The sequence below is a fragment of the Rissa tridactyla genome, chromosome 1, assembly GCF_028500815.1.
Source record: "Rissa tridactyla isolate bRisTri1 chromosome 1, bRisTri1.patW.cur.20221130, whole genome shotgun sequence".
Taxonomy (NCBI): Eukaryota; Metazoa; Chordata; class Aves; order Charadriiformes; family Laridae; genus Rissa; species Rissa tridactyla.
The window spans coordinates 184,431,996-184,576,174 of NC_071466.1; the positions used below are offsets into that span (position 1 = coordinate 184,431,996).

At 40.3% G+C, this 144,179-nt stretch overlaps 1 protein-coding gene across 2 annotated transcripts; it reads left to right on the plus strand.

The window, feature by feature from the left end:
- The first annotated feature begins 45,021 nt into the window (after positions 1–45,021).
- On the plus strand, positions 45,022–90,796 carry LRIG3 (leucine rich repeats and immunoglobulin like domains 3). Of its 2 annotated transcripts, XM_054188431.1 has the most exons (19): positions 45,022–45,309; positions 52,622–52,693; positions 52,975–53,049; positions 67,503–67,637; positions 68,647–68,790; positions 70,944–71,087; positions 71,411–71,554; positions 71,976–72,119; positions 73,527–73,607; positions 74,277–74,348; positions 74,721–74,792; positions 77,833–77,996; positions 81,538–81,858; positions 82,896–83,177; positions 83,767–84,219; positions 84,429–84,587; positions 85,684–85,827; positions 85,914–86,189; positions 89,325–90,796. In XM_054188431.1, exons 1-19 carry the CDS (start codon positions 45,116–45,118, stop codon positions 89,567–89,569), a joined length of 3,321 nt encoding a protein of 1,106 aa, XP_054044406.1. In that variant the 5' UTR covers positions 45,022–45,115; the 3' UTR covers positions 89,570–90,796. The 2 variants fall into 2 exon arrangements, with proteins under 2 accessions (XP_054044406.1, XP_054044407.1); XM_054188432.1 differs by lacking the exons at positions 45,022–45,309; positions 52,622–52,693; positions 52,975–53,049 and having other exon boundaries at positions 67,592–67,724.
- Positions 90,797–144,179: the final 53,383 nt, after the last annotated feature.

Below are 144,179 nucleotides of genomic sequence, written 5' to 3' on the forward strand. Positions count from 1 at the left end.
ACATACTTACAGAGACATCCATGTTTTTGCAAAGGGAACTGGAATCCTTTTATCAAATAGGAAGAACTAACATTTGAAAATGTCGTGGTTTGGCCTCAGACGGCAACAAAGAAGCACGCGCCGCTCGCTCGCGCCTTCCTAATACAGGAAGAATCGGAAGAAAAGGCAAGACTCTTGGGTTGAGACAAAGGCAGTTTAACAGAACAGCAAAGGGAACAGGCAAACAACAGCAATAACATGGACAGGGGAATGTACGAACACGATTACGGAACCGCCGCTCCCCGCCGCTCACCGACCGGACCCGGGACGCCCCAGCCCGCTCCCAGCGGCGACTTCCTGCCCCCTCCCCCGGCAGCTCAGGGTGGGCATGGCTCACATGGCATGGAATACCAGGAAAAGTTAACCCTATCCCCGCCGGAACCAGGACATTATCCACCCCTTATTCCATACCATCTATGCCATGCCCAGCAGGTTCCAATGAATTGCCACCACTTTCCCCTGTTTTATATATATATATATACACACATATAATACCCTTAGTTTATGGGTCATCCCTCCAAAGTGTCCGTTGAGTTCTTTTAATCCACGGCTTTGGGCTCCATCTGTTAGAACAGTCTCTCAGGGCAGGTGAGATGCTGGGTGGTTCTGGTCTGTTGCAGGCTGTATTTTTCGGAGCTTGTGACTGGTGCACCCGGTGTGGCTCATGCTCACAGTCCGTGGGCTGAAGACGTAGATCTTGAGGAAACTACTGGGCGCCAGCTGCTGAGGTCAGTTCTTATCCCATCATCCCTGTGCCTTACTTGTAGTACAACTGATAGCAATTATAGCAATGAGGACATACAGTGACAGTGTTACTTAGTAATTAACAACACACAATCTGATTCATTGGCTATTCTCGCCCAAAATCAGATCCCCATGAGGTACACATCGGACTTCCCCATCCTTCCGCATCACCCACCAAGTGCACCCAGGTCCTTGGGCAAAAGCAATCCCACGGATGGGTTTGCCTTTGCCTGAGGCAGGACTAACCCAGACTGTCTTCCCTAGCATATTCTTCATGTGCACTACGGGGACTTTATCCCCTTCCACAGTACGCGGAAGTTTTGATTGGGCAGGGCCAGCCCGATTGTTAGATCCCCTGGTGTTAACTAGCCAGGTAGCTTTTGCTAAATGTGTATCCCAGTGTTTGAAAGTCCCACCACCCATTGCTCTCAGTGTAGTTTTTAACAGTCCATTGTATCGTTCTATCTTCCCAGAGGCTGGGGCGTGATAGGGGATGTGATATACCCACTCGATACCATGCTCTTTGGCCCAGGTGTCTATGAGGCTGTTTCGGAAATGAGTCCCGTTGTCCGACTCAATTCTCTCTGGGGTACCATGTCGCCACAGGACTTGCTTTTCAAGGCCCAGGATAGTGTTCCGGGCAGTGGCATGGGGCACAGGGTATGTTTCCAGCCATCCAGTGGTTGCTTCCACCATTGTGAGCACATAGCGCTTGCCTTGATGGGTTTGTGGCAGTGTGATATAATCAATCTGCCAGGCCTCCCCATATTTATATTTCAGCCATTGCCCTCCATACCAAAGAGGCTTCAAACGCTTGGCTTGTTTGATCGCAGCGCATGTCTCACATTCATGGATGACCTGTGCAATAGTGTCCACAGTCAAGTCCACCCCTCGGTCACGAGCCCATCTATATGTCGCATCTCTCCCTTGATGGCCTGAGGAGTCATGGGCCCACCGAGCTATGAATAGTTCACCCTTATGTTGCCAGTCCAGATCCACCTGAGCCACTTCAATCCTAGCGGCCCGATCCACCTGCTGGTTGTTCTGATGTTCCTCCGTGGCCCGATTCTTTGGTACGTGGGCGTCTACATGGCGTACTTTCACAACCAGATTCTCTATCCGGGCAGCAATATCTTGCCATAGGTCAGCAGCCCAGATGGGTTTGCCTCTGCGCTGCCAATTTCCCTGCTTCCACTGCTGTAATCACCCCCACAGAGCATTTGCCACCATCCATGAGTCAGTGCAGAGATAAAGTACTGGCCATTTTTCTCGCTCAGCAAGGTCCAAAGCCAGCTGAATGGCTTTCACCTCTGCAGACTGGCTCGATTCACCCTGTCCCTCACTGGCTTCTGCAACCCGTCGTGTAGGACTCCACACAGCAGCCTTCCACTTTCGATGCTTTCCCACAATACGGCAGGACCCATCAGTGAACAGGGCATACTTCTTCTCATTTTCTGGCAGTTTATTATATGGTGGGGCCTCTTCTGCACGCGTCACCTCCTCCTCTGGTGACATTCCGAAATCCTTGCCTTCTGGCCAGTCCACGATCACTTCCAGAATTCCCGGGTGACTGGGGTTTCCCATTCGAGTTCGCTGTGTGATCAGTGCAATCCACTTACTCCATGTAGCATCAGTTGCATGATGTGTGGTGGGGACCCTTTCTTTGAACATCCAACCCAGCACCGGCAGTCGAGGTGCTAAGAGGAGCTGTGCTTCTGTACCAACTACTTCCGAAGCAGCTCGAACCCCTTCATATGCTGCCAATATCTCTTTTTCTGTTGGAGTGTAGCGGGCTTCGGATCCTCTGTATCCCCGACTCCAAAACCCTAGGGGTCGACCTCAAGTCTCCCCTGGTGCTTTCTGCCAGAGGCTCCAGGTAGGGCCGTTCTCCCTGGCTGCAGTGTAGAGCACATTTTTAACATCTTGTCCTGCCCGGACTGGCCCCAGGGCCACTGCATGGACTATTTCCTGTTTGATTTGTTCAAAAGCTTGTCGTTGCTCAGGACCCCATTTAAAATCATTCTTCTTCCGGGTTACTTGATACAGAGGGCTTACAATTTGACTGTAATCTGGGATATGCATTCTCCAAAAACCCACAATGCCTAAGAAAGCTTGTGTTTCCTTTTTACTAGTTGGTGGAGACATAGCTGCTATTTTGTTGATCACATCCATTGGAATCTGACGGCATCCATCTTGCCATTTTATTCCTAAAAACTGGATCTCCTGCGCAGGTCCCTTGACCTTACTTCGTTTTATGGCAAAACCAGCTTTCAGAAGGATTTGGACTATTTTACTCCCTTTCTCAAAAACTTCTTCTGCTGTGTTTCCCCATATAATGATGTCATCAATGTACTGCAGATGTTCTGGAGCTTCACCCTGTTCCAGTGCAGTCTGGATCAGTCCATGGCAAATGGTGGGGCTGTGTTTCCACCCCTGGGGCAGTCGATTCCAGGTGTATTGGACGCCCCTCCAAGTGAAAGCAAACTGTGGCCTGCACTCTGCTGCCAAAGGGATTGAGAAGAATGCATTCGCTATATCAATCGTGGCATACCACTTGGCTGCCTTGGACTCCAGTTCGTACTGGAGTTCTGGCATGTCCGGCACGGCAGCACTCAGCGGTGGCGTGACTTCATTCAGACCACGATAGTCTACAGTTAGCCTCCACTCTCCATTAGATTTTCGCACCGGCCATATGGGACTGTTAAAGGGTGACCGAGTCTTGCTGATCACTCCTTGAACCTCTAGTTGACGAATCAGCTCATGGATGGGAATCAGAGAGTCTCGGTTAGTGCGATACTGCCGCCGATGCACCGTTGTGGTAGCAATCGGCACCTGTTGTTCTTCGACCCTCAACAACCCCACAACAGAAGAATCCTCCGAGAGACCAGGCAAGGTAGACAACTGTTTAACTTCCTCTGTCTCCAAGGTAGCTATGCCAAAGGCCCAGCAGTACCCTTTTGGGTCCTTAAAATACCCTCTCCTGAGGTAATCTATACCAAGGATGCATGGAGCCTCTGGGCCAGTCACAATGGGATGTTTTTGCCACTCATTCCCAGTTAGGCTCACTTCTGCCTCCAGTACAGTCAACTCTTGGGATCCCCCTGTCACCCCAGAAATACAAATGGGTTCTGCCCCTCTATAGCTTGATGGTATTAAAGTACACTGTGCACCCGTGTCCACTAGAGCCTTATACTCCTGTGGGTCTGATGTGCCAGGCCATCGAATCCACACCGTCCAATAAACCCGGTTGTCCCTTTCCTCCACCTGGCCGGAGGCAGGGCCCCCCTAATACTGGTCATAGTATCCATTACTCACTTCTTGCATAAATGACTTGGAAGTTCCTTCAAGAGGATCAGAAGCAAGATCAGGCCTTCTGCTTTGTCTGGGGAACGGCCCACTGGAAACTGGGGCGGCACTTTTCCTGGAGGGATCCCCTTTTGTGGTTGTCCTTCCTTGCAACTCCTGTACCCGTGTCCGCAGGATCGAAGTAGGTTGTCCATCCCACTTCCTCATGTCCTCTCCGTGGTCACGCAGGTAGAACCACAGGGTGCCTCGTGGTGTGTACCCTCTGTACTCTCTCTCTTGAGTGGGGAAATGCCTGCTTCTAATAGCTGAGATGCTGGCCCGTGCAGGTGGGGAGTAGGACATATTCTCTTCAAGTTGCTGGACCTTCTGCGACAGTTTCTCCACAGCTGAGACAAGGGGGGAAGAGAGACTTTCTTCATATCGCCGGAGCCAGCCAGCCACCTCATCCACCGTTGGTCCCTCTTCACCTTTCCATTCCATTACTGCCCGTGAGTTGGCATATGACAATGGTGCGCGCCGCACAAACTTCCGCCACATGGGCCTTGTGCATTGCACCTCATCAGGGTCTGTGGGTAAGTCTGCATTGTCAAAGTCATAATAAATCATCTCCCGCACGGCTAATTCTCTCAGGTACTGGATACCTCTTTCCATGGTAGTCCACTTGCTTGGCTGACATACAACATCCTCACTGAAGGGGTACCTCTCCCTCACGCCTAACAGGAGTCGTTTCCAGAGGCTGAGGGCTTGGGTCTTTTTCCCAATTGCCTTGTCTATGCCGCCTTCCCTAGACAGGGATCCCAGCTGCCTGGCCTTCCTACCCTCTAATTCCAGGCTACTGGCCCCGTTATCCCAGCACCGGAGCAGCCAGGTGACAATGTGCTCGCCTGAAAGTTGGCTAAAATCTTTTCGCATATCCCACAGCTCACTCAAGGATAGGGATCGAGTAATTATCTCTGGTTCTGCCTCTTCCTCCTGCTCTCGTGATGACCCTGGTTCATCATCATCTCTTACTAAGCGAACTGATTTCTTTGTGTACTTCTTCTTCTGTATGGGGGCAACTGATACCGGCACGGGTTGGTTCCCTGGTCCAGCGGCAGTGGCTGCTATGGGGGTTGGAGTAACTGCAGTGGCTGCCACAGGGGTTGGAGTAACTGCAGTGGCTGCCACAGGGGTTGCAGTAGCCGCAGTGTCTGTCGCAGGGATTGCAGTAGCTACAGTGGCTGCCGCAGGGGTTGCAGTAGCTGCAGTGGCTGCCGCAGGGGTTGCAGTAGCCGCAGTGTCCGTCACAGGGGTTGCAGTAGCCGCAGTGGCTGCCGCAGGGGTTGCAGTAGCCGCAGTGGCTGCTGGTCTGATTTCCATCTCTTCCCCCTGAGGGTGCTGCATAATTCTGAGCAGTGCCTGGTAGATACTGGCCAGGGCCCAGCACAGCGCGGTGAGTTGTGCCTCTCTAGAATAGCCACAGCATTTTCCCTTCAAATATTCTACCACTTTATCAGGGTCCTGTAATTGTTCAGGGGTGAAGTCCCAGACCATTGGAGGTGAGTAGTTCTCTAGGTACCTGCCCATGCTCTCCCACATGCCATGCCACCCCTGACTATCCAGCCTCGGAGCAGATCTCCGGGTGGTAGTCTTAAATAGTCGCTTAACCCTAAACAAGACCTGGAACGTATTCAGGAGACATAGCACTAGGAACACGCTGGTTTGAGTATCCCAAGGATATTCAAAATTCTCAAAAGTTGTCATACCTGACCCGAAGGAGAAAAGGGAGGCAAAAGAGCTGGGGAAAGTGCCCCCCCCTGTTTCCCCCACAGACTGGGTGTAATTATTAATAAATTCTGAGAGACGGTGTCCAATGTACGGACAGGACAGCAACACCACATAAACACCCCAAAATAGCTGTCTGAACAGTGATGTTATCATATCATAAACAGATATCGCACAGGACAGCAGAATGATAATCCTCATCCCTCTTCCAGACACGGTAAACAGCATCGCAGGGAGTACATAAGCCATATAGGAATTTATATAACACAGCCATGAGAACAAACCAAGCAACATGATGACCAGTGCCTATTTACCTAATAAAATAAATGCATACAAAAAAAAACAAAACCATTTTTCCACGTCCTAGTTGGATTCTGTCGTTATCTCAACCCTCCAAGCCCCACGTTGGGCGCCAAAAAGGACTGTCGTGGTTTGGCCTCAGACGGCAACAAAGAACCACGTGCCGCTCGCTCGCGCCTTCCCGATACAGGAAGAATCGGAAGAAAAGGCAAGACTCTTGGGTTGAGACAAAGGCAGTTTAACAGAACAGCAAAGGGAACAGGCAAACAACAGCAATAACACGGATAGGGGAATATATGAACACGATTACGGAACCGCCGCTCCCCGCCACTCACCGACCGGACCCGGGACGCCCCAGCCCGCTCCCAGCGGCGACTTCCTGCCCCCTCCCCCGGCAGCTCAGGGTGGGCATGGCTCACATGGCATGGAATACCAGGAAAAATTAACCCTATCCCCGCCGGAACCAGGACAGAAAAAGTCTCAATGACAACAGAAATGAGAAATGACCAATGTGGCAAAGATTTTTTAAAACCTTCCGAAAGGGATGTAAGGAACTGTAGACTAGGGAATCTCACGTTCTTACTGAGCTTGTAATAAAAATATCCCATAATTGATCAAAAGGTGATAAATATTTTATAATATGGGAGAGTGGACACCACTTTTCACAAGGAAGTCATACCTTATAAATTTACCAGAGATTTTGAAAGGTGCTCAAGAACAGGGGGATGTGGGAAATCCAGGTTATGTAGTGAGTGTAGATTTTCAAACAACTTTACAGCATTTGTCTCCAAGAAACTAAGCTGACACTGTAGCACAGAAGATCCCCTTAAAACTTCAGACCTGATCAAAGTATAGAAATAAAAACTAGAAATAACGTGTTGATTTTACAGGAAAAGGAGATCACCAGGATCTGTCCTGAGGCTTGCGTTGTTCAATATAATAATAAATGATCTAGAAAAGGAAGAAGATTGTAAGGCAATGACATTTGCTGGTAATTCAAGGTTCTAAAAATGAATATTCATGTTACTTACTGGCTGGGTAATGTACTGTCAGGGGAAATGTAATGCTTATAAATGCAGGATCATAAACAAAACCAGTCTTACCTAGATCTATACAGCAGTGGCCTCTAGACTAAATATGACTGCTATAGAAAGAGATCTTGGAGTTAGGGAATAAGTCTGTAAAAATCTGCTCAATGCTCAGTACTGGTTATAAAGGTAAATAGAGAAAGTCTTAGAAAGAGAACAAAAGCAAAATCATTATTATGCTATTATTATAAAGCTACGATAGGTTGTCATTTTGATTATTATTTTCTGTCCTGATAACACTCATGTCAAAAGAATACAGTGGCAGAAGAACAGGTACAGAGGCAACAACTATAATCAAAAGTACAGATTTTCTTCCGTGTCAGTAGAGGTTAAGTAGACTAGAACTTGTAAGTTTGGAAGAGAGAAGACTCAAAGGATTATGCTAGAAGTCACTGGTGATAATTCTAAGTGGGAAAGATGAACAGGATGTAATTATTTAGACATTTATAGACAAAACTAAGGGGCAAGAAATGCAGTTATCAGACACTAGTTTGGAAGCAAAAGGAAAGAGGCATGCATTCACTGTGTGTAATTAATTATGTCATAGAATTCACTAGGAAGAATGATATAGAAGCCAAAATCTGAAACTGTAGAAGGCTGAAATAAAAGGCAGAGGAAGTCTCACAGCATGATGCCTTTTCCCAAGGCATCCACCGCTCTCATTGCGGAAAGAGACAAGGTGCTTCACTCTGACCCAATACTGGATGTTCTAACATTACAGGCTTAATTGTATCACATCAAATCTCTGAGCTTCTGTGGGAATCTCATAAAAAATTATTTCCTCCTGACAATCAAACCAAACTTTGAAATCACAAGAAATGCCTCACGCTTGAACGTTTTTTCTTGAACTTCTAATGCATGCCACATTGAGATAAATTTATTTCCACTTAAGGCAGCTGGAATTCTTCTAGTGATTCCAATGCAGATGTCATAATTGTCCCTTTAGTATTTCTATGACACATATGTCCACAATGCTTTAAATAATAATGAACGTTTTGATCCTATAACTGTTTTCAGATAACGTAACAATAATGAAAATGGTACCTATGTCACACAAAAAAAAAAGAAGGTGGGAATTGCTTTTAATTGCATACAAATACTGAAATAGTCCTACAAGAGACTGACCTCCGACTTGGGTGATCAAATATGGGTGGTCTTTGGTAACAGTGTAAGAAGAAAAGACAAACTGAGCTACAGAAAATACTGGCTGTAATAAGGTCTTTCAAACCTTTTAAACGCCGTTCTCAGAATTTTTTGAAGCTCTTCAGATTTCTTGGGCTGGAGGAGCCAGATGGTACTACTGAAAGGCTGGACATGCCTGGGAAGCCTCTCCCTGGGGCCCTTTACAAATCAGAGACAAAATTCTCATTGATTGCTGTGGGACCCAACATTGTTCACTCATTAGGAAGGGATGGGCCTTCTGACAATTGATTTTGAGACAGGGAAGTGGAATATGCAGGTGTTTATACTTCACTGCTAGTTCTGAGCAGCTATTATCATAACATTTTACTACATTGCTCTCTTATTACTAAGTGTGGGCAGAACTACAGTGTGCCTCAAACAGTTATGACGCTTTCCCACAAAAAATTAGCATCGCTCTTTTTCTTATCTGGGAGCTTTGCCACTGGTACTGCGCTGATTACTCTGCTGTGCACATTCTGTACACTGCACCTATCAATCAAGGAGTAATATTTAAGCTAGGTGGTTTACTGGAATTGTTGCTTCAGTCATACCACCAGATTTATCAGATCTAAGAGGCCACCCCATATGGATGCATTCTCATGAAGTCTGTACAGGAGAGGAGACTACAGTGTTTCGATGTTAGCTTGCTGTTACAAGAATCAGACTTGAATAGATTAATAACTAAATAACCTCTATTCAACTTCCTACCTAACCAAGCAAAGAAATATCACACAAAATGAAACCTCCCTTCCTATCATTTGAGTGACAACCGCTCAGTCTCTGGGCCAAGCTAATGCCTTTCACGCCAACAGTTGTGGAGAGAAACCTCAACCCAGTCTTGTATCCAAGCCCTATGACTGAGTGCCCATTGTGGGCTGAACTTTTCCTAGCACCCCATGAGCCCACCTCCACTGCGCAAGACTTCTTCATGAACCCTGGAATCTCATGCCCCAACTAGTGAAGCCCTGCGCCGCAGCAACATCTGAATCAGCTGAAATCGGTAAGGGTAGTCGGTGACTGTTGACCAAGGTATTGCTGCAGGGGCTTCATGGGTGGAGTTGGAGTTGATCTTCAGAGAAGAAACTTTGTAAGGATTTTGGAAAAGATTTTTTATCTTGCAAAGTCATCTATGTCCCATTGAAAAAAAGAAGATGACTGGCTGAAAATAGTATTCCTTGTGACTTCATTTTTATTCTCATTATAAGATTTAGTATACTATATTGACCAGTGGGTTTAGATGCAATAGACTTTACTTAGGTCTTTCAAATAAGAGAGAGAATTATCCTATGCAAAACTGTAAAGACCATGTGAATTGGATGGGAGCTGCTAATATTACTGTATAGAGAATGTAGCCACTACCTTATAACCTCACAATATTTCTTTACAGAGACACAAATGCTTCAACTGAATGCATTATAAGGAACAAAATGCATTCCAAACTAGGTAGGAAAATACTTTATGACCCCAGAAAAGACACCTAATTCATCAAAAGTCCTTCTTTGTAGAATCTTATTAAACATAAAGCTATTTACAAAGTACTCAATCATACATATTATACAAAGGCATGGCGATTTAGAAGACACTGAGGAATGCTCAGCTACAACAATAACTCTCATTTGGCCAAAGTAATGGGCAATTCAGATTAGGATTTTTCAAATATTATTCCTGCAGATAGGCCAGGCTGTGAATACTATGTATTATGTAAGCTTGCGGATATCCAAAAGCCATATGAATTGCAGAAGGGCAAACAGAGGAAGAGTGGACTTGTATTAGGGGGCTGATTGACAGCTTCTAGCAGCTCTCACTGCAGCTGGTTAAATTGTGATTCCTGGCAGCCTTCTCCACCCCTCTGCTGCCTCTTAAAATGGCTGTTTCTGTTCTTGCTCTTTGTGTTCATAATCTAGTAGGTCTGACCAAGTCCAGCAGAATTACTCCTGTTCTCTCTCAGGGACCTCGACACAGCGGATTGGCCACCATGCAACCTTCATGCTGGAGATTATCTCTTACTATAGGACAAAGAGATACAGAGGAAACAAGCCATAAGACAGTCAACAGTCTGCACACATCTTCAGCTTACAGTTAGGTGTGCCAGCAGCTATAAACACAAATTCATGCAACTGTTCTAGTCTGTCTCTTTGCCTGTCCTCTCTATTCCTCTCCAGGCTGGGGTCCTGTCTCCAGCCGGTCTCTTTAAAAAAATTCTGTGTTTCTCTGGCTTTGTAAACTAGGGCAACTTTCCCAGAGGGTGGTGCTTTCCCAGACTTGTTTACCTGTCTGGGGAATTTGCATTAAACTCTCTCTCCAGTGAACTGGGAATATAATACATAGTACAGCATTGGAAAAATAAATATGTTTTTTCTTTATTTTTTTTTTTAGCATTTGCTGTTGTTCTAGCATCTAAGACATCTCAGTATAATTGTTTTTGAAGTTTCCAGGCTTCCAAGGCCTCCCATCTGACACAAGTTATTACTATTTAATATAGATAGTATATAAACACTTAAAGGCTGAGGAGAATTGGATGAGAGTTTGTGTCTCACTACCCAGCAGTATCTGCTCTTTGCTGAGGAAGCAAGTGATGCAGCCAGTGGACTAAACCCATATATATATGAAGACCTAAAGCATAGCAGAAATCTGCAGAAGGAACAATATTAGAAGAGATCATATTATTACAGCTTTTAGGTCTTGGGGAAAAAATATAATACTGTTCATTTTTCCACTGATTCTCTTAGTCAGATCCAGTCTGAACAAGTTCTGTCTAAAATGTGAAATGTATGCCCAAACTTTGCCACAGACTCAGAGGGAAATACCGTCTGTCCTACTTTCCAGGATTGTCTCATGTATAGCTACATAAATTCATCAGGTGCCTCCCTTCTTAGCTTGAAAACTTCCGAGGCATTTACCTTTAGTCTCCCACATATACTCAGAAGTGGAAAAATGGATGCTTATCTCCTACCTACACCTCTCATTAATGGGTTAGGTGGATTGGTACTTGAACTCAGTTAAAAGTCCTTGGAGAAGACTGAAATGTTAATTGTGGCCAGGGCTACAACTAACCACATCTGATGCTATGGTAGCCCTGGGAGCATAATTGTTCAGTTGTTAGAATATTCACCCAGGAAGTGAGAGAACTGGAATTTACTTCTTAATTAGCCCAAGGGAGTAAACATGCATCTCCAGCACACTAGTGGCTAGGTACCAAGAGACAGGATCACTTGGAGAAGACCACATCCCCTGAAGAAGTTAAGCCAGTGGGCAGGCAGGAGTGCCAGGGCTAGGAGAAGAGCAGACCAGAGGTGTCCGTGCTGCAGCCCATGTGTCCACACCCTCAGTTTGCAGGGGCAGCGCTGGGTATCTAGCCCCCACTTCCAACGCTGCTTTTGTTCTCTAGGCAGTGACAGTTTAATATAAAACACCTACACATTTCAAGACACAGCTGCATAATACCAGTTCTGCCCTGGCCACTGTTTTAGCATTTGGCACAACCTTTTTTCATCTGTTCTTGGTAATATGGAAGCAAGGAGACGAAATGTCTAAAGGTCTAAGTTATCTCCATTGAATTCAGTGGCAGAGCTCCAATTACAGTGAGATCAGCAATTAAACTTAAATTATGAACTCAGACCTACAAAATAAGCTAATGGCAACAGTGAGATTAGAATAGAGGAACTGCTGGCAGGATTTACACACAGACAAACCAGTCATGCTTCTGAGACATAACTCCGCCTAAGTAAAACTCTGATCAATTAAAATGACACAGAACAACTGGGACCATTATAGGCATATTTCTAAAGTTTCTCAAAAAATACTTGCTGAATTTGGTAGAGGCCACAGGCTTGAAACACGGTTAGGATGCTCTACAAAGTGACAAATGTTCAATTAATGCTGAAACACCAACGTCAGCAGAATCCCATTTATTTTGTTTTGCCTATGATGTCTGACTGCAGCCATCTCTTCCCACTAATGTAAGGTCTGTATTACATGTGACACTTTAGATTTCTCCTCAGACAGGAAGCAGCATAACCCTGATTTTTTTTTAGTGTGTCACAGGCACCTTCTATATTATGTAAATGGAAAAAAAAAAAAAAAAAGAGGTACTTGAGGGAGGACATTCACAAGACCAGCATTCTTGATCACAAGACGGGGGAAAGTAGGATTGTGCTACTCTAGATGACACTGTTTTGCAGCTGGGTATCTTTGAGGGTCCTTGAAGGTCCAGGGAAGCATAAGTTTAGCTGCAGAGTCACAGCTCCTGTACGGATGCAGGACTCCATGCAACAAGCACATACCTGCAGTGGAAATGAAGAGGCAGCACCAGTGATGGCACTGAGCTGTGAATATCTCAGCCATCAGCACTGCGGCTGGGAAGTGGGGAGGCAGGGGTGGATGCACAAATCCTCATACAGGCAGTCTAAATCTTGTTATTTAGTATAAAATAGAGGAGTCGAAACCTAGTATGCCTCTTTTCCATATGAGTGACTAACCACTGGACTCGAAAGCCAGGTTTGCGTGGCTCACTGACTTGTGAAATTGCATGGTCCAGCTCCAGCAGAAGGGTCGGTGAGCGCTTTGTGTGCCTCCTCACTGCTCCCCTCATCATCCTCTGCCAATGTGCGGGCTGGGGGGGCCTCACATTTCCCTGCGAGGTGGCAGATATGCATGTGAATTCTTTCAGGCTGAGAAGAAAAATTAATTAAGTGCTTCCTTTGCAACTGCTATAATCCCCAGGCTGTTACGTAAAAAGGTCCTTGTCCAGTCAATAACTTTCGGAAGAAAAGCGTGAGCCCTGCTCCATTACTTAAGGGAATGGTTTCAAGTTTCCACCATGGGGGAAAGGGGAGCAAGCGGCAGATGTCAAATAGACAGAAGCGCTTTTTGGCAGACATGCATAGAGCACCTCAGAGGATGTCAGCTTAATATATATACCTGACTTCTCTAATGACCCTGAGCAGGTCTCTGCGCAGCCTACAGCATTTGGGGTTCCATGTGAAGTGTCTGTTTCCCCAGGCCTGTACAGGAAGGACAAGAAATTAACTGAGACTTTTGGATTGCACTCTAAACTTTGGACTCAGAACAGCCAAGTGCTGTGTTGCCTTATTTATAAATATCTACCTACTTTCTTCAACTGAACTCTGTCCTTTTCTAGTGAATATCAAACACAGCGTTTGAAACACTGGTATTTTAGAAAATCAAGGCAGAGATAAAAATATAATTCATGGCAATTAAAGTGGCGAAGCTTGCCACATTTTCACTGTGATAGATAGGGAGGGAGAAGATAAAGCCAGATAACATGAACTGGCAGTGCTATTTTCCTTTATAGAGGCCAGTTCAAGGAAGCAGGATGTGCCACAATAATTCAGTGATCTGTAGGTATAAAGTCATGCTTGGACATTGTTTGTGAACAGCATATTTTGAAAGCAGGTAGCCTTAAATAATGCTGAATAAATAGCAGGCTGCTGTTTGAATCAGGAAGCCACAACCAGCAATTTTCTGCTCTTCCAACTGACTCTTGAGAGCCACTACTCACAACAGTGATACGAGAATCATATTTTCCAAATTACTTTGCACTATTGACTTGGAATACATTGTCTCAACAACCCTTCTTCCCATTAAACTCAGGCTGTTGTTTGATGATACAGTAAATCCAGATTAGGGATTTTAGTACCTTGTTCTAAAAATATCTCGGACACAGAATAAAAAAACCCGTCTAATATCACCCAAAGTCAACCCACTGCAGATTTGTTTAGAAAAAAAAAATCCCAGGGGTTCTTTTTATGCTGTCAGTTTTTATGCAGAATCAGGTACTGTCTGTCACCCCAGCCTAACTTTGTGCCAGATCAGGTAGCATCTCGCAGCACCTGCAGCTGCCAGAAAGCCAGCACAGAAGCAGAAAGTCAACATAATTTGTTTGTTGTGTGCTGTGGGTAATTCAGCATAGATGTGATCATTTGCCCATACCTAATCTGTATCCTGTTTGTACTGCTGTGTCACCTGGTAACGCAGAGACTCTGTAAGAGTTATCATGAAAGCAAAATCTTATTTGCCCAGCAAGGGAATGGAAAGGAAGTACAGGAGCATAAACAAAACAGAAATTAATTATAACACCTACAGGAGCTTAGGGATGCTAGAAACATCTTTATGAATGTACTCCCACCTGGAGTACTGTGTCCAGCTTTGGAGTCCTCAGCACAGGAAGGACATGGACCTGTTGGAACAGGTCCAGGAGAGGGCCATGAAGATGATCCGAGGGCTGGAGCACCTCTCCTATGAAGACAGGCTGAGAGAGTTGGGGTTGTTCAGCCTGAAGAAGAGAAGGCTCTGGGGAGACCTTATAGCAGCTTTCTAGTACCTGATGGGGGCCTACAGGAGAGATGGGGAGGGACTCTTTATCAGGGAATGTAGCAACAGGACAAGGGGTAACAGTTTTAAACTGAAAGAGGGGAGATTTAGATTGGATATCAGGAAGAAATTCTTTACTGTGAGGGTGGCGAGACACTGGAAGAGGTTGCCCAGGGAAGCTGTGGATGCCCCATCCCTGGAAGTGTTCAAGGCCAGGCTGGATGGGGCTTTGAGCAGCCTGGTCTAGTGGGAGGTGTCCCTGCCCATGGCAGGGGGGTTGGGACCAGATGATCTTTAAAGTCCCTTCCAACCCAAACCATTCTATGATTCTATGATTCTATGTGCCCTCAATGAGATTGTATTTAATACACATCTGGTGCACAGGCTCATAGCCACTACCTATAGGCAAGGAAGGTCCAAAGAGTCAGTCTTGCCATGTGTGGATGCCATGACTGCCTGACACAGCATGTCTGGCACAGGACTGCCAGAGACATGCTGTCTCTGAGGATCTTCTCAGAATAGAGACCCAGGCCTTTGCCCCCAGGAAATACCACTTGGGGAGCACGGGGTGCAATACCTGCATGATTTGCCCTTCACATGTGTGTATATATGTGGAGAGATGTGCTATTTCACTAATTCCAGGTTGGAAGAGCAATACCCTCTGCCTCCCTTGAAAAAAGGGGGATAAATTGAGTGAAAAAATAAACACATTTTCATAGTTATATGCCTTTTAATATTGACTGTGCACTGGTAGAATGAACGTGTTTTTCCTTACTCTGTGCAGCTGGCTTTTTTAAAATGCTTTGGAGTCTTGGTCCGTTTGTTCAGAAAATCCCTTTATTTTCTCATCAGGCTTCTCGTAGTGGTAGGACAATATCTCATTTCCTGCACCTTTTTCCTCCTCTCTCTCTACAAAAAGACATCTTAAGACTTGTCTTATGATTAGGGATGCCAATGCATTACTCCAGCGCTTTGGTGTAGTTTCTAATGTGCACAACTTGGAAACTGTCTCAGGCTGGCACACCACTGCGTCTGTTCCCGTCTAGATGAAGCAAATCAAAACGAGACAAACTTCAATGCCCTGCTGCTGTGGCTTCTGATCACTCCCGTATTCACAGAAAAAAAGTAAATCTGCCAAAAGTTGCTTGTGGGTAAACTGAGCAGAGAATATATATTGAAGGGCATTAGTGAAGCCAGTAAAAGTAACCCACTCAAAGAAAATAGTTAGATTTTTTTCCAGTGTGCTGTATTCATTTGCGGTTAGTGGTTAAATGCAGAAGATTTATATCAGAGTTTCCACTTAATAAAAGTATTTGTGTGGATGATCTCTGTTTAGTTACTGTTAGTAGGGATCTTGCAAAATGTAATTTTCAAAAAAGCAGCAAGCTATCTTATTGAGACTATTATCAAAAGTTCATGAAATCAGGGGGTGTCGATTGTGATGCAACATAAATGGTATTCTTGATTTCTTATGTTTTTCTAGGCTGGAAGAGGAATGCATTACTAGAGAAACTGATACATCTGCTGTTCCAAGAGCACAAATAGAGTTTATGACCTGCATACGCTGTACACGTAGAAAATAAGCAACTATACAATCCCATCGCATGGTAGATGTGATAACTTACAGGAAATATGAAACTGGAGAAATCTTATTGTTCTGCTGTAATACATTTATTATGGAGTCATTAGAAGAGGCCAGACCGAACGCAGGAGAGAAAGGAGAGGAGTCGCACAGACATCTCTTTTAGATTCAGAGGAATTACTTGCAGATACTAATGTCTGAGGTGTCCATCCCTGCTGTCAGGTGGAGCTGCTGCCTCCACACTCCTGTCAGCACCACAGTGCTTCCTCTCGCTTCCCAGGGAGCCAAGCTGCTAACTCCGGCCCCTGTTTAAAATGTTCCTGTTAAAGCCCTTCATTGCCCATACTGCCCTCAATCAGATCCTTTCCTTTTTATCCTTCCCGGCTCCTGCCTTGTCACACAGCACCTGGCTGTCACCTCCGCTTTCCCTCCTCTCTCCAGAAAAAAATGCCAAAGGGCAATTTGTCTTCAACAGCAATTAATTATTTAATAGCAAGTGAAATTATGGATTTGGTAAAGGGAAATTATGGATTTGGTAAAGGTAACAGTGTAAATAAATCAAATATCTTTTGGCAGGACACCACACAGTATTATGAACAATAAACCAGAATGCTGTAAAGTCAACAGCAAAGAGATTAGAAACCAGCAGGTCTTGAAATGCAACTATAAACATGGAGCAATTGTTGAGTAAAGTCCCACGGGACAATCTTTGACCCTAATTCTAATTTACATTGTAATTAATGAATTAAAGGAGGGGGGAGGAAGAACCAAAAAACAAAGCAAAACAAAAAAAACACCAACCACAAAAAAACCCCCACCAAAACTCAGGTATCACCACAGCTTTCTTTTTGGCACAAATGTGGGAGGAGTGATGGAAGGAAACCAAGAGGAGGAGACTTCTACTGGATCTCAGGGTCCCTGGTGGATTAGACTTCCCCAAGTGATGGTGGCACCAAAAAGGATAATGGAGCTCATTGACATATAAACAAGGGGATAATGGTTTGAAGTGGGAACATTTCTCTGTAGTACGCTGCAGTTGAATCAGAGCCATCTGACGTGAAGCAGGAGTTAATACACAGCAAATCAGTCACCTTTGTTATGTATGACGTCAGTGAACAGTCCCTTCTGGTCTTAAAATATATTAATTTATGTAGGGGGTGGGGAAATTACCCTCACTAAAGCTTTATTAATCCCAAGAGGAACAGTGGAGCATACAAGGAATAGTAATTATGCTTCTAGTTATTATTTTAACAAGAAAATTGCAAACAAATTTCAACAATTTTTCAGATAATTCAAGGTTTTCCAAACTGAAAATTTCAAAATGTCAACTGTTTAAAACTTTGCATTCCTGTGTTTTCCTTTTCCTCCCTCCCCTTCACCAGGGAATGAATGATGCTCCATTTCACTCCATTTCTAGTCCTGTTTTGGTGGGGGGTTATTTTATTATTTTTTTTTCCTTCTCTCTCTGTTATTCTCAGAAATTCCTCAGTTTTGAACATGTTACAGAGTAGTTCAAGGAAAACTGAAGGTCTCCGCTCTGGCAGGCCCTGCCTGCTTTCCCCAAGCACCGCTTGGAACCAGCTGCCAAGACCCACACGGGGGTGACGGCAGCCGGACACCCCCCCTCCCTCCCCTCCGCACCCTCTCTGCTGGTGGCCGAGGGGGAGTTTAGCTTAGGAGCAAGTCCTCCAACCCACCACCACCTGCACTTTTCCCCAAGGAAGAGGGATCTGGAAGTTTTATGGGGTGATTCAAAGTGGCCGGAGCAGTTTGGAAAATCTGGGCATTTGCATTGCTCTCCTTTTCCCTGTTTTCAATGAAGTGTTACATGGCAAATGTAAATTGCCTTGAACAGAAAAAAAAAAAAAAAAAAAAGAAAGGAAAAAAATTAGGAACCTTGCACATGTCTGTAGAGCGAAATCCTGACTGCCTGAGGAAAGGAGCAACAATTAATTAAATGATTGTTACAAACCAGGACTTAATCATGTTCTCACAGGTTACAGAAAATAACAGTGTTGTCTTTAGACAGTTTGCTGATATTCAGTATGGAAAGTTTTCTTTAGGGGGTGGGGGGAATGCAGAGCCTATCAATGGAGACATTTAGGAGTAGTTTTATCAACGGCTGGGTTATGAGTCTGTGACAGAAAAATCACTCCGATCCTTTCAAATGGCGATGTACTCAATAAAAGACCAAGCATTTAAAGGGAGAAAAAATATCACAGAAAGAGTTTTCTTAAACTAGTACAATCCAAGGCTGAGGAATTTGGAAGGTGTTTTATATAGATTTTTGTGGTTTTTAGCTGGGTGGCCAAAGTATACTACATTAATTTTAAGTCTGCACTTACAGACTGCGGCAGAGCGGAGAGTAAACAATTAGGTTTGTTTGCTCTCTGAATTGTGATACTCTGAGTCTTTCGTTGATTTAAAGGTATGTTGATCGTATTTTACACTTTGACAGCACCTGCCAATCCAAGATATCAAATGCTTTACAATAATTAAGCAGTGAAACCCACAGACCCTTCCTCCCTCTTTAAGCCAGATGCAATAATGCTGAAAATGCAAATACTTGATACGTAGTAATGAAAAAAATACATACTAATGAAAAAAAAATCTTCCAAAATAAAAATCTTTTGCTGTGATAGGTAAGTGTTAGGAATTGTATTTTGTATATGGAGGAATAAAACAGTAGAGAAGTTGATAATCATGGCCAGTCAGCAGCAACGCAACACATAAAAGCTACAACCACTCTTGCAGTAGCCACACCTGGGACCCGCATTTTGAGATGTGCCCAGTACCCCCAGTAACTCCTGTGCTTCTTCAAGTAAATGCCCAAATAAAAACAACGAGAGTTGTAGTTCATATAAAAAAAAGCTGTCTGCCAGTTCACGTCTTTACCTTCCAAACAAGGTTCCTCCCAGTCAGAGATTACAGGATATGAAAGGCTTGTTTCTGCTGCGATGGTAATGGGAAAATGTGGTAAGGAAAGGCTGAGAGAGATCATATGCTGCTCCAGGCAATGCTAATGAGGGGGCCACTCATTAGCACAGTAGCCTTGCCTGTCATAAATCTGCCCCTGATTTGTTAATGTTTGCTAATGTGTAGTTTACTGTAATAAATTAGAATAAATTGTACTAGCTAAATTGCCTGTGAAGTTGCAGTTTCCCGTTGCAAGACTGGAGCTGCCTCTTTGGTTCATTTGCTTGCTCCGTTCCGGTCCTGCTCCGCTCGCTCTGCCCGGCTCCCGCCAGCCCCGGCACCCAGGAGCACCAAGCAAGGCGAAATCCCACCCGTTGAGTTGCCCTTGGTTTCATACTGAAACCGTGCAAAACCAGACACATTATTTTTAGAGAAGGCAATGAATGGAGTTATCCAAATGAGGTTTCTTAAGAAACTTCATCCAACCTGGGCTGAGATTTGGAGTACTTGGGTCCCGATTGAGACGTTAAGCCAAGACGGTACTGATCACAAATACCTCATAGTCCTTTACGAGTGGCTACAGTAAAATGCTGATACCCATTTGCTAGATCTATATGCTGCCATCTGCACTGCTGACCACACAGAATCTAGTTGGATGCCCAGAAAAATTACACAGTTGCTCCTTAAGCTGTTCCTTTTCTTAGGATGAAGTTTGACATTGCAGACAATAGCAAAAGGAAGGGATCCACTACTTTCTGCCGTTGGCTGTCAATTTCCTTACACTGCTGACACTTAAGTGTTACACATGGGCTGGTTCAAGAAGCTAAAGAAGAATAAAATGATTTTTTTTTCCACAGGTTTAACATGCTCCTGATCCAGAAAGCCAAACCAGTTCATTTAAGAGGCAAACAACTCACTCAGGTCAGCCAAAACACCAGTGATTATACAAGAGGAGCAGAAGGAGCGTAAGCTGATGGATAACAGGATTTTCCATAAAGCAAAACTGCATCCTCAAAAATCCTACATATTATTTAAATAGACTGAAACTAGCAACATCTTTATTTAAATATAATTAACAAAATCCAGATGCAGTATCACAGAATCACAGAATGGTTGAGGTTGGAAGGGACCTCTGAAACTCATCGGGTCCAACCCTCCTGCTCAAGCACGGCACCTAGAGCCAGTTGAAGAGGACCACATCCCCAAGGATGGAGACTCCACAATGTCCCTGGACAACCTCTGTCAGTGCTCTGTCACCCTCACAGTAAAAAAGTTTTTCCTCCTGTGTTTCAGTCTGTGCCTCTTATCCTGTCACCAGGCACCACTGAAAAGAGCCAGAGTCCCTCTTCTTTGTACCCTCCCTTCAGGTATTTGTACAAATTGATGAGACCCCTGTAAGCCTTCTCTTCTCCAGGCTGAACGGTCCCAGTTCTCTCAGACTTTAACCACGTGAGAGATGCTCATAAAATTCTGTGAGGAAATTTTTTTATATTCCTTCTCCTGTGAGGGCAGGTAACGGAAGACAGGATGCAGTGTGCATTAAAATCTATCATTTGATCATACTGAAGTGTCAATGAGACATCTATATGCTTAAATTCCCTTTAGAATAATCTGATATCTTGTCTATATAATCAACGGAGTCTAAAGAGTGATTCAGCCCATCCTAAAGTAACTGTCTAAAACAGGTGAGATGAACCATGCTCTAAAATTGCCTGTTTCAATAAAGGAAGCACGGTGCAGTTATTTACACTGATGGAGACAAAACTTGGACAAAATTAGTGTCTCCTGTAAGTTACGTAGAAGTCTACAGTGGAATTTGTTAAAACATAAAATAAAAATACATCTGACATGCTTATTCTGCATAGAAGGTATGCAGGGGGTATTTTAAGGTGCTAAATTAGTGTTGTGGTCCCTAAAAATAACTTTAAAACAATTTTTCAAAAAATCTGTTCTCAACTGCAGAAATCTCATGTCTTTGGCATAACAAGATTTGAAGGTTTTGGTCTTTGAAAATAGGTCTCATAAAAAAGATTTCTGGGGCAAACAAATTTACTACAAATGCACTGTTATTTGGTTTATGGTAAAATATTACAAATTTTGGCCTAGACCATAAAGATATTTCATAAAGATATTTATATTAGCCCTTGTTTCTGGGGTCATTTATGAAGTAGGACAGAAGACAGAATAATTGCCATTGTAAGGAAGATTCTTATTGTAGTGGACGTTATATCACCTAGCGATATAATGTAGAGATTTAGTTTTGGTACACTACTGTGTTCTTCTTCGTTTAATGAATAGTCTCTGGTTTGTCTGAAACTTTTGTAACTTTTTGCAGATGAAAGAAGCATATATAGTGGGAGAAAGGAGAAATTATGGATGAGCTTCAGAGGGACTTTGATAGGATACAGATTCAGCTTCCTTTTAATCATCTGGATATCATCTGCACAATCATCTGCTTCTTCACAGAAGAAAACAAACACTAGACATTTTTGGCACAAGATTTAAGTTGACTGGTATTAAACAGCAGCTGTAGATCAAGTCCCTCTATAGTAACCCTCCCCCTCAATAGAGATTCTAATTTTAAATATTTAGGTTTCCATGTAGATGAGACTGCTTACTTCTGGAGACACACTCATGCATTTGTTTATAGAAAAGGGGTTGAGATGAAATTAGGTGTGTTTTATTATTTGAAGACTTGTTATACTTGGCCTGTCAGGAGAAGTTTAGCGTAGTAATTAATGTTTCCATGAATTAAACACAGGAGTCTAATACATACAGTGAGAGTATTTTAAGTAAAATATATGGTTGGTCTATCATCTGTTTAACAGACTTTGCCAGTTCCTATTTCATGTTCATTTTGAATATTAGTGAATCTCTGGTTGTTCTTCCTTTAAAATATCATTGTTGCACTGCATGGGAAATAAATGTAAAAGTATATTACTACGAAGAACAAAAAAGTCTTTTCAATATTCTCCAAGTACTCAGAATATTTGACATGAAGCCTAGGCTCTGATATGAATCTGTGGTCGCACCTCTATGTGTGCTTTTTTGGTCCTGGAAATAATTCCAAACATTGAAAGCACTAATTTTTGAAACGATTGCTTTACATATGTATTTCCCTTGAAAAAACTGCAAACAACATTTAAAATATTTTTGCCAGTTTACAGATATAACCCAATAGCCATATGGACAGATATGATTTACTGGAAGATCTGGATTCAGATTTTCAATATCATAACGCTCTGAAAGGGAGAGAAAAAATTATCAAGATAGGTCTGTGCCTGCCCACTCTTGTTATTGTCAGTAAGGCACATGGGAAATCTTTAAAAATCCAGGTACTTCTGTACACACTGAAATGAGAAGTGCTTGATGTTGTGAAAATCCATCCAATAAAGTGAATGATCTTTCAATCCAGATTCTTATGTCAGTGCACACTGATCAAAATGATAAATCCAGCTCGTTTCACTCTCATTTGGTGTTCCACTAACTGCCTGCGAATTGGATATTTCGGTCTTGAAGAGTTTGTGACTGAAGTGCTTCTCTGACATTGGATTCAAAGTAACTAGGAACCTCAATTTACTAATTTTTTTCCTCAAGTGAAGAGGGCTGGAATCAGACATTATCTTTCAATATTCTGAAAGAAAGCAGGGCAGTAGCTGAAACCAAAAGGAATGCAGGGGAGCCCACAAGCAGCATCCAGTACGAAATGCATACAGAGGACGTCTTAAGAGGTTCTACCCTTCAGAAGCTAACCACAATGTTATTTTCTTGATAGATGGTAAGTAAAGAAACATGGCAATGGCACGCAGCGAGATAGGGTCATGCTGACAGGGGGCGATGGATTTTAGGAGAGACAAGGGCAGGAGAAATATGGTAGATAGGATGGAAAACTAATACAGAATATGAGAAGAGTTTTTTTATTTTACCTTTTCAACATTTTTTTCAATGGTTTAAGTCCTTTACTCCAGTTCACAAGGCAGAGAGTCCAGAAACAGTTTCAATAACAGAGCTGACTCATCATAACTGTACTGCCTCCTGAGATGGAGAATAGAGGACTCGCTTCACAGGCCATTTCTTAGGGTTGTAACAAACAGAGGATGTTCAGAGATGAAGATTAAGTCTATTTTATTCAGGCAGGAGGCACTACTATGTTTGGGGTTTTTTTTAAGGCTTTAATTTTCAGAGAAAATGATCTGAGTGACACAAGAACAATTTCAGTTATGATATACTCCATGTTTCCAAAGCCAGTTTCCAAAAGCATTCATCACTTCATGTTAACCAGTTTTGCCACGTATATTTATCTTTTTACTATTGAAGCTATTAACTGACTAAACCCACATTAAATTAAAAAGCTATGAAAGATTAACACATCATTTATTTTTAAAAGCAAGCTTAATTGAACATATGTTTTGACCTAGAGAGGAGATTGTTTGTTTACCTGTAACGACACAATGTGCTTGTGGTGAAACTGCCACGTAAATGGACTGGGCAAGTGAAGCAAACAGTCTAAATGATGAATTTGGTCTCTGATATTTCTGCCCTTTTATTGTACCAGAGAAAGCAACATAGGTTCATCAGAGGTACAGAGTCAAGTGAACTTATTCCAGGAAAAAGTGGTAATGAAAACTGGGAAATAATAGAGAAATATCTGAAGAATTTAGGAAAGATATTAGAAATAATTTCTTTTCATAATTTTCTCCCTAAATTCTTTTTCATTGTACATTCTAATTACTTTTCAAGGCCAGTGACTTAACCATGCCCATTTTAATGAGGAGAAACATAAAAGCTCTATGATGAAAAAAATGAATTGGGTAGTTGTTTACCTCTTTGTCATTCCTACCAGTAGATCTTCTATGTCAAAATAATGTGTTGCTTAAATTCCTGACTAGTTTTCCTTGACTAGCCCATGGGGGTATTTGGTGTATGCAGAACATTACTCACACTGTATGTAACTTAATCTTTAATGCAACAGACTTTTCCAAACAACAGTTTATAAACACGAGCCATTCTGTTATTACTCCAAGGGCAAAGAACCAGATTTCGCACTAAGTTGTACTGGGAACCCTTTTTCTCTTTTGAAATGTGTGGAGTCATTATAAATTTGCACCACAGAACCAGAAAGTAGGGCTTTTCCCACTGTACAGCATAAATCAAACTGCAGGATGGACACGATCCATGAATGACACATGTTGAAGTTAGTATATATGCAGGCACAGCACACAGAGCTGCCGCTGCTACCTGTGATATACCCTGACGTGCTGCCAGTGGCGGTAACTAACATGAAAAGCTTTGGTCACCCATGCCTGGATCGTACAAGACTTGTGGATGTATACACAGACAACTATGCATCTACATCTCTTTCACAGAAAGAAGAGAAAGTTCAGGTCACCAGTTGCTCCAGAGCCTAAACATTCGACTCTACAAAAATTTATTTGAGGACTAGGAAGCTAGGGACCGAGTAAATCTATTTTCAGCTGCGTGCAAGGGAATGGACTTTATGAGCCAGATGGTCCTTCTCCATCATATGTTCCTTGTATGAGAATGGAGGCTAATATGACTGATTTGAATAGCTCTTTTAAGATGTTACATTCACTGTAACAAATTTAAGCTCCTACTTTCAGTGTGTAGCTTTGAATCCCACCCAAGCTAGATACTTCAAACAGTGAAAAAACAGCTCTGCAAAACCCCCGGGGTCTCTTTTTGAATGAAAAAGATAACAAATCTCAGACCTTTTATGGTGGAAAAGTCTCTTCCACACCATAACCAAAGACTGTTGACACTAAAATAATTTGTTTTTATTCCATTACAATAGCAATAGTGAAAGTGTTATAATAAATGGACCTCAAATTTGTTACCATAAAATTAATCTAGACAAAAGAAAGGGGTTACAATCTTTTTAATCAGACTACTTTAACTACCCTCTGTTGCTAATAGCAATTGCAGCAGAGCAATAGAAAATGGGAAAATTACCCAATACTGAGAGTTTAACTGCAATTGATTTGCCTGATGCTAGGTAGAATGAACACAGCAGAACACTATTACACATTGCTCATAAATTGACATGATCTAGCCACAAAGACAGCACAAAAAGAATGACTTTGCAATCATTTATTAAAGACAAACCTGTGTTCTACATTCACGCTACATAAGCAAGTAGTGTGAACCAGCAGATGCAAGATGGTGCTTGCGTATTTCAGAGGTGTTTATTTTGGACTCCTCCTAAGCCTGGTTCTGTGGACTGAATGCCCATTAAACAATTGGAGCCTTCTAAGCACATTCCTGGAATACATACAGAATGTGAACTAAAGCAGGGAAAGTGGGGACAAAAGTGCATTCCTTATGACTAGTGGAGATCTAGTCAAAAAAATCAATGGAGTGTAGCTCCACAAGTGCTTAGTTTTTCCCTGTTGCCCGTAGTGGGAGTTTGACACGATAAGCATATTGTAACTTTCTAAACCGATGAAGGCAAATGCCACGTTCTCCATCTCAGAAGATGAGGATGCTGTCTAACAGGGTTGCCCTATTTGAGTTTTCCATATAACTAAGTGTAAACTCCCCCCTCAACTCTTCTCTTTGTGACATTCAGAATGATCCCTCTCCTCTTTGTCTGTTTTGTGGAAACTTAGTGGCATATAACCTGCTGGTCCTCTCTTTCAGTTAAAAACTGATAGCAGGTTCAAAAATGGCAGGGGATGATCTGACAGACAACCATGCAGAAGTACTGCTCAATCCTCTAAATTTCATTTCTTTAGAAAAACATAGGATAAAGCATCAAGCACATTACCAAAATCACAGCAGAAGACTAAAAAAAAAATTAACTACTTTAAACAAGAAATGCCCAATGCTTTATAAGCTTTGCAGTCAAACCTGAGCTGCCTCACCCAGTGTGGGAGAGCAATGGGACGCTGCAGATTTTTTTAGCTGGAGCTACTAGCTGTTAAGCAAATATCTTTCTTTCAAACCATTCACTTCCATTTTGGTTTTAAGTTACATGGGCAAATAGTGCTAGAAGAACAGAGCTGAAGAGAAGAGGCACTGAAATTCTGCAAAGGAACAAACCAGAAAAAGGCATTCCTTCATTCTCTCATATTCACACAAATGGAAATCTGAAAGTGAAAATGCTAGTGGTACTTCAAAAGTACTGAGTATCTTGGGCAATTTAAATCCTTAAAGATTACTGCAGAAAGACATTTCCACAGAGTTATTCTCTGCCAGTATCAGAATTTCCCCTTTATTAAACAAGTTCAAATAATAGCTCAGTGTTTCCAAACTTAAAGAAAATGCGAAGTGATATGTTTTCCACAGAGAAAAAGAGACAATATTTTCTTTTCTGGAATAAGTCATTTTACATTAAGTGAAACAACAAAACCAGAAACATATAAAAAATTTAAAATTGCCAATTCCATCTGAGAACTGCAGCTACCTCCAGAGAGAGCAAAGTCCTGGAAACATATCCCACATGGAAAATGGAATCTTTACTGCTGTATGTTACAGTTTCATATGCCACAGTAAAGGCACTTCTCTCTCCTTCCTCTGCAATTAGAAAACATTTTATTGCATGATCCAAAAGTTTCACTGTATTTGGTTTACCTGAGCTTCTGTCAGCAGCAGTTTATATTCTAGAAGATGATAAAGAAAGTATATCTTATAAATACATCATATATGTAAGAATAAAGTATTATGGATCAGTCTGGAAGTGACGACTTTAACAAATATTACTGTTATCAAATGAGATGACTTCTTGATCTATCTGTGAAAATAACTCAAATTTTTTCAATCAAGGAGCAAACTTTCCTTCATCAGTTTCCAGTTTGTTATTTGTAGTGAAGAAGCGAGGATAAAGGAACACAAGACAGACAAAGTCTGACTGCAAATGTCTTGTCTAGGATGGTACAATTCCATATTGTGGAAAGCAAAACAAAGACAGAAAAAAAAAAAAGACCTATATTAAAATAATGAAAACCAGAACTCCATTATATCTTATTGTTGTATTAAGAATTTAGAAAGCAGCAATGCATCCAGGGATGAGGGCACTGGTAGACTTGATCCAGGATTTTTAGATCTTTAGGATTTTTAGATGTTTTTCAGAAAATATCATACAGTTTCAGATCTTTTTTGAGAGAGAAAGTAAAGTTTTAAGGAAAAGCTTTCAAAGGGGAGATTTTCAGCATGGAGTTTTTTATGAAGACAAGCATAAAGAAGATAGCAGAACAGCCAATAGCTGCAAGAGGTAAGTACAGCATAAGACCTCTGGATTTAAGTTCCTGACCTGCTTATGCAAATTCGAGCAGCTGCACCATGAGGGGCTGAGAGGTGTGAGTGGCTACTCAGTGATCCTGTGGTTAAGACATCCACGGGGCTGCGCAAAGAACTAGTTGTGCAAAGTATGGGTATGAATGATATTCTTCTACATCGCTGCATTACTGGCCAGACTATTCTGTGGTGGGTCTCTTGCCTTTGGTTTTGACCAGACATGCCACCTGGTTGATACATACCAGTTTCTATATTTTCCAATAAAGCAAGTTTCACTGGAAAATTCCCAACCAGCTCACATCAAGAATGGGCTCTTGTTTGTCAGGCCAGATGAGTCACCTCAGCACCTGGTAACCCTTCCCACACTTTTTGGCAGGTAGCACTTGGTATGAATGCCAACGGACATCATCCCAACCCCAGAAGTTGTCCACTGTAAACTGAAGCAGGCACCAAGAGGACTCCCATGAATCAAAACAGCACCTGGGAACATTCTCCTCACTAGAGAAGAGAGAGGAGAGAAGCAGCCCATGATTGCAGCATCAGGCTTCAGCAGATGCCTACGCAGGTGCTAAGATAGACGAACTAGGCTGAAAGAAAACTGGGGGAAAATTATGTTCCCTACTTAGAAATAAGATTCCAGATCGACACTGAGACAGGGAAAGCCATGAGTGCAGTGCCCAGAAGAAAAAATGAAAACAGACTGCAGCGATGTACCTTTTCAGGTACTGCAATTACCTATCAGAAATCAGTGCATCCTTCAGGCAATTAATTATGCAGTGTAAAAGCAGACAGAGACACAAGAACAGAACATAGGCAAAGTGTTAGTCCCGATGTACACAATCCCTACAGGGGATAGAACTGCACTGCCCGAAGATGCATTAGCACTGCATGAAAACCCAAGGCCATGTTTTCTGGAAAGAGATGAGTTGGTGGGATGCGTGGTCTCATCACCAGTAACCATCAGGAAGAAAACACTGCATGCTTCAAGACTGAGCACAATTCATGTTACTTGCAGTGTTACGCTGCAAGGATAAGGAACAACTCACTAACAGCATTACTAATGACAGAGATACACATCAAAGCATGCCTTCTGGACACAAGTATTCTTCCAGCTGTATAAAACCAAAAATATATGCAAAATGCAATACCTTTTTTTCTCTTTCAAGGGTGTTGAGAATGGCAGACAGTAGAAAAGTTAATTCTCAAGAGCTAGCCATGTCTCAAGGAGCAAACACCTCAGGAAGTGAGTTCCTGTTATAGACAAAGCCACAAAATGGAGTTTTGTTTAAAAAGGCAGGGATAAAGCAGTAGTTCCAGAGGATTTGGAAGTCAGCAAAAAAGCATTAATCACATGTGGAGAAAAAGATATGTCTGAGATGAGCAGAAATGTTAAATCAAGTATATGTAGATCTATGAAAATATTTTTAGTCCAGCAATCAACAGAACAAGCAGATCTATAATAGATCTTTTCATTATTAAAAGTTACAGAAGATAGCAACAGAATAGTACCGGGCTGAATGGAGGGCAAAACTGAGGTCACAGTCAAAAATGTCTGTGATGCTTACAAAGCCTGTCAACCGGTTGCTCTGATTGTGTTGAGACCACTAACACCACACTGCCCAGGAGCTTCTTACTGCTTCTTTGCACTTCCCTATCATCATTTCTGCTTGCGTGCACTGATTCTCAGCTTACATACAAATTCAGGCCGAGACTCTCTTTTTGATCTTTGAAAGATGTGTAGCAGACCTGACTTGTTGAGACAACAGGCCTCCATGCCCCGCGGTAGAACACAAATCAGTCAGTGTCAATTGGGAACTTAAGCACAAATTATCATCTAATAGGTGCTTTGAAAGCAAATGAAGACAGAGTTGCAAGACATCCTAGAGTGTCACAGTAGTTATCAACCATACAAGGAAGGACCTCAGAAAAGGATGCATCAAAGAGCAATGTTTTTGTTTCACACTCTTGCAGAAGAATGAATGACAGAACAAAAAAGCAGTAAATGATAGGGGACCATAATGATCCAAAGATCCAAGGCCAATGTACTCAAGTCAGCAAATCTGGATACAGGCCTCAAGAAACGGGAGAATGCAAAAGCTGGAGCTGCATTGGAAGAGAGAACATAGGAGAGACATGGCAGATTGCCCTGCAGTAGGCAAGGCAAGCAATGAAGTGTTATTAGTGATCGGTCTTCTCATATGTAGTTAGGCCAAGACCAGGATCTGAACTTAATAAGAATCTCAATGATCAGTGACATGCAATGCTTCAGCTTTTTTCTGCAAGACTTGCAAACAGCATCAGATAATGGCAAACAGCATCAGAAGCAAGCTGGAGGCTACATTAAATAGAACCCAAACAAGCACATAGAAAAGACTAGTAAAACCATGATGGCTTGAAGGGAAAGGATGGCTTCCCAGAACATCTGCACACTGCTCATGTCTGGCCCCAGCAAGTCAAGAAGGGCTTTCACAGAGAACACAGGGTAAATGCTAAGGGAACTTGTATGTACAACCCAAATGGAGGGATATGGCCTCAAACTGTTCATTAGTTGCTGCTTAAGCTGTGGAGAGGGGTTCCCTTAAGGCAAAGCTGTTCAAGAAATATATGCTGAGCTTGTACTAACTCAGCGGGGTTAAGTTATAAACAATAGGCAATGAGGACTGTTTAGATTTTTCTCTGAAAAAGGATCCGTACTAAGATGTGCATTCTCTAAAACCAGCATCTGGGAAACATCTCCAGTCCAGACCTCATACTCCACGTTAGTGCTAAGAGAGGATTTTCTCTGGGTCTGTCCACAGAATTCTCCAGACAGTTCTGATGGTTGTGTTGGAGGCGGCTAGCACTTTTCCTTCTTCATCCAGAGGTGAAAACAAATAGCGTGAGAGCATCCTTTATTAAAACAGAGTAAAATATTTATATATGTATTAGGATTTACATTACATTGAAGCAGATTTACAGCAACCAAATGAGGAACTCAATGAAGGGAGTGCTGACAGATACAGGGAAATGGTTAAGAAAGTCATCAGAAGTTTCTCAAATGTTGGCTGCAGATGTTTGTCTACAAGTAACTATATTCTTTAAGAATCTCTGAATCCTTGCTTGGTGAATTAGCTGCTTGCAAAATAAGTAACTGTTCTCAGCATGCAGCTCCAGGCAGCGTGCAATGTGCACTAGGGAACGCCAGCAATCAAAACTTAGGCAGGATTTTGATAACAGTAGTCTTGGGATTAGGAACTTAATTTTAATTTATGGTACCTGACTGCTTCTGTGGGCCTAAGTCACTTATTCAAAGGTGTATTTGAAGTCAATGGCAGAGTTGGAAACTGAGTTTTGACTTATATACTAGAACTCTGTGATGAGGCCACTCTTATGTGATTGAACGGAAGCTGAATTTACTAGGTTCATAATCCAGAGAACATACGTGGAACAGTGTCCTTGCTTATCTTAAAGCAAAGATAAACTCTCTTTGCCTTTTTTTCTGCAAGTGACTTTGTTCTATACATCACTTCTAAGTACATGCTTTATTTTTTTTAGGTTTTTGGGAGAGAAAGAGGGAAGGGGAGAGAGAGAGAGGGTGAGAGAGAGAGGGAGGGAAGGAGGGAGGGAGGGAGGAGGAAGAGGTAGTTCCCTTTCAAAATTACTTTGCAAATACAGATATTACTTTTCTGTACATAAAATTTTGATCAACTTGTAACAACCCTCTTGCCTGAGGCTAAGACAGTCTTTTATGCTTATATAAGGGAGAGAACTGAGACCTATTGGATCTGTCTACAGATATCTATAGTCTCTCCATGACTTTATGTCTCTTCATTCCTGCCTTTGGATATCACAAAGTTTTAGAGACAGAAAGCAGAAGGAGAGGAAGCCCATCTGCTAGCCACAGGAGCTTCCCCTGCTGACCCTACATATTTCCAGTTGGAAATCCAAGGAAGAGTTAACGCCTGCTTCAAAGCCTGAGGCACAGATAACTTCGCTTCCAGTCTACCTGGCTGCAACCCAGAGCTGCCGGGGGGTCACCCAGCTTGTGTGGCCACGCTGCAGGGACTACACTGGCCACGGTTAAAAACAGGCTCTAAACCAGACCCAACCTTTCCTCATTCCTGTGAATCAAAGAATCACAAAATACCTACCTATGTCTAAATGGAAACAAAGCACAACCTTCTGTTGTTACTGAAATTTGACAGGATTATTCAGAATTTACACCTCCACTGGCTACATGATTCCCAGAGAGCACCATCAGTCACTGCACTGAAATACCTGATTTATTATACACAGGTACGAGGTAATTACTACATATTTATTACTTATTATTTTATGTTTATTTTGGAGAGGCAATAGACTATCTGTAATTAGGTTTGCATCCATTACAAAGCCCTTTTTTAAGCTGTTTTATACGTCTGTCTGGCCTTGGCTTGAAAATTACCACATTTATTCTGCAGGCAATGGGGAATGGGTCTTGTTTACTTTGAAAAAGACATGTCAAAGCGCTTCAGTTACTGAACTTCAACTCAGAAACAGCAAAGAAAGTAACTTTTCTCACTTATTTCATTAAGAAGGCAAAAAATATGTTTGATGGAGGAATTACATCTATTTTGTTCAGCTTTGGCAAGTTTCCTATGAAATCACTGGCACTAAAGCACACGGGCCCTAGTCCTGCCGTAAGTTCCATCCTTTCAAAAGTCTGAGCATCCACAATGCCTGTGTGAAGCAAATAAGCATCTGCCTATTCACAATCCATCCTCCAGACTCAGGGGTTTATGACCTGTTTTCCATTTGTTATCTGGACATCATCCTCTGTCAGATCAACAGTATATTTGGTCATGAAACAAGGAAATAAACTACCTTTAGTTTGAACTGAAGCACTGCAAGTTCCTTACTGGTACCCACTGTTGCATTTGAATCGGTATTTTTTTGTATAAAAGATTCTATTACCAAAAGTTTGTGTGCTCTTTTCTCATTATTTAAATGCAAAACCTCATTCCCCCAGACAAAGTCCTCCCCTTTTAGTGGTAGAATGGTGGAAAGTAAGAGATTTGATTAATACATTCCTTGGCAATTTCCCACCAGCACAACCAGAGATAGGATTTTTTTCATAAGAATAATCTTTTCCCTCAATAAATCTTACTTGAGGTTCCCCTTAAAGCTAACTGTCTTGAGCCCTTGCAGTCTTCAAATGCAATTGGTTTTATCATGCCTCCCTTCAGTATGTAAATGCAGGGGGGTTTATTCCATTTTGCTCTACTCCTTAAGGACAAAAAAAGGTTTTTATGAGTTTACAATTTTTAAAAATCCTAACAGTGACAATCATCCCATCGACTTCAAAATTTTTCTGGGTCTAATTTCCTCATTCTATTTCCTTTCACTATTTTGTAGTCATTCTAAATTAATTTAAAATTTAAATAACTGATAGAGAAGTGTTAAAAGATAATTTTTTTTTTTCTTTCTTAGGCAATAAACATCTTGAGGCTTCACAACGGGTCTCTCGTTTGTTTAGTTAAAACACATCGTTAGTACCTCTTTCAGCTGACGAGAAAAGGTGCAAATATTTCACCATTCTAAAGGCTTTTTGGTGTGCCGAGCTCAGAGGAATAAACAGACTTGAAGCTGCCCGTGATGGTCTGAAAAAGTAATTACCAAGAGACTTTCTAGAAGGATTAGTGTCCTTTAATATGCTGATTAATCAGCTTTTAAATAGTGAAGATATTTGAGTAAGTCATTCCACGTAAAGGGAATGTCTTTACTTGCTGGTGTATATATATGTTAATGCTATTTGAAAAATCAGAAGTGATTAATACCTGCAGTGTGTGTAATTGTACAAATATAATTATTTTCAGAAAGGAAAAAGAGCTTAGTAACACATTTATTGTCCCCCTGTCCCGTGTGACTGAACACTTTATTTAGGGGCTTTCTTATTCTCCCCTGGAGTGCAATGAGAGCGCAGCCGGGAGCCTGTCGCCCCCGACGACATCCACACGGGTCGCGACAGCCTCTGGGATCCTCGCACCCCATCGTGCCCCTCCACGGCACGTTAATGAGGGCACTCAGCATCTCAAATTGCCTCGCACTTTGCCAAAGTAAGTGCTAATAGGCGTGCTCTTTCCAGCTCTAATTAGTACTATGCATTGGAAATGGCTCCTGAAAGCTTCTTGTGATCTCCCGGTCGAAGGCAAGCTCAAAAAGCAAATAAATAGCAGATAAGTACCTTTTAAAAAGCCACGTTATAATTACTGTTCAGTGTAGCACAGGAACACTCTGCCTCTTTCTTACAAGTAAACATAATTATTTGCAAAGGCTTCTTAACTTCTAAGTGGCTTGTTACACCCAGGTCTTTATATGAATTTAATGAAAGGAAAATGTCAAATGTCCCGTTGGGTGAAGCAGGATTGAGCCCTTTGTCTGTGCTGCGTGGTAAACTCAGAAGCCTACTTCCCTCATCTCTCACTTGTACACCTACTTTTGTGTTAATTTTCTTGCCTTCTAAGTATTCTCCTTTATTGCAATCTAAATTTCAGAGTGCAAGTCACTATATATATTGTGTTAACTTTTTATACGATTAATCTTCAGAAAACATACCCCCAGGTCTTACGTCTCTGTGCGACTTTAGATATGGGAGTAGTCTGCTGGAATTAAAAGACCACTGACACTTCTAAAATTAAGCACGTGTATAATCGTTTGCTGAACAGAGGCCTAAATCACCTATTGTCTCTATTTCTAGTATCTCCTGGTTGCAGTTATTATTTGCTGTCTTTTGTTGTGTTTATATTCTTTACCAATTAGGAATATACAAAAACCACTTTTTGCCCATTCTTCAAGACCACAAATGAAAATGAATACAAGCCTTGACATCCTACAGGACATTTCTCTCCAGTGCCTCTCTAGATCCCTTGTTGGTCTTTCCTGAAGTTTCCAGCTGGTATAACAGATCAACAAATAATAAATGAATAAATTTGGTTTCACGAGGCCGTGTACCGAGTGCTCTATTTCAGTTCTTAGAATGGACCAAATACCTTCCCAGAATAATTCACCATTGTTCATGGCAGCTGTAGGACTGTGTTTATGGTGACTGTTAGACATTATGGGATAGCACTGTACTATTAACCATGTGACAGAACCGCATCTTTCTGATGGGGAGAAATGCCCAGACTTTTCTTTCATGGGGAGAAATGCCAGCCTCTTTAAAGTCATGCAATAAAGTTCCCATTAGCTCCTTCTTACCTGATGCTTATGTGTGGGAAGAACACATAATTCCACATTTAGCATCAAAGACACTCAAAATTGCAGTTGTATAACAATTTGGTGAGTGTGAAAGAGCGAAGCAGAGGTTCCTTATTTGGGAACTTCTAATGCCTTAGAAAAGAGGATGTTTCCATCAGCACTGCAAGCTGCAGAAACCTGCGGGGTGCAGCAGGATTTGCAGGTTTTCCTGCCAGGCTATTGAGCTTGAGGCTGCCATAGATGGTCTCAGTTGACAGCTGCACTGGCTGCGCTTGGAACCGACTGCCCTCCTCCTGACAAAAATGCATGCACTACATGAAGTTAAATATCATGTGCACAGAAAGTTAAAGTACATATAAAATTTACTTTGTGAATATATGTATGCATACGTGTGTGTGTGCATGAATGTACATGTACAATAAAAAAATGGGGGTCTGAGCATTGACTGCATGGAATTCAAATTCAGAAAGCAGGATAAAAAAAGTGCATTAGAGAACTATAGCGCACACGCAAACTTTGTGGCTTTAGACAAGCTTCTGCAGCACTAGAAATGGAAGAAGAATGTAAAGTACAAGCACTGATGCATGCTGTCTGGTTCGCTTTCAACTATTTTTCAGTTTTTGAGCCCCTATACATTTTTTACTGGCAATATGAACCTCTGTCAGGCTTATGAAAATGAGCTTGTTTTTCTTGTACTGCAGGTTCCACAATCATTAATACCAGACCTGAGCCTTCCTGGAGTAAATGGAAGTGGAGCCAGATCAGGTGTGAATACGCAATTACATTCTGATAAACTGGAAAGTGTTATGTTTAATGCTGTCTTTAGTACCTTATACTAATTTTGTTTGAGCTACAGCTAGGTCAGATCTGATCCAGCATAAAGTTAAACCTGTGGAGACAGGCAACATTGGAGCCAGAACAGTTTCAAGGACAAAGATACCTATGGAATAAAACAAGTGAATTCATTTGAAGATGCAGAGTGAAGCTTTGTAATTTCAAGGAACTGTGCTGTTTCTAATCTCAGTGCCCAAAACCTGGATTTACCACCACATCAAATGAGATTCATCAAGCCACAAATTTTTTTCATATGTTGTTCTCATTGGCAACAACAGCCTACGGTGCACCCAGGACCCCTAATGCCTTGCCACTTGTTCCCTGGTCCGTATCATGGCACCTAGCATCGTCTGTGGGGCCAAATGACAAACCAAACGAATGAACAGAGCCAGGTTAAAAATAACTCCAACAAAAAAATCATGATCTGGCTTCCTGTAAGGCACCACAAGCAGCTGTGCTCACACTGTGGTAAGGGTGGTAGGGGCAGGTCTGAGCAGGCAGCGCGCTGGATGGGAAAATCTGAAGCCACCACTGCTGGAGAAAATGGTGTGAGGAACCGTTCGCAGGGATACTCTGCTTGCACTGCACTCCTCGTCCTCCCCACTTCAAAAGTTGTCCATGGGTATGGAAAGGTACTCGGGCCACAGGCTAAAGGCTTTTCAGGCACCTCTGATTTGCTGAAGGAGTAGTGCTGGGGACAGCTTTGGACTTCTCATGGTTACCTAATGCTTGCGGTTCACGAAGGGGTTCTGGTCAGGAAGGGTTCTCACCATACACCCCACCAGGCTCTCCCTTTTGTGTCCAGACCTTCTTAAATCCATTCTCCAGTGCTCTTCTGAATCAGGGCTTTTTACAATAGTCTATTCCAGCTCTGGAGATCAGTGTATGCCACTAAATAAGGACAACAACAAAGGGCTGTTTGCACTTGCAAAGCAGGCAGTAGTAGCTTCTTTGCTAGAATTATTCATTTGTGTGAGCTGCTCTAACATTTTATAATTAAATACATACTTAATGTAAAAACACCTCTTTAAGAAAATAAATTAGAGAATAAAGAATTGGAAAGCACTGGAGTACATTTAAGAGACTTAAAATGCAAAAGAATTCAGGCAACTATACCTAAAAATTAAAAAAAGTCCTACCACTTAACTGTTGCCATTTTTCAAACAACGACACACATTCAAAAGCCATGTAAGAGATTATGAGTTTAGTTTTAACTCTGAATGCCCTCTTCTTGTTGATTTTATTTTAACATACTTTATGGTTTATTTTTTATGACACGCAGCCATATATATGTGTAAAAAGCACATTTATTTTTAATTTAAGAGATTAATTTATATACAAACTGAAATATACACAAGGCTAAGTTTCTTGGCTAGATCTCTTTTGACACTATTTTTAAATTGTATTATTTCTAATAAGATGCAAGTCCAAGGGCTTAACGTTGCCCCAGGAGAATTAGAGTCTCTGAGGAACACATTGCTCACAGCTGTGGTGAAATATCCATCACTGAAATTTCAGCACTTTTAATTCCATCTCAGTGACATCAGTGGGATAACTGAAATATTACTCGCATGTGGTACTCAGTGAGTGTCTGCATGATTTTATCAAAATTCTGGGAAAGTAATTTTGTGTTTATCATTAGCAGTTTTTTTCTAACAAAAAATCAGAATGAAAAATATTAGTGTGGATAACGTGGTGGATTAGTGGTGGATTATTTTTTTCATTATGATTAAAATAAGCTGTAATTTTCCCAAAGTTTAAAATGATCAGCAAACCTCTTCCTGTTTACTTTAGTTTCTAGCTTTTTTTTTTTTTTTTACAGAACTGGGAAATTCATACTGTAGACGTAGCTCAGCCAACCTCATGGAGACTTTTCTGATTATAAATCACTCAAAGGATAACTTAATTACTGAGTGTCTGCAATTCGATGAAAGCCACGGTTTCTTAATCACTGCTGCCAGACTTGTGCCCAGCCCAATCCTGTGGTAGTACTGCTTGGATTTTGACACCAAGGCATCTAATAACCCACATTGTAGCACTGTGTCTCCTTTTCCACCTAGGATGTGGTAGGATGCTGACACCGTTGTTGGTTTCTCCCTAGAAGGTTGCTTTTTCTACTGCTAAGGCCAGTACAGTCCAGAGCTATTTGCCGTCTAGCACTGAAAAAGCATCGCACCCTTTTATCCTATTTATTTCCTCTCCATAAGCTGCAACAGCAGTCAAGAACACAACTGCAAGGAGAGTCGCTGAACCAGAAGTTTCTTGTTTGGAGATGACAGCACACAACCAGAAAAGTATTCAAGATTCAACACGAGCAACTCTGCGCTGCTGAATATTTCCTTTGATAGATCAGAGAGTGTCGAGAGGCCCGTGAGAGGGAGCGATAACTGAGAGGAGATGACTTGGCTGCAGACCTGGGAAGGAAAACAACAAAGTCAAAACTTCAGAAGTGACAACACTGATGGAAATGTCTGCTGATGGTTGTCTTAGCTTACCCTAGCAGAAAAGTCACTTAAGAAAAGTCACTGAGGACCAAGAGAAGAAGTGTCACGGCCATTAAGAAATGGACAAACCTCAAAATCCTAGTTTTAGCTGGCAGCCAACAGAACTACTTGGAAGGTGACATCTGCATTTCAGAGGCTTCCCAAACCAAGATGCTTGAATGTGAGAGATGTGAAAGAGGCTGCAGAAAGTTTTGCTTGTATGAGATTCACAAGAAGTGTCAGAGCCGTAAACAGGATTCATACCAGTACCCCTCGTAGTTTCTCCCAATCTCATATTAACAAGATCAACACAACGAGCGTGTTGCAGACCGTTTGCTCACCAATCTGGCCAGCTGGTTGCACAGTGCTGGTGTTTGCTGTGGCTCCTGCTGGGCCATAGCTGGCACGCAGCCCATCCAGATCAGCAGGCTGTGCTCACTGCCATCTGACCCAAGCTGCTTTTTGATGCTCCGCCTCAGAAAGTCAGACTTTATTGGCAAACGCAGCTATTGCAAGAAACCGCCTAAGCAGCTGTGGAAGTGGTGCAATGTGTGTTTGGCCAACTTCTTACCGGGACAGTGCTTGCTTATTTTGTTTTATATAATAATTGGGAAAACAACAGGCAGCAGATAGCAAGGGGGGAGTGAGTCCAGATGACGCCACAGTCTGCTGTGACTCCCTGGTTTCCCAATGATGGCAATGGGACAGCTTTGTGCCAAATCGCAAGTGCTGCTTGCTGCGCTGCGATGCTGCGTATTCACTTTGTGAGAGCTGTAATCTCCTGAGCCTGTTACCAGCTTTCTGTAGCCCTCTCCACTCCATTCCTCTCCTTTCATATCTGATCCCCAAATGAGATATAATACTTCTTCACCTCAGCCCTCATCAGAACATTATTTCTTTCTCTCACATAGAAAACTCCAACTGATATACCCCAAAATTCTTTGATGTTTCATTGTTGACACACACTTAAGTTGTGCTACTAGATCCTTTTCCACAGGGTCTTCATTTCGTATGTGTACACAATACTTCACTTAAGCATAGCACTTCCCCTTTCTTTTGCTACATCTTGTAAGATTTACTCTGTTATTAAATCCTTAACACAACTTGTTACATCATCAGACAACAAAACAAACTATTACAGGGGTATAATAAAATTAAAAACTACAACTCATATTTGTGAGAATTTTTGCTTATTACTGTTACAATGACATTTAAGATACCCATAATAGAGTTTTAGAAATATGCTTACATATTAGTCTATTTAGCTATTTAATGTGTGTGTTTGAAGGCACAGAGTGGGGAATCATCTAAAAATCCATGGTCTAGCCTGCACTATCATAAGGCTCTTTCTCTGCAATGGAGAGGGAGAAAAACCTCCAGAGGCTGATTCGTTCCAAATGCCCTGATTGCTTATTTTAGAAAGGTAGTAATCACTCCCTGGATGTGTCTTTCCCCACTAACTACAGAAGATGCCAAGACAACTGCTTTAGAACAGATATCAAACTTCCAAATTACTAAAATTACACAAGATGAGTCCCAGCTGCAGCTTCGCATCCCCCCCTGGCCCCGGAACAGACAATCAGACCTAAATTCTTCAAAGATTTAGGCCCTAACTCCCATTAATTTCTCACTGTGAGATTCTTTTAGCCATTGACTTCCATGAGAATTACGCACCCAAACGTGGCGAATTCTTAACACGAGGGGCCGGAAAACACTGACAAAAATCTTATACGATCTGCCCATTTGACAACTTAAGGAGATACAGCCTTCAAGCACCCACACCTCTCCTCTGGCAGGAATTTCCATGCCCGCTGCAGAAGGGAACACGTGTTTGTGCTTCAGGCACAGTAACCCCCCCACCCCACCCCAAGGAAGGGGAGGAGAGAAGCGCTGAAGACATTACTCTCTAGGAGAGCCACCACTAGGTTCCACAGAGCATCCCTTTCAGATTCCCTTTTTGGCCACTGCTTGTTCCTTCTTACCACAAAACGTTTACTTATTTTAAAAGATTATTTAAAAAAAAACCAACCCAAAACAACAAACTAAAACAACGAGTAGGACAGACCTGGTAGGTGTTTTATTACAGTAGCACCGTCCTGAAATTACATCTACTTATTTTTATTCAAATTGACAACATTTCAACTTGAGTGTTCCTTAATGACATAAAACTAACTCTTCTTTTTTCCACTTTGAAGTTACAACATTGTAGATGTTGATTGTTTAATTGTCCTTCCAATCATGCACTTAACTTCCCACTTAGCCCCATGCAGGACATGACTTGAAGACATTAACAATCGTCACTAATGTGGATTGCCTTAGGATGTTTAAGTTTATTTGTAATGGAGACAAACACTCACTGTTTGGATGAATTCTATAAAAGCTGAACATTTTCTGCCCTAGGCAAAGTTTTCAGAAAGAGTTCATATGGTTTTTCTGGTTGTAATCAGTGCATTCAAATTATGCATAATTTGGTTTTCATGGTTTCAGTGTTGGATCACATAAAGTAAAGTATAATTACTACCAAAAATAAATTTCTGTATGCACCTTGGGATGTTCACTGTAGACTTATGACACATTAGTAGGAGATTGACAATTACTATAAATCATTTAAGAACATTTTATTGTTTTCCTCAAATGTGAGTGAAATTGCAATGGTTAGTCACAGGAATTGAAATAAATGGTCATGAAGTCTTAGTGCTATTATGAACTAAAAGTAATATCAATTGCTACACACAATGGGCAGAAGAAAAGGAGGGTGGGAAACTTTTGCATTTGGAGTCATTTCCATGAAAAACATTCCATGATATTGGATGAGATTCTTGTTTACACACACAAAGTGAAGTGAAAAGGGTCTTCTACATCCAATAGTGAGTTTTCCTGGGACTTTCTAGTAACTTCCAGACAGGTGCCTGAGGCAAAACCTTCTATTGCCCATTGCAAGCTATGTCGTGTATGCAAGCAGCCTCCACAAAAAACATGTTCTGCTCCACTTTTGTTTTTTAAGCAGGATGAGTCTCACTGGTTCATCTCTCTCTTTCCAGCTGTGGCTTTAGAAAACGTTTTGTTAGCCCTAAGATTATTTTTTTTAAAAAGGCTTAAATCAGGGAACCTGCAATAGGGAGTGATGATCTTGAGAGGATGAATTCTTCATTTCCTTCTCCCAGATAGTCCTAAACATTGTCTTTGACTAGAAATAAAATGGAACTGGGGAATTTTAGGAATAAATAGACAGGACATTAATTCTGCCAATACTCCTACAGGGCCATTTGCTGATAGGAAAGTGGATAGATGGGCCATTGATTTCTATATCACTCTTACCAGAACTGAGATGTGTCAAAACATAAGCAATGTTGTTCTGCTTTGCTTCTGCTTTTTGTTGCTGAACTTCAGCACTTTATTTACCCATGAAAAGCAGACAATCCAAAACAAATACTAGCCACAGATTTGGACTACCTGGTGATCCAGGAGTACATGTGGAGACTCTTACTCCCCAGGGTGGCCTTAATGGACATAATAATTTAGTGGATGTAACCATCCACTCCTTTTGACCTTCTGACATAAATCCTGCAGATTTAACTATACATAACTACATACAGCTATATGTAATTGTCTCTTGTAGTGGCTTGAGACTCCTTTGAAAAAAAAAGTCTAAAAAACCTGAATTTAAATGAATGAAACTGTTAAAGTTACTAATGTTATTAAAGACATTCTAATTTTAACTCAAACCAGAAAATGCACAGTATGTTAAACTTGGCAATAAGTAAATTACTTTTAATAATCTGCTAAAACCAGACTGATTTAAGGTTGACCTTTTCTGCAGGCAGGTTACTTGAAAGCAGTGCCTGATTTCAATGCGTTAATGATATGTAAAAAAAAAAAAAAAAACATACTTAGACAGCTTCTGGGTGTGTCTTTTGCCTGAAGTGAATGCATATTTTAAACAACATACGTTTGGACTTGAATCTGTAAACTCGTGTTTATCTAATTTAAAATAATCAGGGACTCAAAGAGACACCATTAGAGCCAACCCATAACATCCCAATGCAGGGTCTACAGTTCACTGTGCAATCTCCTTTCCTCCACTCCCACCTCACCCAGACTACTCTGCTCGGTAGCCTCCTGGAGGAAACTAATCTCATTAGCCAAAGAGAGAGCTTGAGGGTCTAGTTTTACAAGAATTTTTCTCTGCTTCCCCCTCCTCAACAGCATCCCCTCAGGCTGACCTATATTCAGGCTGCCATGGAAAGGGCCTGTCTTTGCGTAACCACCATAAATAAGTCCTCTTCCTTGTGCAGCTACATGGAAAACTGGATGAGGGAATTATTCCAACTCAGAACTGAAGCGGGAGGTGGTGGTTGTTTTTATTTTTGATGGGGCTTCAGTCAAATCAGTCCCTTAATCCTGTTGAATATGCATTTACACTAATGCTGATGCCAAACAAGGGTCGGCAGAAATCCCTTGCTACATGTGGAGATAACAGGGCAGAGGAACATGAAACTTCTCATTTTGATATAAACTTACTTAGGGCAGATATACTCCAGCCAAACCTGTGAAGGAGACACTTGTGTTTGCTTATGTACAGTCACGGCACATTCTCAACCTAGAACTAATGATGGAGAGACCCCCTGGGCTTGGGGGCTGCCTGCGCTTGCTTCATATAAGGTGCAGAATTGATCCCCGAGAGTTCTGAAGAGAGCAAATCTCCCTGTGGGAAGAAAGACTTTCTCTCGTGGGCTCTGAAGTACAGCATATAAGCATTTTAGAATTCACATATAATAAGTTTTAAAATGTTTTATTGAGTATTTTGAGAAACTAAGCTGCAAAGACAAATGGATTAATTTTCTGAATTGATTTACCTTGTTTAATTTAAAACAGCTTCATATATTATTAGCACTAAATATGCATTAGGTTTTTGTAAGAGCACAGTATTCCATGACTGCACGAGTGGTTTTCAAAATTAGAAAACCAGTAGTTCTTGGCCTTTTCAACATTTTCATCTTTTTTTTCTTTCTTTTCTCAGAGTCTCTCGTTCCATAGTTCACATATGCACTGTGTATATTATTGACTGCTATGATAAAGTAAGTTCAAAATGCTTTGTTTCCCTTTTTTCTTTCCCTTGGATGTTAAAACTGACAGCTTAATGACTGTTGCCACTTACTAGTGAATCACTGTCCTTGCCAACGCTCAAGATAAGACAAGCTCACTTTTCCCAAATGAGAGGCCCTTTGCTGTGGACTCTGGGAACTGTAGTGTAAAGGTTTAGTTACTTTAAATCCGCTTTAATTTTAGTAAGGCACTCAATAATTCTCTGAAGCAACATAAAACATGAACGTTTTCCTCTTGAGTTTTTGATTTCTTTGCAAAAGTAGCAAGTATAGCATATTTATCAGAGTACAGAGCAACATGTTTAAGTGTCTCTGTATCTTAGTACAATGGCGTGAAACAACTGGACAGCTAGAACAAATGCTGGCACTTTTCAAACGGAAGGAAGCTTTCCCACTGAATTCAGTGGGAACAGGTACAGGCTAATGATGGATAGCTTTGAAAATCTGAATCTGACACTGTCCTACTGGCTGTTTAGAAGAGCTCAGTGTTTCACAGGCTGTGTTGATCTAACATCACCCTAACGTTTTTGAAAGGAAGGAGAAGGCTGCAAAGAAACCGAACTATGACACCCCAACGCTGCCAAGACAGTTCTCATTTACAACAAATAAATGAGAGTAACTTGTAAATCTTATAATTTTTACCCTGTATTTTGTTTCTTTGCTTGCTTGATTTTATGTGAAAAAAAAAAAGTGTTTTCCTGCCTGTGTGTGTTCGTTTTCCCGCAGTAATTTCCCTGAGGAGCACCCGTGGTCAGCGGACACAAGCTGACAAAACACCGCACGGCTCCGCACACCCCACGCACTGGGAACAGACATGTGGCCACTGGCACGTGAATGTTTGCAGTTGCTCAGAACTTGCCTGCCTGGCATGCAAATTCACGATTCCTGGCAAACATGGCGTTTCATTTATTTAGTTCAACCTGGGCCCCGAGATACACTCGGGAACAACAAAAACAGGGACAAAGTTTCAGCCTTTACGAATCTTGACAGTAGGGCTGTCAGGCTTTTGGGGCTCCAGGTTCCCCAGTGTCTAAGATGTCTACAATCTTTTGGGTGAAACGTAAAGATATAACGGCGTGAGAGAAAGCAGAGCGTCCATGAGCAGTTTGGCATCTGCTGCTGCCGAGTGAGGGGTGCACGAAGCCTACAGTAACTGAATCCATCGCAGGGTCCAGGGCCTTACATATGGAACTCGAACAATAGGTATTTACTTAAATTACACAGATTACCTCAGAGATGTGGAATCCGCACGCCCTGCCCACTTCCCTGAACCTCTGGAGCTGTGATCCTGTGGGGAACATAATGGGCTTAATTACGGTGTCTGGACTCGCCGCGCAGGACCCGGAAGGCAGGAGTTAACCTCACCTCACCTTTTACATGCCAGTGACCCCCGCCTTGGCTGGGAACCTGCTGGGGCCTCTGCGGAGCGGCTTCTGGGTTGCCCCGACTCGCGTTAAGCGCCGCGACGGCGAAGGGAAACCCCGCACCGGCAAGGCAGGGCCCGGCCGCCCTCGCCTTCGCGCCTCGGCCCTGCCCGCCATCCTGCACCCCTACACACACCCACCCCTCCCCGCTCCCCTCAGCCCCGCGGGGCCGGGCCGGGCGGGGGTGGTGGCGGCGGCGGCTGTCACATGTCAGGGGGAGGGGGCTGCTGCGGGGCGGGCCGCGCTCGGGGCTCCCCCGGCCGGGCGGAGGCGGGCTGAGGCGGCGGAAAGTTTGCGGAGTGGCTGGCGGCGCTGCGGGGCCCCCTCCCTCCCGCTTTCTCCCTTTACTTTTTTACTACACCACCACCCCCCCACCACCCCCACCATCACCCCTCCCCGCCGCCTTCCCCCCACCCTTGGCGGCGGTGCCGGGGCATGAGCGGGAGCCGCCACCCGCGCTGAGAGGCGGGAGGTCGTGCCGCGCTCGGCTCTGTCAGTGAGGGAGCGCCAGGGACGGGGGAGCGCGGGCAGCGGCTCCCGGCCCGCCATGCCCCGCCGGCCCCGCGCCGCGCCTGCTGCCCTCCTGACGCTGCTGCTGCCGCCTCTGTTGCTGTTGCTGGGGGGCCGCACCGCCGCAGCCCGCTGCCCAGCGCCATGCCGCTGCGCCGGGCACCTCGTCGCCTGCAGCCGCCTGGGGCTGAGCCGGCTGCCCGAGCGGCTGCCGCGGGGGGCGGTGCAGCTGTGAGTATCGGGGCGGCGGGGGGCTGGGGGTACCGGCCGGCGCCCGTCCGCCATCTTCTGCCCCCTGAGGGCCGGGGTGCCCCGGCGGGGGCGGCGGGTCCGGGTTTTGGGGAGGGAAGCGTGGTTTTCGCGGCGGTAGCGGGGCGGGAGAGGGCAGCGCCCGGGGCCGGCGGCCGAGCTGTCAGCGGGGGCGGCGGGGCAGCGTCCCTCGGGCGGGCCGAGGGCCCGGACCCGGCTGGGGTTGGAGGGGGAGGATGGCGATAAGGGCCCGGGACGAATCGGTCCCGGCAGCGCTGTTGGGTGTGCTGAGACGGGGAGGGGAAAAAAGTTCTGATGAGTTTTTTTGGAAGACGTGCGACAGTCGTCACGTTAATACTGATGTGCGTGTCGGGAAAACTGGTTTTATGTGTGCAATTCCTCATCTTCGTCCCCCGATGGTCGTGGGTTTGATGACTTTATTGGCACTGGAGGCCGCCCCGTTGGGTCCGGTGTCACGGGTGACGGAATCCGCCGTAACGCGCCCTGAAATGCCATCTGCCGAAAATTTACTTTCGGTGACCAACTTTTACGGACGGAAGATAAATTCTGGGAGCTTTCTAAAAGCCTGGAAATTGCTGAGGGACTTCTCACATTTGTTTTTAATCTCTTGTCACTCCGAGATCTTCTATATTAGCCGTATTAATTTTCTATTACATTTCTAAAGCAGATTGAGATAAGGACTTTAAAGTAAACAGGAAGACTTTCAATTAGTTGTGGCTAATTCTGTTCAATTGCCTCGTCTGGAGGTCATGCTGCTTCACTCATGAAATGTGGATGGCTGTATTGACACCATATGGGACTGAGCATAGGAATGGCTCTGGGAGATGAATATTTCCAGGAGTGGTATATAGGAAAGTGTGAGGGTAAAGAAACTTTTTTTTTTTCTTTTGGCTGATGGGATTGAAGCGTACGAATCAAATACCGGATCTGCTTTACATTCAACAACTGCCTTTGCTTCCTATTAAATTTCACCCCTCCTGTTCTTTTGAAGTATTCCGTATGCTAACATAAGTTTTCTGACAAAACCTAAGGCTTTTTTGATACTAAGCTAAGCTTTGTATCTTAGTTTCTTAGCTTACTTTAGCACTGTTAAGTTAAAATTCAGGTGTGACAGCATGCTAAACAAAAAAACAAGGAAAAATCACAGAACTTTCATATTCAGAGTTGCTTTAAAAAGAGTTTTGCATTAGCAGTAATCCAAATTTGTCTTTTTCACTTAAGTTACTGAGAGACAATAAAACACATTGCAGGGCTTTTTTGTTAGCAGAAGGGAGGTTTTTCTAATTAGAATTCCCTTGGTAGTGTAAATTGTCCTTATGTAAGTTCACATTCCTTTAAAAGTGTGAGAAAATAAGTTCCACTTGTATAAATAAGCTTTGGTCTGTTGTAAGAAACCCTGCTGTGATTACTCATTGGACAGCTGTGTCCCTCGCTCTTAAACTCACAGGAGTACATCTTTGTAGGTGTCACCAAACCATGTGGTCTGGCCGCTTTTGTGTAAATATTTCTTTTGTTTGTGTCAAATGCCTTAGAAGTACCCTGCTCTTTCTTCCTTCCCCTCTTCTTAATAAGAGACCAAGGAAGAGTGTGGCTGTTGTCTGTTACCTCCAGCTACTCCACTACTTGGGACTGGGATTGCGCAATGTTTAAAATTATAATGCGTTTCAGTTTTTACATACGCAAAAAAGGTTTGAATAGCCTGGATTATTGTTGCAACAAGCTGTGTACTTACAAATTGTAAAAGATTGTTTATGAATTTTATTGGTATATATTTACTGTGTTTTCCATGGAAATCCGTGGCGGGTATAGCCAAAGGCTAGTAGTTTAATTACAGCCTTTCCAATCCTCTTTAGAAAACAACAGCTATTACACCGTGTTCTCAACATACGCAGGCAAGATCTCCCAAGCACGAGAGGGAAGGCTCTTGAGCCTGAGAAGGTCCAGGCCCGTCTTAGGCTTTACACCTTCCTCTCACCTAGATGGAACGTCAGATGGAGTTGGCTTTCTGAAGCTCCCTTTCACTCTTTCGTTCCTTTTGTGTTCAAATTCCCCCATTGAAATAAAATGAGAGAATCTAATGTGGCAAGGCTGCGCAACTTCAGGACAGACAAGGAGGGGGAAAAGAAAATGAGCCTGAGTGCTGAGTTATGTCCCCTACTTTTTCATGGCAAGTGTGAGGCTACTGCTTTGTATGGAAATGGCTTCACAAAATGTGGTGTAAATAGGTATAATTGCCAGCTTTACTGTAATTTTTAACCCAAAATACCATCTTCTGTGATGCTGCCATGACAGAATGTGACAGACTGCTGAGAACCGATAAGCATTTGTAATGGTTTTGTGTACAAATAGTTTTGAAGTTAGATTCCGATTTACTTCTAGGATGTGTGTCCCAGGATTGTTAAGAATGTGGCTTTGTTGGAGCTGATGTAGCAGGGCTGGAGGCAGAGGGAGGGAGGGAAGGAGGAAGAGTGTTGAGTGTTGGCCAGTGTCCTCCGTGTGTGCAAACTCCCGGTGGCACTGCCGTACCCCTGGCCAGGTTCACCGAGGAATGCTAAAACTGTCGGTGGGGCAGGAGGGAAAGTCTGAAAGATGGTTTTCACTTGTGTTTGTATTACATCTTTAGTATTTACATTTTATAAATCCTCTAGTTCTCTACCAGATTTGCCAGAAAAAAGGGCCATATGGTTTTCACAGCTGTTTTTCAATATTTTCCAGACTAAAACTTGAACATAGCAAGCTGATTTATGAGTCACTTTGGATCAGTGTCTTAAAACAGCTACAGCCTGGCTTTTTGTTTTTCAGCTCTCCTGATTTCTGCTGAATTAGCAGCTCTATAGGCCCCAGTGGGACTGATTAAGAAGCTGTTGCTGGATTTGCATTTTAAAATTTGACTTGGGGCTCAGGTTTCTGAGTTCTCTAAGGAAGAAGATGATAATTGTGACTAAGTGTTGTAAATTAAGTTAGAGTCTAAAAGTTATATTTATAAAATGTGTGAAGAAACACTCTCCCTCTCCCTTTTATGCATTAGGCCTTCCTTTCAATTTTTTTATCATACAAACATTGATGTTCAGGGTTATGTTTCAGCTTTCTAATACAGAGACTTGTGAGTTATGAAATATGGTCATACAAACGTAATGGAATATAGAAAATAGTTTATTTTGTAGAACGGGTTCTTAAAGGGCCTCAGAACTATGGCATGTTTTTTTCAAGTGGAAGCAATTCTTAAATGCTCCATCATTTCTATTAGAAATCTGAGGTGAAGAACAGGTATATGTACTTTTTATTGTTATAAAGAATTTCTTAATATAAATCTGGTTTCTGAAGTTTCTGAGTGCATTCATTGTTATATCTTTCATGGCTTTTGAAATTCTAGTAGCAAAAGTAATCACAGAGGAGATTTTCTCCCCACTTCTAATGTGGTTTTAACAGACAAGGAAAATTCAGAAATGGAAAATGCATAGTAATGATCTTAGTGTTTTAACATTGTCAGTTCCATTTCTGTGAAGGAAGAATACTGAGTCGTTTTCAAACATTTTCTTCATACTCGTTTAGAGATACGATGAGAAATGAATTGGATTGAAATCCACTTGTAGCTTTGCAACAAGGATGATAGATTTTTATATTTAAAAAATGCCTCAGATCCACTGCTCATAAGTTTCAGAAACTTCTGTAGGCTTAAGCTTCACTTAGAATATTAGTAAAAGACAAATATTTTAACTCTTGGTTCACTTCCAACCACTCTGTTTAATTTAAATGTAACTTGCAAGGCTTTTTTGGGTGAAGTTTCTCATGCCAGTAGCACTGAAATAATGTTTAATAAAATATTTATAATCCACATTTTATCCAACAATTGGTAGACAAGCATGTATACAGTTGTGTGAAACAGGCGATTCAGTATTGTCTGGGGTTTTTTTGTTTTTGTTGGTTTGCTTTGGGTATTTTGCAACTTGTGTTTGACAACCTGTTGTAAGGAAACCAGGAATGAGGATTTTGTATGTATGTATCTTTTAAAAGTCGGTGCTACGTGGAAAATCTGAGGGTATCTTTAGTGTTAAAAAACAAACACAGAAAAAGTAGTTTGAAACCTAGTGTAAGTTGTTACGCTCACGGTTGCCTTGATAGACTCCAGATGGATGTGAGCTTGAGCTATGAGTGAAAGTGTCTGGCTCCAGTGTGGTGATCATGCACAGCAGTGGTTGTAACTGCAGGATTTTTTATAGTTTAAGGGCTCTGCCAGATTTTTTTTTTTTTTTTAAACATGTTATAACTCCAGCAGAACAAATCTACTCACGTCTGTTACTGTCTGGTAGGTCCTTTAGGCAAACATGTTTTAAATAAACCTTTTGCAGGGTTTTTAGATGAAATGAAGAAATGCAGGTTTTTAGCACTAATGTTGAAAGCTCTTTGTTGAAATAATTACTGATTCCTAAGTCTTGTCTGAAGCATGAAGAACAGTAACATGTTAGGGACTAACAGCCATAACTTAACTGAATTTTGGCTGTTTATTTGCATAGTTCTTATAATCCCTACAGACTAAAGCCAAATATTGAATTAAGTTTAAGGGTTAAAATTGTCTCTACTCTGTCTGCTTTAAAGGACCAAGTTAGATTCCCCCTAGATCTTTGTAACAGCATACTTTTTCAGTCTTTACATTTAAGACTGCAGTATGAGAATTTCAAATCTATGCAGTTAATGTCTCCAGGTGTTAAACAAAGGGATTTTTCTCCAGTCTATGGCCAGAGAAATGTTTGCACTAGATTTTTAAGCAGTGAACGATGCAGTCCTCTAACTCAAGTGTGGTTAACCTCATTTACAGGAGAACTCAAAATCATAATGATGAAACGAACATTTGTGGGTTTTTGAAAATGTTAACACTGTATTGGTTTTCCATCTTTTAAGAGGAGAATCTGTAGGGGTTTAGACACCTGGAAGAAGGCGCAGATATATATTGGCCGCTTGAGTTTGGGGCTGAGTCTCGGAAAACATTGCCTCTGTGGGCACCTGAAGGTGATGGAGGGTGTTCCCATTCTATAGGTGGCTCCCCCCCAACCCTCACCCACCCCTTTTATTTGGTGCTGGAAAATGCCTTTCGCACCTGCGGATCTGCCCTGTGCCCACTCCTGTGCAGCCCTGGCTTGGGAAATTGTGTTATCTCCTCCCTGCCGTGGCCCCGAGCCAGGCACTGGTGCTACAGCTCTGCAGCCCGCTGGGTCTGAGCCAGTTGTCTGTCTCAGTGCACACATCGTAACCGACTGCTGGTCGTACCCCTCATAATGCCCATACGTGCCTGGGATTATTTTTAATGTTTGAGTTGGGTTTTTTTTGTTTTGTTTTGTTGGTTTTTTTTTACTGCTGACTCCAGGAGAGGACAAAAGGGACCGTGGAATTATCCTGGCAACATCGAAAACGTACTGCATAAAGCACCAAACAGTCTAAAGTCTAAACCATGGTTTTACTATCCCCATGTGCTGTTTAAGAAGCCTGGGTGCTCCTCTGGGTTGTAGCATTTCACTTGTGTCCAAGGATCTGCAACAATGGGTGCAGAGAAACCGGAATTCTCTGGATCTGCAGTTGTTCAGGGCTTAGTCACAGGGGAGAACACCTAGCACAGACCCTGAACCTGGCTTGATTTAAGCCAGTTCAGGTCCATGTGGAGCAAGGATATGCTGGTCATCAGGTTTCTTTGATTCCAGAACTGTAGATGGAGAGTAGATGCATTCATGGCAGTCAGGCCTGTGTTTGGCATGCTCAGTGTAGGTGACTGTACTGAGTTATATTATCCGGAAAAAGTAAGGAATCCTGGAGTTTCCTCATAGATTCAATTTGAAATACATCATGGCCGTGTGGCTTGATGAGAACCCTAAGCGTGTTGGATGACTGAGTTCTTAATTAGCACTATTATGAAGCAAGAGAAATGTCTTTGCCTTTACCTGATGGTACACCAGCTCACTGCTGAAGCGTGCTGATACAATTCTTTGTGTCTGCACTGTAAAGTCTCACCAGTGTGAGTTTAAGAACTCCTTGAAAATAGTGCAGTTTTTGTTTGCTCCTTGGATAAACCCAGTGTTATAATGTCCAGTGAGTGCTTTGCAGATGGCTGAATTGGTGTGGGTGAGGTAGTGACCGGCTGCAGTACGGGAGCAGGAGGGTTCATGTTGTGGTGGATGAGTGACTAAGAAGAGAGAGGTCTTCAACAGGGCTCACCATGGTTGCAAGATCAGTTGTGAATCTACCACTGTGTAGATCTCTATAGATGTGCAAGTTTGAGTTTCTGTAATTAGCTTCTCTAGCCTCTATTGTGTGGACATTCTTTTATTTCTGTGATATTTCCAGTACTTCTGAGGCTACAGCAAAAGTGGACTCTATGGTGGTGTGAAATGCTTGAGAGGACATAAGGACGTAAGAGGACATCTTCATGCATGGTGTCAAGAAAATAATTTCTTGACAGTGGTCAAGAAAATGTGTTGCATTCTTAGTACCCTGGCTTGTTTTGTGGCAAACACTGCAAAGCAGTAACAAGATTTCTTATAAACTGCATCAATATGTATTTGAGATCTTCAGTGCAGAGTGGTACAAGCTAAGTGCTCAAGCTACTTCTTCAAGTGTGATTAAGCACAGTAGTAATGTGACTAGTATACGGACATCTTAAAACTCAGAACAGAATTAGGCCTTCCGGTGTGTCTTTGCTTTTGATTTTGCTTAAGATCCCCATTGAATTTGGTTATGTAGGGATGAAGTCCTCAACTGTGTGAAAGCATGAAAATAGAATTGAGATTTATGGACAGTCCTGATTGTGTGCTTGCAATCTGTCTGTTGCTTTAGAGAAGTGAGTGAGTACATGCATAAACGATACAAATATTATGACTGACTCAAGGAATGAGATTGCAATGAGTATTGGTTTATGAATTTTCCTTGTAACCAACAGGTTGCTTTAGCCAGATCTTTTGTTGCGAAGGTATAGGGGAGAGGGGTTGTTGATATATGAGTCAAAATCTTCAGATCTTTTTCATGGGTCTTATACACATCCCAATGAACAGCTCTAAATTGTTCAGAGGTATAGGAAATTCTTTGACACTGCTGGCAGTGATCAAGGTATTTACACTTATTTATACCTTGTATACTCAAATGAGTTTCTATTCTAATTTTACTAACGTAAAAAACTCTTTTTATGTACTTGGAAACAAAGGATAACATAATTTGGATTGTAATTTTGTTGCTTTACCTGATACATTGTGGCAAAACTGACAGGCTATTTATTTTTGCAACTTCATAGGGACTTAAGTCACAACAAATTATCTTCAATCAAGACCAGTCTCTTGGATCACCTTCATAGTCTTCAGGAAGTGTAAGTCAATTTGTCTTAATTAAAAAAAAAAAACTAAAACAAAACCCTCCCCCAAAAAAACCCAGCCAAAAAAACCAACCAGTGTTTGTGTATGCTAATTGTATAGATATTTCTGTAGGGATAATTGGTTGAACAACAAAGACGTTGGCTGTTCTGATACTTTAAGTGAAACTGGAATTATTTTTGAATTTTGGGATGACACTATTCGGCAATTTAGCAAGTCCAATGTACATACTTGTGATTAACATCAAAGCTGACTCTCCTTTTTTTAATATTAATAGGAAGTTGAACAGCAACGAACTGGAGATCATTCCAGATCTGGGACCAGTCTCTGCAAATATAACTCTTCTGTCTTTGTAAGTAGATCTTACTCTTGTCCCTAGTTAGTGGAACTAACTCTACAGGGTTCGTGGAAATATGTGCATTACAGAGATTAAAGTGAAATAATTGGAAATAGAGCAGCTTGTGGTTAGGAAGTTGATTATGTCATGTTATTTAGCAGGTTGTTTAAAATGTGTATAATTGAGCTTAATCCATGTAGTTTTTATGCTACCCTCAGATACAAAGACTGCATTAGAATTAATTTATGTTGTGGTAGTGCCCAGAAGCCTCAGCCCAGTTGTGCTAGGCACTGTACAAACATCAGTAAACGTTATACAAACTTTTACAATGCAGACTTTAAAACAAGAGTTGCACTCTGTCATTATGCATCTTGGCTGAAATCCCACTTGCGCCAAATCATGGCAGAATTCCATTAATTTCAGTGGGCAACATGGGGAAATCCCTTTGAGACGCAGCTTCAGGACAATTATCTAGGTTAGAAGTTGTTTTACCAGTGTCTTTAAAATGTCTTTTTGAGCCCATTTTAATGTGTGGCATAACTTTTTTTTTTTAATGGCTGCAGTTAATACATATAATTGTGACACAATTATGTCTATGTTCATTGTTTTGTTTGAAAGAAATCAGGAGATTACTTGATGCGTCATCTGTAATATGAGTATAAAGTTGTAAAAGGCATATAGGGCTCATAACCCAAACCATTTGATTTTAAAGGAAGTTTTATTCCTGAAGTTTTCACTTGAAATTGGTTTGATTTTTTTTTTCCCCCTGTGATACAGTTTCTCTAAAATGTTGAAGAAACTGCTAATGAAAGTAGTTACTATCATACTATTAATTGGAAAAAAAGAAAAGACATGTTTTTTATGTGTGAGATTTGGGGTTTATCAGTGGGAATCTAAAGTGTCTAAAGCTACTAATAATGTAGCCCTCTGGCCAAATCCTGCCCTTGAATACAAATTGCAAGTTACCTTTCTTGAAGAAGCCTGAAGGGTTAAAACAATACAGTAAACTTTGGAAAGCTGTTCAGTTAATTAAATTGATCACTGTTCAATTGCTTACATCTGGTGATTTATAGGGGTTTGTTTTTACTCTAGGCCCAGGTCAGCTAAGTCAGCTGGTGCAGCCGCTGTGTCTGGACTGCTCTGTTTGAATAAGAACTAAGTGACATTTGATACTGATGTGGTTTCTTACAGATCAGAATCAGAAAAGAATGAAAGAAAAAGCAGATGCTGTCTGACAAATAACTGTTGAATTTAAGCGTATCTTCTATTTTGCGTTAGTGTTAACATTATTTTTACACTGGCATAGCATTCTGTAGTTCAGGCATCTAGTTGATCTAAAGAATATATATATGTTGGGGTTTTTTTTTTACCACCTTGCTGAAGTTTTTTACCACAAGGTTGGAAATATTAACATAATAAAGTGGTTTAGATCCTTCTGCCTTACTTCTGATGAATACAAATATGAGAATTTGTCTTACTCTAGTCTTTCTCATTGAAACTTACCTAGTTTAGATAAACCTAAAATCATCCTTCTGCAGCTGTCCAAAGATTTCCGTATTCCTTTGGGAGAATAGAAATTGGTCACTGCTGGATTGGTTGTTCCATATCCTTAGGTCACTAGCTTGGTTGATTTACTCAGGTGGTGAAACATGGAAAAACCTTTGTTAGGTCTGTGCTTTGCACTATATATGCTGACACTTAGAAGGGGTAAAAAAAAAAAAAAAAAAGGTTTTTCTACAAGCTGTTACCATACTACCAATGCAGTTAAAGTTGGTCGGATTGGGTGTTAGCTCATTCTTGTTCTAATTTCCATTATTTCTCAGTGGTGTCGGGAGATTACTGAATTCAGGTGTGCTCCAGCTGAGATTTAATACCTATTCTATGACCACAGCAGAGTTTCCTTGAGGTTAATATCGTAGAAATAATTCATTAAGTAATTTAAAGGTTTAACTTAAGAATGTCAGTGTATAATAATTAATACAATTGTTTGTATCAAAATGGATGTACATAGAACATGAAATTAGAGAGTGGTATTGCATTGTTCAGAAAACAAAGCATCTTGTTTCTTTTGCAAAGGTTTCTCTTTAAAATATAGAAGAGAATCATAGAATCGTTTAGGTTGTAGGAGACCTTTAAGATTGTTGAGTCCAACTGTAAACCTAACACTGCCAAGTCCTCCACTAAACCATGTCCCTCAGCACCACATCTACACGTCTTTTACACACCTCCAGGGATGGTGACTCAAGCACTTCCCTGGGCAGCCTGTTCCAATGCTTGACAAACCTTTTGGTGAAGAATTTTTTCTTAATATCCAATCTAAACCTCCCCTTGCACAACTTGAGGCCATTTCCTCTTGTCCTATCAGTTGTTACTTGAGAGAAGAGACCATCTCCACCTCACTACAACCTCTTTTCAGGTAGCTGTAGAGAGTGATAAGGTCTCCCCTCAGCCTCCTTTTCTTACAGTTTGGAAGTTATTTATGTAAAGATGTTAAATCTCATTTTACAGAAAAGAATATAAATAAAGAGGAATAAACATACAACAGTTGTCTGGCATTAAAATATATGTAATATAGTGGTATCATAGATGGATAAATATTCAATTAATGATTTTTTTTTTAGAAGTGAAAAAAATATGTTCACTTATTTTTTTTTTTCCATGTTGGATATTATTTGGAGGGGTTGAATCAAACTGAGTTAATGTATCTAAGTCATGCAAAGAGAACACATGGAACAATTAAAATATAATTTTTAGAACCACTGTTCAAAGAATAACAGTACTTGAAACATCTGATGACTTTTTCTAGGATTTTAAACTTTCATATAAGAGGAGCTTGTGGAGTCTTTCCAAAACAAACCACTGTTTCCTTCTTGAGTCTTTGTTCTGACTTTCAAATAACAGCAGAAAGGAGGGTGCTAGTATTCTGAAACTTGATTTGATTATATTTCTTGTGAGACACATATACATTGGTTCATTACTGTCAGTTGAAAAGCCAGTTGTTTTTCCAAGGAGTCTTCAAAGAATGCTGTGGTAGTGGTACCCTCCTTTCTTGTTAAAATCTTCATTGTTGAAGAAACTCTTCTGGCAAGAATTTATTTCACTTCTCAATACTTGTCACTCAGCTGTGGAGCCTTAGAATTTTACCTGTTCTGCAAGAATTTTCTTGCCCTGCAAAGGAAATTACACTGCTGGTATGTCTGCAGTGAATAATAGTGCAGGTATCTCCATGCAGCACTGTATATCTAAATTCTTTGAACAGTGTAAACAAGCATGGGTGGATTATCATGTTAGTGTAGTTTCCATTTCTGGTACTACCTCATTTCTAGCTCTCTAATTGATATTTATCTAGCTTAGATATTTACATACTGTTGAATTATGCAGGGTAAACATACTCAGAGCAGTAGATGTTCCCAGTCTCATGGTCTGTCTGTAATATGAAACAATGATGCCAACATTTTGTTTTTATGGATGCCAGGTGAGAGCTGAACACCATGGGAGAGAAAAGTACCAGGCAGGCACACACCCCCCCACCACCCTGGGAAGACCTTATGTCTGTGTGAAAGAGTGTACAAGCACATGTGGGCATAGGAGAGCTTCTGAGCCTCCTGGGAATCTGGAAACTGCTGTGAACTAAATGGGTGGTACCTTGTGGTAAATCTGGTCAGGAGGCTTTAGGTTGTGAAGCTGTGATAGCTTGCCTGATGCTAACAGATATATATATAATATGTTCTGGACAGAGCAAAGAGTAGGATTCATCTTCTGTACCCTAAATTCTTGAAAGTTTGACATTGTAAGTATGAGTTACTAATTGTAGATCCTCTTCACAGTGAGTGGAGAAGAAAAGGCTCCCTCTGAAGTGATTTGTCTTCCCAAAGATAGTTCAGATGACTTTTCTACTGAAGACCATCCAGATATCTATTTTGAGCTAACTTTTAGGTGTCTAAAGTTAGGTTCCTTTTGAAACGTCTAGCCAATGTACTTGGGCATGCCTGTCTTACAGTGATGTTACCTGCAAAGGTCTGATTGCATCTTTCAGCATATTTGACCATTTAAGTCAAATACTTGAAACTGAAAATGCAGCGTGTTCTTTTTGTGCAGTTGATCAGCCCTTTTCTCTGTCTTCTGTGGGAGAAGGCAGGAAGGGAGCAGTTTACCAAAGCAGAAAGAGAGAAGTTCAGCCATTTGCCAGAGATTGCCAGCTCTCCAGTCAGCACAGTGGCTCTAGCCAGGAGGCCGGGTCACACCAAGTCCTTGACAACATAAGCGTTTGGAGAAAATACTGGATTTAACAACTGATTACCACAAAAATACAATGTACGGACACCATACACAGTAATACTGTATTTATCTATTTGTAGAACTAAAATATGTTAGATGTTTCCCAATTTGCATTCCTGAAGTGCTTGTAAAAATGGTTAAATAAATAGAGAATTGCTTTAAATGGTTGTGGTATTTGTATACTGGAAATTCTGCATTTCTGGGAGAATAAACGGATTATTTTTCATTACTTCTAGATACGTGGATCGCTTTTGTGTCAGGTAGAGAAACAGGCACTAATGCCATTGTTCTAGGAAAACAAGCAGAGGTTCTGAAGTTGGTTCCCATTCTAATGTCATTCCTTATGTAAGATGTTCCTGTCCTGTCCTATTTATCCTGAAAATCTGCTCGAATCTGTGATGCTGGTACAGGAGGAAAAAACTAGTATTTACATCTGTCATTGCTGTTACGTTTTCTACCTAGGCTGAATCTAGAAACAGATTGAAACCAAGTAATAGAAGTACAATAGCCTTGTAGAGAAGTCCTGCATGGTGTTTAACTACCAATTGCCGTTTGTATAGGGCTTTTACTTTAAAGCTTTTCAGAAAATATTAAGTACTTTTAGTGTGATTAGTGCTTTGTAAGGAAGAAAGACACTGATATGCAAATACTGCAACACTGTTTAAGATTTTGCTTAAGGATTTACAGTTTAAATAAGAAACCCATTCTACTTGCAGAATTTTAAAAAATATGTAATTGTAGATACCATCCAATATCATCAGTGCACTGTATCCTTGAGTACTGTGGAATATGGAAGGCAGCAGTGACTTCAGAGAGACATACAACTTTAAGTATTAAAGCATCCTGCCTCTCCCAACTAAATTTTACCGTTCTAATCAAAATGCATAAGTAGAGCTAGAATTAATATTAAAAAACATGTTTCTTATTACGCACATCCAGGATATGTTATACAGTAATCATCTTGTTGTCTGTAGGGACTAGAAAAGCTGTACATGCCAAAGTCTCTAGTGCGTATAGTGAAATTCTGATGTTAGACTAGCTTTAAATGATGTAGTGTTTTAAATAAGTTTGTGATTTTACATTTTATTGAATGGAAATTATTTTATTTAAAACCACTAGTACTTATGGTGCAGGTGGCTTAGATGGAAATATCCTTGTAGATTATGTTGTGAAGACCGATCACATTAGTCTAGAACACAAACAAAATTCAGTCTTACTAAAGCCAGGGTGGAAAATACAAAGTTCGTGATGCTGGAATAAAAGGAGTATGAATGATTCACAATTCAGTAAAGTTTTTCAAGTTTTACATTAATATGTGGTTTGTATTAGGTTACCACCTTTTTCAGAATGTGAAGTCTTCTTTTCATGAGGCCTATAGAATATACAACATGCTACAGGTTTTCTTCTCCTGCCCTGAAAGGATTCTCCAGCCCCATCAGCTCAGGAATCCTTTAACACAGTTAAAACAAGGAATCACGTGGCCGTTCCCTTTAGAGATGATGAAAAATGTTACCAGTATTGAGGAGGTTTCTCGAAATGTGCCCGGTTGTTTTTCAGGTGCTGAGCTGAATCCACAAGTCACTACTCTGAAGGCTTTCTACAGCCTTTAGTTTGTAACGTCTTCCTGTCGGTATATGCCAGTTTAAATGCATTATCTTTGAAGACATGTGTCTTGTGTCCTGGATGTTTGAAGAGGTAAAAGAACAAAAAATATTAACAAAAAAGATGGGTCAGGAGATAAAACAGGACAAAAGGACTGGAAAGAAGCCAGCGTTAATTGACTGCAGGGGTTTGCAAGTTCTCACAATAAGCAAAATTGTTCCAGCTTTAAATGTAGCTTTTTGATCAGCCAGTCTAAAATGATTCTGATTACTTCATTATTCATCTTGGGCCTTTTGTGTTCAATGAGCACTTCTGAGATGCAAACTGAGAAGTTAAAACTGAATTGCTGTACTGAAAAAGTGCAAAGTCATTTGCTCAAAGGCAACAAAAAACCCCAAACAAAATAACAAAAAAAATCATCTAAGCCATCAACAATTATTTGTTAAAAAAAATTTATTATTTTGGTTACTGAAAACAAACAAAAACCCAGGGAGGTTTTTTTAAGCTGCAGGCAGTAGTATGTGCTCTCAATGGGAGGTTCTACTTGTTGCTCATCAACCCATGTAGCTGCAGTGGGAATTTATTGGAGAAGATCATCAAGTTTTAGTGTATACTAGGCTCCATAAATAAGCTCTGAAACTTTAAAATTATCAGAAGAGCTGAGGCTTACCTTTGTGTTTTACTATATTTGCTCCTTCCTTCCTTGCTCCTGATTTCAGTCATCAGTGAAACTTTTTCAGTGGACAGCACGCTTTGTTCCAATCTGAGTAAAATCCCGTTAATGAAAGACCTGGTTACACTGTGGCTGTTTCTTGAGGTTGGTGAAGCGTTGTGCTGTCAGGCAGTGGAGACAGAGCTAACTCCGATGCAGTACAAACCTTTAGTATGTGGAGATTATGATACTGCAGTGTCAGTATTTTTACTTTATGGGGCTTTCAGGGTGAACTGAGTTGTTCCTGATTGTACCTAACTTAGATATATAGTTTGAAAAAGGATTTTTCTTTGCAGCTCTTAAAACTAAATAAACTAACTCTTAAGTTGAAGTGGCTTCTCATAGATCTTTGCTAAACAAGATGCTGAGCTTATGACCAAGGATTTGTAAATTCATCTGTATTTTAGACAGCTTCGTGCTTGCTTCCATTTTCCTTACGGGGAAGAACAAAATAGTCCTACCTTCTTCATTTGGGGGGGAGTAAAAGGTCATATATTGGTCACTGATTTTCATTCTTGGTTAAAAAAAATACATCTCTGTTGCCAAAACGTACTCTTTCAAAATTTAAGCATGCACTGTCACATCCTGGCTTTGATTAATCAACATCCATCTGAAGTACATATCTAACTTCATGCACAAATGTAGTTACTGAAGAAAAGTGATGATTAATCCCTTATACTGCTTAGAAGGGATTTTATTTTAGTATCGTGTGTCCATTTCTGTTTAAAATGTGGAAAAGTGTATTAAAATATGTTTTGTGATAGTAGGCAACCCAGATTATGCTTCAAATAGTCACCTTGAGAAGTAAAAGTCAATTAATTGAAGCAAACATGCAAAATAGATTGTACATTTGCCCCAGCTGGCAATGTGGAAGTAAGAGTAATAGTTTTTACTGTGTGGCGGTGTCTTAATGAGGAAAACTCCTGCGAGGGGCCTTCTATAAAGACAGCAGTTTTCTTCATAATCCTTGTTTGCAAGATTATTTGGGATAGGTGTAGTTATGAGAAATCTACCTCTTTGTCATGTCACAGTAGTCTGAAAGTAAAAGTTGTGCATAAAACCGAGGAGAATGCTGTCTCAGTTTACATTCAGAAAGCTACAGTCAGAAGAAAGAAGTTTAGATGCAACTCGTGAAAATGAAAGCTCACATTCAGTAGGAGTGGATGCCTTTCCCTTCTACGCTTGCCAGAGAAAGTGGTATTGTGTGTTTATAAAGCTAGCATACTAAACTGAAGTCTGGCTCCCAATATTAAGAAAATGTTGGTCAAATATTTTACATCCTTGTCATCTCTTCAGCTACCACTTTATTATGGGAAGGATTAAGATTTGGATGCTGCCTGGAAGAGTTTGTTTTGAAGAAGGATTGAAAGAAAGGATAGAGGAATGTCAGACTAGGCTTCAGGCATAAGGCTACTTGGAAAAAGTCCCAAAAATGAGAGTGGTGGTAAACCATGTGTGACTTGGGCTGAAGTTGCAAGCAAAAAGCAAGAGCAAAGAAGCCTACTGGAATTAGTTCTTGCAGTCTTTGACATTTGGTGTGGAGACTAAGAGGAAGTAAATGAAAGAATTTGAAAAGGAACCTGTCTTAGTCAGACTTGCAGACATGGAAACTGGATTTTTATGGCAGCAATTTAGACTGAATGATGGGAAAGGGAAGAAGTATGTAGAAACCAAGAGTTTGTTGTAGCAAAAATATACAGTAGTGAGAGCCTAGACGAATGCTTTTGCAATGAGAATGGAAAAGAATGCAAATTTTATGAGCTTTTTGCAATGGAAAAAAACTGGCATGATTTTCTGATCAACAGTGTTAAAGAAAAAGGTGAATTAAAAAGAATCATAATGGATCAGAAAATAAAGAACACTGTTCCTGTGTGACAAAATGGAAGAATGGTAGGAAGTTTTACCAAGGAGGAGGTACCAAGTTGTAGGGCATATGTAGAGAATGAGGGAAGTCAGAATGAAGTTAAGAGGTGAGGCATAAGTATTAGGGTTACATTTTAGAGAAATGGTAGGTGGTTGTTGCAGTAGAGCAATGAAATGTAATGACTCAGTGCCTTGAGTGAAATAGAAGTGGACAGGAGAACATCTCTCAACTTAGAATCACAGAATCATAGAATTGTCTAGGTTGGAAGGGACCTTTCAGATCCTCTGAGTTCAACCATCAATCCAACACTGACAAAAACTATCACTAAACCATGTCCCTAAGCACTACATCTGCCGGTCTTTTAAATACCTCCAGGGATGACGATTCCACCACTTCCCTGGGCAGCCTGTTCCAATGCTCGATAACCCTTTTGGTGTAGGAATTTTTCCTAATATCCAGTCTAAACCTCCGCTGGTGCAACTTGAGGCCATTTCCTTAGGAGTAGATGTAGAAGGATGTGCAGTCTGAAGTGCGTAGACTTTGGTCTGTGCTCTCCTGAAGGGAGGGTTGGCTCTGTAACAATAAAGAATAGACGTTTTTATTTAATGAGTCCATACATCAGATTAGAAACATGATTTACAATATTGGAGGGCATTATGCTGGGTTTAATCCAGGTCATACTTACAATTGTCCCAGATTTTAGCATTAACTAACGGCCACAGAGTGCACCAGGTCTGCAGTGAGTTATTATGCCTGCTGTCAGCTCATGCTGAAATAGCTACGCCTGCATTGCTTTTGTGTACCTTCTTTAAAATAATGAACTTAAACATTCATTTGGCTATCATTTGTTAATTAACTTCTGATTACTTTGGAAAGACCAGAAAGTGTAATGGGAAACAGGCTCCAGGCTATCAAGAAAAGAGTTTGTAAGGAAAGTTTAATTGATTACATTCCTGTGACTGGAATCAGGAGAGAATTGCTATGGAGTACCACATGTTTGGAAGTTTGGAGTTGCTTCTGTCTTTTAGATGATGAAAACATCTCTGATCCCAGAGTTGTTTCATTCTTGCATCTTTCTCTTCCCATCTTCCCAATTTATGTTTGGTTTAGGAACAATAAGCCTTTGGTCTCAAGTTTTGGACAGGGTATCAGTAGCCTACAGAGTTCTGAGTTTTCATTTTCTGCTTTATGCCTGTATACCACAAAGAGCACAAAAAATAAGATCAGAGAGTTACTGACATCTGGCTTGAAAGAGCAGTGACAGGCATGGATCATGGAATGAAGGAGACCTTCAAAAGAAAGAATAACTGCTTGCCGCAATGATTGTGAGAAGCCTATGTGTGAAGGAGGCATCAGGCTTATAGACCTACCAGTACGACTGGAAGTGACCCAGAATCCTGACTCTATTTCTGGTGTCTTTGTCTTGGACAAAAACAGTTTCACTTGAAATATTTCTGTCTCTAACAACTGCAAAGATTCAAAAACATGGAGGTTCTTAATTCAGTGTGGTTGGGTGTCTAATGGTGAGAAGAGCATGTAGTCCCATTCATATCAGGGGATTTTTGTAAGGGTGGTGTTCAGCTTGAAACCGTAATTGCGATATTTGAAATGATGCAGTTGTTCATTACAGTCTGGCTAATTTTAGTAGTCAAATGAGTAGAAATTGAAGAAAAAAATAATAAAATCTGTGTTCTCTTCTTAACTCCTACAAGAAGGAAGAGGCTCTTTCTTCTGTTGTGTGCTCTTTAAAGTTGTCCAGCCTTATCCTAAAAGCCACAAAATATGAGTCTTCTGGCACTTTCTGAGGAGGTTTATTACAGTGTTGATCTTTGGTCTTTACTATAAATGATTTTTTTTCTTCTTGCTTAAATTTTCTTCCACTTCCACTTGGCATTATTGCTTCATACAAGAGCTCCAAAAATCCAAAAGAGTTTGGGAGGGCAGGAGGGGGCGTGCAAGAAAGGATAGATGCTATGCGAGGAGTCATATGATGTCAGTGGGTGAGTGGAGGAAAGAACAGGTGAAGCAACCCCAAAGATTTGAGGAAATGTGAAAAAGGAGGCTGTGAACTGTAGTGGTACATAATGGAGGCCACCCGGTCTACGTGCTTGGATGTGGACAGTCACGTCTGCTTTGCCTGTGCTCTGATGTGGCTGCCTCCAAGACAGCTCTAATCTGGAAGCCATGTAAACACAAGACAGTCAAACTAAACATCTATGAACCCCAGTGAGTTGGCTTCAGCACTGCTCAGAAAGATATATCTAGCCCTAGCAGAGTACTTTTTTCTCTTTACGTATCTTCTTAGTTTGTGTTGCAGATTCAATATATCCAGCCTTTCAGGACTTAGTTGAGGGACAGGAAATACTGTCTTAATCCAGAGTGACACAGATCTTAAAGCATTTATTTTGCACCTAACAACTTTGGAGAACAGGCTGCACAGACACAGCTCTCCAAAATTGTCTTTCTAAGCAACTTTATTTTTAACCAGGTTGCTCCACTTCCAGGCTCCTACACATGCGCCTTGTCAGGGTCATGGTGTAAGGTAACACTAAAAGGTTCTCAAAACACAGCAGGTCAAGATCTACCTAGAAGAAAGAGTTACGCTGGAGAAGGAAGTGCAAGAGTATTTTTGTGCTGAGATTTTGAATGGAAACAGAAGACAGGATTTCAGGTCTTAATCTGTTTCTGAGGTGGTGCTTCTGTGTTAATAGGATCAGAGTAACGAAGCTTGCATAGATACTTCTCTTACATAGAAAACATTACACATTGACAGTCTTTATCAAGAGATACTTGGTCATATTATCTCAGATCTCTAAAAATTGTGTGTTTTTTTCAGCACGTAAGAACTATTATGTCTAAATGGTGTTAACTAGATCCTTAACAAAATGTATATGGAAGTTGCTGCCCTGCTTTGTATTTCCCTAGGGGCAGGGAAAGTACAAGTCAATATGTGAGATATGTTGTAGCTGTTGTTTATATAGAATGAATCTTGAGATCATGATTGATAGGGCTGTTATGGATGTTTTGGCCTAGTGGTGTGGTTGAAGGCATGAATGCTAAGAGGGAAAGCTAAGGTTTCTCATACCTGTAATGAAAAACTGATATTCTGTCTTAAGCTGGTATTCACACAGGCTTATGTAAAAATAATTAAATCAGTCTGCATGCATTCTTGGGGTTTTTTTTTGTGTTGCAAGTCAGGGTGTAAGTACTCAAATTGCAGAAGATGTGTTCAAATTCATGCAGGTATTTTTGGTGGTTTTATCTGTGTTCCTCAGTGCTCCTGCTGCTTTAGCAGTAATGGAAGAAGTTGTAAGGAGTCTGCAGCACGTTGCTGTTCCTTGCACATGAAGAAATGGTGATCAAATTGCTGCAGGTCTGCATCTATGAGAGCTTGATGTGCTGGTTCTCTTGTTGCAGGGGAACTTTGTTGCTCTGATCTCCCCTTCAGGGGCTGTGAAATGAAACCAATGTGGTGTGTGCGGCTCCTTTCGTCTGAGCACAGTAATAACAACACTTTGCTGGAAAGTTGGTTTTCTTATTAGGTTTTTTTTGCCCCCCTCCCCCAGTGGGTACTGTTTGGTTCTGCTTTGACAATTAGATATGCTTGCATTTTCGCACACATCCTTCTTGACTAACTTTGACGGTGATTTGGCAGTTATGAGGAAACCAATACATTGTTTTTATTTCATTTACTTAAGTGACGATTGTGAAGAAAAATCAAATTAGAATTAAATTTTCTCATTTTAACTAAAGTCGGGTCTTGAACTATTTGTCTATGTTCAGCGCTAGATAATCTTCTGCATGTGAATTATGGTATTTATTTTTTTTTTAAGAGAAAACCGGACTAGGAGATTGGGGCAATAAGGAATGAACTGTTCAGAAATTTTGCATTTGAGTAGCTTCTACAAATATGAGTGAGCAGAAGGTGCAGTGAGGGATGGTTTGATTTGCATTGTGAGATGGACCAGGACTTTGATGTGTAGCTCTGTTTCAGTGAACAGAAGAAGTTGCTTTCTCCCCACGATATGACCTTACCATCACCAAAAAAGAAAAAAAAGTTCCCTGACACAAACAAGCTGGGGTTTTTTTTGTTTGTTTGTTTTTGTTGTAACCTGGTTTGTGTCAGGTAATTTGCCAGTTAGTTTAAGTGCTAATCTGAAGGCAGTATAAGAGTTTTATTCGGTTCCATTAGGTCCGACCAAACTTTGTAATACAGGGGCTATTATCCTGCCAGTTGTGAGGAATTTCTGTTTTATGGAGCAGCACTGACACAAAGACAGCACTGTGCAAGCCGTCTCTATAACTGAACACTTTCACACTGCAATTTAGGAGGCGTGCAGTTCAGGAAATTGCTGGCTTCTGCTGGAGCACACTTTTACTGCAAGGAAAATTTTATTCGTCACTCAAGTAATTGGCAGTTTTAATACCTTGTTAGTAATTACCTTATAAACAAACTAATGCATAAAGGCAAGGCTCTATGACCTGTTATCTAACTCACAGTCTTATTTGGCCAGTGGGACTGACACATGGTGGTGGTGTTTGTTGTTGTTTTTTATTAAAGTAATTTGTTTCCATTTATTATAAATACTTTCAGCTAAGAGCTAAAAAAATGCAGTATACCTCTACCAGACAGCCTGAGGAATGAAACACGATACGAGTGCAGCGTTGGAGGGGCTGCAAGATCACTTACCCATTCCCACATGTGGTCAGAAAGGCCATTAATCTAACTTCTGGTTCAGTTTTTGAGTCAGGACTTTTTTTGTCTTGAGCAGTAATCCCCCCACACCCCTTGAATATGCGAGGGTTGTCTGTGCTATCCTAAATGTGTGGCTTGCTATTTGATCCAGATCGAGTATTTCCAATAAAGGCAAACACTTTCCAGAATCAACATTCTTGTTGATAGGTTACTGAAATTGCCTTTGCCTGCAATCTCTAGGAGCTGGGGAGAGCTCCTAAATTTTGATCATTCATCATATTAGGTACAGAATGAACTGACTTGAACTTCCCAAGGTAACAGGGATCATTTTGGGTTACATTCATTTACTTGGTCGTGATCTGTTTTCCCCTATTCCCTACCATTAGCCCCAGACGAATAACCTTATTAATGTCGCTGATATGCTTGTATGATTCTGTATATTATGCAACTGCAATGGAAAAACTGGTAGGTTGCTGAGTATGAACATGAAATAGGATTGCTGGAAAAAGTACATTTCATTAGAAGTGACAGAAGAGGGGTGTTCTTTATAGTAGACTAGGATAGCCATGCCTTTAAACAGTTGCACAGATTTTGTTGTGGAAATGGGTATGATGCTTAGCTGAAGTTTGACCAGACACGAAGTCCAGAACCTCTGCAATGAGCTGTAATAAGCAGAAGTTTTATACTTTGCTAACTCACCAGAAAAATCTATAGGATGCAATACTAAATGTAATTGCAAAATTAGATTAATTGCAAAATGTAATTGCAAAATCTTTCTGAGGGAGCACACTGTCATCTATCTGTTCTAATCTAGCTCTCTTACTGGAAATTCAGTCTGATTTTCATGCTATAGGATTTAAAAAAAAACACAAAACACAATGTCTAGCTACTATGATGTTAATTTGGTTAAAATAGAAAACAACTCTAATCTCATTGCATTACAGTACTGTGACATACTGTTCAATGAAAATACCAGATATTTCTACGGTTCAGAAATAGATGATCATAGAGTTTTACATCTTGTTTTAAGAGCCATGAATTGCAGCAATTGGATTATAATGCAATTTTTTTCATCTTGTTTGCTGGGAATAGGTTTTAAGAAATTTTGATGAACACATTTATTTAGAGCATTTCAATTTATGATTTGGGATGGCTAGAAATGAATGTTATGTCTAGAGAACATACTTTATAGGTTTTCTTTAACTAGAAGTTATTTCAAGTGGGGGAATTTAGAACTAACTTTTGTCAGTCATGAGTTGTTAACAAGTGTTTATTCTGGAAATTACAGTCTTTTGACTACTGTCCTTAAATTTCAGGACCAGTAACAGGATTGCCAACGTCTTGTCTGAACATCTGAAGCCATTTCAGAGTCTAGAAACTTTGGACTTGAGCAACAACAACATATCAGAGCTAAAAATATCATCATTTCCATCGTTACAGCTCAAGTATCTGTAAGTAAAACTTAGTCTTACTTTATTTCTTTCAGGTTACTTTCAAAAAACTTACTGGAAAACTCAGATTGGCAGCTGTTTGTTAAGGTACTAAATCTTCTTTCAATTAGACATACGTTCAATATTTATTCCCACTCTGACCAGTTGAATTTTAACATAAGCTGTTAATTTGAATACATGAGTTGTTGCAGTGAGATGTTTTAGTTCATAAAAAGTGGAGGTCATTATCTTGAGATTAAACAAATAGATGTGTCTCTTCAGAGAAATAATTATGTAACAAAATCATAGAATCACAGAATCATAGAATCTTCATGGTTGGAAAGGACCTTCGAGATCACTACCATACACACACGAAAAAAACCCCTACAATCTCTGTCACTAGAGCATGCCCTGAAGTGCCACATCTGCACGTTTCTTAAATACCTCCAGGGATGGTGACTCAGCCACCTCCCTGGGCAGGCTGTTCCAGGGCCTGACCACTCTTTCAGTAAAGTAATTCTTCCTAATATCTAATCTAAACCTCCCCTGCCACAACTTCAGACCATTTCCTCTGGTCCTGTCATTATTCACTTGGGAGAAGAGGCCAACACCCACCTCTCTCCAACCTCCTTTCAGGTAGTTGTAGAGGGCAATGAGGTCTCCCCTCAGCCTCCTCTTCCCCATGGTTGTGCTTGTCTTGAGTTACATGGGGTTTGGTGGACTTTTTTGAATCTATCTTAATCTTTATTCAGTAATACTGCAATGCTAGAGCTATACTGAGTGAGAATAAAGCAATGGGGTTGCAAAATGCTATCTTCTGCTAATAGTACACTCCTGCAGAGTAGAGCAAAATGTTGGTGGTGAAATACTATTTGACCATAGACGGAGCTGTCAAGAACTCTAATTAATATGATAAATGAAATTCCATTTATCAAGGAGTAGGCAGCGCAAGAGCTTTGTGTTTCACTACTTGGTATTAAGAATTTATTAAATAACTGTAAATTTAACCTTCTAGACATTGTTTCAACAGGTACATTAACAGTAACCGAATAACCTCCATGGAGCCTGGTACCTTTGACAATTTGTCTACCACACTTCAAGTATTGAAACTGAACAGGAACAAAATTTCAGCAATCCCTCAAAAGATGTTTAAACTCTCCCATCTGCAGCACCTGTAAGTGCAACCTACAATTGACTAATTGTTTTCAGGTTTTCCAAAGCACTGGCAGTGCTTGAACTTTAACCTTTAATTTAACCAGAGGCAGAGTGAGACAGACACAGAAAACATATTACTACAACCCTTACTAACTGCAGCTTTGCACTGAACAAAACTAGTCGTATATATTGGTGAGATGTGACTAGTCTTTGTACTTAAAATTGTGTTTGCCTATTAAAAGAAAAAAAAAAGGCTGGAGAAGGGGTAATAGCATTCCTGTAAGAAGGCATTGGAAAAATACTAAGTGAACTTACGTAGTTCACTACAGCAGTCTCTTATTTATTTTGTTGCTTTCACAGTGAAATGAAGGGAACTAATTTGCTTTCAGAAGATGTGACAATAAGCAATATGCTTGAGCAAACAGACCTCCTTCAGCCTTGCTGATACAATGCTGTCTATAAATGTTTAATAAAGTTATTTAATATGGAAGAGGATGGGGAAATAAAATATCTTTTTCCTCCTTTTTTTTTTTTGAAAACATGGAGTGCAGGAAGTTGACAAGAGGATGGGCCAGGACTGCGCTTTGTCAAATCCTGAATAATTATTTTCCATATTAGATAGTCAAGAGTTAAAAATGATCAAGTTTCTTAGGTTAACCTTGAAAGTGAAAGGTTATAAGAACACTGAAGTGTTAGGATGCTTGACACATCTGGAAACAGTGACTGTATCTTTTCTGTATACAAATGCAGGAAGAGTTTGATGTGAGCCTCAGTAAAGAGTATGAGAACAGTCCTGCAAATCTCAGGATTTGTTAACGATCTTAGTAGACTTTCAGATCTTCAGATTTATCTGAAATTTTGGAATTTGGTGATATTCTTGCCTGAAAGAGTTCTACTCGTTCACAGTTTAATCCGTATGCTGACCTAGTTATGTTAGGTAGCTAATCTGCAATGAAGGTCAAAAATTTGTGTTACCACTTGGAAGAAGTGTTCAGAGGAGGAGTGGGGAAGAACTGAAGGCTGATCTCACTGAATGTTCTTCACTGCCTATACACATAAACACAGGACGAGGAGTGTTCTCTATCGGGTATCTGTTATCAGGTAGAGTTCATATCAGGATATGGGGAAGTAAGTTTTGAAAGGAGAGGATTCCTCTTGGTTTGGTAGGATGCAGGTTGACAGATCTTCTTGAAGGTTGATATATCTTCAAATGATTACTCGTTGTATGAAGGCCTTTTCTTAGTATTGTCTAATCCTATCTCTTTATACTATATATTGTTTATCGATATAACTGTTAATTTAACAAATGATATTTCAAAATTAGCTGTTATAAAAACAGTTAACATTGTTCTTTGTGCCTGTGTGACTTCTGTTTTCACATAGCTCAGAAAGTCGCAAAGCTGCTTGGGGTTTGTGCAGGGTTTGGAGTTAAAAAGGACCAAAACCAAGACAGTGTTACGGAGAGCAGTAAAACAGAAAATACTGAGTACTACTGTCACCGCAGCTTGCCCTCTGGCTAGTTATGCCTTATAACTCCCTTCCAGGAGTTACAGATACGCATGGGTCCCAGCGTCTGACCTACAAGGGGGGGTGTGTAGTGGCAGAAGGGAGAGTGTCAAGACTGCTTGAGAAAGAAGGAAGGACCTGTTCATAACTAGTTGTGGAGAATGAGGGAGGAATGTGTAATGAATGCTTAACTGCAGATTAAGAAAGAAAGGAATCAGCCAGGGTATTTAATTTTGCCCAGTTACCACAACTAAAAATTTTAACTTTCTGACTGATTATTGATTGCAATTATAAGCTACCCTTAATGGCTCTACTGCTGGATAAACACCAGGAACTTACTTCCACTTTTGAATTTGCAAACAGAACTAACCATGATGTTCTAGGTCTATGAGGATTCTTTAAATCTGAAAATCAAGGAGCTACCAAGTACTCGTCCTCAGTATCAGAAAGGCAGAACAGTGTTAGCATGGTTAAGCATAATGTGTTACAGTAAAATATTTGATTTTTATTACATCTTGTCTCTGTTGTTTTATGTGTTTAAGCATTTAAACATTTAGACATTTAAACAAAGAGCATTTAAATAAGGTTTGTTTCCAGAGAGGGAAGAAAGGTTACTGGCATGCAGGTAAACTTACTGTGCTGTAACTATAAATTTTATTGATGCAGGGAACTGAATCGCAACAAAATTAAAAAAATAGATGGGCTTACTTTCCAAGGACTTCCAGCTTTGAAATCATTAAAGCTGCAGAGAAACGGGGTTACTAGACTCATGGACGGCGCTTTCTGGGGATTAACCAACATGGAAGTCTTGTGAGTATCAACTTTCTGCTGATAAGATTCTGCTGAAAACATGTTAAGTACAATTGCGCAAAATGAATAGAATTGCTTCATAAAATTTAAAGATGTTTTTGAATTAAACTGTTCTAGTATGGTTTGAAAAGCAGCAAGGAGCCATTGGTGAATGTGTAGGACAGCACATTCTGAATGCATGCATACAACTCTAAATGTAAATAAAGCCTGCAGCTATCTAGCCAGTATCATGAAGTCAGATGTGGACTCATGGCAAAGCACGCACGCCACTGAGTTTCTGAACCTTATGTTTTTTATCTGTTTGTGTTTGTGAATGTTTGTAGGCAGCTGGACCATAACAACTTAACAGAGGTAACCAAAGGCTGGCTTTATGGCTTGCTGATGCTGCAGCAACTCCATCTCAGCCAAAATGCCATCAGCAGGATCAGTCCTGATGCCTGGGAATTTTGCCAAAAACTCAGTGAGCTGTGAGTAGCTTTTATTCTATTCCAGTTTTGAAAGCCGGGTACATGCCAAAGCATGAACTTCTTACCACTGATCTGTGAACTTTTCATAACAAAGTTTCCAAGGTGACAACAACTTTTTTGTATGTGGGACAGTTTTATTTTGTTGAAAGAAGTTGAAGCCAACCGTGACTGCTTCATTTCACTGTGGCAGTTGTACTAAAGCTGTAACACAGTCATTTTCAAATGAAAGAAATTAATTGTGCAGTAATTTGCGAATTATCAGAAATGATACACAAGCTGTGTGGTCAACAATACTGTAGTAGGTTTTGTGATAGTTGTGAGGGAAGAAACATCTTCTCCCCCTGAACATTCACCTGGATTGAACTGAGTAATATGCACTGCAGCATAAACATTAAAATACATTTTCTCCTTGAATTTGCAGAGATTTGACGTTCAATCACTTAGCAAGGTTAGATGATTCAAGTTTTGTTGGTTTAAGCGTGCTGGTTGGACTGTACATTGGAAACAACAAAGTAAATTACATTGCTGATTGTGCCTTCCGGGGACTTTCCAGTCTGCAGACTCTGTAAGTTGACAAACTCGATTTTTAAGGTCAAAAACCTTAAGAAAAACCCTCAGTGTTTATAGGTTTGTTTTTGTGTTTTTTTTTTTCTTATGAAATATGCAGGAACCTTTCGTTAATTTCCCAGATCAGCATATGTTTTTCTTACGGTAGGATTTTTTTTCAGAATAGTTAGGAGAGGGAGGACTTCCTCTTTCATTAAGGCTGTGCACAATGGATGATGGTGATTACGATAACGAACTTTCAGAAGCATTATTATGGAAAAGGCATGTCTCCATTCGAAGGCAGCAAGCAGAACTGCACCCCACAGCTTTAAGGGTCTGGATCATAGTTGTGTCTTAATCGAATCAATGTTTTCCCTTGTGGTAGAAATAAGAAGACAAAACTCAAAACTGTGTATTACTACGGATGCTGACGCTTGTCGTGACTGAGCAATTGCTCAATTAAGCATTTGAGCGTTTTTTGAAATAGCATTTCCTAATGGAAGGGGGAAGAAAGAAGTAAATGAATCTAAATATATTCCGCTTCATTAAAATCTTCCAGTTGTGTACCATTGACCCATCTGTTAGCCAGACGAATGACATGGTTGCCGTTTCTTCTAGGCTTTGGAAAGGGTGCTAGTATTTTACTTTCAGGGGTTTGTTTACATACTCACACTTTGGGCATCTAGCAAAGATACAATTCAGAGGGGTGTATGCTACGGTTTTTAAGTATACAGAAACGTATAGATCATAAAGAGAGGAATTCAGAGACTTGTGAAGTGTCTAGAAATTGTGTTACACTTTCCTCCTAGATTTTTTTTTCTCTTCTAGCCCTACCCTGTTGATTCTTTGCTGACACACCATTCTTTTCACAAATCTCTATAATCTCTTTATGCTTCACAGATAATTAAGTTATTGTTGTGGATATGGTAGGATGTAAAAATGATTCACTTATTAATAAATCTCTGTGTTCTCTGTGTGTTAATATTACGAACTTATAAAGGCGTGAGTATATTTTGTTTTGAAGGGGCAACAGTTGATCTTTTTCCTCCTATGATGCTCCTTTTCTTATGACAGTGTTTGAATCTGTATCTGAATACCCTTGTACCGGAATGTGGGTTTGTTGTCTAATGATTCTTAAAATTGTTAGGTTCATGATCTTTTTAATTATCAGTGGAAAAAGTAATAATAGTCTTCAAAGTCTCTCATTAAAATTGAAATGAAATGGGTAATCAGGAGATGCTTCGCTAAAAAAAAAACAAAACAAAAAGCACAACCGAACAAAAAAAACCCCCTCAAACCAACAAAACCCAGCATACTAGAAAGCTATTTCAGAAATTGTTTTAAACTATATATGCTCTTGAAGAAGTATGTACCTTGTTCTTTTTAATAGCTCATGTGGTTTGTTTTCCTCTCCCTCCTTAAATAGGGATCTGAAAAACAATGAAATATCATGGACTATTGAGGATATGAATGGTGCCTTCTCTGGCCTAGATAAACTTAAGAAGCTGTGAGTATTGCTACAATATTTGTATCTCATCATTCCTTAAAGAAAATTAGCTTAGGTTATGTGTGTTTCAAGAGACAAACCCAACACTTAATGATGATGTATTTTCCATAGCTGAGGTGATTTTTTTTTTCTCCCTTACTATTTTGTTCTCTATAAAATGTTCCTTTTCTATAAAAGAAATTCCAGATTTTTCAAGTCAAACTAATCTGAAATATTTTAAATATTACTACTATATACGGAAACATTTCTCAAAGAATGAGGGTTTCCTGTAATAGAAAGTAGTAAGTGCATTATATGACAAAGGCATAATGACAGGGATAGTCTTGGATGAAGTAATGCAGCATCCAATGGAAGTGGCTTCATTGCATTGAAATTTTCAAATGCACATTGATGAAATAAAAAGATGCTTATGTGTATATGTTTAGAATAATTCATATCACTGAATTGTACACATGAAATGTCTTCTAAAATCATTGTAAAATTGAGATGCTTACTCAAGGGGAATAAATTACTGTATTTTAGAGGTGAGATGTTTTGCTGCATTGGGGAAGGCTGAATAGTGAATATTAGTCGCAGTTTAGAAATAAATGCCAAAACTGCAGCTGTTCAGCTCAAAAAATGCTTCTATTTTATTGCATCTGTTTTGCATCGTGTGCTTATGTTTTTCAGGATACTCCAAGGAAACAGGATTAGATCCATCACAAAGAAAGCATTTTCTGGTTTGGATGCACTGGAACACCTGTAAGTAGTAGAAGTTTACATTTAACCCAACATTGCAAAATATGAATTTTGCTACTAATTGAAATAAAAGTAGGACTAATAAGCTTTACTTATGACTTTGAATGAAATACACTTACCCCTGTTTGCTACTGTGATCTTGAGAAGGTTCTTTTATTTTGGACTTATGCTGAATATGAATTTTGCAGTTAATGTAGAAAGCCTTGTGTATTAAGCATGCTACAAAACTCCTTAATTCTGTCTTTTTAGTTTTTGAGCAGGGTGATCCTTTGTATATCACTAGTGTAGCAAAACGTTCTTTGAGTCTTAAATACATTCAATTTAATGAATTACTCTTTCCTCCTCTAACGTTATTTTTCTTTTTTTTTTCCCTAGAGATCTAAGTAACAATGCAATTATGTCAGTGCAAGGAAATGCATTTTCACAAATGAAGAAACTCAAAGAATTGTAAGTTTCTATCTAAAGACATCACCTCTATTAAATATATCTATCCATATAAATGTATAAATAAAAGCCTTGTAAGATGTTGCCTGATGCAGTGATAAAACTCCCGTGATAATCTCTCTGAAGTCACGTAAAAAGGGTATGTCAGTGCTTTGGGTTTTTTTATTTTTTTATGTGATCACTGTATTTAAGTGAGATAGTGTAGGATAGGAGGCGTTCATTTTCTGCTACATTTGGTGTCTAGAGTCCTTATTTTAAATTGGCTGATCTCTAATAGGTATTAGATAAGGGAGACTTTGATGTAATGTGCTATAAGATCAGTAGTGCTATCACTGAGCTAAAGCTTACTGGACCAGTGAAATGCAGTGCTGTAATTCTTTTGTAAAGACCTGGTTGTCAGTGGTTGTAATTGGGTCCTTCTATCCTGTAGTAGCAAAGGGGCAGATCTTCAGAGAAGTCATGAAGAAGTCACTAGGAAGAATGTATTCTTCTAGTGAGTTTTTGGTTTGTTGTTTTTTTTCTCTGCTTACCCTCTTTTTCTGTTGATCAACGCAGAAAAATGCTGTCACTGTTCCCTTTGAGCGCAGCTAATTCTTCCTCTTAGAATCATAGAATCATAGGGTTGGAAGGGACCTCTGGAGATCATCTAGTCCAACCCCCCTGCCAGAGCAGGGTCACCTAGAGCAGGTTACACAGCAACACGTCCGTGTGGGTTTTCAATGTCTCCAGAGTTGGAGACTCCACCACCTCTCTGGGCAGCCTGTGCCAGTGCTCTGCCACCCTCAAAGTAAAGAAGTTCCTCCTCATGTTTAGGTGGAACTTCTATGCTCAAGGTTGTGCCCATTACCTCTTGTCCTGTTGCCGGGCACCACTGAAAAGATCCTGGCCCCATCTTCCTGACACCCATCCTTTAAGTATTTATAAGTGTTGATAAGATCCCCCCTCAGTCGTCTTTTTTCCAGACTGAAAAGACCCAAATCCCTCAGTCTTTCTTCATAAGAGAGGTGTTCCAGTCCCCTAATCATCTTGGTAGCTCTCTGCTGCACCCTCTCCAGCACCCTCTCTTGCATATATCTTAATGTCTCCTCTATTCATATCAGCCTTCTCTAGTCAGATCTGTTGTCCTGAGCTGCTCTGTGGATTGTTATAAAGAATAACAAAAAGATGCTGTTCTCATTATGAGTAGAAACCACCTGGTGCTTTTCATTTGTGTTCTCCAGGCTCCTGTCAAGTATCAACCGAGCAGCTGGCTCTCTTCTTAATCTTACAATATTACTCCATGTTGAGCGCCGTAGAGAATGTAAGAAGGAGCCTTGTATATTTCATGGAATCATAGAACAGCCCAGGTTGGAAGGAACCTCAGAAGGTCATCTGGTACAACCTTTCATGGAAAAAGGAGCCTAGACGAGATTATCTATCACCCTGTCCATTCATGTCTTGAAAACCTCCAGTGCTGGGGACTCCACCACATCCCTGGGGAGATTGTTCCACTATGATTGTTCACACTGTAAAATATTTCTTTCTCGTATCTAGGCAATATTTGGTTATCTCTGAATTCAGTTTGATGTTACCGAGATCCTGATGCAGCTGTGGCTGCTCTAGAAAGCAGCAGCCATTCTTCTACCCACAGCCAGGCGTTTTGTGCCTTCCCTCTTCCTTGGGTTGGATCTGGTTGTATTGCTGGATTAGTTTGCTGAGCTCACTCAGCCAGTTGCAGGACAATTGCTAGATTTGTCACAAGAGAAGCAGTGGGGAGCACAGTGCTGAGAATTAGGGACTGATGTAGATGATTTGAATAGTGATGGAATGACAGGCTAGCACTGCTCCAGGAGGTGCAAGATGCGACAAGATACCAGACTCTGAACACTTCAATGAAATAACTATTCAGTGCTTGCCGGGGTCTTTTTCTGTATTTTTCTTGAAACACCTGGTGGACATCCCTTACGTCTGAGGAAGATGTAGACAGACGGTAGAAAGTACTTTCCCAGAAGTAAGATTATTTAGTATAAATTTCCATCTAGTAATTTTATTCTGAGGCCCCTAGAGAGTAAGTCTGAAAATAATATGACAGATACCTACTGCATCAGAGTAGCAAAAAATGCTGTGGTTTCTCTGTCTCCTAAGAGTAACAAGAATGTCCCTAGAATTTCAGTGAAAGATGACCTGTTTCATCTCAACGTGAACTGGTGAGCTGGCATCCCTAGGTTTTATCCATGCAGTGTGAAAAAAGTTCACAGAGACAGTCTTCCTTTTCCTCAAGAAAAATCAAGAATTGGTATTTCTTCATTTATCTTTAAAGCTGTTTCTTTCCCTGGATCCATAAATTATTTTTGCTCTTCTTCCAAGAACAGGTAAGATTTGAAGAGAGGAAATTTATTACTGACTGTGGTTTTTCATACGTTTTTTTAAGGGTGATTCTGAGTTTTCAGCCAAAACTGTGAACTCTTCCTACTTGAACTCCTGATTCTAGATGCTTTACAGAATATCCCTTTGCTTTCTTATTTTTTTCCCCTCTGTGAATGTAGCTATTTGCATAGGTTAGGTAAGCTGATAACTAGCTTTGTCTGCACTTGTTATTTCAACACTTGACTATTCTTCATCTCCCCACTCCCCTTTTTAAATATTTTCCCCAAGATATAGTCTGACTGAAAGGGAAATGAGGGAATGAAATAGTCTTGGAAGTTTTTGATGTTAGCTTCCAGAGTGCCTCCCTTCTGGACTGTTCTCCGGCCTGCCCATTCCGTGTGTCCTACTGCTGACTGTAGTTTTGTACCCAAGACACTGCAAACGTGCCTGACTGCCTGGACTCGTATTTGTAGCAAAAGCTGGGATTTCAGGATAACATGTCTGCTTTGTAGAATGTAGGAATCATGACAGTGGTGTCGCCACATCTGAGCTAAATAATATTGCTTTATTTCTCTTGTGATATATGTATTTAGCCTAAAAGTTTAATTTTGTTACTGACGTGTGCTTATATAGATCTGTATTACAAACAGAAAAAAACCTAAGCAAACAGGGTTTGAATGTAATTGCTTTTTCTTAGGCACTTAAACACGTCAAGTCTCTTGTGTGACTGCCAGTTAAAATGGCTCCCACAGTGGATGTCAGAGAACAACTTTCAGAGCTTTGTAAATGCCAGTTGTGCCCATCCTCAGCTGCTAAAAGGGAGAAGTATTTTTGCTGTCAGCCTGGATGTTTTTGTTTGTGGTGAGTATAGCCTCTATTCCTCATTCCATAGAACAAATTTTGCTGAATGCATCGATTTTTGTTGTGGTTTCTTTGATATATTTTGAGTTCTCTGATGCAATGGAGAGAATTTAGTATTTGTTAACATTTCCTTCTCTGGTCCCAAACTGTGATGTAGATGCTCAAGGCCTGTGGCTTTGTACAAGACGGGGAGTGGCGGTTTTCTGACTTTTATTTCATGTACAACTTGCTTACATAGTACATAGCATAGCATGCAAGGGAAAGCTGAACAGCTTGTGGTGGTAAATCTACATGCCTCTTGATTTAAAGACGGATATTGTTTAGATAACTATAATTTTTAAGTGAGGCACATTTTGGCAACCTTAAGATGCAATTCTTGCTTTTGATTATTTCTAAATTATTTTCATACTTCATCAGTCTTGAGGTTATTCCAGAGCTGAGAAAATTTGAAGGTAAAATAGCCATACTGGCCTCAGCTCTGATCTTTTTTTTAATATGTCCTTGTTGTCTACTTTAAAAATTATTTGGACCATGTAAGTTACTCCCTGTATGTAAACTGTATTTTAAAACATCTGATTACCACAGTTCTGTTACTGATATTTTATAGTTTAGTATGCCAGATATTTTTACTTTAAGACTTGAGAATTAGAGGTAATAGCATCCACCGTAAAAATGAAATTTCTCTGTGTGTTTAGTAACATTCACTATCACCTACATGTTACATTCCCTATTTAAAGCAAAGTGAAGCAAAGCATTCAGAGTAAAGATGCGTGTTTGAGTGCTCTGATACATTAAGTGGGAACTTTGAAAATATCAGGAAATTAAAAGCTAACTGGATTCCATGTATTTTTGTTGTATACATTTTATTTTTCTTTTCAGTAACTTTCCTCTCATAGCAAATAAGACTCGTTAATTTTTGCTGTTGCCACGTATACCTTTTTTTTCAGTGTGAAAGCAGGCACAGAATATACAATGGTGTACAAAAATGTTGTTTTCTCCTTTCCTATTAGCAGCCAAATGTTTAATATATTAATGTTAAATAATGAGTAGAGAGTGTGTAATCTAGGTACTGCTGAAAAGGAGAAGTTGACATAGTGCAGGAAATTACAGATTACTCGATAGCTAATGGAGTGTATATGAAATATAGTTCCTTATTTATGAGAAACTCATTCTGGCAAGAAATTAAATTGTGGGATTTAAATATATATCTCTTATTTGTTAAACCACAGGGGATGGTGATATTTCTTTTATCTGCTGAATGACATTTTTAATGAATTAATTTCAAACCCTTAAAGATATGTTAGCAAAAAGGGGTGTACTGAGAGTAAGTTGTTACCTGTAATATGTAAAGTAATTGTCATGCAGAAGTAACTAGAATCCCTTAATGCAATCAATGAATGTTTCACAGTTTATTAAATCCTAAAAGTGTGCCATCACTAGACGTCGGGGTATATACACCTTGCCGTGTAAGTTTACAATGGCTACTTTGGCTTTTACGGAATTTTCAAGAGTAGTGTGTTAAGTCCTGTCTGAAACTAAAATAAATAATCTGTTACATACAAATTATATGAGTGTATAAATCCTCCAAATCGTGCCAAGTTACTTTTTTGAAAACATCTAGGAGATAGGAGGGAGTCATCCTAAATTTCTTAAAGGAAAGCACATGTTGGACAAGGGTTCCGTGTCTATGAAACTAAAAAAAAAAACAAACCACCAGAAAGTGTGTGTAATTTGTGCTTCCTAAGATCACACCTTTCAAGCTGAAACAAACCACGAGACGTTTCTGTGATGAAGATAACTGTGGAAGAAAATTGGAATAGATGCTGTTTGGACCTGTATTAATTACTTCAAGTTAATATAGTGATGCTAAAATAGTACCATCTAAGTGATGAATAGCTTATTTTCTCTTACATAGTAGTCAAGTGGCTTCTATAAAATGAGAAATATATTTCTCAGAAAGAGTGTATGCGTCTGTGTGTATATGTGTTTATGTATCTGTGTGTATATAAATGTGTGTGTGTTTCTGTGATACATGTATTCAAATATACTCTCAAATTATTCTGTTGTGACAAAATACATTGCCAGTCTTATCCTAGAGTGGTGTTCTGTATTCCATAGTATCTGCTTGAGTGACTTTTTCACCCCCCCTTCCTGCCAAATAATTAAGATTTTATTATTTTGTTATAATAAATAATAAAATAAAATTTTATTATTTTATTAAATATTTTATTATTCCACTGATAACACAACTAAACCAGAATGAAGTATGTTCTCTGGTCCTTTCACAAGCCTGATTTAAGTATTTACAGTGTTTTACTTAGTTATCCCTGTGCAAAGTCAGTGAAAGTATCAACTCAATTTGCAAATGGTGTAGTTTGTCATGGAGGACTTAAGGCATGGGTAGGAAACATGAAAACCAAATGGCCTGGGAGATTCTTAAGGCCCACGGGTAGGGTCCCAGACTGGGGGATCCGTGTTGCCCTGGTGCTGGAGCGCAGCTCCAGACTTGCAAATGTTCTTGCAGGCAGCTCATGGTCAGGCTATCTGCACATTGCATTTTCTTTTGTAACATGCAGTGTGGAGGTTCTTCAAGGAAATAACGCTTTGACCCTGGCATGTTGTTTCCAAACAAATGAGACACAGGGAGGCAGAGTGGCTAGGTAAGACCTGACCCTCTGTGGTGCCGGCAGGGTCTGCAGCAAGGAGGAGTATTTAGGGCCCAGGGCTTTTACTGCAGCGCCTGTGAAGTTTGGGTCTGGGTCATTGTTGGGAGGTAGGTGATATCTTGAAAGTTGGGAATATGCTAAGGCTTTTGGTTTTGGGAGACCAAGCATTTAATTGCCCATTCCTTTTTGTACATGCAATGTACACACAATTGACAGAATAAATAGTTCAGAAGGCAAACTCACAAAATGGCACTTTGAAGGTAACTTTCCAATAGTAAAAGGATCTCCAGAAACTAATCTCTTGAAAATCTTGTGTGCGGCCTTGCTTAAGGGATCTTCAGCACTGCTGTGTTTGTAAGGTGGACCAAACAGCCACAAATCACTGAAACATTGACTTTTGTACATGATTGGTTTTTGTGGGTTTGGGGAAAACCCTTGACTTCAACTTGCAGGTTCTGATGGCAGAAGAACTATGCTTTCAATAAAGTAAAACTCACAGCAGCCTGAGGTGTTGTAAAGATGAAGGGTAGGCGTCATGACTGACATTCAGAATAGTTCTTACGGATGTCAGGGGGTAGTTCTCTCCTCTTTAGTGCTGCTGTTGAACAAATTGTACACACCGTCTGCTTCTAAATGTGCTTTCAATAAGAGATGACTTTGCACAATAAACTCATAAATATGGCAACTTTCAATGCCCTAAGGCTTGCGAAATTTAAAGTGAAAGCATTGTGTATCCATTTTATAGAGTTACCTGACTCTTCTCTCAAACATATAAAACAAGGCTTTCAGACTCTTTCTAAAAGAGTCCTCGGGCCTCACATATATGTTTTTTTTCTTCCTCTGTGTTACTTTTTCTTTTTCTCCTTTCTGTGCAGATGATTTTCCTAAACCACAGATCACTGTCCAGCCAGAAACACAGTCAGCAATCAAAGGCTCCAATTTGAGTTTTGTATGTTCAGCAGCCAGCAGCAGTGATTCCCCAATGACTTTTGCATGGAAGAAAGACAATGAATTACTGCAAGATGCTGAAATGGAGAATTATGCACACCTCCGCTCACAGGGCGGTGAAGTGATGGAGTACACTACCATCCTTCGGCTGCGCAATGTTGAATTCAGTAATGAAGGGAAATACCAGTGTGTTATTTCAAATCATTTTGGTTCATCCTACTCTGTCAAAGCCAAACTTACAGTAAACAGTAAGTATGTTACTTTTTGCTTGTGGACTTAAAGTAGAATTATTTTAATCAAGATATGTAAACACAGTTTTTTCCATTCTCATCATCTGCATCTTTTAGGAGATCCCTTAATAAGATGTGATTATTTATTAAAATGTATCTAGTTCCAAAATCACCGTTTGGTTTTACATCTGGCCCCATTTTGCTGAACCATAGTATACAAAAAACCAAATAACAGACCCAATTTGTAGTAAATCTTACAAAATCTGTGTAACAAGACGGGAAAACATTTTTTCTTTAGAGGAGGTAAGCGTATACTCTCTTTCAAGGTACTATGGAAAGGTCACGTAGGAGGCTGTTAGCAGAAATGAGATTTTGATCTAGGCAGTCTCACTTACTTCACAGCTCCTTCCCTTTCTCTTTGCTGACTACTGATGTCCAGTTCTGGCCTCCCCAGTTCAAGAAGGACAGGGAACTGCTGGAGAGGGTACAGCAAAGGGCTACCAAGATGATTAGGGGACTGGAACACCTCTCTTATGAAGAAAGACTGAGGGATTTGGGCCTTTTCAGTCTGGAAAAAAGACGACTGAGGGGGGATCTTAGCAATGCTTATAAATACTTCAAGGGTGGGTGTCAGGAGGATGGGGCCAGGATCTTTTCAGTGGTGCCCGGGGACAGGACAAGAGGTAAATGGGCACAACCTTGAGCATAGGAAGTTCCACCTAAACATGAGGAGGAACTTCTTTACTTTGAGGGTGGCAGAGCACTGGCACAGGCTGCCCAGAGAGGTGGTGGAGTCTCCGTCTCTGGAGACATTCAAAACCCACCCAGACGTGTTCCTGTGCAACCTGCTCTAGGTGACCCTGCTCTGGCAGGGGGTTGGACTAGATGATCTCCAGAGGTCCCTTCCAACCCCTGCCATTCTGTGATTCTGTGATAAGTTTAGGTTTTACGCTTCTCCCGCATTTTTAGGCCCAAGAAGGGTTTAAGAATATGCTGTACAAAAAAGGAAAAGTATGTTTCCTTTATTCATTTTGTTGTCACTAACTTTTCTTTAGTGCTGCCTTCATTTACAAAGATCCCCATGGACTTAACCATTCGTGCTGGGGCAATGGCACGTTTGGAATGTGCTGCAGTTGGGCATCCTGTCCCACAGATTGCTTGGCAGAAAGACGGTGGAACAGATTTTCCTGCAGCGCGCAAGAGGCGCATGCATGTCATGCCCGAAGATGACGTATTCTTCATTGTTGATGTAAAGATCGAGGACACAGGCGTTTATAGCTGTACAGCTCAAAACACTGCTGGAAGCATTTCAGCTAACGCAACGTTAACAGTACTAGGTAAGACACTGGCAGTCCTTGGTGGCATAATCTTGAACAGAACTATTGCTGAGCACTTTAAAATCGTCAACTGATTAAAGATAGTATCGTTATGAAAGTGCTGTATAGAAATAAAAATACTCTGAAATAATTTGTATTGACACAAAGTTATAGATTAGAAACATGTATTCCAACACACAATCACTATTATGATGCAAAATAATAAAAGTTTGTTATTTGTGTGTACACAATATTTGATATGCAAGGGGGCTGTTGTTTTTGTTTAGAGACAGGAAATTTTGTTTAACCTATTGATTTCCTAACATTTTGTTAACCATTTTTAATCTAGTTCTCTGCAGTCTTGAGCATGTATGATTTGGCCTTTTTACCTTCTAAGGTAATCAAGCGTATAGGTCTGATCAATTGACAAGTAAACTGTAGGCTCTAAGTTCAAATTCCTTGAATGTGTTTTTTCTGAGAATGAGAGTAAGCTTCATTGGGCCTTACTGATGCATTTAATTTAGCTTTTCCTCTTGAGCTGTGAAGGAAAGGGACATGTTCCTATTCTTGCAAGGTCATTTATAATATAAGGCTTATGCTTTCTTTTCAGAAACACCATCATTTTTGCGGCCTTTGCTGGATCGAACTGTAACAAAAGGTGAAACTGCAGTCTTGCAGTGTATTGCTGGTGGTAGCCCTCCACCCCGACTGAACTGGACTAAGGATGACAGCCCTCTCGTGGTAACAGAAAGACATTTCTTTGCCGCAGGCAATCAGTTACTAATTATTGTGGATACAGATGTAGAAGATGCTGGGAAATACACTTGCGAAATGTCTAATACACTTGGAACAGAGCGGGGCAACATTCGTCTTAATGTAATTCCTACTCCTACCTGTGATTCTCCTCAAAACATTGCCCCATCACTTGATGATGATGGATGGGCCACGGTTGGCATTGTGATCATAGCTGTGGTTTGCTGTGTGGTGGGCACTTCCTTGGTGTGGGTGGTCATCATCTACCACACCAGAAGGAGAAATGAAGATTGCAGCATCACAAATACAGGTGTGTAAACTGAAGGTTTGCCTTGGAAAGGAAAAAAATGTTTGTGGTTGCTTTGAGATGACTTCATTGTAGGAACGCTTGTGTGCTCTGACTCAGAGTCAGAAGAATGAATTGCTTGTTACCTTCAGCACTTTGCTCATGAGTTTAAAAATGCTCTGCAAACTCTAAGATATGCTGATGACTTTGGTGTTTGTTTTGCTTCCCCACAGATGAAACAAATTTGCCTGCTGACATTCCAAGTTACCTGTCGTCCCAGGGGACGCTGGCTGAAAGGCAGGATGGATATGGTTCATCTGAAAATGGCAGTCACCATCAGTTCCTCACATCTTCCGTGGGAGGGTATTTCTTGCAGCAGAGGGACAATAACGGTAGGTGTAAACCGTTAAGCAGATTTTCCATGTTGCTTGAGTAGCTACAGTTTAGCTATTGTCTTTCTAACTAATGGAAATAACACTAAAGAAACATCTTCACTGAAGTTTGAGAGGGTGTGAGATTTATTGCTTGGTATTGCTTCAATGAGATAGTAACAGAAACTTGGTTCCGTTCATCCGAATGATGTTACATCTTTGCTTAAATCATGACGTTTTTCTCTGGTTTCGGGGGTAAGTTTAAACTGATCACATTGCCAAAACGAGAGTGTCCAAAGGGAACTGAAACAGCACGTCTTCCTCTGCTATAGCTTGAAAAGGATGATTGTAATGGAATGGAGGGATAGGTGGTAAAACCAGTGTAACTTTAATATAATATAAGTGATTAAACTTTCATGTTACAAAAGTCATTAAGATCAGAGTGAAGAAAGGATTTAAGGTGACTGCAAGTTAAAAGCTGCGGTACTTAATATTTATATGTCTGGCCCCTGAGAATACACAACATACTTGGGTTAGGGAAGAAAAGGCACCTTGCTGGGAAGGGATTGGGGTCAAGATACAGTCAGGAGTTGGGGCAGGTGGGAATGGAACAGTGGTGAGAGAGTTCTGCAGCTGTAGGGTAGCGAGAGGAGCAGCCTCTTTGTGGAGCAAGAACCACAGACTATGTCCACAGCTTTCAGGAACCATTAAGTTGAAAGTCAGTATAGCTGTTTGAGCAGCCAGTGACTCCCTCAGACTCTTCCACATGGGACTTTCTCACTAGCACTCTGTGCTCCAAAAAGAGCATGAGCCTGGCTTCCAGTGCTTTAGAGGACGGGAGTCCCTGGTTTTCATCCCTGTGATTGAGTTTGTTCTGTTATCCAGGGAACGCATAATAAAGCAAAGTGTGACACGTTCTCTGTCAAGCTAATTAATTGAACACTTGCTAGAATTGGAGTTCTCATCAAAAGGTTAGGTTAAACTTAAGCAAGTTCTGAATACACTATGAAATTTAGTTGAACAGATGAGGTTCTTAAAATAACATGTCTTACTCAGGAAACCATAAGCTGAAGCTTATGAAAAGACCGTATGCTGACATGTCCATTTTATTTTTAAGGCATTTGCCATCTAGATAATGGCAGCGAAACAGACTTGGAGGGCGTTGCGGATCCGTTCCTGTGCCACTATCTGGGGACTTCGGGGACTTTGTATTTAAAAGGAAACGCATATGGCTCTGAGGCTTTTGAAGCATACAGTGCAAGTAAGTGGTGGTGGGGGAAGTTTTAGTCCTAATTGGATCTTCTGCTATGATGAATCTATGTAAAAACAATTTTGCATTTTCTTTAGGTTGCAGTCCTGACCAAAGAACAGCATGCCTGGACCCTTATGAGTCTGGATATCTAAAGAAAAAGGAATGCTATCAATACACACCTCCACTGGAAGATCCCTTTGATCAGTGTGTTGGCATAATTGGGATGCAGGCTACAAGTAGCAAATTGATTAACTCCATTTATACTCAAAATGAAGGAACTGGACTAAAAAGCAAAAGTCTGAACTCAGACATATTTGATTTAAACAGAAGTTTGGAACCCTCATCTATTATCAGTAACAGCACTTTCATGGGTATGTTCTACCTATTGGGTTTTATTCAAGCTGCTGGTATTCTTGTTGTCTCATTTCCTACTTCCAACACTAAGCAAAACTGATTTCTTAGCTTTTTTTTTCCTGCTCCTAATAGGATTAATTCTGTAGTAGTGTTTAGATGCTCATATAGCTAGTCTTGTGGAAAAGCTAATTTTGTGCAATTTTGCATGGGCTTCTTTTTGCGAGTGTCTGTGAATTTAGTAAGATAATACAGCACATGGAAAATAAATACTTCAGAAAGGAGGAGAGGAGAGACGAGACAGGAAGTAGCTGAGGAAAGGCAGTTTGAGAGTTGTCCTTGACTTTTTGCACGTGTTCATGTCTTTTTGTTTTCTTCCCCCTTCTTCCTCCCTGAGTAACTTGTGATACTGCAGTATCTATTTTTTTAAGACTCGCACAACTGAACTGTACGCATAGACTCACTGTCTCTCCATTGCAGTGCATGAGGACAGTTGGATGCCCCAGAACTCAGGGTGCCATCAGGATCCTACCAGGGGTTAGCCAGGAGATGGGCCCTATCCTGTGTTACAAAGGGTGCAGCCTCAGGCTTGGTCAGAAGCGGTGCGACATACATCGAAGAAATCCTTAGGTCAAATATGGCAGTCCAGTGAGCCCTCTTCTGCTTCTTGGGAAACCTGACTTCTAAGGACCATTAGATACGATGTCCCAAATGTTTGAAGGTCATGAACAGAAAAGGGATTACAGTAAAACTGCGTAATGAGCATGTTCAGATTACCAGAAGATCTTAATAGCTCATGCTTACATAAAAATCTCATCAGGGATGTGATTCTTATCTTTTATCTTAATGTAGCTGGCAGATTTCCATAACCGTTAGGATGCTTACTTAAATACACCTTAACAAACTTCAGGCAAACGAGAAGTTTTGCCTGAGAGGCAAAAGGTGTGCGAGGTCCCAAGGAGGGCTCAGGGCAGGTAGGGGGACTTGAACTCCAGTGTGTGAGGATATATTGTATAACACAGTGAGCCAGAACTGTTTGCCCATCAAAGTAAGGCACTGTGGAAAAATGCCCTCTCTACCCCTCCTTTATCTTCTTTTCTCATGGTGCGTATGACAAGAGTTTGTCATGGTTTAACCAGACAGAGTTCCTGAACTTTAATTCAGGGTTTAGAATTTTAATCCAGATTGCAGGGAGAGGTGTGGGGAAGGAGAAAAGCGTTGCTTTACCTTTGAAGCTCCTTAAGTTTTGGGTATTGGTTTGGTTGGCTGGTTTAAAATGCATGTAAACTCCCATACTGTTTTCATCCCTGTGACATCTGAGCACCAAGTGCAGCCCTGGTCCCATGGATTGTCTCCCGACTGGTGTGTCAGCATGGTTGATCAAGGCCTGGGTCTGCTGGCTCTGTGAGAGGACCTGGGGGAATGTGCATCAGTGGGCTCTTTGTTCTCAGGGGGTGGGGAGAGAGGTACAAGCTCTGAAGTTTTCCCCCTTCGAAAGCCAGATGTTCAGACTGTAAAACATTGCAGATGCCATGCCATCTGGCAGAGGCCCTGGGTCTACACACGTTCTCCTGGCTGCCTGCCACTGTTACTGTGGTGGGACTGTGCAGATAGGGCTTTACCACGTCTCCTGCAGAAAGTAGTTCTACTGTACGTGGGTATACCCAGGAGTTAATCTAGCCTCGAGGGCTCAGATTCCCATTTCTGCCCTAAAAATCTATGCAGAGCTACTTTTTTTTGGTAGTTCTCTGAGCTGCTACCCCACCTAAGTTGCATCTTCATTGCCTTGGATGCTTCATAATCGTTACCGCTCTTCACTCAAAAAGCCTATGGTTAAGTCTTGCAGGCAGTAGCTGTAGAAGAAGACTTCATAGATTTCTTGTCTGTAGCTGTGGATTCACTTCTTCGGCACACTATCTTCAAATTCAGCCCCCCTTTTGCCTCTACTATCACAATGAGGAAAACAGCTGGCATTAACATCACTGTTAATGCATGAGCTAGAAAATTCACAGCTTGGATTTTTTTTTTTAAGACAGGATTCATTTGTAACTTTGGTGCTGTGAGGCTCATCCTTTCATATTGTGTTAGGAGCAAAACTGCTCTGCAAATCACTGATGCAAATATGGACCTTGTCCAAATCCATTTTTAGTAACATCTCAGATTACAGTTTTACTTGAAACCTTTGCTTCTAGCAACTCAGCAAAACTAGAAGTATGTGTTTTGGGTGTAAAATTTATGAATGATTGTAGTCTTAAGTTACTAGTAAATCCAGACTTCTTCAAAATCAGCCTATGGCACATTGTCTTCTGAAAATAAGTCTTTTGAGTGTCACTTACAGACACCGTGACTTGTGATGGCCATATCTTTCTTCAGTGAAAAAAGAGAAGGCCCTTCTTGCAGAGAGGTTGACACTAACACCTTCCCAACGGTGAAGAGCGACAGGCACACTAATTATTTTCTGGCTAGTGAATCCACGTAACTATTAATAAAGATTCAACTGAAATGCCACATTCTCTTTGGGCTACATCTGTTCTAGCCAGTTGTGGGCAAAGAGACGAACAGGTGTGAATGGAGAATTTGGCTGGCAGGACCTTTATTATTAATGGTAGATGCTAGCCAGAAGAAGATTATTTTAGCATTCAGATTGCACAGTGGGAAGATGTTGTATAACCCTGTACCTGTTGGGGTTTTTCATTTATTTATTTTTGCTGAATGGTATGGCAGATTTTATGTGCCATTCATTCACCGAAGAACAAAACAGGGACCCTGTTCTGACTTTCGTATTAGAAAGTGTCTTGTGATATGTTTGCAATTTGGCCTGTGTGTCCGTCTCCCCCCTCACCACCCTCCCCAAAGAAAAATGGGCATGGGAGTAGTCATAAAAACAAAAGTAATGAAGTTGTGTGTGTGTGGCTATACATTTACTTTGGAAATGTTTTTAATGTCTCGGGTGGCAGAATCTTGCCTTAGGCTTGTGATCACACGGATGTTTTCTTTTAAGGGGTAAAATAACAGTTAAGTAAAATCTAACTTTGGTGAGCTTTTGCTTGTGTCGATCCTTGGCTTGCATTCTAACGTGCAGCCCTTAGTGAAACACAAAGCTGTTAGCATCAGTATGTCTGTACTTACTCACTCACTCACTTGATGTCTTTCAGGAACATTTGGAAAGCCTTTATGGAGGCCTCAGCTGGACTCTCTTTCAAGTTGTAGACAGCCAGCAAATTGCCAACCAAAAACCTCCCATAATAATCCTCATGCCTCACTGGACTTCGATGCAGAGGCAGATGAAGATGGAAAGGAAAGGACAGTTCCTAGGGGAGAAAATAGTGTTTATACTTACAAGCAGTCCTTAGAAAACTGTAGGACTTCAGCTTTCCAATCCTGTGATTTGGATACATAGCTCCTTTTGGACCTACCATTGATTTCTGGAACCAAAGAAATATTTTGACATACTACTACCTCAGTGTGGAATTTTATTTAAAAAGGGAAGAAGGAAAGGAAGAAGGGAAGAAAGAAACCACGTGATGCTATGAATTCACAACAAATAAATGCATTTTTATTCAAATAAAGCATAATTGCCAAAATGCTCTACATTTTTATACAGGGAAAACATTCCTTATAAAAAATACTATATTTCTAATTATTTTATAGCTTTGTTTTATGCAAATAATATCTTTTGTAAATTAATGGTGTAAATAATACAGCATATGTATTTCTATGTCAGACTTCATTTTATTGAAATGAGTAGTAACCATTCTAATTTTGTACTGTTACTTGTACCTTTTTACAAATGGAAACTCCATGCTGTTTGCAGGTATCATGCATCTTAATTTGCACATTACTTTTAATAAAATATGCTGCCGTGTGGTCTCTGACCCACATTAGTGTATGAAGAATGGAAAGTGTGAATTATGTTTGTAGATGGAATGTTGCATATGTAGGTGCCTTCTGTTGCATGTCTGCAGCTTTATTTGACTAAAACTTGTATCTCTGGATTTACTGCGTTAAATATGTTCAGCTTCTAAGAGCGGGTGTGGACCTGCCACAACTACTGGTGGCTGGTAAGGTGGGTTGAAACTATTTGTGCCAAAATAAGTATGCATATCTTCCACGTTGTGGATTCCCACTGTCAGATGTGCATGCACACGTTCTCAGTTTTCATGTGCACAAGGCTGTAGTACCAACAGTCTGCCCAGGCCTGTGTGCAAATAGTGCGCAGGCGTCTGGTGGAGGGGATGCACAGTGGGTGCCCAAATCCGTTTCAAGCTATTTTGTTAAGGAAGGAAATAGCCACTGGGTGTCTGTCTGTTAGCATCACTTTTTTCTAAGTGTCTAGTGTTAAGCGTTTGCCAAATATGCAGTGCATGCCTGAGTCTTTGCTTTCCCATACCCTTTCTCCCTCTTTTTTTTCTTCTGCAACCACTTCCACACCCAACTTGAGAAGGTAATCCAAGTACAAGATAATGTTTTCTTTGGTTTAACTTATGCTTCTGTTCCTTATTCAGCCGCCCTTTTCTTGTTATAGATGAGATCTGTGCTTTATTCCGTTGCTTAGTCAAGTTGAGCAATTGTAAATTCTTGCTGGCTTAAATTTGAGGTAATGAACCCAATGCTTTTAACTATACGAAGTCAGAGAAACAGGATTGTTCGCACTAAAATGATAATTAAAACTAAGCAAAAACACTCTTAATTTGTTTTTCTATGTACAGATACCTACTATTTTAAAAAGCTGTGAATCCTGTTGTCATCACCACATTAAAACAGCGAGACTCCAAAATGGTTAATATTGCAGGACATCGGCTTTTTACATCTGTCTACTTTGAAGGTGCAAACTTACATGGTTGCCAAATTGCTTCTTTTAAACTAAATTAAAAGCAGCTGCTAGAGTAGGCCATCACAGACATCATGGCTAAAGCTAGAGCAAAGGTTCTGCTGCCTGGTGTAGCTGAGCTAAGGGCTTTTTGTTGTTTGTAGCCAGAAACCTGGTACCCAGATTGCAATGCAATTTCCCTTTAATTTAGGCGCCAGTATTAGAGACAGGAAGTTAATCCATCCTTAGTCACTGGTGGTCTAAGTGTAGAAATGGATTTTGCGTGCTTTAGTTGATCATATTGCCAGATTTTCTGACTCCTATTGTTAATTTGTCTTCATTGCTGCCAGATGTGCTGATGTGGTGACAGACATTGATATGGGTATTCGATTATAATTAAGTGCATTTTGAAAGAGATTAATTTTTCCTGAGTTAAGCACAAAGCTATAAGTCAATAAGGCACGATATCTTAAATTCGATTCACTTGATAACTCTCCTTTTCCTTCCCCCCGCAGTGACCTTAGCTTTTTTAGGGGGAGGAGAGGTGGGGACCGTAATAGCTTGTGTTTGTAACCAGACATTGCTTTTTGACATACCTAAAAGACCAAAGAAAGTTAAAAACAGTAAGTACATCTTTCATTTCAGAATTGTTGTTTATGCTTAAGACTCCATGTTAAAGGTCCATCATGAACAACAAGCTTTAAATTTATTTTCTCTAGTGGGGGAAGCTTGGGAACAGCGTCACTGTCATTCCTTTTTCATCTTTCCCTTAAATACTACTTTTTGACTTGCTGTTGGAGAATATAAAGATCCTAATCTTCCAAGGACATGGATCTCTGTACCCAAATAAATGTTCAGGGTCAGTGACTGAATTTTAAATGCTTCCCATCAAGTTTCACTTAGCATCCTAAAAATACAAATGACTAAAATTTCCATTTCTGGGTATTTAAGGCATCTTTCTGCCAGTGTGAGTTTTCATGTTTAGTAAGTTGATTGTGCTTAAATACAGTGGCAATCTGTGAATTGCAAAATACTTGCAGTATCATAATAGTTCTTTTCAAGACCGCTGATGTAACCAAACATCTGTTTTAAAGGCTTGCAAGTGTTTCCTTCATTTTTTTTTTTTTTCTTCCCTCCTTTCCCCCTCTGACGATCCAGTCGTATGGGAGCTGGTAGTTTGATACTCACACAGCTGAAAGCTAAATCGTAAGTTAATGTGATGGGGGAATAAATTGCGGCCAACCCTGAGTAAAGCTTACACTGCTTCTCAGAGTCTTAGAACGAGAAACAAGAGTTGCGGAATGACAAAACAGACATTTTGCAGTTTTATGTCCAGCAGCAACTGCAATCTTGTCATAGGCTCACTTAAAATTTGTAAAATGTTCTTTATAGGCAGTATCCTCTTAATGCTTTATACAACAAAATGTTTTACCCAATGAACTCATACAAACAATTGCTGAGGTATAATTTCTGCAAGCCCTGAATAGTAATTTTAATAATTCTAGACAGGGAAATGGAGTAACTTTTTTACCAGAATCTCTCTGGAGCAAACATTTCCTAACTGAATAACCTAAATGGTGTGTCTGAGATGGCACTGGGGGATACCTGTGTAGTTTCTCAATTGAAGTCTTACTATTTCAAACACATAAAACCTCAAGGAACACTACACTATTTCAGGACCAAATGCTTTAATTTATAACTCGTTACTTAACTGGAAATGGATCTTGACAGTGCCATGATGGCAAAGAGTTAGGCCCAAACTTTCTGATGAAGAATATTGCCACTTTTCCAACTGAAGACTCATTAGTGTCATGAAACATTTCTTACTTCTGTCTTGGGGATCTCTTGAACACTTGGGTCTTATTCCTTGAACTGCTTCAAAGAAGCTCAAAGTGAAGACTTAAGATTCAAGATCCATTAAACATTCACAAAGATTTATACTGCAGACATTTGTGTTCTGCCAACTTTACAAGCCAGGACCATAATTGGGGATTGTGTTTCTTTTCAAGTACAAATGTAAGCAGAAATTTTACTTACTACTTGTAAGGCTTCTTGTCGCAGATGTGACACATCTCAGAGAATTATGTGTTCTTGCTGAAGTCTTCTCCCTTTTTTTCTAACTTTGTGTATTGCTTTGTCACAGAGAATGTGTCTGACCAGTTGGATGTTTAGCAGTGAAATTTTATTAAGAAAACAAGGGGTGGGGGGCAGAGCCTCAGCCTGTTTAGTGGATGGGGGAAACCAATGTATAACAAGGTACAGTTCTTACACATACGGTGTTAGATGAAGAGCTTACCAGATATCTTCAATTATTATATTTTAGGGAAGTGTTACAGCAGGGAATAAAAGCCATAGTGTGTTTGCTCACTTACATGTGGTGAAAAGTGCTTCTCATGGTTGTTGTGCCTAAGTATTAGGGTTCAGTAGTTCCACTCAAACAACGTATCTGCACATCCTACCACTTACCGAAAGGCACAGGAGCCCTCTCACATTTCCCACGCTCCTTTTTCTTTCGTAGCTCAATACTGCTCCCATGTCCTTTGGGGACCCTCTTTGGCAACATGCACTATTCCGTTTGCAGTTTCTTTATTTGCCCTGTCACTGTGGTTACAGGCTAGGACAGCTGTATCCAGTTTACAGAGCACAGCGTAGTTGAAAGTAGTAAGTCAGTAGTGGTTGGGTGCTGGAGGAGACGAGGGGAAGCATGGGGTGACAGGCTGGCCACAGTTTTAGGAAGCTCTTGGTATGAATATGCAGTAAATGTATAATAGAGGAGGCATACAAAATATTTATGATACCATACATGCATTCCCATGCTCTTCACAATATTTTTGGTGTGTATTCCACTTACCCTCTGTGCTCTAAAATGCCAAAAGCAGCTATGCACCGAAGAGCATGTCATCTGGAGGGTTATGTCTTACTGCATCTAAAATCTCCTTTTCTGGTAGACAAAAAAAACAAGATCCACTTGTTATTCTGTGTTTGTGTTCAAGACTAAATACTGCTGGTGAAATACATAGTTTCGCAGAGTCATGTGGCCCATGGAGTCCACTGTGTCAGAATGTCTGTGATCAGTGGGACTCAAGAATGCCATGGGACAACAGGACCTGAGAGTGAGGTTGGTAGTAATTTAAGCTCAGTGCTTGTAAAACAAATTTGGGCTTTGTGACTTGAGCCCAGGATTTTATTTCCCATACAAGAGAGAGCAGAATCATAAATTACTCTAGATTATGGACTGCTGGTAGCACTTCAGCATGGTCACTTCTCCTCAGCCATCAACAAGTGCTTTCTTGTCATCTCATTCAGCTTGACTGTTGACCATGGGCTGTGCACCAGCAAGTGCAATGCAGGAGTCTGCAATCTGAGCACTTGTATATGCTATGTTCTGAAATGAATGGTGTCTAATTTTAAACTCTCTGAATTTCCAATATCATGGAAATTAAGATCTATCTTACTTGACAGAGGTAATGAGATCCCTTGAATATAAGACAAGGCTTTGAGATGTTGTAGGCCTTTACTTTGAAAGACTTGTATGCAGCATGGTCTAAAGACACCCTCATTTGCCGTAGCACCCTGCATCCTACTTATTTTCAGCACTTCCTTTGTAAATGTGCATGGAGAAGCTGTGACTTATGATTTGGGCCCACTGCTGGACAATCGAAATTCAGGTATTGATTATACAGCCATTTGAAATAACATCTTCTTGAATGGTGAGGCTTCAGCTTTTTGTGGTAAAATGATGCAAAACCACACCGGTTCCTATCCAGCTAAAGAAACTGCATTGGCACTAATCCTGGTGTCCAGTCTACTTATTCTAGAAATCTACTGAAAAAGACTGTAATAGAGAAATTGACACTGATGTCCTTTGGTTTTGTTTCTGCCTCTGTCTTCCATTTTGCGTTGCTATAACATGGAAAATCTGGGGCTCTGGCTTCCGTTCATCAACAAATGGTGGGGTTTCATGCTGATTTTCTTAGATGTGCCAGCACTTAACAACTATATCTAATTCTGTCCTGCTGCTAGCGCACCGCATGTAAGGGAAGTAGTCAGAGCTACTGTAAGGGGAGGAAGGCTGGAGTTCCTGTCACAAGTGGGGTCCCCCAGGGATGATACTGGGCCCAACACTGGTTAGTATCTTCAGAAGTGATCTGGATGACGAGATCCGAGTGTACCATGATGAAGTTTGCTGATGACACCAAACTGAGTGGAGAAGCGGACGCTTCGGAAGGGAGAGCAACCCTGCAGGAAGGCAGAGGAGCGGGCTAACAAGAAATTTATTGACTGACATAGCTGAAAACCAGAGAGCTCACACAAAAAAATATTTGATCCTCTGGTACCACGTAATAATGGTAACAAATGGGCCTTTTGCTCAATAGGTTTTTAACAGCTGTGGCTCAGCAGCACAGCAACCAAGAAGCTACTATTTGAGTAAGTGGTACACGATATATATAAATAAGCCAGCTCTTATAACTGAAACTAGCTACTCTTGACTTGAAATAAAGTGTACTTGCACTGCTACCTGCTGCAGGCCTGTATGCCAACAGCATTAAAAAAGCATCAGTGCTACAGCAGGCAACTGCCCAGAGCCTGGCTTCTGCCACACGCTGATCGTATTCTTTATTAGCGTAAACTTCTTTCTCTATTAACCTTCCCTCAGGAAAGGGGAAAACACGGCCCCCATCGTAATTAGCTTACACAGCCTTCCATGTAGGCTAAAGAACGGAAAGTGTCAGGGGCGCTCGCAGCAGCTTTGGAGGTGTTTGCTGTAAGCAGGGAAAAGCTAATCTGCTCTCAGATTTTGGCAAGGGGACAAAAACCTATGTGTAAAATAGTACTTAGAATGAATTAAATTTCACGTAACTGTGACCACACAGTAGGCAAAGTAGTAAAATGATGGTGATGATGGAAAATATGACTAATCAGAAAGCTGTATTAACTTAATGAATAAAGTTATGCTTTAGTACAAACTGAGGTTCTTAAGTGCCTCATTTTAAAAATGTGTTTGTTTATTGCTCTGTAGCTTGTAACAACTGTGTTATTTCACCTACCAGCACACTCTAGCAGTTTCATCTGAAAAGGCATTTTCACTCAAAGTAGTTTTAAAAGAAAAAAAGATGATGAAAACCAAAAAAAGTTCTGTGACACTGAGACACTGAACTTGTTTTACTAAATTACTTAGAACATGAAAAAAATTCTGAAAAAATGGAAAAGCTTTGATTTTTCACTTTGAAACTGCTTGTTGATGCAAAATTGGTTTTGTTTTTATTTTTAAATTCTCACTTTTCCATCCAGAACTGGAATACAGAGCGCAGAGCCCTTTGGGTTATGAGGGCAACACAGACCAGGTGCAGAGACTGCTGTGGTCAGAGCTGTTGCTTGTTCTCTCCCCACCGCACAACCTTCTTCCCAAATCCGTTTGATCTGCATTTGGCAGGTCCCTGCGGATTGACTATCATTGCCATCAGAACATGTTTCTGTTCACGACTTCTTCTTAGCAGTTCTGACTTAACAAGTTTCTATAGTCGCAAAGAGTCACGCCGGTCTCTACACTTAGAGAATTGTAGGAAGCTGGTCCCCCCATGGACTTTCTGCATAAGCCCAAGGTGGTTTTCCATCTGAACAAGCACCAAGTGGACTCTCTAGAGGTGCTGCCATGTGTGCTGAGGGCAGGGAAGCCACAATGACAGGGATGACCCCCACCCCAGGGCATGTCTCGCTCCAGCAGATCTCCAACAGCACCCCAGATTCAGAAGCTGGGTCAGCACCACCCAAATCATCCCTCCTGTTAAACTGAAATAACCGGCTGCATCACACAGTCACCCCTCAAACAACACAGCTGAGGAAACTTCTTAAAGTTTATAATGTTTGATCAACCTGATTTCCTTTTAAAATAAGCCAAACCTTAAACAGCACCATGTTGCAGGATGATGGAAATCATGTTCAGCTTTCCCAAATACCATCAGCTGCCTTCCTCGCTTTCTTCAACACCTTACTGTCTTGCAGAGAAAATGTTCGATAAGCAAGTTATTGCAGGTGCGGAGGCTGAGGAGAGGGATCTGGGAAAGGCATTCCTACCTCTTTCCTTCACCCAAACCTTTCCACCTCTTTGATACGATTGGACCTCTTTTCTTCTCACAAAACATTCTTAAATGGAAAAGTAGGGATTTGTTCATATAGTTCGTAGCAATTACAAAGTAAACATTATATAAATTTGATGGGATTTTTCTTTTTTTTTTTTGTTTTTAATGAGGTCTTTCACAAAGGAGTTTTGAGCCTATGTGGGCTTCCTGTTTAAGCTTCATATTTTCCTCAGGAAAAAAAAAAAAAGAAAAAGAAAAACCTCTGCTTTTTTAGGGCCAGGTGTTTTATATAGCGAAGTTAAAACACGCCTGGAAAGGCTGTGGTTATTCTCCTGTCTGAAAAGTAATGGACTTTCTCCCCCCCTGTTTTTTGTAACAATTAACATATATGCCTTTAAACATGTTGTTTATTTCTGGTGTTTTCTGTTTGTGAATCTCCCACCACCGTTGGTTTCTTTGAAACACTGCATTCAAAAGTGGACGTTGGTTTCCTCCCCTTCCTCAAATACTCTTACAGATGTTGCTGTAAATCAATTATGAGGCTGACATAGCATTTGGCTGCCTGACAAATGTGCCTTAATAACGCAGCTCAGTAAAATGTGGAATTTCTGAGGTATTGCTTGTAACTTTTTCAATACTGTTGTAAATTCCCAGCCATGTCAGCGCAGGTGGAAAAAAAGTCATAAATAAAGTGTGTGTGTGTGTGCGTGTGTGCACGTGTGTATGTAGAGGGTGGGGAGTCGAGGTTGCATGTACTCATTCTTCCTAGAGTTCCCTAGGTGGTTCACCGCTTCCATGATTTAATTAATTACTTGAGGCAAATTAAAAAAATAAATCCCTTCTTTAAAGTCAAAATAATATTGCTAACAAAGTTTTAGAGAGAGAAAGTGCACACACAAATTGAAGCAAGGAGGCTGTTGCTGCTGTGGGTATGAGCTGGCCCTGGCGAGCCATGCCGATCCACAGCAGCCCTTCAGATAGTGATGAAAGAGCCATTTCTGTTACCCACCATGAGCTTCTGCTTCTCAGAGGGCTGAGCTGAGCTGCCCCCCGTCTTCAGGAGAAATCAGCAGTGAGCTGGAGCACTACGCTGGTGGTTTGCAGTGCTGGGCAAGGACAGGAATGTGCCTTGTCCCAACGTCATTTGCTTTCCTGTTTCTTTGTGCAACCAGTTCCAAGAGACAAGACGTTTGGATATTTCATTTTTCCTTTCGTCCTTAGGCCACTTAAGGGTAGGGACATGTTTAGCAGTACAGCTAATCCGATTGAATGGTCCGTGCTGATGAGGTGGCCCCCATCCAGCCTGCCTGGCCATGCCGATCCTTCTGCCTTGCCTGCGGGAACTGGCCTTCACCTGGACACATGCTGAGCCTGGCAAGGAGTTAGAACAACCTTCCCAACAAAATAAATAGTTTCTGGCGGTTCCCTTTGAATCCATGAGCGTAGGACTACTCAGGAGCTGTTACACGATAGCCGAGGGCAAAACATTTGGAGGTATCTTAGAGAGAATTTGATGATCTGGTTCTGCTGAACTACCTGAAAAGAAAGCTGGGCTCTGGGAGCACTGGTTTTGTAAATATCGCCTCTTCTTACAATCAGTGCTAGGAATTATTACTGCTAAGCAACCAAAAAATAATATCAACCTAAGAACCTCTTTCTTAGCTATTATTTCAATCATCACTAGAGAAACAAGGTTTAGAACAAAATACCAAGTTGCGGTGCACAATAATATTTATAGTCCACAGATATAGTGACTAACTTTGAGTCGCACACAAAACTAGCATTAAAAGAACGTTTATTTTCAAGGTTACAGATTTTAAAATCAGGTATTGCTAAAGGTAGAAATGAGTATTTGGCCTTATCAGTGTCTTCATGCACTATCTGTCTTTAGATGCTTGGAAACAAGCGATTTCTTAAATACGATAATGTATGTATATTGTATTTTCACATCTTAAATTTATTTCAAATACAGTCTACCCACTAATATGCAACAGAATCATCAACTGGCAAGGATTATTAGACTTTAAAATTTACAGAATAAATCAACTAACTTAATTGGAAGACTAAACAGTAAGCTAATTTTTTCTGCTATCTACTGTTTTATGGTTATCAGTATTTATAGCAGCATATCCCAAACACAGCATGCTTAAAGCTAGGTCCTCTCATACATCAAAGTATTTGATTTAAGGGAAAATTTATAATTCTGTTCTCAGCAGACTTCAAAATCAGCCTACTTCTAAAAATTATTATTACCCTGCATGTTGCAAAATGGCATACTTAAGAACTAGCTCCTGTATATCTTGAAACCAATTGGTCCAAAAGGTGACCAAGCCCAGCATAATCTCCCTTAAGTGGTAGCACCTTGTTACTGCTGCTTTTCCTGGTCCCTCTTTTGTGTCAGTGCTGAGACGCCACACAAGACAAGCTCCTACTTGGTGAGGCTCCTAGCCACGTGGCGTTGCATGGTGGCTTGCTTGGGTTTGTCAGGAGCGTATTGTTGGAAGACTCAATAAATGCAAAGGGGAGCAAATATAGGAAAAGAGAAAGGGAATTACCAGGGAGGAGTGTGTGTGTGAGGAATATAAGGAGTGGGCCGTGTAGATGTGCATGGACTGGAAGGAACAGGGATGTTCGGCTACCAAAAACCCTGAGATAACGCAAACAAAACAGCAGAAAGTCCGACTGGCTCTTCCCTGCAGCTGTCCCTATAGGCTGGAGGTTGGGCTTGGAGGAAGGAGAGCTGAAAGTTGGACATCTGTTCTACTGCCACAAGGAGGGTCTACTGTGTACATTTTTGAGCTCTTTTGAACAAAGTTAATTCTAACTTCTCTGCCATAAATCATTACGAAAAATACTTTCACCGTCTTGTGTTAGCACTACCCAACCCACATGCCTGAAAGACACTCTCACATCTTCATGTGCATGGTGAAGAACCCATGCTGTGCAGTCTGGTGACTTTGGTGGAGGATTAAACTCATACAAATGGATACAAATAGGTAGTTAGGGCTCGGGTTCTTCCTTCTTTTTAGCTGGTGAAAAGTTGGGCCTCTAGCCTCTGGTAACTGCCTTGGTTTCCTCTGGACTCAGTGGATAAGCGATGGGCGTCTCAGGAGATGCTTCTCCCCACATGTCTTGGAAGCCCATCTGAGGAGGAGCTGCATTGCTGTTCAAGGCTGCCCACACCTCCGCCGACAACCTTAGACAACCAGATTAAATTAAAAGCCTAAATTTTGATCATGCAGGGTTAGATGAGTAAATCTTGTGCTGTGAAAATATTTGTTCCCCACTAGCGATGAGAAAAAAGAGCACAGTTCAGCTGATTTCAGAAAGCCCCAAACTGGTTTATAAAAGCTGCAAAGAAGAAAAGAGATTTTTAATTGTAAACTGTGGTGCATCTGAGATCATTAACACAGTAGCCTCTTCTGCTGATTTTAAATGCTCATAGTATAAATGGAGGACAGGAGGACTAGAGATTCTATCCTTTTTGCCAATATTATGACAGGTAAATGGCCTCTGTAGAAGCCGTCTGTATTTTCCTTCTCCAGTCCACTTAGAAAGGTCTCCTGAAACATGCTTTCTCACAAAGGCTGATTTTCAGCCTAGGTTTACTCAGGACAGGCATTTACTCTTTGGAATATCATTTTTTTCAGTAGCTGAAAGTAGATGGAACCATATCCAGTATTTAGACTCCAGTGTTTTTATAAAGAGAAAGCATATTCCTTCTCAGCCTTTCTTTTGCCGGGCTAAAGAAGCCAAATTTTTGTACTTCCCTTTGAATATGATTTGCCTTTTCCTTAATCGATTTAGTCTCCTTTTTTGGCATCTCTTTCTTCTAAACTTATAAACCCAACCAAACATCACTGTAAATCAATGACAGGAATAATTTGAAAAAAATTAGCTTTATTTTGAATATTGAGTTAAATATTGAAACCCATCTAGGAAAGGAACAAAAACAAGTTAATATAGATGTATGCTTTATGATTGATTAAAGCCCCCTTGTGGGATTCACCAAACCTATAATACAGCCCTAATGAATTCTTCAGACCTACAAGAACTGATAGAGTCGGAGGAAGGAAAAAATGAATTTCTGTTGAGCAGATGCACAAAAAGATAGGGGCTTGTTTTGGGACAGGTCATGTTACACCGGGTGCAATTTGGCCTTGTTTGATGTCAATGGTAATATTCCTAGTTACATTAAGATTTTATTAGTGTTCTAGCAGTAAAATATAGGACTACTGGAGAGGCTGGTAACAGTGCAACGGAACACTGGGTTTAGATCTTTCTATTAAAATGATCTAATTTCTCATTAATGCAGCCAGCAATTGGTGCTTACAAGTAATGGAAATAAATCAATTTGATCAACAATCAAAATGTGTTATTTCACAGAAACCTGTATTTTAATGAAAAGTACAGACATACTCTGACACTTTACCTTGTCTGATCTCCATTCTGTTCACACTGTGTGTTAGTTGTTTAAAGCACGTGAATAATTTTAATTACACTGTACCAATTTAACATTCTAGCCTTAAACCTGAAATGATATATGAAGAAGAATGCAGTGAAAATTAAAAAGCAAAGACTCAACTTTGCCCAGAAAGTAACTAACTAAGCAAATGCTGTCATATTCAGACTACCTACATGTCCAATGTTGTTACTGCAATAGCTCCTGCATCTAAGTTCAAGAACGCAACAAAGCATCTCAGCTGCAGACTGTCAAGAGTTTTGGGAACCTTTCTCTCCATACAGGCAGTGTATGACTGGATGACATTTTTTACCCCAAACTTACATGTTGTTGGAATTTATCTCATGGTGCTTCTGCTGCCTAGCCATAAGGCACCTCTGTAACCATCCAACCTATTCTCAGTGATAATGGTGAGAACAACCACTGATGTTCCTCTGTACCTTCCCTACAACCGGCATTTCCAGGAGGAGATTTGGCTGGTTGGTCTCTCTCCCTTCACATGGAACCTTCATGACCACAGGGAGTGGATATGTAACTGCCAGGTGGTAAAGCTGGGTGAAATGAATCCCAAAACAAATGGTAGATGGTTGAAAATGCCCTGCGGCTAGCATGTACCAAGTGTGGCCAGAGAGATGCATTGGTGTGAATTCTAGTTGTGTTTGGCAGAAAATATTTGTATTCTCAATGTATTTTCACAGAGTTAAAGTCCCTTCAAAACTTAGTGGTCTTGTTTTTCTTGTTTATCTATCTCCCTTCTCCTTTCAACTGAGACGTGTATGAAAGAAACATGGCATTTCTTCTTTATTTCCTCTTTCCTTCTAGTTTATAGTTGCATGAATTATAAAACCCAGCTGGAATTCGCTGACACGCTGCCATGCTTAGACATTTATTAAATGCCTCTGTGCCTCTATATGTGTCCCGACATGAAGCTAAGGCCAAGCAGGTGAAAGCAGGTTATTCTTCGAAAGGGTCATTCCTTCAGTAAGCAGAGGCAGCTTCCCAGCTGCCTGCAGAGCATTCCCAGTTCCACGTTATTTCACCTCTCAGGTCCAGCTTTGTGCACCAGGTGCTTCTTTGTTCTGTCTTCCTCACACTCATCATGATTTCATGAATAGGGCAGGTGGCTTTGCTCTGCAGTTGTGGGATTAATCTGTGTTAGCTCAATAAGCGCTTACTTCTAGCTTTTGGTTTCGGTTTGATTTTTGCTATTGTGTATTTGGTGAAGGGTTTTGTCCTTACATATTGTGCAGACAGCATCGTCTAAAGGGAATTAGTTTTCTCACAACAGAACACTTCGTTTCCTATTAATACTTCCTTAATTGAAAAGGTTGTTCAAACCCCTCATCAGCTGAGCACAAAATCACCTAGAGATACACGAAATTGTACAGATTGAGAAAGAAAATGTAATTTTTTTTTTTTTTTTAATTAATTCTATCATTCCTGAAACACTTGACAAGAGTGCTTTAAGGAAAGCATTGTTGTCGTTGCCTTGCAGAGGCTGGCTGAGCTCATCAGGTCCAGGCCCTTTGGAAGTGCCTGCGTTTCTCTAAGGACAATGAAATGTGCTTGGAGCAGACACCTAGGGAAACATCTTGGGTAAGCAAGAATTGCTCCTGGGCTTTTGCCTTGCATTGCTCTTCTCACACATGATGGAGAGACTGCTTTATCACAACATACATTGAGAAATGTTGTATTCACGTATGAGGTTCTAACAGCTAGGATTTCATTATTAAGTTGGATGGAACTATAAACTCTTTGTTTAAGCACATAAACGTGAAAACGGGCACAATTTTTATCACACACTCCCCAAAGACCTAATATATTCACTCTGATTATGAATCCTGGGAGGCAAGCCCAAAGAACATGAAGCAGTATTGTATTTAATTTACTGCTTTGTTATAAAATGTTCTACTATGTAGGTATTTATTTTGTAAGTTTGAACGGAAAAAAATATGTTTTGCTGCTGGGAACTCTTATAACTTTATACTACCACTCAGATAAATAAACAAAAGATAAGGTGTTTCTTAAAATACAGAATGGAAAGAGAGATTAACATTTTTTTTTCACAGAAAATATTTTTCCCCATCCATAAATCCTGAAGAAATTGTTGATCTTTTGAAATAGCTGCAGACTAAAAAAAAGTAATTTTGTTTTTCTTTATTTGCTTTTTTCTTAAGTTTGAATCTTCAATTTTAGTTTCCCTCTGTGAAATTTTAAGGTGCTTCCCAACCAGCGTCTTCAAGTTTTCAGAAATATCCAAACATCGTTATCAGTTTGCCTGATGAAACAGAAATCTCTGATCCTCTGATACATCAAAAGCCTGTCTTTCATATATCAGAAAGATTCAGTCCCAGCATCGTTAAACTTGCACAGCAAAATGAGATTCCTAGGTTGGGAGCCTGCAGGGATATGAGAGTACCTTCGCTGGCTTAACATCTCGGTTTCCCTATTCAGGCCTGATAGCTTTTTTTGGAATGAATCAACCAGTTCCTTCTGGGATGAAATTCAGTTGTGTTTCTGGGGATGACTCTGTTCAAGGCGGTTCCCAGTGGTCGTCTGGAGAAGGAGTAGGGACACCGTTCTTCCCTGCAGAGCCTTCTCACATGCCTTCAAGTCTAGGTCCAGGGCTTGCGACACATACACCCTTGGTATCATCATGTAACAACCATTGGCTTGGTAGGCTGTAACACACTTTTCACACCATTTCAGGGCATTATATCTAGAAAAAAAAAAAGGGGAGGGGGGCAGGGGGAAGAAAGAAATTTTAAAAAGTGAAAAAAGCCCCAGGGTAATGAGTCTTAAATTCACAGAGGTGCCAAATGGAGCCTGGAGGTGACCCAGGCTTACAGCTGTTCCACAGGGCTGCTGCCAGGGTTTTGTAGCAGAGCTTGTCCTGAGCAGCATGCACACGAGCCACCCTCTGTCACTTGATCTGGAGCCAGGCATCGGTCCCTTGGGTGGATGGTTGTGTGTGGTGTGGTGAAACAAGTACTGGCATCTCGTGAGTGCAATTAGATCTTTGGCTGCATGAATTCACAGCCGGGTCTGTATTAAAAGCCATAACAGCATCAGTCTCCATGTGCAGGGGAGAAGCAGGAATAGCTCAGAGCATCTATGAGTTTGGGATTATTTGGGGCGGTTTTTTTGTTTCCACTTCTTCAACAAGCCTCTGAGGAAATTATATTATTACACTTTATTTTTAATAAAGCTGTGGCTGTGAAAGTAGTAGCAAAGACTTCTATTCACATGCAAAATGAGAAAAGGGAGGGAAAGGGCTGTGAAAAATCTCTAGGGGAAAAAAAGAAAGGAAAAAAAAACATCTGCAGAGCTCAACGTGTCTCAACATGTCAAACACAAAAGGCATTTGTTTTTTTTTTTTTTAATTTCCTAATTGTGAGCTTTGCTAAGACTGAGTCCAGATAAGATTGTAGCTGAATTAGTCTGAGCGGGCTTGAACTGGAATCTGAGGAGTTAATCAATATCCAACTCAAGGGATGGAGTTTTTCCAACGGGGTCCTGTTCTACTGTGTACAATATTTCTACAGGATACCAGTATAGCACAGTTATGCTCATGGGATGTTTTTCTATTCAGTTCCATCAGCACTGAATACCTTCTCATACGTTGCTTTTGCTGTTGGACAAATAGGCTTGAAGCCTTAATGCTTCATATTTTAGGGCGGGCTGTCATGGTTTAACCCCAGTAGGCTGCTAAGCACCACCCAGTTGCTCACTCATCCCCTCAGTGGGATGGGGAGAGAGTCAAAAAGGTAAAAGTGAGAAAATTCATGGGTTGAGATAAAAGCAGTTTAATAAGTAAAGCAAGAGCTGATTGCACAAGCAGAGCAAAACAGGGAATTCATTCACCACTTCCCATGGGCAGGCAGGTGTTCAGCCATCTCCAGGAAAGCAGGGCTCCATCACACGTAACAGCTACTTGGGAAGACAAATGCCACCACTCAAAACATCCCCCCTCCATTCTTCCTCCAGCTTTTATTGCTGAGCATGATGTCATAACGTATGGGAAATCCCTTTGGTCTGTTGGGGTCAGCTGTCCCAACTGTGCTCCCTTCCAGTTTCTTGTGCCCCCCAGCTTACTCACTGGTGGAGCAGTGTGAGGAGCCCAAAAGCCTTGACACTGTGCAAGCACTTCTCAGAAATAACTAAAACATCCCTGTGTTACCAACACTCTTCTCATGACAAATCCAGAATGCAGCAAATTACAAGCTACTATGAGGAAAATTAACTCTATCCCAGCCAGAACCTGTACAGGGGAAAAAGGCAGCATGAGATCATAATTGGGGAATATTGTTAAATTCACCTGATAACATCCTTTATTGGTTATTTTCTAAGTGCCTTTCCTTTTTTTCATTTTTCATTTCCTTTCTAAATTACTTACAAGACATGCAATATGACATCTTGCCCTTGCTGAAATCAACTAGCTTTAGACAAATCAGGATTTAACCCAAAAACTTTAAAGAAAAAATAATTAAAATTAAAATATAGAAAAGATTTTTGCAGGTAAACCTGTAAACCTTTTACCATATTCACTGACTTTACATAATCACCACCATATGACTTGGGAAAACAAATGTAGTAGTATGAATTTTGAATTCCAATCCTTTTAAAAATTGACAAGAATTTTTTTTCAGAAAAAAAATATTGCAGAAAACAAAAGTCATGGTCTCAAAATTTGTAAAACAGCCATAAAATCATCTGACCAGCGATCTTCTGAGGAACACTAATTCAAAAGAAAAATAAATTAGATTCACTGAAATAATTGTCTTCAAGATATAATTTGACCAGCTCTCTAGTTAACTTGGCACTAATTTGACAAAAAAGAGCAAAACCAAATCATGTCTAGGGTATAATCTTTTATTTACTCTTCCTTCCTTGTTAAAATACTCACACATAATTGTTATTGGTAATAATTTGGTGTTAGTGGGTAACCAACAGTTTATTATGAAGTTCATGCCATATTGCTTCTCCAACATGCAGAAACCTATTTCTTTCATGCATAAAACTTTTTAATTTATTACCTCTTGAGAGCACTTAAGCAACTGTGATTCCATTAAACCAATGTTCAATGGCTGTGCCTGTGTTTCACACTTGGCTGATAAAAGAAAAAGATGGGATACATTACGACTATTGATTGACTGTAGTTTATTTATGGTTTTAACCTATAAGTCTTTAACAATCACCTTAATTTTGTGTGTGTGTTTGGAGAGGGCTAAGCTGATAAAAGAAAGCTACAAGTGCAATCCATACTGAGAAAGGAGAAGCACACTTCAACGTTTTATCTGTTTATGTAGTGAATTTATAGCTTGTGACTTTGTCAGTTCTAGAGACCAATTTTCCCTCCTTACATGCATAACAGGGTTGTCATGAGCACTAGTAGTGCAATCTTCCCTAAACTGGAATAGCCCTCAGTGCTATTTTAAGGGAATTTTACAGGGATTCAGTCTCTCGTCCATTTCTATTAGTCACTCTTCTGACAGGCTTTCTGGCAATAATGTAACTTCAGTTTGCGATACCAACGTATCAGAGAAAAGAAAACAGTCTTTAAAAATTATGATGGTGGGGAAAGTCAATCAGAGAACTGCGTACTGACTTGTCCAAGGTCATGTGGAAAGTCAGAGCCAAACAGAACCCAAGTCTCTCATTTCTTCTTTTACACTGGGCCAGACTGGATTTGAATCCGGAGGGAAGCACTTAAAATTTCAGAAGCTCCAGCTGAGGGAATGAAGAACACAAAGATGGATAAAACTCAATCCTTTAAAGCACAAAAGAGAGAAAAAAAATAACATGATTGCACTATTTTCACTCTCTATTGAAACTGCTGTATGGCTCTCACAGGGAAGCTTTGAAATAAAGAAACTCAGAAGACAAAGTGGAAGGGTAGATAGTGAAAGGTACTTGAGTTGCTTACCCTGCTGTGTATTTCCCGGACTCATCTGAATGATAGCTCTTGAGGCTGTTATTTTGCCGGGGTTCACAAGAGCAAGGCAAAACACAGTTTGTGTTTGGCTTTTTATTAATGCATTTGTGCAAAAGGCAGTTTTCAGGAACACTATCGCAAGCACAGCTACCAAGATATCTCTCTAGAATCAAAACACGAAAGCTTACTGACGTGATCTGCGTGAGGTTCCTGTACTGACTAAATCCTCCTTCACAGCCCACAGAAGAGGCCGGGTGAATTTGAAGAGTTCAAAACATTCTTGTATAAATAGGTATAAAACAATCACAGAAACAGTAAGTTGGAACTCGTGGAAATTCTTCCTTTTTTTCAAAGGAAATTTTCAAAGGATATTTTTCCTTTTTTCCTTTTCAAAATTTTATTTGGCATAGAATAACTTTTAACAAACTTCAGATTTTTTTTTTGGTGAGAAACTCTGACTTTTTATACTTTTTTACACTTCTTAAAGACATTTTCTCTGAAAACAGAAAGTAATTTTGTAGGATTCGTGTTGTGTGGGTTTTGTTTTTTTTTTTTTAAGGAAGACAATTATTTTTTCCCAACAACTTAAAAAATGTTGCTAGAAGATGGCAAAAATGCTTAGTTAAGGACATAACCTGTGATAGCTTGTTTTGGGAGTGATTATTCTAACCGGCATATGCATAGGAGGAGGAAACCCCAAGAAGGAAAATCTTCATCCTTCAAATCCCTTTCAAGAAAAGCTGCTTTCCTTCCAAGCCCCTCCCCAAGATCAGCTGTCCACGGCAATGCTCTGCAAGAGGACAGGACTCCCCACCTCTCCAGGATTCATCATCACCACAGCTGAGTGTTCGTGAGCGTTCACAATGACTCAAGATGGATCTCTTCCCCAGTGGACCAACAGATTTTCCACCTCATGTAAATGATTATGTAAATGCTTTCATCAGCTTTCTGTGGGACTGTTAGTGGAAGACAGGGCTGAGGTGAAACCCTTTCTGTAAGTCTCAGTGTAGCTGCAGTTATCTGAAATGCTGCATCTCTGTTCTTTTAGGCTACAGTCATTTATATGATGCTATTGTAGGCTATTTTATAGGACTTTGAATCCACTGTAATGTAAAGTAGATGAGAAAGGCAATATCTTATTACCTACCTCTACCTACCTCCATTGCCAAATTATGGAATACAGCATTCAAATTCAGTGATGTGCTGTCTCGTAGCCTTTATCAGGACCCACCATCTAGCAGTCACCACAAAGCACGTGAAATTCGCATCCCACACTTGCCCAAGCTTCACCCATACTTATCCCATGGACGTGGCTGCAGTTCTTCACCAGGGCCTACCATCATGTCCAGCAGGTAGGGATGATACGGCAAGGGTGGCTGACCAGTCAAGGGAAGGTGGGAACCAGAAGGACCCAGGGAGGCTACAGTATTCTCACGGAGATTTCTGGTAGGAATTTGTCTTGAAGCTGATGCAAGAGTTAAACACTAAATAGGACTGATTATTTTTTCTTTTAACCTTATTTTCTCAATCTTTTCATCACTGATGAGAGCCATGGATAGATGAAGGTTTTCTTTGTTTTATTTTGTTTTGTTGTCTGTTTGTTGGTTGGGTTTTGGAGTTTTTCCCCTACCAAGGCCTCTTTTCTGTGGTGTTGCTGTTCTTCTTATTGTTCCTGGTTTATTTCAGCCATCTATTTGGATAGGCTTTTTGTTTTACTTTGTATTGAGCTGTTGCTTTCTGGCTGTGGCTTCCACCTCTAATTTTGTACATAATGAACAAAATAGAAGAAAAACAAACACAATAGCAAAATATGTCATTATCCTTTGCATCTTTTCCATGCTTCTTGCTGATCACATGCACATCATTTGTAGAGCTGCCAAGAGCATCTGAGCCTCAGTCAACTACCTTTGGGATTGTAATTCCTTTATGATCTGTTTTCCTATTTGTTTTGAACTGAATGGTTTGGTAGTGCAGCTTGGAAAAGATACAGGCAAAGGTCTTTGGACTAAGTTTCTGTTGAATTAACATGAGCCGTTTCACATACCATTGGGTACTGGCATAATACATTTTGGACTGGCAATTGGCCTTGAGAATATAAATCAAATTCATTTATTTACTTTTTCAGCTCCTATCTTACTTGGGCAGCAGACACTTGCATCACAAGTCAGTGCTATTCTAGCAACAGATTACACCTGAAGAAGGATAATGGATACAAGAAGATCATTCATCTATCTATCTTGCTATTTATCCTACATATATTAACAGAACATGTCTGCTACACAGAATTCACTATATTTAGTTTTCTCTCCTTTAGTCCTTGCATAGGGAGATATAACTGGTGTCTGGTTTTTTTTTTTTTTTTCTTATGAGGATAGGAAAGAGGGACATGATCTGCATTATTCACAGGAAAAAAAAATATGGCCAAGAGGTAGGTCTGGTGAAATGAAGGAAATCACGGGGAAAATCAGTAATTAAACTTAATAAACTAAAATACGTACATAAGAGCCCAGCATAGCTCTCTCTGAAGGGTTGTATTTCAAAAGGTGCCTTTACAGTCAGAGACAACAATGTTAGCTTTCAAATTGTCTCTAGTGTAGATGTCTGTGCTCTAGAAATCTATACTTAACAGGGTATTCCAGTCTCCTTTTGCAGACTGCTATAAGAAACAGCTACTCCTAGAAAACACCTCATCTCAACCTGATTAACAGATTTAAAATGTTAGATAAAATGTGATTTAGTAATGCCTTTTTCTTTCCAACAACAATACAAAGAATCTAGCTGAGTAACTCAGATGTGTTCTGCCTGCTGCATCAGTGCTTAAAAGTTCACTGAGATGAATCCAGCTTATCATTTTATAGAAGTTCAAATTTTGCACTGTTTTTTGATATTGTGATAGAGTTGTGTTCCAAAACATGTCATGCCTCATGATGAAAAGGGTGCACGTGTTCTGTATTCAGGATCCTTAACGATTATGCAGGGAATGAGAACCAAATATTGACCAGTATACTTCAATACGGATAGGAGATTTAATCATACGCTTGAGTATGATCATCAAATATTTATGGTAATGAATCAATAAAGATTATGAATAAGGGTAGCAAGATACACACAAAAATTATTTAAAAGGGAAAATATCATTTTTCTTATGGAGTTAAAATGAATAGCTAAGGTATCTATGTACGGACACTTGTGGATACATGTTACCGGCTTGCATCTGTGATTCAGCAGGTGGAAAGAACATTGGCAACTGCTCAAAAATGTCAGGGGGTTGGTTGCATTGTTCCTGACCATCTCAACTGCTGAATTAAAATTTGCTTAATTTCAATAACAATATTAAAAATATTGAACTGAAAATCCCCAATGTCTGTCTAGCTGCAGAATTTTCAGATAAAAGGAGCAGTTGAGGTAGTGAAATCATAAAGCAGTATAATATGAACTCATCGCTGTTGGAGAGTGAGATTAGAGCAGATAGTCAGTGCAGCAAATCTCTTTGCCATCTGCTCCTTCAGCTTCTTGACCAGGTTGCAAGGCAGGCAGTATCTTCCCTTTGGTCCTATTAAAAGTGACACGTGCTGTCTTCTGCATCAAGGAATTTGATGCAGTCCAAACTTCACACATTCAATTAAATGGAGCAGACTTGGCTCAGGCCGTAGGAAGTTATCCTTCAAGGGTTGTCCATTGAAGCATTCACTAAATGTAAACTCAAGAGTAGGCAGTTTAAACTCAGAGTTAGCAAAATAAGTTATAGGAACTATCCTAAATGAGCTAATCTGTGTACTAGAAGACAGTGATGTGGGTTTTTCTCCCTACAGTGTTTGACCCCACTAAAGAAACTCTCATGGCCCAAGTCTCCCAGGTAACGCATTTAAAGTGAACATGGGCATTTCTACACAACTTCCCCTGCTCATGCATAGCCGTGTCTTCAGTGGACTTATCCAAACTACAGCAGAGGATGTTTATATACATGTGCAATCACTGCAACAGAAACATATTCCATGGAGGAAAGTAAGGCAAAAAAGCAAGCAAAAGAATTTAACTGTAAATATTTTTCTATTTTTAATCTGGCTTCCTCTACCAAAATTAAAAAAGCTTGATGATGTTATTTTTAAAGTGAATTTTCTCTGTGTTTTTATATACATTCATATCTACATATGTTGTTTCAAAATACCATTTTCCTAAAAAGAGACGTCATTAATATATTTTTAAATGTTTTGTTAAAATGACAGCAACTAATTTTTTTTTTTTTTCAGAGCTATATCAGAGACCAAACATTACTTCATTGTCACGTTTTTAATGCTAAAGATTACAGCCTCAGAACAAAGGTTCTTATACCCTGGAAATTATAACTTTGAGGAACATGTATTTAATGAATCTGTGCTGTGACATACCTGAGAAAACACTTAGGAAATATATCTTTAAAAAATAACACCATTTAAACAAATCTATATTATCTTTAATTAGTATAAGTGAAAGGAAGGTAATTTGTGAAATCCATTTACTTGGCAGACTCTGTTCCTTTTTTTTCTTTTTCTTTTCATTGTCTTCTCAAATCAACAAGTACAAATACCTTGTCTAAAGAAGAGTGAAGGAGGTGTGAAGAGATGAAGAATGTAGGTGTACTCATCACTGGCTGAGTGTTATATTAAAAGGGCAAAAGAAAACAGAGAACCTTAGCTACACAAAGTAGTGTTCAAGGGATGATGGTTTCCATTAACAGCATAGTGAACAGAAGTGAATGAGCGAATCTCACCCATGAAAGAGCAGAGAGCGAGGGTGAGAACTAAGTGAACATCTGGAATATGAGGTCCACATGAAACCAATGGAAATATCTCAGCTGCAAGTACTTCATAGCCGTCCTCCATTCCTTTATATTTTCTTTGTTACTTTAATTGCACTGGGTATTGATCGTTGCTGTGAAAAACACGACTTCTTTCCTTACTGGAATACCACTGTGTATGTAGTGTGTGGGGTTTTCTTTTTTAATTTCATAACACATTATGAAAGTATAATTTATTTTTAATTTACGAAATAGAGTAAGATTTTCAACCTGGGTCTGTAGTGGAGTCTCTGCATTTACTGGATGTTGCTTAGGGTCAAAAAATCAAAAAAGGTTGCAAATCTCTGATGCAGGAGGAACAATATTTAAACTATAACTGTATAAAATACTTTCAGGGAGAAAAAAAACTAGTGCACAGTTGAATTAATTACCCCCAAAAGCTGTTATTAACTGCAGATGTCCCCTGATGTGGTATGCTTTTGCAGTGGCAATGCTTTCCCTTGTTGTCTCATTCCGTTTGATGCTAGCAGCGTAACTCCCTTCTGGCCTTGTAGGGTAGGATTTCCAGGTGGTAAAATGTAGTAAGTCTTCCTGATTCTTAATTGCCTCTGTAAAGAAATCAGCCAAGCTAATTATTTGTATTCTAAAGGCCCTTTCACCTTGTCTTCCACCTTCCAAAGGTGTATTCAGCATTGGGCAAATAAAGCAAAATTAATGATGTGCTGTTAGAAAGTAACTCTTGAACTGCTGTGCAGTGGTGCAAGTTCTTGGGGGAAGTGTAATTTGTATTTCCTTTATTTTTAAGAAGGGGATGCACCCAAAGAATCAGCCTTTTCTTTGTTCTATATTAAAACAAAGTAAGAGGTAAACAAGTAGTTAATGAATCACAAAGAGCAAAATTCAACCTGCTGTAATTCCACTGGACTTTCAAGACAAGATGCATGTTTTTTATCAAAGACACCAAAGGTGGAATTAGAATCCAATGGATGATGTCAGATTATTTCCCATGCCAAAAAAGCACATTGCCTTTTTTCAGGTGAGCATTTCCTAAGGCCTCGTACAACACCCAGAACTATGGAACACTTATTATGTATTCATTTTATGTCACAGATTTTTCATTGTATCTTTGTTGCCCAGTACTTAATGCTATCACATAATTTTCATCATTTTAGAGTATTTTAAATTTTATTATCATGAGTTGGAAAATGATTTTCATTTGCTTAACTGTCAATAAGGATATGTACGGCCAGACCACTTTCAGCTCAATAAATGCAGCTACGTGTGTGTGTGTATGTACATATCAGAACAAAGTAAAACCAGTGTACATGCACTAAGTTCACTAGGGCCTTTGAACCAAGCCAGTGAAAGAAGACAGCTGGGAAGGCCTTGTGGCAGCCAAACCTTGAAATGTTAACAGAAGCAGCTAAAGAAAGTCTCGCCAAGTCAGCAACACCACTATCCCACTTGCATCCATAGCAAAGTACTGCCAGCAAAGGAGATTACAGTGCTTGGTTTATGAGCTCTTTGGCTGCCAGGCAGGCTTTGTGTGTGGCCATGGACAGAACAACCAGTCCTTGGCGAAGGAAGGGTGGGTACCAATGCTAGTGTGCAAGGAAAGAATGAACAGGTGAGAATTTTCAAAACAGTGTTGTTTTTCTTCTCTCAGACACCGCTGTCTGCCATCCAGGACCCAGGAAGGGCACAGCAAGGCTGCTCTTCTGCTCAGTGTGGTCAGAGTTTCAGTTGTATGCGGTGGTCGTTGAGCTCTGTAATTAATGTGGCTACATTAAAACATCCAGCTGTTGGGTCCACATTTTGCCCTCAGATGCATGTGTGTGGCTTCCATGCTGCAATGGGAACAGTGTATGCATAGCTGAGGATAGAATCTGTCTGTGTGTGTGGACACGTATGTATACATGTGCGTCTCTGTATATACAGTGTTCATAAGGAGAAAGAGAAATGTATTTTCCTGAGTGATAATATTAATTAGCTTCCCTTTTCCTTTCTGTACCAAATGTTCTTATTTCTCTGTAGAATCCTGGGCTTTGGTGTGTAGCTGTCTTCTTTAAGAAACATGTGGGGCATTTGGTGACTCTATTTCAACCAAAGCAATGGAATTGATCCAAGCTTTTGTCCTAACCTCTAGCTGAACCAGAGCCTGAACTGTTTGGAAACATTAAAAGTAGTGAGAGAGAGAGAGAGAGAGAGAAGGTGTCAGGAAAGCAATAAGAGAAGAGAGTGAGAAGAGAAGAGAAGAGAAGAGAAGAGAAGAGAAGAGAAGAGAAGAGAAGAGAAGAGAAGAGAAGAGACGAGACGAGACCAAATGTTCTGTTTGTGTTTGAGACAGGAAACAGCAATACCAAAATATCCCAGAAGGCTATTCTTGCTGTACTACTGACCCAGCCAAAACCAAGTGCTTCTGGAAATCTTTCAAGAAATCCTGTTTGAGTTATTTCCAGTCTTGCTTCCAGACCAGAGAGGCTTGGGTAAGGCATTCGAAAGTTTGAATGCTCATTAGCTGCTTCTTCTTTTTGCCTCTCCACACCTAAATGAGACCTCAGACTCATCATCAGCTCCTCATGGATTTGGCACTTCCTTCTGTAGACATCTCTGGCTGGTTTTTCACTTATACAGGTCAGGCAGTTGAAAGAACTGAATTCAGTCAACCACATTTTAGCTTTTCTAGCCATAAAGCAAAACACATTAAGACAGATAAATTGTTAAGCGACAGCCTATAATGAAGCAATAGTTGATGGTGATATTGCCCTTCCTCCTGTTGTTCCCTTTTGTGCACTGAAACATTTTGAACATCCGTATGTATCTTCTCTGGCACAGCAATTGCAGCTAATTGAGTAATATGACTAGCCATTTCTCTGTTGTTGCAGAATTGATGCTGCATTTCTCTCTGAAGCTGCCTCTCTATATCTGTGTGCAGCTGCACTTGTAGTTCAGGCAGCAGCTGGGACTGTTATTTTTACTCTATTTTTTCAGTGCAGAGCTAAGAATATGAATTACTTGTTCTCTTTAAACTAAGGGAGCATTTGCCCTGACCTCATTCTTCACATGGTCATCCATGTTTGGTTGGAATCTGGGACAAAGGAGGTTCATTTCATATTCTAACTGAACTGCTTTTCTCATTCCTAATTAGCTTAAAGAATTAAGTATTAGACCTTAACTGAAAGAAAAAGTCAGTGTGATTAAAAACCAGAAAGGAACAGTGTATCTCTTTCATAGATATTCTTCTGCTTCCTAAAAATGTTTGTCCTCTACACTCTATATTTGAGGTATGTCATCCATAACTAAGCCTCATTATTCCTGTAGTCTAACAAATCTTTCAGTTTTCATTCCTGCTTGGTAGGTCCTATTTCAGTCAAGACAAATCTTTTAAAATATAATCTCTTACAGCATTCTGACTCAACAATATAACCATATATAACATTACTAATCATATATAACCTTACTTCAAATATTCAAATCCAACTTGTAATTCTGCTTGGTTTGAAATACGTAGTCGTGCATGAGTCATAGATTATATGTTCAAAAAGGACCAGTGTGGTTAACTACCTTGACCTGTGACACAGGACACCAGGCTAGCCTGAATGAGATATTCCTGTAGCTAGATCGTGACCTTTAGAATAACGCTTTTAATTTTTTTCCCTCACATAGCTATATGTAGACTAAGATCACCTCACACCTTCATTTTATCTTTCATAAAGTGATTAGGCTGCCTGGATTTTTTTTTTTTTTTTTTTGCTATGAGTCATATTTTCTTATAATCTAATTATTTTCATAAATCTTCTCTGAACTTTTTACAAATATTAGTCCTTCTTGAACTGCAGGCATGGGAATTTACTTGAGTATTCCAATAATGTTTACTTTGGGACAAATACATAAGTGTTACTGACTCTTTACACTTGCTCAGTATCCCCTTGTTACTACATTCAAGGTCTTGTTAAGCTTTCAAAACACAGGATCGCATGTGAAGCTCAGATCAGTTCAGAGCAGGATCATCACCATGGATCTTCCCAGAATTACTGTGTCCCATGTTAACATTTCCTTTTCTGTTGGTATCTTTTATGTCCTTTATTCTGTAGTCTCCCTTTCTCTCTTTTTTTTTTTTTTGCTTGTTCAAAACACATACCATTTGCAATCTTCTAGCTTATCAAGCAATAAAGATTGCTCTTTGTCAGTTACATTTCTTCTTTATTATTTACCAAGCTCTAACTCTTCCTGATAACTGAAAACTTTCTTAATGATATTTTTATGTTATCTTCCAGGTCATTCATAAAACCTCATTAAAATATATCACCAATGCATTATCTATGGGATCACACTAAAAGCACACCTACCTGATGATGATTTCTCTGACATCTTCCACTTAGTTAATGGACAATATATGTACTGCTCACTGTGTTAACTTTGTAGCATCCTATATTTTTAATCAAAATGTCCTGAGATACACGGTCAAAGGTTTGACTGAGCTTTGGTTATATACGCTTTGTTAACTCAACTTGTAATCCCACCAGAAAAAAAATCATGTTAGCTTGACAGAATCTATTTTCCAGAAGACTAGTTTGAGTTGATTATTTATCAATGTAACCTTTCACCATATGTTCTACTATTTTCTTTAGGGTCACGATCAAGCTGATAACATATCTTTAGGCAGGTCATCTTGTTTATCCCCTTTAAATACCAGTGCAACATTAAATTTCTTCCAGTTTCTGAAATTATTACAGTGTTTCTGGAGTTATTGAAAAATAGCAGTAACAGCTTAAAGATGCTTTCAGTCAGCTCTTAGGTTTTATCATTTTTATTGTGCTTAAGTCATAGTTCATGAATGTATAAATGCTCTTGAAAACTTTACCTACAAGGCTTGGGATGTTGAGGCATAAGCTATGAGTAGTGCAGGTGTTTCTTATAGAGAAAAGTAGGATGGTTTTGGTTTTTTTCACTAAATCTTTCTGATATTTTTATTCCATTCTCCTTCCTTAAGAGAGCAAACCTGCAATCTTCTGACATCTTCAAAAGGAAGGTATCTCTGGTTAAGGCACTCACCTTGGATGGTACAAAAGAAGATACTTGTAACTAAGTCTACTAAGTTCCTGATTCCAGCACTATTGATATTCTTGGCTAGCAGCCTCCCAGTATAAATGCTTGCATAAATAATTTTGAATACTTTAGTTAACGTTAACTGAAAGATGGCATACTTTACCAGATCTTCCTTGGCCAAATGATGCCTTGGCCATATGTATCCTGGTTTTCTAAATATTTCATTATACCATAGAATCATAGAATGTGTTGGGTTGGAAGGGACCTTTAAAGGTCATCTAGTCCAACCCCCCTGCAGTAAGCAGGGACATCTTCAACTAGATCAGGTTGCTCAGAGCCTCATCAAGCCTGGCCTTGAATGTCTCCAGGGATGGGGCCTCCACCACCTCTGTGGGCAACCTGTTCCAGTGTCTCACCACCCTCATTGTAAAGAACTTCTTCCTAATGTCTAATCTAAACCTACCCTGCTCTAATTTAAAACCATTGCCCTTTGTCCTATCACTACATGCCCTTGCAAACAGCCCCTCCCCAGCTTTATAGGCCCCCTTCAGGTACTGGAAGGCCACTATAACGTCTCCCTGGAGCCTTCTCTTCTTCAGGCTGAACAACTTCTCACCCTGTCCTCATAGGAGAGGTACTCCAGCCCTTGGATCATCTTCATGGCCTTCCTCTGGACCTGCTGTCCATGTCCTTCTTGTGCTGAGGGCTCCAGAGCTGGACACAGTACTTCGGGTGGGGTCTCACGAGAGCAGAGTAGAGGGGGAGAATCACCTCTCTGGATCTGCTGGCCACGGTTCTTTTGATATAGCCCTGGATGCGACTGGCCTTCTGGGCTGCAAGCACACATTGTTGGCTCATGTCCAGCTTTTCATCCATGAGTACCCCCAAGTCCTTTTCCACAGGGCTGCTTTCTATCACATCATCCCCCAGCCTGTATTGATAACGAGGATTGTCTCGACCCAAGTGTAGGACCTTGCAATATGCAGAATAAGACATTGGCGCAGAAGTTCCTGAGGAATATACACCATGACACCAGGAAGAAGAATCTGGCGAGGGAAGTCTGACCATGGTTTCACACTACAACTGGAGCAAAATTGGTCAAACCTTGACTAAAATGGTCAGGTCCCACTTTTGTAACTATCACATACTCTTGCACTCTCTTGCTGGATTTCATCTGCTGCTTCCATGAGCTATTTTTGCTTCTCACCTGGTTTCACTGGGAATTAATTAATCTAAATGAAATAGTATAACATTGACCCAGAACAAGATTCCAAGGTGATGAGCAAAGACAGGGAAGGAGAAGGGTCTCTGGAGAAAGCAGGAGGAAAGGTGAAGATATGGCAAAGCAGAACAAATGAGAACTATTCTACATGGGAATGCGCTGTTATATTCGTCTTAGCTATTAAAAAAAAATCCATAACAGCATGTTTTATAACAGAATCGTTGGGGAAAAGCAAAATAAGAACATACTAGAAGGTTTTGAATACGTTTTACTTTTCTAATAGCATCTGTACCATCTTTTGTTAACTACAGATTAGACTTAGACTAAAGATGAACTCCATGTTGTGTACTAAATACATGTTTTTAACGTGATTTCTTTTTTCATCGATAGCTATAATAGGATGACCAATATTATTCTTATTGACAGGTACAATAAGACAACAAGAAATACAATTTAATTTAGTAAGAATTCTAAAATGCAACAATTTTACACATCTCAGAGCATCAATATGAAATGCAGGAGCTACAAAAATAGACAACAAATGTCATATTGGCTGACTGAACAGCCTAGAGGAAAAAACGTAATAAATCAAATACTTCAAAATGAGAACTGCATTGTCCTTTACAACTCATCAACACAATTATGGCACAGATAAATCACAGAGCTAGATATGCTTGTAATAAAGAAGTGTGCAGTAACAAAGAATTGGACTCAATTAGAATGTTTCAGACAGATAAGCCATGAATAATGTATTTGTTAAAAAGACTTAAAGGCATAAATATGTAGTACACTGTATGCATATTGCAGTGCCAAAACAAACATGACCACATAAATGCAAGGCTAATTTGGAGAAGCAGTTTCTAGACTGTAATCCTGATGGCAAAACCTGTGATTATGGGCGCAATCCTGCAATCCCCAGCAATTGTACTAGGTTTATTCAAGCCAGTAATTGAGTTGGGCATTCCTGCATTCTGACTGTTCCTAAATTCTTCTGACTCACCACACATAAAATGGCTAAGGTCAATGCTTTCTACTACCTTCACAAGTCCATTGCCACCGCTTGTTCGCTCCTGGCCTTGGTAACAGCCACAAACTTGTTTCTAAAGAATGCACATATGGTTTTATGTTAAGATTGTCATCTTTTTGTCATCTCTAGCTGTTTTCCTTCTACTTTGATTCTTTCTCAAGGTTTCCTCTCACCCTGAACAGCCTCTAATGCTCTTTACAATTCCACCTTTCTGGTTCCTGGTCTCTGATTTTTCACCATGACCACTTACAGTGGCCATAATGCATCATACCATTGCTATCTTTCTCTTCCTTGTTTTGTGTTTTTCCCCTCCTTTCCTTCTTCCCCAGTAGGAAAACAAAAAAGTTGTCCATGAAAACAAACTTTTGATGAGATAATGCCAACAAAACCAGCAGGCTTAAATTGATATTTTTTGCATATGCCATGGTTGGGTTGACCACTTACTTGGTCCCTAAGGATTGATCTGTAACACTTTCCTTTTGTAATTCTCAGTCACCACCAAAATTGCATAAACTTAAAAATTTTAAACTTGAAATGACTACTATGTTATCATGTTCAGCATTTATAGACGTTTAGAAACAATGTCATAACAAATATTTCAAACACAAGTCATCAAAGGAGACTGATGATATACACTCTGTTCTAGGTCCTTGCTGTGAAAGAAAATTCAGCAGGTGAAAATAGTTGAAAATGTTACTTGTTACAGAGAAAAAGAACCAAACCACCTTGTCCATCTGCCTCTACATATAATGATTGGCCCTATAATGATTCTGGATGCATGAGAAAAGCTTCAAGGAGTTGCTCAAATCAGCAAGGTAAAGTCCATGTCATCTACATTCAGTCCTCTGAAAAAGAGGGATCTGCTTGTCTAGACTTGTGTGAAAGTCTGCTTTTTTGTCTTATAAATACCTCCAAAGCATGATTCATCAAACCAAAATAAATACATTTGAAACAAATTAAATGAATCAAATTCTGGGAGCACCTGCTTCTTCCCATTGACTAGTTTATTTATCTTGTTAGTCTAGAAGACTAATTTAAAGAAGATAGTTGAGTATTAAAATATTAGTTGAGAATTATACTGTTCTAATTGTTGCTAGTGGTTCCATATTGATTGAACAAGTTTCAGGCTCTTTTGGTCTCAAAACCTGCTGTTCCTTGTGTTCACAGAATCATAGAATGATTTAAGTTGGAAGGGACCTTAAAGATCATCTAGTTCCAACCCCCTGCCATGGGCAGGGACACCTCCCACTAGACCAGGCTGCTCAAAGCCCTGGCCTTTTCATACTGGTCATACTGTTCTTGTCATACTGGTCATTTCATATTCACAAAATAATCTTACTGATGATAGAAATATAAAGACATGTGAAGATATTTTGCTAGAGGTTAGGAAATTAAATAATCATCTGTAGGGGTTCTCTACCCCACTGGCAAAAGCGTGTTCAACACAGACTAAGAAAGAAATAGAAAGCAAAGTTCATCTTTAGATAAAGAGTAAAAAAAAAATTGTTAGTCAGGTATGCCTTCTTCGACAGCAGTGACAAAACTGTCAGTGACAAGTGAGCATGAGGGTTTTTTAAAATGATTGAAAGAGATATCAAAAAGTTATTAACTATTTGGGGCTTGCTGATTCAATTTCTTGAGAGCTTGAGGGGAAGGAAAATGGAATATTATTTTTCTGGTATTTGTGAGGCAACTACCCAGGGGAGGGGAATTGCGTGAGAATATCAAGAAAGTGAAATTAAACAAAAAAAAAAACAAACAAAAAAGAACACATAAACCCACCGACTGCATTTCTCCTTAATCCCCTGTCAGTGACTCCATAGTTGTAAATTTAGGAAGGGTTCAATTAAAGTAAATTGGAAAGCTAGAAATGAGCTTAATGAGTTTTAAAATTAGGGCAACGTGGTAAAGAAAACGAACAACCAATTCTCTAACTTACAGAAGATGAGGAGGAAAGTTATAACAGTCCCAAAAGGAAATAATCTATAAAAGTGGAAATAGCCTCATGCTGCAAAGTTCAAATCTGTGTTTGCACCCCAGATTTTGACAGGTGTTTGTGGGAATAATTTTTACTTCTTTTCACTTGTACTTTTTTCTTTAAGGATCCTGAAAGAGCATAGAGCACCTTTCTTGAGAAAGCTGTGATTTTTGTGACAAAACTAACATGCTTTTCTTTATATCAATAGTAATTAAGTGAGCCAGCATGTAGCTTAAAACATTGTCTGATCATTTTTCTTCCTCTCTGTGACTGTACAGCTGTTTCACAGCACAGGTGGGTTGCTACAATTTTCTGAAATCAGATAGAAGTGATTGATTTTATTAAAAAAGAAAAACCGATACACAAACATACACCAGACAAAAACCCTGGGTGCATGTGATGTAAGGTAATTTATCTGTGTAATGTAATCTCCAAGTGAGGGTTTACAGTCAGTTTGTTCAAGGACAGCTAAATTACTTTAAGAAGTTGAAGTCTCTAGAAGACTTTTCCTCACATTTTTCACTCCATGCTGGATAAATTTTAAAGTCCGCCCACTCTTCTTCTTGATGATAAGTGCAAAGTAAGGTGGGTGGCATCAAAAAATAACCAGCTAGAAAGAAATTTTTAAATATGAGCCATTAGTTTTTCACCTGTCATATCAAGGAGTGATATGGTGGGTAAAGTGTGGAGTCAGCTGTAACAGTGTCCCATGACTTTGCTTCAGAGGATTAGGGGAAAATTTTGCTAGGTATTTTTATTATTGATATTCTAAATTTTACTAGGTGTTTCTTATGTTAGGCTTAGAATTATCAGTAATCTTAGGTATTTTCATAACTTCAGGTAAACGAGGATTTAGTAATTCACTGCTGTATTCAGGCAACAGAAATCTGTTTCAAATAAGGAATGATTTTGCATCACTGAATTTCAAGTAACCAAGATTCAACTCCATTTTATAAGTCTACAGTAAATCAAAATAGGGGAAGATGCCCCGATATAAATGTATAAAATTATGCTGGTTTTTAGAATATTTGATTTGGATGGTGCTCAAGAGAGGATGTGCCTGGTAGAAAATATGGTTGAAAATAGAGCCACTGAATCACTGCACTTTAGCTTCCCACCTGCCAAGTGGGAGAAGTAAGTTCAGCGTTTTTTGCATTTTCTCTCATCTTGCCCGTTCATACCTAAGTCTGCCTGAGTGCCGTTCTTACTGTCTGACTTTAATTAAGGCTATACTGTCAAACCGATGACAAACAGTTCTAGGGCAAGAACTGGGAAGAGGAATGTCTAGGTCTAAGTGAGTACAATTTATCATGATTAGCGTGGGTAAAGTAGGCTATAGGCTTAAGGAGGTGAATCATAACAGACAGATCTACCAAAATTGGACCTCCAGCCCACTCTTAAGTGCCTGGTAAAGACAGGTATGTTGTTGTTTTGTGTCTCCAGAGCCCCCTCTACTAATGCAAATGTAATGCGTTAATAAGATGTGCAAGTCCTCTTTTGCTGCATGCTTGAATATTTCTGCAGCTTTAAATCAGTCTGAAAATAAAAAATGCTAATGTAGAAAAAAAATAAATATTCAACTAATTCTAATGGAATAAATATGCATGCAAAGTAACATTTTCTATACAGTACAACATAGGTGCGCACATACCTCATGCATGTTATACATGAGTTTTAATTTGAAGTGACTTTCAAATTAAGAAGGAGTAGGAGGAGAAAATCATGAAAGATTTCTTTGCCTTCAGCTCCTAAACGCAACTTAGTGCAGAATATCCATCACTGTTCAGAACAGTGCATAAACCAGCTCCTTGGCTCTTTTTACTGTACTGTAACTCATCTTTGCCAGGAATTGTCGCCCCAGTAACAACTTAAAGTTCTCCCTTGGCTTCATTCGCACAAACAGTAGCCTGGGAAAATGATTTACTGCATCTGCAGAGGCAGCACCAGAGGAAGAGATCTCTGTCCCGGCAGGGCTGTGACGAGTGCCACATGATGATTTTGCAGCACGAAGGACCTACTCTCCCGAGCCCAGTTTGCTGCTGGAGCAGCTGCAGCACTACAAACGTTTGGGAGTCGAGGGATAGTAAAGCTGTTGCGGGAGCCTTTGATGCTCACTCAAAGTGCTTTTATGAATGCTGACTTGGGTTTTTTAGCACTGTAGAAGTGTGAGTGTGTCTGGGACACTACTGGTCAACTCATTCACTAGCCGTGACATTTAACTTCATCAGTTTTACGCACAGCAGGCCCTGACTGTCCCTGACCCTCTCCCCTGGGGTTTGACCCCAAGCCACCCATGGCCTAAGATGTGCCCTGCTTGGACATGGACACTGCTGAGCTGAGCCCCCTGTGATCCCATAGAATCATAGAATTGCCCACATCCCAGCCCAGCCTCTGCTTGTCCCCAGCGAGGTGCCCGATACCCAGTGCCTGGTCTGCTCTGTTGGTCCCCCGCTGCCCTGCTCCTGGCTGGGGCGGTGGGACAGGCCCAAGTTGCCAGGCCCTGCCCTGATGGACCCCATGGGCAGCCCTGGTCCACAGAAGCTACTGGCTTTGTGGTACCCTGGTAGTAATTCAATAGGTATAGACATGTAAAAATGTCTGAGGAAACCCAAATATAAATATTTCAGTCATGCCCACAGTAATGGGTGGACAACTTCATGTGCATCTTCATTTCCGCATAATGGGTGGACTGTGAAAATGGTTTTCCCTGGAAACCTGATGCCTGAAGTTAATCAGCTTAAGGCCTAAATATTATTTTAGTGTGAATCAAATGTATATATACATTGAGATTTCATCCTTGGTCTTTTTATTTGAAAAGACTACTGTTACGCAGGGGATTTCTAGCGAGCTGTAGGAGTTGTCCCAGTCTCATATATAAATCATCCTTCTTTGTCAATGGAAATACTCCCTTATCAACTGGTTTTTTCAGAAACTTACGCAGTTTCTAAATGGCTCAAAAAATTATTTCTTTAGCTTGAATATAGTCAAGAAATGCACAAACAATCCATTCTAACCAAAATACTGCAGTTTAAATCTCGAATGTCTCAGAGCGTTCTTCCTTTCAAATAAACCACTCACTAGCACCAATACAATATCAAGATGTATTCTGATGGTGTTCCTAGATTTCCCTTTGTTCTACCGGGTATGTCTGGATGCGTGTGAGAAAGAATTTCACCTGCAAAGGAAGCTGATGACTGTATTTTTATTGTTCTGGCTCCTGGGGAGTGATGGTCCCGTGATGATCTGTTTAGGAGACTGTCCAGGTTTGTGAATGCTTATATCAGAAGTGCAAACTTTAATTCCAGTGCAAATGAACTGATGGATGAATAGTTGTTAGGTAAGACCATCTCTGCACATGCAATAAGGTGTTATTACAGCCAAGTAGATTTCTAAGGGTCTTCATACATAATTTGATAATCCATGTTTTCCACTTAATCCAGAAAATTCTTTTGGGATTGATGGAGTCATTCTGAGTAATTAAAATAACTGAAAAAACTGCAGTCTTTTAAGAGAGAGAGATATAATCTATAAATAAACAAATACAATATTCACACTTCTTCTCCCCCATCTGACAATTACTGTGTGTTCATTAATTTTTTTTTTCCAGTATTTTACAGAGTCACAGATGGTTGAGGTTTCAAGGGACCTCTAAATGTTGTCTTGCCTATGCCCCCTGCTCAAGCGGGGCCACCTAGACCCAGTTGCCCAAGACATGTTCATATGGTTTTTTAATGTCTCCCAGGGATGGAGACTCCACAATGTCCCTGGGCAACCTATTCCAGTACACTGTCACCCTCAGAGCAAAAAAGTGTTTCCTGGTATTCAGAGGGAATCTCCTGTGCTTCAGTTTGTGCCCATCACCTCTTGTCCTGTCACTAGACACCACTGAAAAGAGACAGTCGTTTTTCAGTCAACCTCACTGTCTGCTCATCTAGCCCGTACATGAACAGCTAGTCTCTGAGGACCTTCTGGGAGACACTGTCAGAGATCTTACTGAGTTCCAGGTAGACAAGATTCACTGCTATCCCTTCATCTACCAGGCCAGTCATTTCATCGTAGTGCTTTATCAAGTTGGTCAAGCATGACTTCCCTTTGGTGAATCCATGCTGACTTCTCCTGATGATGTTCTCATCCTTAATGTGTCTGGAAATGGTTTACAGGACTAGTTGCTCTATCACCATCCCAGGGGTGAAAGTGAGGTTGACCAGCCTGAAGTTCCTTGGGTCATCCTTCTAACCCTTCTTGAAGACAGGACTGACATCTGCTTTCCTCCCGTCTTCGAGCACTTCTCTGAATTGCTGTAGTTGATGAAATGCTATTGAGATCCTCTTCCACCAAGGGTACATCTTCCGTGCTCCAGATTATCCTGCTGGTCTCTGGGACCCGTGATTCTTGAAAGCTGGTGCTGCTATTAAAGACTGAGGCAAAGAAAGCTTTCAGTACCTCGGCCATGTCCTGTGTAACTCAGATCCCCATCTGATTGAGCAATGGGCCTCCATTTTCCCTATTCTTCCTTTTGTCATGTATGTACTCATAGAAGCCTTTCACATTGTCTTTGACACCCGTGGCCAGGTTCAATTCCATTTGGCCTTCACCTTTCCTAACTTCACCCCTGGATGCTTGGACAACATCTCGTATTCCTCACTTGTTATCTGTCCTTGCTTACACCCTCTGTACGCTTCCTTTTTGCTTTTGAGTTTGGCCAGGAGTTTGTGTTTGCGTTTGGACATAGAATCATAGAATCATAGGGTTGGAAGGGACCTCTGGAGACCATCTAGTCCAACCCCCTGCCAGAGCAGGGTCATCTTAGAGCAGGTTGCACAGGAACGCGTCCAGGCGGGTTTTGAATGTCTCCAGAGTTGGAGACTCCACCACCTCTCTGGGCAGCCTGTGCCAGTGCTCTGCCACACTCAAAGTAAAGAAGTTCCTCCTCATGTTTAGGTGGAACTTCCTATGCTCAAGTTTGTGCCCATTACCTCTTGTCCTGTCCCTGGGCACCACTGAAAAGATCCTGGCCCCATCCTCCTGACACCTACCCTTGAAGTATTTCTAAGCGTTGATAAGATCCCCCCTCAGTCGTCTTTTTTCTAGACTGAAGAGACCCAAATCCCTCAGTCTTTCTTCATAAGAGAGGTGTTCCAGTCCCCTAATCATCTTGGTAGCCCTTTGCTGTACTCTCTCCAGCAGTTCCCTCTCCTTCTTGAACTGGGGAGCCCAGAACTGGACACAGTACTCCAGATGTGGCCTCACAAAGGCAGAGTAGAGGGGGAGGATCAGCTCTCAATCTGCTTGCTACGTTCTTCTTGATGCACCCCAGGATGCCATTGGCCTTCTTGACCACAAGGACACATTGCTGGCTCATAGTCATCCTGTTGTCCACCAGGACTCCCAGGTCTCTTTCAGCTGAGCTGCTCTCCAGAAGGTCAGCCCCCAACCTGTACTGGTGCATGGGGTTATTCCTCCCCGGGTGCAGCACCCTACACTTGCCCTTGTTGAATTTCATAAGGTTCGTCTCTGCCCATCTCAATTGGTAATCTAATTGAAGGACTCCTTAAACATTAAGGAGAACTGTCCTGTCACAAAAGAAAAATTTCTCAGTTAAGCATTTTGTGAAGTGTCTTTATTGAGGCCACAAGTCACTAGAGAATTCTAGGTTTTTTTGATTCCAAAACATTGAAATATAAATTTAAGTTCCAAGGAATAGAATTTAAAGGAAGTTACAAGATTTTCAGAAGTTGGACTGAACTAAAGCTTCGCATTGTCTTCCCACCTGGAACAGCTGTCTGAAGCTTTAAAAACATGGAAGAAGGGAACTACAAGCATTATGGGTTTTAGCCTAGTTGAGAAGAACTTCAGCTAAAGGAACATATTTAGTGTATTGTCCTTTCAAGGGTGATGCCCACTTTTCAATTGGTACCTATTGCCTTCCCCATATAGATTTAAGTTGCAGAGTTTACTTAGTTCCCTTTCCAGTCTGGCACAGATCCCAGCTTTGCTCTTTTACTCCTTGTCTTGTACTGTTTTTTGGATGAAATTTTCCTACTTTGTGATTAAAGTGGTGTACTTGTGTCTAGGGATTTCTGCAACCTGGGTGGGGTGCTGATATGTCACAATCTTTGCATCTGAAATATCTGTGAAAATGACCCAAACTATTTCAAAAGACTGAAAATTACTTCTAAAAATTCCATCAATAATAGTCTTAAATCATTATGTACACATCAATTTAGGAGCTTCTTCAGCAACCAGATATGGCCTTTTCCAAGTAAAGCATCTTTTTATTTGTTGTTTTTTAGTAGATTATCTTTTCCCACTTTAGTATTTTCTGTTTTCCTGATCTTGATTTATTGTTTGGACAAAAAAAGAGCACTTCAAAAGATTTTCAATGTTTGACAACAATGTCTGTTCACAATTATGCAAACAACAATGAACCATCTGGGTTATTTGCGTGAGAGCATAATCATGACTAACTAGTAAAAAGTTTGGGGTGATATCCATATACTTTGTACTTGAGATCATTACCCATGAATTTTGGACTTTGCCCACATTATAGGAGCTAAAATTGTAGGTCCATTATTTCTCATTCCACATACAAAATGCTTATTTACTTCATTACAAGCTGGTTGAACTATTACTCTTTACAAGCCTGAGGAAGGTGGAAAGCATGCTTCAACATAAAGTTCAACACTTACTCAAATTTTATTATTTTAACAAAATTCTTCATACACGGGTAACACCATAAGCTCAAACAAAGAAAAATGTTTCTTTCTTTTTTTTTTTTTTTTTAAACATGGGAAATAGAAGCAAAAGGAAGAAGAATGCAAGAGCATGCTAACCTTTGAATACCAGCCTGTTCCTGACAAGAAATGGAGTCAGTGTAGGGCTCCAAGGGAGGAAGCAGCAAGAATTATCCCAAATACTTTTGAGGGCTGTGATTCTGCATTTGAACCCGATCAGGCTGGGGGATGAGGAGCTGCTCCTGTAGTCAAGGATGGATTCTCAGGTTGGAAGCATCAGAAATGGAGCAAGCCATACTTGTAATGGGGATTAGCAGCTCATTTTACTACAGTTGGCTGAACTGCCTCCAGCACAGCTCTGGAACTCTGAGCCTTCATTATACATGAAAAAAAAAGAAGAAACTTCATGAAAAAACAAAGAAACTTATTCAATAACAAGCAATTGGATCAATCATGCAAGTAAGGACACACATTCTCTCTTCTTTTAATCAATCAAAACCTGTGAGTTCAGCAGGTTTACATTTAATTTGCTCCCCAAAAGGGAACTGTGATTTGACTTCTAAATTATCTTCTTCATTTTTAGTTGAATTTCTATGTCTACTTAAATGCCTTATATTCTTCAGTTGTCAAGAATATGATAATAGCCATGAGAGGATCATGCAAAGGCCTTTAAAAGTGTTTTTGACAACTTATTCTTGTCTGTTTGATAAAAATGGTATCATAATTGTGGGTTATATTTATTGCAAGCTGCACAAACTAAATGCAATTTGAAGGTGAATTTGCCCCTGAAGTCTCATATAATGTACAGTTCTATAGCAGATATATTAATCTGGTTAGATTTCCAAAGAATATTAGTTCCTGTAAAATTTTCATTAATGCTTGTATCTTACCCTGAGGTTTTATTCTTTGTGTAAAAAGGTTGCAAAGCCTAAAATGTAGGGGCCTGTCACAGCAATTAAAACAATCTAAGTACCTTGATACCTAGCATAGCTGATAGGAGGAAATCAGACACTTCAAAGAACCACAAAGCCTCCACCCGGAACGAAGGCTTGTTTAGACTTAGCCAGTAAGAAACATCAAACGTAGACCTGTGTCTTTCTGCTCCCCACTCACGATTCAGAACATGGAGGCTTTTTTGTCAGTAGCAATCAGTTGATATGGGCTTATATTTTCTAAAACAGTTTTTATGGCACAGAAACAGAAGGTCAGTCCTAAAAGACAAGGAGCCACACACCTTTGACATTGAATACTATTGTTACCCCATGCTGGACATCCGGATTCAGTTCCCTTGTCAGATAAATTCCCCTCCCTTTATTCCCAGGTAATGCCCCTATCACCAAGCTGTAAGGTCGTCCAGACAGGAAAGCAATGGATTGCTCTCAGTGAAGTATGGTTGTGGTGGAGCCACTAAATATGGTCCTGTGCCAGTGTGAATAAAGAAACAAAGCACAGTGGAATATGACTCTGCTTCTCCCAGTTTGCCGTTTAAGAGTATTGAGCTGGCAGGTGAAAAATCTGGCTTCTGATCTGTGGAATCACTATTATTTATGGTTTTATCCTGTCCTGGGGAAGAACCAACACCCTTCCTTTTGGAAAGCTAGGGGCAGTCTGATCCTCATTCCTTCTTTTTAACTCAGTAGCTCTCAGTGCATAGGAACAGGCTTTTAACTAGTGGAAGAAGGGCACAACTTACCGGAATAGTAAGGGCACCTCAGGTGTGGTGGAAATTGTAAGTCAGAATCTCCTTAAGGTGGTGAGGGAATTCACAAAATCATTGTCAATATCCCCTGTTAATATCCATTAAGCTATTACCTAAGATTCTTAAAAAGAAGATGACTTCTCCCTGTTTAATTTCCTGGGGTGAAGTAGATAAGGACTTACACCAAGACTGGACGCTGGACTGTGAGTCCCCAAGGTGCCTCCTGTGTAGCTAAGTCCCAGGGAAATACTGGCATACACACATACTGATGCAGATCTATGCACAGATTTCCTTATTGATTTTTTTTCCTGGTGGATGTTTCCACTGCCTCTTGCTGCAGTTAACCCCGGTCTGAGATGCTCCTTTTTCTCCCCTCCTCCATGACCTGAGTAGAAGGATGCCCCAGTATGGTTATTCTGTATGGTGTAAAACCTAGTCCTCTAGGAGCTAGCTCAGGTATGTTGGCATGGTAAGCGCTGTTGAATCCAGCTTAAAATACCACGCTTCTTTGTAAGGGTGCACCTTTCGCATGAAAGTGGATGTTGCTTCTTATAAATTAATCTTCCTCTTCTGCATCAGTTGCCAAATACTACCTGTTCACTTGGCTTTTCCTTTTGGTGTGTTTGGTTTTTCTTTGTCAAAGTCTGCAAGGACAGAGAAGAAATTACATAAGAAAATCTAAGGGTATATGACTTCTGTGACTTACATTAGACATATCTTGAGTTAAGAATAGCAATAAGCTGAGGTAATGGGTTGCACTTAACCCTGAGTGAAAAATTCTCATGGTAAGCCAAAACTTAAAGTGTTTATAATGCAAATATATACTCTATATCATTAGATAAGTGATGGTTTTCAGGCAGTAGCAAAGTTCTGTGAGATCCCTTAAAATATTTAAGATGTTTAAATGAATATGCCTTGTCAGTAGTATAACCTAGCTTATAATTGCCAGGATCATGAGAGCTTTACTGGAGAAATGGGATTCTTGGAGTCACAGCAGTAGACCTAAATGTGGCAGAAAATGTGACAATGACATAGACCTAGTCAAGAATCTTACTGAGCAAACAAGCAAAGTCAGTAAAGCAGTCTATTTGCATGAAAAGTATGGGTGGTGGACACGAAGGGGGAAAATACAGCTTTCAAGGTTATGGTGAGTCATAGCGCAGTCAGCTGAGTTCTTTACTCGCTTGTCTTTTGTTTCAACCTCAAATATGGAAGTAGAGTGAAGCCAAAATTCTCATTCTGAGACTTGAACTTTTGGCAGTTTGCCCATCATTAAATATCAATAAGCACTGGTAAAAAGAATCCTTTTAAAGAGCAATGGCAGAAAAGTGTGCAATGGAGAATGTCTGCATAACAAAGAATGTAGCAGGAGGAATTTCCATTGAACTGAAGAACAAAAATGAAGCGCAGGCAGCTGTTAAATGTTTTGACATAAAGGGTTAATATGGGTTAAATACCTTCATCTTGTTTGTGGATGTAATGTGTTTACTGGATACTCTGTCTCTAATCATGTAAAGATTTTATTACAAAAAGAAACTTCGTACATTCTTACAGAAACAAGCAAAATAGATGTTACATGCGTTTCTAAATTTAGGAACAGAAGATTTGACTGCATTTTTGGAGGCAAAATAACTAAATCAGTATTTTTTAATTAATAATCATATTTTCAATGTTGGCATTTCTTTCCCTAATAAAATAAGCATTTCAAATTTCAATTCATGATTAAAAATTGGCAGACTGCACAAGGCAGACTGAGTGGCTCCACTTCAAACAATATAATGAAAAAAATATTAAAATAATATCATATTTAAGAGCTGCATTTAGCATAAACTCTGCCATTGTAGAGATTGGCCATGTACCCTGTGGACTTCCCCAAAGCTCTCAAACTTGATTCTGGTAATCAGACCAAAAGTGCATGAGAGGCTTTAAGACTGGAGAAAATAACAAAAGTCAAAACTGGTGCCATTCCTTCATCTTGGAGGATGATCTGAGTACTCATATGAGCTATTTCTTCCTTCCTCATGTTAGCATGTCTAATACAGGAAAAGTTATTTCAAAATAGCAATTTGATCCTGCTGCGCTAAGTGAATAATCCCATTGTAGTCACAGAATATGTGCTTTCCTGTCCAACGGTGCATGGGAAGAGGCAAATTCAGGAACTGACACCCCTCTGCACACCCCGCAGCTTTACCTGAACTTTCCAATGATCCAAGAGTCCAGTAGGACTACGGAATTCACAGCTAGGTGTCACAAGTAACTAGCACAGCTCAGAAGCTCAGGTCTCAGTCTGCAGACTCCTGGATTGAAAACCAAGATGGATGTTTGTTTTACTGTGGTTTGGTTGAAGCATGCCCCTGAAGCAAGTGTGCCATTTGCAGAAGTATTCATGCTGCTCTAAGGAGCAGTTGACAGGAGTGACAGAAATCAGGGGCTAGTTTCAATGCTGTTATATTCATAGAAAAACAGAATTGTTTGGGTTGGAAGGGACCTTTAAAGACCATCTTGTCCAACCCCTCTGCCATGGGCATGGACATCTTCCACTAGACCAGGTTGCACAAAGCCCCATCCAACCTGACGTTGAACACTTCCAAGGATTGAGCATCCTAAGCTTCTCTGGACAACCTGTTCCAGTGTCTCACTACCTTCATTGTAAAAAATATCTTCCTTATGTCCAATCTAAATCTACCTTCTTTCAGTTTAAAATCATTACTCCTTGTCTTGTCACTACAGATCTTGGTAAAAAGTCTCCCTATGTCTTTCTTATAAGACCCCTTTAAGTATTGGAAGGCTGCAATAAGGTGTCCCTGGACTCATCTCCTCTGCAGGCTGAACAACCCCAACTCTTTCAGCCTGTCCTCATAGGAGAGGTGTTCCAGCCCTCTGATTACTTTTGTGGTCCTCCTCTGGACCTGCTCCAACAGGTCTATTTCATTCTTGTACTGGGAACCCCAGAACCAGATGCAGTACTCTACATGCTGTCTCACGAGAGTGCAGTAGACAGGGAGAATCACTTTCTTGACCTGCTGGCCATACTTCTTTTTCTGCTACCCAGGATACAATTGGCTTTCTGGTCTGTGAGCGTGCATTGCTGGCTGATGTCAATTTTTACATCCACTGGCATCCTAAAGTACTTCTCTGCAGGGCTGCTCTCAATACATTCCTCCTCCAGTTTGTAATGATATTGAGGATTGCCCTGACCCAGGTGCAGGACCTTGCACTTAGCTTTGTTGAACTTCATGAGGTTTACATGGGCCCATTCCTCAAACCTGTCAGGGTCACTCTGGATGGCATCCCTTCCCTCAAGTGAATCAACTGCACTACACAGCTTGGTGTCATCTGTATATTCAGAAGTATTCTTCTGTTGGTTTAGAGATACAAGACATGAACCATTCTGAAAGCAGCAAACTACTTGCAACAAGAAACATATGGTTTAAAGCCCATATGAAATGTAATCATAATCACAATATTTTGTATTAGCTTTTCTTGCCACACTCTGAAACTATGATACTAAGAAAAGTAGTCAACAAATCTTAAGCCATCTTTGATAAAGAACACACGACTGACTTTTTATGGGTATTAAAAGGAAGTACACGTGCAGTACAATAAAGGGGTTGTTAGGAAATAAGGTGCAAGCATTGATTAGGGACCCCTTATCCAGTTTACAGCTGGTGATTACCTTCATTTACACCCTACCTTCATAGCTTATATAACGTACTAAAATCTATGGCCTGGGAACGCAGCAAACCAATAGACTGAAGCAAAGCCTTACACTGCTCATTTTTTTTTCAGTTTCTGAGAGACAGTGCTTGCTGCACAAGTAGCTATCTGGTGTTTTTATTCTTATTCAGAACTTGTGCTGTCCTATGCACAGAAATAGCTCATGTTCTGTGACAGGTTTGAATGTAATTACACACCACGCTATAATACATATACCCAAAGAAAAAGAAATTAGGGTTGTATGTGGCCAGTACCAGACCAATTCTGGTATTTTGTAACTTCTGGAGTCTTTGCCTTTGCAATATTATATTCTTTTAATGTTCTTCAAACAGCTTGTTTTTAAGGAACATATGTCAAAGTATCTTTTCTGTTACTCTGAGTTTGCACTGACTTCAAAATTTGGCTTCTAAGCCATATTACTGGTGCTAAGAGACAGGTCCATACAACACAGTATGGATCCATCCATCCACACATGCTGAAACAACCAGTGAGTATCTATGTCTAGGTCATGAAATTTCAGGAATTTGGATGGAAAATACCGTACTTGTGCAACTACATTCAAAATTGCCAGGTCCAGCTGAATTATTTCAGTCTTGTTTCTCCATCTTGGTACACAAGCTCCACAGTAGAAGACTGGAATCTGCAGAAGGGCTCAGCTGTTTTAAAGAGCTTCGCATATAAAACTTGTGTGAGGCATGGTGAAACAGTCTGGTCAGCGAGCTCATTTCCACAAGCAAGCAAGTGCTTAGCCCATAAACCAATTCCTGGACTCATTTACAAAGTTGAGACTACTTACTCCTGCAAGCAGAAACAAGCAGTCCTCATTCAAAAAACTAGTCCCTCAAATTCGGGACAGATAATTAGAGCAGTCATATATGTGGGGAGATTTCCACTATCCAGAAAGAACCCAGTTTCTCAGGCTGACTGAAATTGCAGGAAATAGCCCAGGAGGGAGGCATGTCTCTGGAGAGTAAGCAGAAAGGAACTGTTGAACCTACCTAGACATTTAAAAGTACTTACTGGCAACTGGGGGTTTTGTCAGTGTGGATATGATTCATTTGCTGAGGCATAGGAGTGTAATGCCATTTCAGATGCTTTCAGACCTCCAACTGATTTTGTAAAGAAGACGAGTTCCCCATAGATCCTATATCATGTACGCCAGCCACACGCAACTGCCTCACATATCTTATCACATTTTAAATGATGCTAGATGCCTATGTTTAGGCAAGTGAATCCCAGCCAATGTAATATTTTACTTGTTTCCTTGCATTAAATCAAAACTTTGGCATCACTGATTTTCTTTTCTTTTAAAGGACTAACTCAGGATGCATGAACCTCTGGCATTAATTTTTAATCCATTGTGGAAACCTTTGAAAATGTTTTCATTGTGCAGCCAGATTTTCTGCTGACTAACCTGTCTGGATACAGATACAAAAAATCAGCATCTCCCTGTGCTGCGGAAGGCTAAATATTCTTTCCCACTGAGTAGTCCCATCACTGTCTTAACAGCTATCAGCGTTCACTCAAGAATGCATTTAAAGGAAACAGCACACACAAAAAAATGCAGCTGACCTGCTGTTTAATACTGCCTTTGGAAAAGAATGGTGAGTCTCTTTGAAAAAGGGCAAAAAAGTGCTGATGGCAGTACTGTTAACAAACAAGGACAGTGGAAAAACCGAGTGTCACTTGGATTGAACTCACTAACATTTTTCCGTGATATGTGAACTTGCATAGAATAATCTGCTAATTTGCAGCTTTCTCTCAGAAATAGCCATGTGAGTACTTACATTTGATTTACTAGCCTAATTTGTGGCCACAGCAACTGCTACTATCGGTTGTATTTATGGTAACTCTAATATATCACCCAGAAACTTATAAATGTCAGCATTGCAGCTCCCTGTAATAGAACAAGTTTTTACTGACAGAAGACCACAGACTAATAACACAGCCCAACATTTGCTGTTATTCATCTGAGAATTTTAAACATTCAGGTTATTATTGAGACCAGTGAATTCACGTAGCTAATAAAGGTAGTTAAATTCAAAGTTCTGTGTAGAAATGTTTTGTTTTCCCCAGTGCTTTTGAAATTTCTCACCAGTATTTTTTCACCATCTACTAAAGGGCATTAGCGACAAAGTTTAAAAAGTGTTTTAATAGTGTTTACAGTTCAACTGATCTGTTGTAATATCCCCTTTTGAAGCGATTCAAATAAACATTATAAATATGTTTGTTATTAACATATGGTGCTGATACAAGGAGAAGGCTTAATTCACTGTGTTATTTATGCAGCAAAATGTCTTAATGGTTCCCAGACTAAGATGAAAAGCTGTTGCGGCACCATCCGCATATTAGATAATGTCTTGGCACTTTCTCTATTATACTGTTATAAATAAATATAATGATTAAAACAGGGTGGTGTCTGGTGCATTAAGATGCATTCTTGGTTCATCCCTGTTTTCAGACCAGATCCACCCCCTGCTGGCAGGAGGCTTCTATACACAGATCTGATAGAGAAACAGAGCCAATAAGCAGTGCAGGGGTTGATCCAAAGCCTGTTGAAGCTAATTGATGGGTTCTAATCAAACCGACAGGTCCTTGTGGACATGCAGTTGGTGACATATAAAGGAGCAGTATCAAGGAATCTACCCTGCCATTAGATAAATAGATGAGTGTGCTTTGGGGAGGTCTTATTTCAGAGAAAAAAAAAATCAATCTTTTCTCTCATATTGTTTTTATCTGCAGAACATTTCCATTATTTTCTCTCTAACTGTTTTTTACCTTCCCATGTGAGATATCTCATCTCTCTGTCTTCTTGCCTTTCAGAAGAGCAGAAATAAGCAGGTTCAAACCAGCTGTGAAAATGAATTTTCATTATATCTTGCAGCTACCCAACATAAATATTAAACACATGAAACAAGAAAAATTTTCACCACAGTGTTATGCTAAAGACAGGGCAAATGAACAGGTAACCATGTGTGATAAGTCTGGATATCAAATGGCCCCTGTAACAGCCTGTGCGAATACTTGGACCCTGTGGTAAGCCTGAGGTAAACGGCAATGAAAGACATTCTTGATATTCGGAAATGAGCTAATATGTGGAGACATTTACCCGAAATCATAAAAACTGTTTCATACACTTTATTCCATTCAGGCTGGTGCTACCATTTCCTGATTTACTTGAGCACCCCCTAAAGAGAATATTTCATGATCTGCGTCCTTGAGACCCTCAAATCAACTTGTGGTCTGCTGGCTACCTCCCTGCAACGCACAACCGCATGCCGGGAGCATTTCTGCCCCAGCCACCGTGCTGCTGGAGGGAAACCAAACCCACTGAAGGCACCTAATGTGTCTTGCAGAGTGAAGCCACCAGCCAGGCGGGTTTTAGGCCCTTGGCTGGAGAATTGGGACTAAGGCTCTTAATGATCATTTGTTCCTCCTGGGTAGAAAGGACACGTGTGCTGCCTAGAGGAAGGCAGTGTGCACTGTGGAAGGAAAAGGAGGGAAGACAGATTTTATTACTTTTACCAAAACCATGCCCTGTGCTTCTGTGCTAATATGGAAAGACACAATCTGAATTAGCATTAAGCCAAAAGGGAGAGAGAGAGAGAGAGAGAGAGGAAGGTCAGGTATTATCTATAATGGCCTCCAGCTTATGGATCGCAGACCTTTTCCCTTATCGTAGCCTTGCTGAAAACCTTAACTCCACTGCCGTCAGCACTTTCAGGCCCACCGCCCCACACCACGTACGCAGGCTCACAGCAGCACAGATAGGAAAAATGCTTCCCCAAGGCTGAAGATGTGGGATATGTTTATGATGAAGATGTGTTGCTACTTAGAGAAAGCTTCATTTAATTAGGTCAGAGAGCAACAGGAGTCGAGCTGGGACAATACAGTTTTCAAATGAGCTCATAATTAGAGCACACAGTCTCCAGGGCTAGGACAGGTATTTTGGTTGTTTTCACATGCTGAACCTGTGCCCTGTTGCTGTGACTGGCATTAGTACGTCTAAACTAATGAAAGGATGTTAGCATATGGTATCATCCCAACTTCATGTTGGTTTACAAACATTTCCAAAAGAACCTAAATCACCTAGGGTGTTTTAAATTAAAATTTTGAACTTTGTGCTATTCCATGGAACCAACTTAATGCTGCTATGGATCTGAATCAGGGACTCATCTGAGGATATACAAGCCTCTATTAGTTTTGGATTATTTTAATCCATATCTTTAGTTATTGACTTCAACCACAAACCCCTCGTTTTCTTGTAAAATTCTATTCAGATAAAACACATTTCCTCCCCATTTGTTCATAGGTAGATCTAGTTGGAATAAAAATTATGCTCTTGATGAAGGATGGCTGTTTTAGGGAAGCATAAACATTTTGGGAGGATATATGACTCTCAATAAAATTTGTCACTAAAATTTTTTGAAGTGCAGAACTACCTAATCATTTTTCACCAGAGAGTTAGAAAAAAAACAACAGAGAAATACCTGTTTTTAAAAAGTAACAAAATAGCTATTTTGACAGTTATACTTTGTGAAAATGCCTGAAATTTCTTGATTCTGTTCTGAAGTAAAATGTAATGTAATAGGTTACCCTGAAAGGTATCCTATTATATTAATATAAGAAATACATATATAATACATATAAGAAAGCAAGGTTCTTTTCTTATGGGCACTTCTAAATGATGACATTATTTAAAGTGACAAAACACTGACCTCTATGTTCTCTGTAGAGCATTTAGGAGCATTTAAAAATGCAGAGGAAAAAGAAAGCTGCAAAACCGTGAAAAGGAGTATGACAATTATTCTTTAATGTGTTTGTCCTTAGCATTATTTATTGATGATATTTCTGAGGCTGTGAGTTTGTCTACAGTTGGCTAGAGAAATACACAGACCCAGAAACATATTACATGTGCCTTAGCTGCCTATAAGTTAAATATCTCATTTAGTTATTTAGTTTAAATATCTAAATTAGTTATTTCCATAGTCAATAAAGAGGGACAGAGAGTGAGAAGGGCTGAGTGAGAAAACACCAGTGGAGTAATGGGGAGACTACACAACTAGCTTAAATTAGACATCTATCTTATAGGTGGTTAAACGCAGGCGAAATGAATTCACCTGTCTTAATGTGAGTCTCACACCAATGATCACTGCATACACTTAATGTAATGAAAATGCTTTTTCTTGGCTGGATTTTTTTTTTTTTTTATATTACAAGAAGTGAACTGCTGCAAGCAAATACCTAATTCCAAGAAGTACTTCTCAATTACAGGTAAAACTATCCTTGGATGGAAAATTTTCTGTGCTAATGCCTCTATATGTTTCCACAGGAACTTTAAAAATTGGTCAGGGTACAGTTTTATACTGAAAAATATATTCCAGGTATTTAGAGGATTATTATTTCATATTACTATCTAAGTCTATCTTTGAAAGAGTAAGACCATACGCCATTATTATCTCCTTTTGAAGTTTCCTTCTTACTTCTTTTTAAACATGCAACCATTCTAACAGCTCTTGCAAGTAGCATCAAGGCCTGAAAAGTCTCCTCTTCCTTCATCACTGATTTAAATGAAAACAGTGATGATTAACAGTACACAGCTTTCCTTCCCCTCAGGCCTTTCTTGTTTTGCCATCTAAGGAGAAAAGAAGGACAAAAAAGATTGGGTTTTCTCTTACGATCGTGGTAAGGTACACCGTCCTTTTATGATGTAAATTCAGACCAGTATTTACATAATTTATATTAGATAACAGAGAATATTTAGGTCACCTAAAAAACAGCATCCAGAAGGCCCAAGACAAAGGCTGGATTTTGCCTCTTCTGCTGCACCCTGTGCATTTTCATTATCCTAAAGTACTCTGCACTTCATTGCTATGCCTTCAACACCAGGCAGCAGAAATCAGCCTGTTTTCTTCCTTCATACCTCATTCTACATATTTCAAACCTAATACTAGCAAAAAGCACAGGTATATATTTATATACAGAAATGCTTGTTTTTCTAACTCCTTCCCTCCTAGGATGTTGCCACTTGAGGCTTATTCCAGGACCCCAAACTGGAGCCCTTCATTTGTATCCACACTACTGCCCAGATCTGCTATTTGTCCATGCAGATCTGCACAACTCAAGCACCTCCTCTTAGTGAGAACTCGCAAAAAATTTTCCAGATTCAGGTGAAAAACCCTTGAGTAAGGAGCAAGCTAACTCCAGAGTAAGATCGTCTGGATTAATATTTCTAGTCTTGTAAACGTCCAAACTTGTTCATTGCAATGTATCTCCTCAAATTACCCCAACATACCCATAGAAATATGAATGTGCATAATTCATGCCTGGGGATTCAACTCAACTAACCTCAATCATCTCAAAGGCAACATCTAATCTGAGCCGGTTGTGTTAAATTTACTCTGCAGTGCGTCATCCTAAATGAGGTATCTGATGTAGGCTGGATGAATTGCCCTACAGAAGTGCATCTTTTCACTGACTGTAAAGAGAACCCCAAAAAACCTAAGCTAGACAATGAGCTTTCAGACAGGTTAAGTAAAATAAATGGTGGCAAGGAAGTGTTATAAAACAGTAGGTGGACATAAGAAGACAGATTTGAAATTAGAGATCAGATGAACCTGTCGTTCCTCCATTTCAAGAATACAGTCATACTGAGGGACCTACGTGGATCTTCTGTATGTGTGAGCATATGGATGAAAGAAGCATTGCACAAAGAAGACAGAATCTGTACTCCTTACTTTAGCATGTACTTACTGTGTTTGCTGTAAGGACAATACATAAAATTGCTCTTGCAGTTGCTCAGCGCTTTTAATATAAACTCTTTTTAAATGCAAAGTTTAATTAGATTTTAGTTCTACTTTCAGACAGATCTGTGTGTTAATTAAGGGCCTGGAGCGAAGGTGTATTTAAAAGTCTCATAAATCTCCCTGTAGTGCTGGGGTGATGATCTGTTCATCATGCAGGTGTTTTGGCCTGCACATTTCATGCAGAAACAACTTTCCATCATGCAATTTCTGCTTCCACTTCTTCCCCCTCCTTCTCCTCCCCCCCCTTCACTGCGTACAAACTTTCAGTTAAGAGGTAGGTGGGCAGATAGGCCAGTACATTCACATGGTAGATGTTTTTCTGAAGTGCAGTTGATCACAATATCCTTTGATTAATTCCCTCCTACCTATTCCTGTAAACAGGGCACACAGAAATTTAATGTGCTATTATTCATATTATTTCACATTTTAAAATGCAGTATTTCTTGAGGGTTTTTTTCCCCTCCAGCTTGCTGGCAGATTTGAGATAATGGCTCTCTGCCTTTGTCCTTAAGCAAAAGCATAAAAATTGAAATTAAGCTAGTATCTATTCTCTTTTGACCTTTCGGGCTCTGTGCTATTAGTTAAGTGCTACATTGTGTCTCACAGATACATTTCTAGGGTGGTAGAGTGATTTGGCATCTAGAAATGGAGTCCCATGGCCAAAGCCTTTGCTGGAGATTAAAGAAAGAGAGTGCAAAGTGAAGCCTTGATTATAGAGATATAAATCTGCCTTTCTGGGTTGTGAGGTTTGTGTTTCTTCTGAGTATTGATTCTGGCTTCTCCACTTGGCTCTTTCGAACTCTGCTTTTGGTTCCTCTCCAAAGTACTCTCCAAAGATATTGCAAGGAGGTTTGTACATGACTGGAGGTAAAATTGGAAAGAAAATTTTCCAACCTAGCTTTCCCTAGACGAACGGGAAGAGTATGTGTACTGCATCATGCCTTCACGAATTAGAAAATAAATCATCCTAATGCTACATGTGTGCCTATGTGCATGGCCAAAACAGTTTGGAGAAAGTTCAGTAACTGATGAGGGCTTTCTACTTACATGCCTTTTGCAAAAGTGGGTAGTGAATCCATGCTGCCTTTGATAGCTGATCTTACGCCCAAGTCCGCAATGGGGTGCCTTGTGACTATTTTGTCTATATTGCTTGTAGCTGCAGGTCTCAAATAGCAGATACCCTTTTCTTCTCCCTGCCAGGTGAGGCAGCTGGATGATCCCAAAGCACAGGGAGAAATGACAGCCAGTGTACTTGCTCTGTGGACCATCAACTGGTTGGGTTCACTTTGAGGCCCAGAGCTGTACCACCACGTATTTCAAATGTAACTAACTTGAACCCCACTGCTGGTGTTCCCTCCCTGTATCCAGTCACACCTGAGCAGATTTGGTTCTCTTGAAGAATGCATGCTGCGTGCAATTTGCTGTGCGCTGTTTGTGACTTCCCTTCTTCTGCACTAGCTTTGCTGAGCCAGACCTCAGCATGGTCACGACCTGACTTCTGCAGCCACTTGAAATGGGTTTTGCCTCTAAACTCCTAAATATTTTCCATTGCTGTTCACAGTTATTCAGATAGAACTTTGCTTGCTTTGACATTTGTAAAATGTGCTATGCAAATGAGATGCAAAAAGAGGCATAAATAATTGTTTGAAAGTTCCCCCTGTTATTTATCCAGCCCTAACAACTATGAACTAATTTGTGTCAACTATAACACTTTAATAGGTTGGATTAAAGGCTATATGTACTTGCTAAGTGTAAACACCAATGGTGAAGAACTATTTAATATCATTAACAGTATCACGTAACTAGTAAGGAAGATACAGTTGTCATTTGAGTAAGATCTGTAAATTTTAAGCACCTCCCAGAGGAGGTATTTGATGCATTTTAAATTACACTGGACACAATAATTTTCTTAACTGTACAGTCATGAGTAAGCCTGAAATGACACAGACATGAACGACATGGTATTAGATTGCATAAAGTAAACAGGAAATTAGATTGTCCCCTTTGTCATCCTCACGGAACGTGCTTGAGATGTTAAATGAAACTTTGAATCAAGATCTGAACATTTTGGGGTTGTCTCTGAGCTTAAAAAGCAACAATAATAAATTGCTGTTGGTTTTGAGCCAATTCCAGGACTTGCCCAAAGAGAAAAAGCGGGCCTGCAACATACTGAGCAAACATGATGGGGTTTCAGTTACTGAGTGGGTAGGATTTCTATTGCTGCACCTGTGAAAGGGAGCGTGTAGACACACCTTTCTGTGGATGAGATCACCCCAACACTTTCACTCTCATCTTGGCAAGAAGGGAGTGTAAGGAACACCATTCCAACCACATTAAAAATAAACCATGGGATCTGCTAACTTTCTGTGCCCACCTGCGTGTGAATTCGTTCATTACCACCTGACTTAAAAGAAGTGGGGGCAGGAGGCAACATGAAGGGGAGAAGAGCCCAGCACTGAAATTGAAGTTTTTCTTTTCAAAGGAACTTGTTAAGAAAATAAAACTGACTTCAAAACAAAAATTGAAACTAAATTCAGTGTAACAACATAAAAATAGTAAAACTGGAAAGTATTTCCTTAGCACATTTGCTCTAACACTTATTAAAGATATAAACTAAATCCAAGAAAAACAAATCCCAGGTGTGGAAATGTGGTTAACCCATGACTCAGTTTAAATTTAAAATATAAAATAAAACAGTCAACCTTCACCAATTTGCTTTAATTCTAGACAGACATAAAAAAAGGAGAGAGATGCTTAAAATTCTCCTTCAAGAGAATCCAGTGCACGGCTGGAGATCCGAGAACAGCCTGGTAGCGAGCTTTATAAAGCAAGCAAAAATGAAATAGAAAGACCTAAATGCTCATATCTTTTTGTGCCTGCAAATATGCATGAGCTACACTATGCTCAGAATGATGCCACATGCAGAGAGCTGTAAGGAGATTAAGGTAACGTTTTCTTCCCCTATATGGACTTGTCAAATCATTAGAGAGGAGAGAAAAGTGTTGACAGCAAACTGCTATTCCCTCTCCTGCCTAAAAGCCTGTGCGTGGGTAGGAAACAGCTACAGTCTTAAGGTGGGAAGAAAAGAAGAGAAATATATGCTACCAATTTCTGAGGAGAATGGGTAGCACACTGTCATACCATGGAGAAAATAGAGGAGGCACAGGAAAGCTCATCTGAAGCTTTCCTGAAGAAAAAATCTCCACTACGCCACTTTGGGGGGTGTGAAAGGGTACAACAGTGATGTGTATATATATATTATTCTTTATGTGGACCGAATTTGAATGTGTCAGCTCTAGGCCCAAATAAACATTCCTTACGGGCTTTGTCCCCTGGATTACTACAGTACACGCAAACCCACAGAGAACTTGGAGACCTACTGAACGAAAGACCGGTAGTCAGTTCTCGCATTGTCAAAAGAGATATTCTGCAGAAGGATGGAGTTTTTCTTCAGAGGGTGCAAATTCTGTCAGGCTCAAGCCTAACATGCCATGCTGTCACAGGTTTATCTTTGGCCACAGGCCACTTTTTTAAAAATCTAAGTCTGGGAAGGACTACAAGGGTCATTGATTTCTCCCAGCCCTTCATCATTTCCTGAATCACAAATTTAAGTCTATTCTTTCTGATCTTATCTACCAGAAAAATTACAGTGCACATCTATTTAAACTATTGGTGAAGATTGCGACAATTCTGAGGGATATGGTAGGAAAAATC

What these genes read in the sequence shown, in the direction of transcription:
- LRIG3 (XM_054188431.1), top strand. Translation starts at nt 45,116, where the DNA reads ATGCCCCGCCGGCCCCGCGCCGCGCCTGCTGCCCTCCTGACGCTGCTG. An exon ending in CCTGGATGTTTTTGTTTGTG is followed by an intron (nt 77,997 to 81,537) that starts GTGAGTATAGCC and finishes CTTTCTGTGCAG; the next exon opens with ATGATTTTCCTAAACCACAG. An exon ending in CAGTAACAGCACTTTCATGG is followed by an intron (nt 86,190 to 89,324) that starts GTATGTTCTACC and finishes GATGTCTTTCAG; the next exon opens with GAACATTTGGAAAGCCTTTA.